General features: G+C 41.5%; 5 protein-coding genes across 5 annotated transcripts; 3 read left to right on the top strand and 2 right to left on the bottom strand.

Annotated features, from left to right (window-relative positions):
• The first annotated feature begins 1,224 nt into the window (after positions 1–1,224).
• On the top strand, positions 1,225–19,271 carry PGD (phosphogluconate dehydrogenase). The gene is made up of 17 exons (XM_052792013.1): positions 1,225–1,347; positions 2,469–2,544; positions 2,991–3,170; positions 3,307–3,372; positions 4,501–4,619; positions 6,054–6,123; positions 6,506–6,640; positions 7,378–7,567; positions 10,150–10,280; positions 10,797–10,930; positions 11,284–11,383; positions 12,901–13,023; positions 13,610–14,132; positions 15,195–15,342; positions 16,002–16,125; positions 17,157–17,223; positions 18,847–19,271. The coding sequence occupies exons 1-13, from the start codon at positions 1,340–1,342 to the stop codon at positions 13,727–13,729; spliced, it is 1,452 nt and encodes a 483-aa protein (XP_052647973.1). The 5' UTR covers positions 1,225–1,339; the 3' UTR covers positions 13,730–14,132; positions 15,195–15,342; positions 16,002–16,125; positions 17,157–17,223; positions 18,847–19,271.
• CENPS (centromere protein S) lies at positions 15,350–19,271 on the top strand. Its single transcript, XM_052792018.1, has 5 exons — positions 15,350–15,711; positions 16,002–16,125; positions 16,492–16,525; positions 17,157–17,223; positions 18,847–19,271. The coding sequence occupies exons 1-5, from the start codon at positions 15,670–15,672 to the stop codon at positions 18,997–18,999; spliced, it is 420 nt and encodes a 139-aa protein (XP_052647978.1). The 5' UTR covers positions 15,350–15,669; the 3' UTR covers positions 19,000–19,271.
• Positions 19,272–23,429: 4,158 nt separating this feature from the next.
• DFFA (DNA fragmentation factor subunit alpha) lies at positions 23,430–27,842 on the bottom strand. The gene is given in 7 exon segments (XM_052792015.1): positions 23,430–24,395; positions 25,127–25,281; positions 25,678–25,867; positions 26,683–26,813; positions 26,928–27,089; positions 27,600–27,803; positions 27,806–27,842. Coding segments are annotated over 7 exon segments (1,068 nt in total). The 5' UTR covers positions 27,828–27,842; the 3' UTR covers positions 23,430–24,191.
• An 81-nt stretch (positions 27,843–27,923) lies between these two features.
• Positions 27,924–28,938, bottom strand: LOC128143933 (uncharacterized). The gene is made up of 2 exons (XM_052792016.1): positions 28,487–28,938; positions 27,924–28,192 (listed from the first exon to the last, which is right to left on the bottom strand). The coding sequence occupies exons 1-2, from the start codon at positions 28,930–28,932 to the stop codon at positions 27,958–27,960; spliced, it is 681 nt and encodes a 226-aa protein (XP_052647976.1). The 5' UTR covers positions 28,933–28,938; the 3' UTR covers positions 27,924–27,957.
• On the top strand, positions 28,874–108,321 carry PEX14 (peroxisomal biogenesis factor 14). Its single transcript, XM_052792017.1, has 9 exons — positions 28,874–29,004; positions 36,292–36,339; positions 66,240–66,324; positions 89,859–89,981; positions 96,888–96,973; positions 99,549–99,651; positions 100,914–101,011; positions 104,202–104,293; positions 106,476–108,321. Exons 1-9 carry the CDS (start codon positions 28,969–28,971, stop codon positions 106,939–106,941), a joined length of 1,137 nt encoding a protein of 378 aa, XP_052647977.1. The 5' UTR covers positions 28,874–28,968; the 3' UTR covers positions 106,942–108,321.
• The last annotated feature ends 4,118 nt before the right edge of the window (positions 108,322–112,439 follow it).

Below are 112,439 nucleotides of genomic sequence, written 5' to 3' on the forward strand. Positions count from 1 at the left end.
TGCCAATACCGAACTTGCTTATCTGGGGGTGACTGTTAAAAATGACAGAAGTGTGTGAAATCAAACCACCAAAACAGTACAGCAAAGTATGAGGCACCAGCTCTGTGGACAAAGATGTGTCAGGGAATCCCGGTGAGTTGTTCTCATCTTGGTCTGGAAGTGGGAAGTTCTTTGTAGCTTTTAAAAGTCATGGTGAGGAAACTGGACAGGGCATTCCCAAAGCTTTTAAGTCCTACAAAAATGGGGCACCGCTTGCTGTCAAACACCTCTCGTAACTGTAAAACAGCTTCATGATGGCAAAATACTTCTATCACGCTGCTGGCTGGATCTGTTCTTCATCTGAAAAGCTACTACGGGTGTCTTGCTGGCTTCTTGCTGCTGTTGCCGATTCCTTATTTTTTTCCAGTTAGGCACTTCAGTAACCTGTTAACATTTTCTAGTTGCTCTTTGGACAGTTTATTTAATACTTCAGAGAAGCTGCTATCTGTTTTACTGCTTTCAGGTTCATTCACTCCCAATGGCCCCCCCCCCCCCCAAAACAAAGGTGAACAAAACCTATGATGGGTCAGTTTGCTGCCAGTCTTCATGTTTAGAATGTGCCTTCAATAGAAAGTAAACATGCTTAAAATGTAGGTGTGTCTCGACAATGCATCTGACTGTCATGGAGCAAAGGTAGGGAACTAGCTTTCTCCTCTTACACCTCATTTTAATCTCGATGCTGATGGATCGGCAGGTTTCTTGGGTTTTCTTTTGCCCAAATTCTAGGATGCCTCAAAGACAAACTGATATCTGAGGTGGTGACTGCAGCCTAGGGAGGTGTTTCAACAGCTTTATTTTAAGGCAACGAATACTCCGTAATTAAAGGAGAGAAAAGACACGCCATCCGCGCTGCCCGCCGGCTGGAGGCCGACTCCCTCCTGCAGCGGGCGGTGCGGCCTGGCGCGGTGCTGGCCTTCGGCGACACCTCTGGCCTCGCCGGCGGCGTCGGAGCGTTGACGCCCGAAGGACAGCACCGGTACCGGCCGGGGAACCCGTTCGGGTGTTGGGGGGGACGCCCTTCTCTGACTTGTTGCCCCTGCCCCCTTCTTGGGCAACGGTGTGGCAACCCGGAGCGCCGGGTGCGTGTGGTGGACGCGATTTTTCGCCCGCCCGCTGCCCCTTTAAGGGGGCGAGGCGCCGCAACTATCGGCCCATGGGCGGGTGGGCGGGACTCGCGGCAAGAACCAATGGGGCGCGCTCCGCCGCGCCCCGCCCGCGCAGCTGAGGGCCGAGTGGGCGCGCGCCGCAGGCCGAGCCCTGAGAGACGCCGCCGCCGCCCGCTCCCCTCAGCGCCGCCGCGATGGCTGAGTGAGTGCGGGCGGGGGGGGGGGGGGGGCGTCCCTCGGTCGGCGGGGCCTCGGCACGGCTGCTTCTGGGGGGGGGGCGGCCGGCCAGCGCCGAAACCGGCTCGTGGTGGTGTGAGAGCCGGGCGGGGTGCCCCCCGCTCACGGAAAAGGCCTTAGAGACCGGGGAGGGGGGGGGGGGGGAAGCCGGCGATATGCCCCCGGCGGGCTGAGGGGGAGGCGGGAGTCTTTTCTAGCTTCTCGCCTCCGCCGGGTGGTTTTCTGCAAAACCGAGTTTTTTCGGCGGGCTGGTTTGGGGGAGGCGGGTGATTCCGTGCGGTCCCCGTTTGGCCGGTTCGGCGGTGTGTCCGGGAGGGAGGAGGAGGGAGGGGATGGGGCCGCCGAGCCGCCGAGGGCGGGTTGGATTTTCACCGTTAGAGGTTCTGCGGCGGCTGAGGGACCACCAAGGAGAATAAGGTGGTTGACGGAGAGGCTTTTTAACAAAATCCGGGAGCGATCCGTTTTGGAGTCATGGCCGTGAAGCAGGAAACTTGTTCCTGAGCCGAGGAACAGAAGTAGGCAGGTTGGGTTTCTCTACACGCACACCCGTTGCAAGCTGAACTCGGCAGCCTCTAGCAGAATATCCTTTTTTTCTCTCTTTTTCCTTGCTCTCCTCAAATCCGAGATCGTTTACATTGCAGAAGCAAAAATATAGTGTAGTGTTCAGACGTGATGTTCTAGTGCAACATCTGTTAAATATGGAGCTGCGGTAGAGCTGGATCCATCAGTGATGTATTGGAGGCACTCACTTTACTCCCTGCCTCCTAGTGCAATGTTTTGCATAGCTTGCTTTTTTTTTACTGATCTGGTTGTGCCTTGGTACTTGGGAAGAAATTTTGGTGACTTGAAACATGCTATATCTTGGTCTCCACTCTGCCTGCTGGACTAACTGGGAGCCACAAGGATCTCTTGCTGTAAGAGCCTACAGAATCAGTTCAGAGCATGTGCTACAGCTGCCTTCTAACATTTGTTAGAAAGGGATAGGCTAGCCTAGCAGTTGGCAAGATCAGAACAGAGGGTATGGATGCTAGTGCTAGATCACTGCAAATGAGACTCACCTGGCATTTTTGTTCTTCCACATTCCAGGGCTGACATTGCTTTGATTGGACTGGCTGTGATGGGTCAAAACCTTATTTTGAATATGAACGACCATGGTTTCGTGGTAAGCAAAGGAAAATGTTGTTCAGAAAGGCTGACTTACTAGCACTTGGGATGGGAGCTGAGCATTTTGTGTTGTGTGGTTTTGTTTTGGGTTTTTTTCCCATTTGATGGTCTAATGGGTGTTGTTTTCTCTTTTTAGTTATAAACTAGGCTGCCCTTTGTCCTGTTTCCAGAGAAAAACAGCAATGCATGCCTGTACTCAGCTAGCCACCTGATGTGTTACTTATGTATGATTTTTCCCTGAAGTTTGCTTTGGGCTTGGCCATTAACCATAGGTTCCCAAGGCACTTGCAACGACATCCTGCAGGTTCATCCCGGCTCTGTGTCTTTAGGGAAGGTGGAAATGGGAGACCACGTGATGTTGAACCTTGCTTGTATAATTTGTAGTCTGAGCTAAAGTAACTGTCTGTTAGCAGCTTTTATTAGCATATTTTCTTGCTCCCCCAGGTTTGTGCTTTTAACAGGACGGTTTCCAAAGTGGATGACTTTCTGGCCAATGAGGCAAAGGGAACCAAAGTGATTGGTGCTCACAGCCTGGAAGAGATGGTCTCTAAGTTAAAGAAGCCCCGTCGCATTATCTTGCTGGTGAAGGCTGGAAATGCAGTGGATGACTTCATCAATAAATTGGTGAGGCAAACATTCTTTCTACCTGTGACTTCTTGCTGTCTTTTGGAGAAATTTCCTCTGGAAGATCTCAATTATTCATCATTAATGAGGTTTTGAATGCATGGAGAAAACCAAAATGCTGATTTATTTTTGGCAGGTACCATTGTTGGAGACTGGAGACATCATAATTGATGGTGGGAATTCTGAGTATAGAGATACCACGGTAAGCCTGTTTTCTACCCGAAGTGGATGAATAAAATACATGTGATTCTTTCTCCTCTGATCATCAGAATAGTCAGTCAATAAGATGCCATCTCCCCTCTGCTCAGGGAAGGCCAAACTGAGTTATCTCTGCGAAACTAGATCACACAGCCTATTAAAAAGTAATTGTTACAGTAGTTAAGGACTATTCTATAAGTATATTTTTATAAAAGTTGCCCATATCATCAAAGAATATTTTTATTGACATCTTTTAAAGAGTGAAGGCCTTTAGAAAATTTCCTGTTACAATCTTAAAGAGTTTTCAGGGAAATTTGAAAATCTAAGGATGTTTATGGATTTGTTGTTATATCTTAATCCTACACGACCACGGGAAGATCCAGGAAGAGAAAACTGCTGGTTTGGCTGTCTTGGTAATGAAAACAGCAGAGTAATTATCTGTTTTTCAAAAAAACCTGAAAACCCAAAAAGGCTGCTTGTGAGCAGGCTGTAACTATAGAAGTTATATTAGCATATCTGGGATGCTTGCATGAAAATACTGCATTCAGATCAGTACTTCTGAATCTTAGAAGGAGTGCTGGTATTAGTCTTTCTGCTTTGGAATCCTGATCTTGGATAGGTGCATTGGCCATGCCAGAGTAAGAAACAGATACTAAATGAGGATTAATACTTGGAGAGCTTGCAGCTCCCCTTAGGGATCTCAGCCTGTGCTTCTCTCCCAGTCAGAGGGAATTAGTTTCCCTTATAGTTGTCCATGCTTGCACCTTCACTCTGCAATGAACTCAGCAACTCCACCTTGGGCCTAATCTGCCTCCCCCACATCTTTTGCACACAGCATGTATCACCTGACACTTAATCTGAGCCTTTTCCAGCCTCAGTACTGCTCTTTTCTATCCAGTGCTTATAAGGACTTTGTTTTCTCAGCATATCTCTTTTGCAAGGATCCATGTCAAAGCAACAGGAAGTTTCCTAATGTTCACTTTGGTGTATGTACAAGTTTTCTCTAAAGTTGTCTTCTAGTGTGTCCAAAGCAAAATTGAAAACCTAATTTTAGGTCTGAATTGCTAACCTTTCTTTGTAAGGCTCTGGCATTAAAAGAAATTAAATAATGCTGCTCTGCTCTTTGTTCCAGAGACGTTGTAAGGAACTACAGGAAAAGGGCATCTTGTTTGTCGGAAGCGGTGTTAGTGGTGGAGAGGAGGGTGCCAGATATGGTCCTTCACTCATGCCAGGAGGAGCCAAAGAAGCCTGGTAAGCATGAGCTAGAATATTCTTCTTCAGAATGGTCTGCAACAATTGTCTTCTATTCACATTGAGAGCTGGGGGAGGGAAGGAGGCAGGCGTGGGTGTGGAGAGAACAAGATATGTTGCCATCCCACTTCCTCAAGGCTCAAGATTTCTCAACCTAGCTGGGGTCACAGGGCAGTGCTGAGCTTTCACGGCAAGCAGAACAAAGGCAGGTTTTTCTTCCAGGAATTCACAGGCAAAGTAGTACCTACAGAAATCTGAAGGGAGAAATGTGTACCAGGGGTGAAAAGAATTTTGCTTAAATTTTAAAAAAGTACTGTGCTTGATTATGATTTTTCTTTTAGGGCCCAACATGCTTGGAAAACTGTTAACCATGAAACAGGCAGCCGCAAACATCCCTGCAATGACACACATTATAAAAGGAGGCTTCAGTACATGTTTGTACTGACTATTGAATACATCAATTTTTTTGCAAGTTTTTGCCATGCTGTCTTGCTGTTTTGTATTCATGTTAGTGTAAAGGACTGTACATCAGTGTTCATATTAGACTTTATCCCTGGTTGCTCATTCTCTCTGTAAATGTACACAGAAAATGCGTGTCCGGGCTTTACGTGAGCCTTAGAATCTCTTAAGTCCCTGTCCGTTTGCGTTAGCATTTCATACCAATATCAGCCTGTTCAAATTTGACGGCACAAAGCCACAAACAACATAACAGTAATCTGCTGTGTGACCATCTTTTTGCCATAAACAGCTCAGTAAAGACAGCTTCTGTGTGCCACCCTTACCTGAACTTTGTCCACCACCTCTTTCACAGCACCTGCAGCCCATGTGCCAGCCATGCTCCTTTCCCAGTGGTCACTTTACGTTGCTCCAAACTTGGCATTCTGTAATGCTGTCCTGTTGGCTAAGCAATGTACTACACTTGGGGAGCCTGGCAATGACAGAAGCTCCTAAGTACTGCAGTAATGCAGATAACTATATCCTGACTTGCATTCGTGGAGTTTCTTCCTGCCAGATCACTCTGGATTTTTCTTGTGGCTATAGAACAGAATGGGATTTTGTTTCGGCTCTGCCACTGATCTTCTCTTGAGTGTGAGACTGTATCATAACCTGCCTCTATTTCCCCATTTCTAAAATGGAGAAGATAATATTTGGACTCCTTTAAGTACATTAAGTTTGTCTGCACGGTGCTGTAAGCATGACATGGGTTGTCCCCATTTCTTGCAAACAGTGTCTAGTTCTGGGAAAAACATGCATTTTATTGGACATTTCTGTGTGGTGGGTCATCAGCCTGCCAGGATGCCCTCATCCCAAGCTGCCTTTTGGCAGGTTGCAGAAGGATGCATCATACCAAAGTTTTGGGTTTTTGTTTTTTTTTTTTCTTGTGGTATTTGTGTCCTCTGCCTATCTGCTGAGGCGTATTATTTCTCCCCACAGGCCCCACATCAAGACCATATTTCAAAGCATTGCTGCTAAAGTGGGATCTGGGGAACCTTGTTGTGACTGGGTAAATATTTACTTGATACTGACCTTAACTTGTGGTTAGATCCATGCTTAGGTAGTTTGGTTGCTGAAGCTCATGCATGTTTGTCCTTAATAAAACCAGCAACATTAGTGGGTTGATTTTCTAGCTGCCTGCATTCAATTCAAATCTACCATCTCTGATAACTTATCCCATACAATGGAAAGACAAAGTTTTATGGCTGGGTCATGTGCTGGGGGAGCTAAATGGATCTGTGACCCACAGTGTTTTCAGCTTTCAGTTTTCAAGCACTGGGCTTGCTTCCTTTCTTCCTTCCTTTAGGCAGAAGGAAGCCATAGGCAGGTATTAAACACTGGAAGTGGTGACAGCACTGTTGCTGATGGTGTTTTTTGATGTTTCCTGACAGGTAGGAGATGAGGGTGCTGGACACTTTGTGAAGATGGTGCACAATGGGATTGAGTATGGAGACATGCAGCTGATCTGTGAGGCCTATCATCTGATGAAAGATGTGGTGGGCATGGAGCATGATGAGATGTCAAAGGTAATCTGTAGTTTTTAGCGTCTTGCCTTCTTGAGCCATAGTGGCTGTCTGCTGTTGATGGAGGCAGCTGGGCTTGGGTAAAGCTGCTGTACGTACATGAAATTAATTTTTCTGACATGCCTTCTGCCAAGGGCAGTGCACAATATTCCTGAGCTTCAAATGAGGTAGGGAGCAGCAAGCACGTACGCCTGAATGTTTATAGAAGTTGTCTGAACTCTCCCATTCTGCAGTTGATTTCTCCCCAGGAAGCGCCTTCTTCTGTAGAGATAGAAATTATAAAAAAGCTAGTAAAACACTGAGCATTATAATCAAGCAGGCAAATCTTGCAAAGACCTTATTGAAGCAAGTCAGTATGTATGATGTGTCTTGAAAGGGCAGTTCTGTTTCCAGCCGTCAGTGCCTATGATGACAGGCAACAGGATGGGCTATGCCTCTGCCTTCCCAGTTGGAGATGAGTGCTCTGTGGCTCTGAGTCTGGGCTGTGCTCCTTCCAGTGCAGGGCTCCTGCACAATGGCTTTTCAGCAGCGCTGAAATAATTGGTAGATGTGGCAGGGTACCAATAACCAGTAACTGAGATGGTATGACCCGCTTCTGCATGTATACATACATGTATGTATATGTATACATATATCAATGAATCAGTCGATATGTATAGTAGATACATAGTAAATCAGTGTGTGTGTATACATATGTATGTGTGTGTGTATATACATATACACTTTTTCTCCTTTTCCAGGTATTTCAGGAATGGAATAAGACAGAGTTGGATTCTTTCCTGATTGAAATCACAGCCAATATTCTCAAATTCAAAGACAGCGATGGCAAATACCTCCTCCCAAAGATCAAGGACAGCGCAGGACAAAAAGGCACAGGAAAGTGGACAGCCATTTCAGCCCTGGAATATGGAGTCCCTGTCACACTCATAGGTAACTGGTTCTTCGACCTGGCCTCATCTTTTCTAGCCGCATGTATCACATCACAGTAAGGAGCATGGTAACAGGCAATCTCAGAAATGAGCCCACGCTAGGGCTTGGCTCACAGAAGAGGCTCTTCTAGGTGTAGCTGTTGCAGTCTTTCTGCCCTTGAGAGCTCTTACTGTTTTTCTTTGCGGGGCTTGTTTTTACCTGGTTTCTCAAACGTTGGTAGTACTGTTACCATGCCTTTGTCCATGGTATCTTCGCAGTGCTGGTGATGACTTGGTGACAGGTGAATGTAAGTGCAGTGCTAGAAGTGTCATGCTAGATTGATGCAATGTTCCTCTCAGTAATCCTCCACCTTATCTGCTACTCCAAATCCCATCATAGCCTTAAAAATGTTAAAAAAAAAAAAAAAAAAAAAAAGGTGGGGGCAGGACACCCTCAAAACCTTGTTGCTTGACCACTGCTTGATAAGTATTTAGACTTCTCTGAAGACATAAGAATTATTTTTCAGATATCTACCTAAGTCTTTTATTTCTGTGTTTCAGTATAACTTACCTAACCCAGTATTAGTGTGACTAAACAGGAACACAGGGGCCAGACTGTATTACGGGTTGAGGGGCACAGACAGATTTTTTTTGAGAATAGCAGCAGACTGCTGCCCTGTGATGGTGGCTGCTGTTTTTCCACCACAACAGTTGATTAAGATGTTTCTTTATATACTCTGGACTGCTGCTGTTTTTTGTTTTGTGGCTAATAAGGCTGCTGATCCAAAGCCAAACTAGGGTGATGGAAATGTATTTTGTTATTGCTTTGAATTATATCCCTAAAGTGTGAGAATTTACCTGTTCACGTACATATCTAACAGTCTTGTTACCTACCCTTTTATCTAACCTGGCCTCTGAATGGAATTGTGACGCAGGAGTTGTAATACATCTGTAATACATTTAGAGTGTTCTCTTACCACAGGTCCAATGTAGCCTTTCTCGTTGACTAAATAAGATGACTCAACAGGTTCTTTGCTCTCAGATTGGCTTTAATTTTCATGCTTTCTCTACCTCTTTTTCCTTTCCCTTGGCTGGTCAACTCCTGTTGTATTAGAAGATATTAAAAACTGTAGTAGGCTAAAAGAGAGTAACTGCAGCGGTAGCTATCAGAGAGACATGCCTGCATTCCAATAACATATTTTTACAAAACAAGTTACTACAGCTATAGTCTTTCAGTTCTAGGCTTGAAACAGTGTTTCTCCCTTGAGCTGTTAATATTCTCCTGTTTGGGGTTCTTGCAAAGATCAAGGGTGGAGGAGACACTCCCTAGTCCTCTGCAGTACCAGGGGAACATTGTTAGGTAATGATGAGTTGATAGGGAAGTATGTGCAATAGCCTTTGTACAAACATGGCCGTTCGTAGGGCAGTTGCTGTGTGTGTGGTTTTACTGCATAAGCATGACGTGCAGACTTCTGTTTGTAAAAGCAGAGTCATGCTACTCCTGCTTTTTCCCGATTTCTGCCCCCCCCCCCCGCCCCCTTGTCCTCCCCAGTGTAGAAGGAAGTTTTTGCATAAATGAAGGGGAGCCAGTTCTGATTTTGATATGATCTGTTAATCCTACTGCAGAGAGGTTCCAGAATCTTGTGAAAACATTACTCATTCATCTTTTGTTGTTGTCTTGTTTGGTTGGTTTTGGTTTTTTATGGGGGGGGGGGGGGGTTGTAATTCACGACTCACTCAAAAGGTAGAAGAAAAGTTCAGTATGAAGACTGTAATAAACTTGATTGCTTTTCTTCTATCAGACTCTGGAAAGGAAGCTCCCCCCCCCCATTTAACAATAATATCTTCAATTGCAAATAAGTGCAACTTAAAACAGCATGATTAGGAATTGACTGAGCCAGATCGAGAGATTGTCATTCAGGCTTTCTCTTTAGGTGCTGAAGATACTGCTCCGCCGTGACGAATGACATTTAGTAACCTGCTTAGTGATGTTATAAAACTTTCTTATGGGCCTCTGAATACTAGTGTTATGGGTCTAGTAGATTTGTAGAACTTACTTCCTCTTATAAGTGAACCTGCTCATTTATTCTTGATTTTAATTACTCTTATTTTGCATGTGTGTATTTCAGAGCACATCTAGTTAATGTGAATTGGCATTTATGCAACAGCTTTTTATCTTCAAAGCATGATAACAATAATTAGTGAAGACTTCAGCCTTGCCTGTCCCCAGACTGCAGGGCAACACTGTCTGTCATTTAAAGATAGGAAGTGATTTTAAACTAAATTCTTAAAACTAAGAGCTGGTGAAGGTTCCTGAGGATAAATTTTCATGCAGATGACTTGTGGCTTATTTTTTTTTCTTTATCATTTGAAAGCTGTATCAGTCAATATTTACCCAGTTGCTATGCTGACTGGCAGTTTTGTTCCTCAGTAATGCTGTTGAAATAATTAATTTGTACACCTCTCTTCCCATGTGACTGTTTCAGTATGTATGTGGCTCATTATTCAGTGGTGCTCTCACTGTGTGCTTGAGGACAAGTATCTCAGACCTTAATAGTAATGCTGAACTTTCTAATTATCTCCCCTTTCCTACCATACTTAAAGGTGAAGCTGTGTTTGCACGGTGTCTGTCTTCCCTCAAGGATGAGAGAGTACAGGCCAGTAAGCTGCTGGATGGGCCTAAAATGACTCAGTTCAGTGGGAACAAGAAAGCTTTTCTGGAGGACATACGCAAGGTGGGTCATTGTGCTTGCCAGAGTGCTGTATTAAAGCTGCATATCAAAGCAGGTTTTGGATGCTGTAAACCCTGGTGAGGAGTTCTTGTGTTTCCATTTCATGACAAGTGGTTCCTGCTTTCAGCCATCCCACTGTGCATTGTCTAGTGGCGTCCACAAAGCATAGTGTGACCAATGTCTTTCCTGACCAAAGAATAGTCCTGAAGGAATTCAAGTCTAAGCCACAGTGGGCAGTGACAACTAGCTGGGGTGCAGAAGTCATAATTCATGCACAGGAGCTTACTTTTTCACCCTTCAACACTCCTGTCTTTGTAATGGGGATAATAGCTCTTGATCTCTCTCTGTGGAGACCAAACTTTCCAACAATTAGAAGGGATATTTTGGTTCTCAAATAGCTGGAATGTGGCTTCTCTACTAATCCCTAATGAGATGTGGACTAAACAGAGCATGTAGACTGTGAAGTTAATCATTCAACTTTGTGGGACTTCACTTGGATTGTGAATTTGTTTTTTTTAGGCCCTGTATGCTTCCAAGATTATTTCATATGCTCAAGGCTTCATGCTGCTGAGACAAGCAGCCAAAGAATTTGGCTGGACACTGAATTATGGTGGCATTGCACTAATGTGGAGGGGAGGCTGCATCATCAGAAGGTAATTAAGATGAGGAGGTAACTTAGTTGCTGAGGGCAGAAGAGCAGGCAATTTAGTTTATGGGTGCTAGACTGACAAGCCTAGAGATTTTCTTGGAAAATCCATGGAGTTAATCTGCTGATAAGATACTGAGAGGCTGTTTCTGTAGACGGCACTAAAGGTTACCAGATGAAGCCAATTCTGTGGTGGTTTGGCTACTGCAGATTTTTTTCGGTCTTCATTTTGTTTGCATCTTTCTCAATGTTTGGAATCTGAGTCTGGCTGAGTCAAATTTTGGCACTGTAAGTTTGGGATTCTGGGCCTTTGTTGGAAGCTGTGAAATTTTATTCCTGGTTTACATGTGTTCTGCCTAGTGTGTTCCTGGGAAAAATCAAAGATGCTTTTGATCGAAACCCTGAGCTCCAGAATTTGCTGTTGGATGATTTCTTTAAGACAGCTGTTGAAAACTGTCAGGTGAGTTTCCAAGGAAGGAAGAGCATAAAAAACCCAATAGTTTACAGTCTGAACTTCTTTAGCTTCTTCCCCAGGAATTACCTTCACAAGTATATTTAGACTAAAAAAATGAAAAGGTAGAGAATACAGCATCCTTAATCCCAAAGATCTCTAACCAATCCTTAAGCTTTTTGGGACTGTGTATGTGTATCTGTATGCACATAATGTATGGGTGTAGGAATTCATCATCTATAGCTTCAAGGTACCCTTTTTTAGTAGAACGTATCAGTCTTATAGGATCAGGACAGGAAAAAAACTACATAGTTGGAGCTGGTTGAAATTGAACAAGAAAGTTACTGTGATGAGGTAGGCTATACTGAGGTCCAAATTAGAATTTTGCCAGCCAACAGGGTTAGCAACCTGTCCTTGAAAAAATGCCTACAAATTCCTCTTTGCCTCTATTTCATCAGAAAATTGGAGAATGTTAGTTCTAAATGACAGGAAAAAAAGGGGGTTCCATCACTGAAGCACTGCTTTATAAATCAGCGTCCAGATACATCAAGCAATGAACCGAGGTCTTATGTGATGTTGCAAGGCATATTTGTACTGTCAACCTAAAGATAACACAGGAGCAAACAAACGTATAGTCCTTGTTGTGTCATGGTTCTTCTCTTTGATACTAGCCAAGCTACTATTAGAAACTTAAGGTTTCCATTTTACTGTTACAGAAGAGCCTTAGGCAGAAATCTAGCAATTCAGAAGAACCGTGATGTGAGGAAAAAAATGTCTAGCCTGTGTGAACATTCTCATCACTGCCCTGCATCTTGCGCCTCCTGTGCACTTGGATTTCAGTTGTACAGAGTATAAAGCTCTGTTCTGTTACCATTGTTTGCAGTAGCACCAAAATAACAGTGTTCAGACCTGCCATTCATTAGACCTAGGTCTGTCCAAACAGCGTCCTGATTTGGACAGAGTTGACAGGCAGAACTAAAACCAGATTATCTGACCAACAAAGAAGTTATATATTGTCATTAATAATTATTTTAACTGAAGCTGAATATTCCACATGTACAGTTGAAATGAGGATTATCCACATGTCTGTCTGCAATATTGTGCTGACCTTTTATGCCTTTGGGCAGGCTTTGTACTGTGCTTGATTAGAGGTCCTGGAAGTGCCTCAGTGTTTGCTCAGTATGTTTCCCGCTGTGTTGATGCTTTTGGGATGCACTGATTACGTTTATGTGAAAGAACATCATCCTTGCTTGCGGCCGTGGTTTGATTGCATGTGCAGTATATGTCTGCACTTTTATTGTCCCATTTGTTAACTCTATCTTACTTGCCATTATTTTGGATCAACCTTGTTTATGTAAAATCAGAAATTTGCTGCTGCATTTGCTCAGACTTGGTCATTAGATTTCATGTAATGTGAAACAGTACATGCCATTGTACTAGAATAGTTCATAGGCCTGCACATAGCTCTGAGTGAGCACTGCTTAGTTTCTTTCTTTTCTTCCCCCCCGCCCTTTCCTCTTTCCCAGGACTCCTGGCGACGTGTAATCAGTACTGGAGTACAGATTGGTATCCCTATGCCCTGCTTCACTACAGCACTTTCATTTTATGATGGATACAGGCATGAAATATTACCAGCTAACCTGATTCAGGTAGGTGCCTGAAATAGTGTAGCAGATCTTGTAGCTACTGAAATATCATCATGTTGTTATTTAAATACTGGCCTAAAGGCCATGATGGCAATATGTCCTAATCACTCCAACACTGTAAAGATTAAGGCATAGATTGCCTAATACAACTCTGTTAAACCTGAAATTCACAGCAATAAAATACTATGAGATGTCTGGATAAAGAACACCAGAGATATTGGTATGACAGTGCCCAGCATGTGTTAGTGTTCCATCTGTGAACCAAGGGTAATGATATCTTTGAATCAAAATGCTTTATAAAGAAGTAACTATCTTTGAGCCTTAGGATGTATGTAAGTGCTTGTTTTTTAGATTAGTACCTAGTAGAAATAATATACTTGTCTTTCTACAGAACTCTTAATTACTAAATGTTAGTAAATGTTTCATTGCAGTGATTTTGCTAATAATGAGAAAATAAGTTTGAATGTTATAATATTGGAGTCAAATCTTATTTCTAGTATTCCTATAGTCAAGTATCAGCAGGTACAACTTCTAGTACTCATAAGACTCTGATATTCATTTGTCTATTTTGTGTGTGTTCTTATTCTAGGCTCAGCGTGATTACTTTGGTGCACATACATATGAATTATTATCGAAGCCAGGTGTATTTATCCATACTAACTGGACAGGCCATGGAGGAAATGTGTCCTCTTCTGCCTACAATGTCTAATGGAAGTATTTCCTCTTGAAGCCAAGATACTGTAGATCTCAGATATTCTTCCTAGAATACCACTTTTTACTGTACTGTGCTAGAACTTGTGTTGGGACACTTTTGTAATAACTTGTGGGTATATTTCTTATATATATATCTCAATATATATATATCATATAAGAAAGCTAAATAAATTTGCTTATAAAGGCATTGAGGTGTTTTCTTTCCACTGCTGCTGGCCAAAACTGGCTAAAATGTCTTTGTGCGGTATTTAACAGTATACATTTTAAAATGATATTTTTATTGTATTATAGTGCATAAACTCATAGAGATCAAGATAGAGATGACTGCATTTCAATAATTGCTAAAGTGGAGAATGGCAGACAGTCAGCACAGTAAAGCTACACAAGATTCCAGGGAGGTAAAGGCATTTTTTGGTTGCCATTGTTTATTCATCACAGGCAGTAGGTTCTTAAAGATTAATTCCTGGGTGTTCACCTGCGCACAATCTTTCACACTGTGAGCTATGTTTGCTTTCTATGAAAGGGTGAAGGGTGGGATGGATCATGGAGAAACTTGAATGCAGGTCATGGGTGTCAAGCCTGATACTTCTGTCACCAAGCCATTCTCCCTCCAACTGTTGTTCCCAGTTTTAAGCTCTGGCATAAACTGTTGGCTTAGCTGTGTGCTTGCACTCTTCCCCAAATCTCCTGGCTTCTTTGCCTCCTCTTCCCATGAGGCAATTAAAAATACCTGCAGTAGCATGCAAAGTTGGCCATGTTTGATATCCTCTTCCTGCAATCCCACTGCCAGTCATCTTCAGGACTTTGGAAAATTCACCTGTGTGCCTGTACCTTTTTTTTTTTTTCTCCTCAGAACCTCTCAAGTTTTAAATTTTGTGCTGTGCACCAATTGTTGTATTTTTTGCTCCATTTATCTCTGCTAAGACAGTTAGCTACTTAGTTAAATATCTGTATAATTAGCAAAAGATTACTTTCCATTTGAAGCAACTTTTCTGCAGATTATGTGGTAAGATTTAGGAATCCTATAAAATAAATGTGTGACAAATTGCAGGCAGTAGTGATAACGGGAGGGTCACGAACATTTTAGTAGTCAGTTTGCCCCAGCATTTGTGGTTTAGGTTCTCTAGCAGGAGAATTGTATTAGAAACTACCACGGTGAACAGTAGGAGCAGTTTTTCCAGTTTATTGTGTGCATAGGCATTGTGTTTTGGAGGAAAATGAGATACTGCCGCCGATCTATTTTAGTGCTTAGTATGACAGTAGCACTGAGAAAAATACCTACTGTCTGGAATCCCACTGTGCTGAAACCTGATGGCTGCTCGGTCGGAGTGAGCAGTGTGTGCCTCACTGGGGTGATCGGGAGCAGCGCTTGTTCTGTCACCTCATTTGAACTGAACCGTTTAGGGGTAAGGGAAGGGATGGGGACATCACCTGATGTTGCTTTACATCTCTCTTACTAGCTCACCTCGCCCGGACACACGCATTAACTCCCGATCGAGGGACGATCTTTCATGGTGGGTCCAGAACCCTCATGTAAGGTGTTCGAACAGGACGGGTGCTGTCATCACCGCTTAAAACCAGATCGTGCCCACGTCAGCAGCTTCAAGGGTAACGTGCAAAGCCTCCTGCACACCCCGTCCTGGCCGTCCGTCCCTACAGCGGGACTCGGTTTCCCTCTCCTTCAAACACCCCTCTTCAGCAACAAGGCGGGAGCGGGGGGGCGGCGGTTTCCTCGGCCCGTCGCGGGGCGGTGACGGTTGCTGGGGAGGGCTGGGGTCTCCCTCGCAGCGGCCCCTTTCCCACAGCACCCGGACGACCGCCCGCTGCGGAGGTAACGGCGTTGCCCCGGGCTGCGCGGGGCGGGGGCGTCCGAGATGGCGGCGGCGCAGCCCCGCCCCGCCGCGCTGGGCGGGAAACCCAGCTGAGGGCAGCGCCATGGAGGCGGCGGGCGGCGAGGAGAGGGACCTTCTCACGCAGGTACCACGGGGCTGGCGTGCTCTCCTCCTCCCCGGGCCCACAGCCCCGGCCCCGCTCCTACCGTGCCGGAGCTGGCCCCCAGGGCCGCTGGGGGAGGGCCCGGCCGGGACAAGATGGAGCCGTGGCGGGGGGTGTGGGGCAGAGCGTGATAAACGTGGTGCTGCGAGGCGTGCTGGGGTCCGTAAACGGTCGTTTATGTTGCGTCCTTTTAAGTAGTCTTGATGGTTTACGCAAAAGCTAGTATATCAGTCTGCAGAGAGCTGACCTGTCACTGCTTTGGATCCTTTCAGAGGCTGAAGGCTGCGGTTCACTACACGGTTGGCTGCCTGTGTCAGGATGTTGCAGAAAAGAGAGAGGTGCAATTCAGCAAACAAACCATTGCAGCTATTTCAGAGATCACCTTCAGGCAGTGCGGTACGGAAGTTTGCATATTATCTATTTGTTCAGGAGCACTTGCTGGAGAAACGATGCTTTAAAAAAAACCCCCAGCACTGGAACTAGGTATCACTGGTGCATTGTTTCTTGCATTACATTTTTTAAAGTACAAGAAATAGTGATTTTGGGTTTTAGACCTGGAAAAAGCATTTAAATGTATGTGGAAATATTGTGTGGGCCACCTGCCTGTGCAAGAGTGGCACGTAATAACAAGTTATGGTCGCTTCTCATAACTAACTTGGATAATTTGCAGTTACACTTTGTAACAGCTAGAACTGCGTTAGGTATCTCTTCCTACTCAGAGTTAGCATTTTAAAATACGTGGTGTCTTTGTGTTTTCTCCAGAGAACTTTGCAAAAGACCTCGAAATGTTTGCAAGGTAGGTACTGGAACACTTGATTGTTACGAAGGCTTTCTTTTTTTATGTTCAGCTCCAATAACTAGGTAATCTTTAAAATACATCTTGTAATTAAAGTTTTAAAGGGCTCTATTGGCTGATTAAATAGTGGCTGTGAAGTTAGGAAATAGATATTCCCCTGTAGGTTCTTCCTGATCTTGGAAGTTCATTTATGTGGTACAAGTGATTGTTTAGATTAATGACTATATATAATTGTCAAATGTGTTGATACACAGTACTGGATGGTTTGGGAGTGACAGATGCTTACTAGCATGCCTGTGTTTCATCTGGTTGCTCCAAGGAGGTAAGGGAATGTTTAAAGGAGTCAGAACTTAACACAGTGACCTACTGGCAAGTAAGAGGGAACGGAACAGTGGTGCTTGAAGTTCTGGTTGCTGAATTCTACTGTTTTTACGCAGGAAGTGTGGGAATTTAGATGTACACATACAAACTTGTAAAATAGGCTTTTGTGTATTATAGTTGGAAAAGATAGGCATGTTTGGTTTACTGGGTCCCTGTTAAGCCCTTTTAGCTAGTGTTCTGAATTAGATGCTGTATGGCCTGTTACCAATGTTGGCAAACACATGAAGGGGTCTTTTTTAATTTTATGCAGGCATGCAAAACGAAGCACAGTCACTACAGAGGATGTGAAGCTTTTGGCTAGAAGGAGCAATTCTTTGGTGAGATTCACTGTATTTTCTGTCTCACAACATTCTTAAGCCAACTGGTTAATTCCTAAGAGCATTTGATTGAAGGCTATAGATGATGAAGCAACTGTTGCTTAAGCAATTTCACTGGCTTATAGATGATGGATGGGCACAATCCAGTGATTTTTTTAAATTTTCCTCTTATTTTGCTTCATGACACTATGCCTCTCTGTGGGACCACAGATCTGATTGCAATTCAAGCAGCAATGTTCTGGTTGCAACAGGGCTGCTGAGTTTCCAAGTACAAAAGTGCAATAAACAGACAAATTATAGCATTGTCAATCTTGGAAATAAATCACTTGTTTTTTTTCCCTGATGTTGTGTTCCTTTGCTTTAGCTTAAGGTCAGGAATAGCTTGAGTCTACCTTGCAGTACTAAGTCTCCTAACATTAATATAGGGATGATTCACATTATTGTATTCTCTTATGTGGTGACCTGTATGATGTTCAGTGGACTTAAATTCACTAATTGTTACGACATACCTGTAAATGCTTCCATGAAGAAGAATACTTCCAATACTAATTTTAATTTTATGTGAGGGGACTTTTTCCTTCCATCTGTGATTTGAAATAGGCAACACGAACTTGCCCGAGAAGGCATAGTAAATGTTGGAGCTGAATTTTGTGTTCCTAACTATCGTGTGCTGTTTACGTTAAGTGGGTGCAGAGAAATCTTCCAGTATCTCTGTACTGTTGTGATTTAACCCCAGCCAGCAACTAAGCACCATGCCGCCGCTCACTCACTTCTCTCCCACCCAGCGGGATGGGGGAGAGAATTGGGGAAAAAAAAAAAAGGTAAAACTCATGGGTTGAGATAAGAACAGTTGAATAGGACAGAAAAGAAAAAAAAATGATGATGATAATAACAGTAATAAAATGACAATAATAAAATCGGAATATATAAAACAAGTGATGCACAATGCAATTGCTCACCACTTGCTGACCGATGCCCAGTTCGTTCCTGAGCAGTGATTCCCCCCCTGGCCAACTCCCCCCCAGTGTATATACTGGGCATGACATCACATGGTATGGAATATCCCTTTGGCCAGTTTGGGTCAGCTATCCTGGCTGTGTCCCCTCCCAACTTCTTGTGCCCCTCCAGCCTTCTTGCTGGCTGGGCATGAGAAGCTGAAAAATCCTTGACTTAGTATAAACACTCCTTAGCAACAACTGAAAGCACCAGTGTGTTATCAACATTCTTCTCATACTGAATCCAAAACATAAGACAATACCAGCTACTAGAAAGAAAGTTAAGTCTATCCCAGCCGAAACCAGGACATGTACTCAGATTGTATCTCAGCAGTTACTCAGAGTTGTAGTTTGCCAATGTTGCCGTCTTGGTTGTAGAGATGGATGTAACGTACATTTATAAATCCTAGTCTTGCCAGGGCATTTCAGTATCTGAGGATATCCAGCTTAGACTGAGGGCTTCATGCAAGAATTAAAACTAGTGGATGTTTGTCAGCCTTTTTGGAGTGTCTGTCATCTTTTCTGTAGTAAGAATTTGCCTTGTTAATTTCTCTTAAACATTTATCTGTAATTTATCATGAATAAATGAAGTTCCTCAGTAGATGACTGATGAGTTTATTGTTCTCAGCTGAAGTACATCACCCAGAAGAGTGACGAGCTCACATCAAGTAACATGGAACAAAAGGAGAAGAAGAAAAAGAAGTCCAGTGCAGCTAAGGGAGGGAGAACTTCTGGGGAACAAGTCACTGTGACTGAAAGTGAAGATTCCAACATGGCATGATTTACCTTTCAAGTAATGTCTCTGGTCATTCTTCTCTTATTGTCCTAGAGGAACCAAAGTTAGCCTATTAGAGATTCCTCTTGCACGCTAGCAACACTAATGAATCTTTGGGTTTTTAAGTGAACACAATTAGTTGGATTTTTTTGTTCCAGAAATGAAAGATCTGTCAGAATTCAGTAAAGCTTACAGCCAAAATGCCTTAATTGCTCACAAAAAGCTATGTTTACTGTTATTAAAAAGAAAATCCTTTAAATAAAGAGTTTAAAGCAGAACATTCTCACTGACCGTAATACCTCAGTATATGCAACTCCCTCCATGCTGCGACTTAGTTTCTCCAGTAATTGTTTGACGCCCTCCTTGTTTCCATTTTTGATACTTTTGCTTAGGTATTTTGAATATATTTGTTTTAATAGCATTATCTCTCACTTGTTGTCTTAACAATTAAAACATGTTTGGTGTCATTTTTCATCTGTGATAGTGCTGGTGTACAATCTTCACTTTCAGTAAGTTGCATTACATTTCTAATTTTACTATAGTAATATGGCTCCGGAGTGGTAGTCAGGAATGTATCACTATTGCCCTCTGCCGGACTGATAGGGACTTAGCAAATGCTGTTGATTCCAAAGAAGCAGATTTAAAGACACAAGGTATTAGATAGATATAGCCAAGTGAAATGAGAAGGCTGCTTAAGCTACTGCGTGGGCAAACTTTATCAGGCAAGAATATGGTTGCCAAGGATAGTCAAAAATATGCAGCAAAAGAGGAAAGAATTGAAAACTGTTTCTCTTGCTCAGCCCTCAATTCATGAGACAAGCTCTTCCTTGAAGCCACTTGTCCCTTCCTAAAGGATACAGCTCAGAGCAATTCCCCAAAACCAAGTTTAAAATCATCTCATTTTAGTAAGACTCATACCTTAAATACTACCCCAAGATAAAGAACGTACCAGAGGATGGAATATTTTTTATCACCCTTGAGAACTTCTAGGTGTAGCCTTGCTCCTTGTTTAAAACCCTTCTCTTGAAAGAAGAGTGCGCTTTCTGGACTAGAGTCACTCAGCTATACATGACATAATGGAAAAAGAGTAATGCTCTGGACTCCTTACATGTGCTCCCTTTTATTCTTGCTCTGTATTTGAGCTATTAAACAGTAGTGGATAGGGAAAAAAGCCATGCCTTTTGCAGGCTGTAGCTATCCAATATAGATCAAATAAAATCAAGTGCTACAATCAATGTAGAAGAAAATAGGAATGTCATGAATCCCTATCTCTGGCTCTATACAGGAAATTTTACACAATGACCCTTCACCCTCCCCTTCCCCTATCCCAAACCATTCCGCTTTCAGGGATGACATATCTTTTAGAAGAATTCTTCTACTGACTGATGTAGGCTAGGTGGGTAATAAACTAGCAATTCCGTACTCCACAGGAAATATGTCCTCTTGGCATACCAGTGCTTACATTACTCAGTTTTCATATTGTGATGGGTGGTTTTTGTGGTTTGGTTTTTTGTTTTTGTTTTGTTTTTTTTTTTAATGCCACTATACATTAGTTGCTTTCTTGAGGTTCATGAGGCTTTATTTACCTTAATGTACCCTGGTCATCAACCCAATCCCACAGAAGATGCAAAAAGTTTTTCTTGGTGCTTTAAGGGACAAATCATTAATGCAGCGTTGAAGACCATTAATTGGGGATACCCATTCATGGCAAATCTACTGCTGAAGAAGGAATCTGTTACAAGGTAGGTTTGACTACTTGAATGTATTAATGATAAAGATTTTCTCAAGGCTTTGACATTCTAGAATTTTTACCTGAAAAAAGCGTAATGGCGGCCACCCTCGGTTTTCACACGTCTTCTGGCTATGTTTTATACCTTCCATACTGTATCGCTCCCTCTTGAACACCTATACAAAATCCATCCTCACGAATCATGGACAGGTCCGTCACCCTGTTCAAAAGTTAAAGCTTCTTAAATATTACAGGGATAAGATCAAGAAAATGCTAATTTTTACATAGTTAAAAGTGTCCGTGCAGCTTAAATAAGCTTAAGTGAATCAAACATCACGTCTACAAAATGTAGATCTAATTTGGGGTTAAATTAGATTACAGAGCATGTTTTAGGTGGACAGTTTCTCCCAACTTGCATGGGGAAGATAAGCAAAAAAATGAGCAAGTACCTTTCGCTCTTATCCACTGTTTTGTCTCTACGCGAGCAACTTTTGTAGGCATCTTGTTATCAAGACATGTGCAGTTCTATTTGATTTGCTTCTGTTGTTTATCCTGTTCCTTTCTTGAGTAGAAAATTGATACTTATTTCACAAGACTCCTAGGCCTTTAGAAACATGAAGCATTTTGATAACATAGTAGCTATCTTGCAAGAGGAAGGCCTAGTGGATGTTTATTACACAGCCTACCTGATTTTTTTTTTTTTTTTTTTAGGTCACTAAGCCCAACATGTCAGGAAGAGAAGTATGTCTCCAAGTTTGTTAGCTCTGATGTTGTCTGTTGTCTTCAGCTAAAATATTCTGTTACTTCCTTTCCAAATACACATGCATGTACGCTACTGGTATACAGAAGGGGCTGGCCAATGGCTAAAGATTGTTTACTGAAAAGCTTTATGATTATTTCCTGTGGAAATATTAGATCTGGCAGCAGCTCTTTGTTATCACCAACAGGAAATTCTAGCTATGGACTGACTTCCAAAATATCATGATCTAGAGATCTATAGTAAAGTCTACACAAAAAAAACCAAACCCATTTTTACAGATAACTGTACTGTTAGGTTTAAAAATCTCATGGAGATGTTCTAGCAGTTTTCTCCTTTGTTTGATTGCACTACTGAAAGCGATCCAAGAAGCAAGATAAACCTGACCCCTAAAAAAGGATTTTTAATAGAAATTACAGGATGATATGCAGCATTGAAGTCTTTTGGCCAGTAGTTAATTGCTTCTCCTTTTTCATGGAGACTTTTGAAGAATGTTGACTATAACAGAGCTTTAAAGAGAGTGAAGTATTATATACCTGCTCTTTTTGCAAACAGTAGTAAGTATTACTATTAAACTGCCAGCTCAACTTTAAAATAGAGTTTAACTGCAGCTCCCATCAGATCATGAAAATCTGACTTTTTTTTTTCTATTAGAACAGAACAATTAAGACAAAAGTAACAGTTTAAAACATACTATGGTAGGTCTAGTTGATAATTTGAATTCTGTAACATAAGAACTGCAGCATTTAATAATTTACAGGCAACTAAAGGGCTCTAACCTTGATAACAGGAAAGAGGAGAAAGCAGCAATGAAACGCCTCCATTTGTTTTTTTCCTTAAGGCTAGATTGGAAGGACCATCACTGCCTTCCTACAAGAAAGATCAGCATGGTCTCTGTGACTCCATCTCAGTGTTTGCCTGCAAGTAGGTGAGTTAAATATTACTAATACACATAGGATTGAAGTAATTATGCTATCTGCTCTTTTAAGTAGATGTGGAAAAGCCACAAGTAAAACCCCTTCCTCTTGTACAGCTTGAGGAGTAGAATTTCCATTGCCAAGTTGAGCTTCAAAAAAGCAAAAGCACTGCAGCTTTGAGTAAGACTGAAAAACTGGTTTATAATGGAGAGAGTGGTAGTCACAAGCTGAGACATAAGCTCACAGAAAAAGCTTGCTGACAGCTAGTCTACTCAATGCATGCTATTTCATTGGTAGCCAGTGTAATTAGCTTTGAGTGCAACAGAGCATGCTTCAAAAACTCCGTTGATGCAGAGCCATATATGCTATTTCAGAAAGATTTGAACATAAAAAGCTTGTAATAAGTAGCTATTTAAAGCAGCAGGAAACCTTTACCCACCATGGCCTATAATGTTACAAGCCAGAAGTGTATATTGTAAGAAGCAATTATTTGCCCTAGCAAAACAGACTGACCAAAAAGTTGACTGAAAGCTTCTCCCCTAAGTCCAGTCAATTCCCATATGGGTGGCTTCATCTGAAGTATTTTTGCTTACCTGCTCAAAGGCACTAAACTGTTTAGAGTATTCATGAATCTAACTTGGAGTGTGCCATAATTCAACTGGAATGTCTACATGCAATGCGTTCATCTGAATGCCTGCTGTAGGAATACTCATCAGTTGGCATCCTGTACCATTTAAGGTTATGTTAAATCAGAGGGTTTTGCACAATACTAGAAAACATTTGTACCTACTAAAACTTTCTCTGAAGTTTCAGCTCGCTTTTCAGATTTTTTTCATATACATCTTCTGTTCTCATAAGAGAAGAACAGATTGTGCCAGGTGAGAATTCTGGTGCAGTGTCACCAGTATGAACATGCATTCTACCTAAATACTTTGGACAGGTTACATACAGAGTACTTCTGTTTTTAATTTCTTCTTCCTCTATCCTTAAGGTAATACTGCACTTACCAGCACATTCAAAACTAATCCAACAGTAAGGTAAAAAGGTTTTAATGATATCAGAAAAAAAGACTTCAACAAATTTAAAAATAAGCCAGTTAATACAAAAGCACCAGGATACTACACTAATGATTAGGAGAGTAATACAGATAGGCCAAGTAAAAGTCTTCTGCCCCACAGCCTTACAAAGCAATTATTTCCATCTTTGCTGTGTTTTATACGTTAGCGCTTACACTGCACCCAAGAGGAGTTCCTTACAGAAAAAGCACAGAAGTTAAAGGACTCTGAATTTACTTTAACTGATGAAATTAGCATGAGAATTCAAGTTCCTAAATTCCAGGCTGGAGCTTAAAGCCAGACAGCAGCTGGCTAACCTCTCTGCCTTGTTCATTAACTGTGCCTCAAAGTGTCTTCCAGAGGTCTTCCATCCTTTACATTGAAAATGGTGGGAGGACAAAGTAAGCAAACTGCCTGGAGCTTCAGAAGCTAGATCCATCATTATCAGATGGAAGCTTCTGGCTCCCAACCAGGTATTCAAAGCTGAACCCTTACATGCTGTGTTTAGCAACACCATTGTCCTAGTATTCCGCAGAAAGTCAAAATCCCTTTGGTTACACATGATTTGAATCATCACAGGAGTTTAAGCCTCAGGACAATGTCCAGATTTTAGTTGTCTATAGCCAGACCACAGTATGACCAGCAAACTATGGCTCCCAGGATATATCTTGCTTGTATTGATTCTAATGCAAAAGAAAAACCAAAACAAAACAGAAAAAATTGCGAGCAGCACTACAGTCTTATTTTTTGCGTTTTGAACTAGGCCAGTCTCCCCAGGGTAGTGTTTTCTTGCCCTTTGACGTGCTCCTTAGGGAATGCAAAGTCTGCACTTGTTGTAGACGCTTGGAGAGCTCCTGATCACAGGCTTGCTGCAGAGCTTCGGCTTTCTGCTTGTCCCATCTCAGAGCCGAGGCCAGGGCTTGTGTGTCTTCTTTCAAGACCAGCTGTAGCAAGACAGATTTCTCACAGTCTTTTCTATTGATGCTCCTCCACCACTAACCCCTCTGCCCACATTAAGAACAGCAGTAATAAGACACCTGTTTAATACTGGCAATTTGGTATTGAAGAAGTTCCCAGCTTTCATCATCTATCCTGTGGACTAGTGGATTTTCAATATTCTACCAACACTTGGAGCTTGAATTTATATTCAGATGTTCAAAGGAACAGAAAGCAGTTACTTAGTTTCTACAGCAGGGAAAAACGAGGAGCAAGTTCATAGCATTAGAAAGAACACACTTTATAATGCTTAGTTTACCTAGACTTTCCTTTCCAAGCTATGGGTTTATTTACACTGTTTTCCAAAATAAGGAGGCTTTAATTTTGATTTGGGATGTATAAAGGAAATATAGCTAGATGCATCTGCATACAAAAAAAAGTTGCTGGTGAGACAGCTGAAGCACTGGCTAACTATGTTTTGGCAGAGATCAAAACCAAAATTATTTTGTGGCTTTTCAGAGGACAGACTGGAGTACTTGGAATAGCGTCAACTGGCTACTACAGAGGAGCTCCAAGCAGGGGATAGTGTTACTGAGGAAGAGAAATAGATTAAATCTCACCACTTTGAGACTGAGATATATTGACATTAGAGCCTCCAGAAGCAAGGACACCTTCCCCTATAACCTCTCTCTCCAGAAGGAGAGATTTGCCAGAATACGGTTATATCATTCTCACCCACCTCTAGATCTTGACTGTCCAAGCAGAGCTCTGGAGCAGGTTTCTCTTTCAGAGCAGCAAGGATCTGGTCACTCAGTGCCGTTTTGGCTGAAGTGCCTGTACTGCTGGTGCCTGTGTCAACCACATCCATCTCCTTTCTTGGTACAGTCTCAGATTCTGAAAAGTAGCAGAATCATTATAGCCCGTGACAAACACAGGACCGGCAAAGTGGCCTGGACAGCTTTGATGGTTTTGAGATTAATAAAATATGCATTCTATCTAGGTACATCCTCTAACTTAAGGAATCCGTAATGTTAAGGATGACTCCATGATTTAAGCTTTTCTCCCAGTGTTCTACTTCCAGGCATTCTGAGAAATGTGATGCAGCAGTGAGAGGACTCCTGCTCTCACCCCGTCAGAGAACTCTTACGCTATACCAGCTATTACATCAACCACATTAAGAGCTGCTAAGCAAGTGACTCACTCCAGTCCTTTGCTCTGCCCTATTTATTCCACTCAACTATTCCAGGCATCTCTGAAAGGCTCCTTCTCTAACATCCTAATGCTCCCTACCTGCTACTTTGCTTAAGATACTGTCTTCATTTTTCAAGGCTTCTAGGTAGAGTTCCAGGAGCTGTCTTGACTGGCGTTCTTCTTCTCGTCTGTCCAGCACCTGCTGCAGGGTGTCCTGCAATACTTGGATTTTGGTTTGACTTTGGGCAAGTTCTTCTGCCAGGTCTGAACGTGGTACGTCAATAAGCACCTTAAAACAATGAGAGTGCTCCTGTTACATGGACTGCCTGAGTAACTCATTCCATTACACTGATTACAGTACAAATAGCAAGCCTCCTGCATGACAAAGCCTCCACCTTCATGAAAACCTGCATGTTTCTTGTCATAGCAAGTCAGCCTGGTATGAGAGGCTGTAGTAGCACTCCACCAGCCAGCACTCTTTACCAGAAGCCAAAGGGCATCCAGGAAGGTGTGGAATCATGTGCATTTTTAACAGAAATCCTGACAACTCCTGGCAATCAAAGTACCGCTTCTTAAGAGTGCATGGGAATACACAAAGGAAAGCCAGTAGCCTGGCACTTGGGAAACTGCACATTGCAGGAGGACAAGAAGAGGCAGTTATCACCATGCCTCACCACATATGGGGTGTTCAGCAGTCAGATACTCCAATCAATCAGCTCTGGAAACTGACAGCAGTTCTTCAAGCCCCTCTGGAGCAGATTTGGCATGCTGCTCAGCCTTCCCTTTTGGCACGTTACACAGGTGTCTGGTTTTGAGGAAGGAGCCCACCTCAGTTGCCATTTGGCCAAATCTTGACTTTTTGCCCTCACGCTGCCAGAATTGGAAAGACAGCCTGTGAGAGGCAATCAGTGATTAAGAGCATCCTCTTCAGACACTCGCGAGTGTTTCCCCTCAAGGACAAATTTGACTCTAGCACCACAGCCAAACAGCAGCAGCTGAACTAAGCTTGAGATCTCGTTTACTTACTCTGTTCTCTGCCATCTACTGAAATAAATGGATGATGGGCAGAGCCAAGGACAGGAATTAGAGGTTTCCCCACTGTACCTGGAGGTCTTCTTCAGACATCAAGATGATATTAGACAGGTCATCCTTCAGTTGCCTGGCCAGCTGCTTCCACTTCTCTGCAGCACTGTCCACTTCATCCGCAGACTCGGAGAGCCAGGTTGTTCCACTGTCTGACACAAGAGTCATCAGTTTCATGGGTCATTCCTGATCCACCTGAGACAGCCTAATTTCACTAGCTGTATTTCAAACCCCCCTCTCTCCATGCTCCCTCATCCGCAGAGTACCTAAGCTTTTGCTGGACCATTTCTCATTCTTGGCCAGTGCCACAAACTTGGTATTAGATGGCAAACACAAAAAGTAATCTTCATCATCCACAATGGTGCCATCTTCTGCCAGTACTAAGGTGATGGGCTCCCTGGCCTTGTCAATGGCCAGAATGCCACTAGCTGCAGAACAGAAAAAAATACTTAATGAAATAATAAAAGTGACGTACGCGCTGCCCTTTTATTACACCCACCGCCAGAGACAAGCAACGCTTAGTAATTTAGGCTGGAGACCAGGACCTGTCCCCGCGCAGCTCTGCACATCAGCTCTTTTTTAGCACATACGAGTTTCCCCTCCAGAAACAAACATCCTCGATGCAAACCTCGGCATGCACACAGAAGGCGGCGCGTTTCGGTGAAACTACTTGCAGACCTTTATTCCCACCTCCCTTCGCCTCCCCCCATCAGGAAGCGTCACCCGGAGACCTGCTCTCCCTCGGTCTAGTTCCACGGCACGGATCGGGCTTCTCCCAAAAAACGGCGGGCGGGCACTCCAGGGAGCCAGCCCACGAACCGGCGGCGCACGGCAGCCCACCGGGGACTCCGAGCTTCCCCCCCCCCCCGGCGACGGCGACACGTACAACCCCGCGGTACCCGGGCGGTCCCCGTGTCCCCCCTCCTCCTCCTCCTCACCCTTGTCGCGCAGCTCCCGCAGGCAGGAGGCGGCGAGGCCGTGCTGCTCCCGCCCGTCCCTCCGCCGCACCAGGCAGCGCTTCAGCGGAGCCGCCATGGCCGCCGTCCGGTCCCCGGGGCGGGCGCGCTGCTCGCCGGGACGGGCCGCGGGGCGCGCTGGGACGCGGAGTCCGGCGGGTGCCGGCCGGTGGCCGGAGGGGCTCTGCTCCTCGGTAGCTGTTCTGGCATGCCGGCCCTGGTCAGCCCGGCCGCCGTTTCGTGTTTCGTTACCTCGATGCTTTGCCTCAGAGCTTATCTGAGCTGCAGGACGCTAGGAAGTACGTCTACAAAACCCCTTCGAGCATTGGCAGCAACTCAGTTACTTGTAAAACAAAGTGATAGAAGGAGCATGCCCAGGTATATTCGAGTAATATGCTCCCTTACAGACAAGTGTGCTGGTTGTGAAATTATAATATAAACAGAAAAAAGCACAGGCATGCAATAACCCCGCCCTGGCGTGTATCCGAGTAGCACCATCGGGATGGGAACCCCTGCAGCTGCCAAAGCGAAGGGCCTTCCTCATGGGAGCTCCTGCTGGGCCTACAAAGCCAGAACTGTCAGTTATGGTGGTACAAAGCTGGACCTGTCAGTCTATGGTGGTACAGAGCCAGACCTGTCAGTTATGGTGGTACAAAGCCGGACCTGTCAGCCTATGGTGGTACAGAGCCGGACCTGTTAGTTATGGTGATACAAAGCCGGACCTGTCAGTTATGGTGGTACAAAGCTGGACCTGTCAGCCTATGGTGGTACAGAGCCGGACCTGTCAGTTGTGGTGGTACAGAGCCAGACCTGTCAGTCTATAGTGGTACAAAGCTGGACCTGTCAGTCTATGGTGGTACAACCTGGACCTGTCAGTTATGGTGGTACAAAGCTGGACCTGTTTGTTGGTTATGCCTCTCAGCAGGCTTCTGGGAGCTGTAAAATAGCAATGAATTATATCCATGGTTACAGCCATAAGCAGCAACGCCGAAGCAGCAGTGCACGACGGCCGGGCTGCACTGCCCGGACCGAGGCGGGTTTTGTCAATGGCCCAACTAGCTTTTCCGGGCAAGGAAAGCTTTTCTGTCAGGCAAGGTAGGACACTGCAACCCGCACAGTCTCCGCAGCCCGGCCCCGAGCCGGCCCAACCGCTGGCTCCCGTCCCGGCGGGAGGCCGCAGAGGCCGGAAACTCACGGCAGGAGTGGTTCCCCCGCGGGGGCGCATCGGTGCCGCGGCGTTCGACTCGTTCTGCCTGCAAGCGCGAGCCGGCGAGGCCGCGCGGGGCGCGAGGGAACGGCGGTGAGGGCGTTCCATCGGTTGGGCGGGGATGGATTAGCCGGGCCTGGGAAGATGGCCTCCTCGGAGCAAGCGGAGCAGCCCAGCCAGGTAGACGGGGCCGGCACTCTGCCCGCTCGGCTCGGGCAGGGGGTGGCAGGGGACGGGCGGGGCGGGGTGGGGCGAGGGCGCCGCCGCCGCCGCCTCCGCGGGGGAGCGGGCGAAGGGAGGGCGCCGCGCCTCTGCTTACCCTCCCCTCCCCTCCCCTCCTCGCCGCCCCCCCCCCCGCCGCCGCCGCCGCCGCCGCCGCCGCCGCCGCCGCCTCCCGCCGCGGCCGGCGGTGGGGGGCGCGCGCGCGGCGGCGCCGGCCAGCACCGCTCCCTTCCCCCGCCCCCCCCCAACACCACCCCCGGCGCGCGCGGCCTCGCCGCCAACCGCCGCCCGCCCGCCCGCCCGCGCGCGCGCGCGCGCGCGCGCCGCCTCCGCACCTGTCGTAACGGTCACTGGCGAAGGGGGGGGGGGGGGCGGCTCGGGTCGCGTCAGCCCCCGCCGCGGTGCGGCCCGTCGCCACCGAAGCCCGGGCGGCCTGGCGAGAGCAGCGGTACCGGAGGGGCGCGGGAGCGCTGACCCCGCGAGGAGGCGGTGGCCGGTGACAGCGGCTCCCTGAGGTGCGCGTTGCCCTCCCGTCTGCCCCCCCCTCCCCCGTTTCCCGCCTGCCCCCGGCCGGCCCGGCGCGGGAGGAACGGCGAGGGGCTACTGCTGCTGGTGGTGGTGCCCGGCTGAAACCGTGGAGCCTCGTCACGGCCGAGGTGACACTCTGTGCTGGGGAGGGCCAGGACGCCCTGCGTAGCAGTTCGGTGCGTCTCGGGCATTGCTTTCACCCCCCGTGCCCGGTCGCACCGGTAGAGCTTCGCATCTCGGGGGAGTCGGTTGTGTAGTTTGGCATCCTGCCCTCCGTGGTAGCATGAGCTGATACGGGGCACGCTTCACCAAACAGCCAAATGCAGTTCTGATTGGAAGGGCTGTTCAGGCCAGGCCCCTAGGCATGTTTTCATGTGAGGGTCTGTATGTGAAACGCAATAAAGCACTTGAATGGGGCCGGGGGGGGGGGAGCACAGCCAGAGAGAAAAGAGGCAATTTATCTGTCGCCTGGCTTTTGAAATGAGGTGGAGTACCAGTTAGACAAAATGTTGTTTCTGCCTTGCAACTGTGACGGAGAAAGGTCCTTGAACCAACAGCATAAAAGGGCAAAGCAATGATAGACGTAGTAGAAGCATTGTCAAAAACTGAATGGGGAGGGTGAAAGAGAAGTGTAAGTTCGCTAGCTCAAGAAACATACTAAAAGATTAAGGTATTTTTAAACTGGCACCTGAAATGAATGGGGGAGCCAGAGGGAAAAATGGAAGTACGATGTAGTTGTATATAGCATAGGTTTCCAGTCACTTGCACTGGCTTGCTCATGATCCAGGGCAACACATATTTCATTGCAAACTCTACCTACTTCAAATGACCTCCTGGCAGCAATCTCATCTCACCAGTATCTCAGACAGACTCCCAAGTATGTGATACCAATGGAATTTTGTAAAATCCTTCAGGTGGCTGCAGAGGGCCCTCCTGCAGGAGGCAGATGAAAGGTCTGGCTGTTTCAGCAACGGGGAAGAAAATAGAGCAAAGTCTGCCACCAAACATGCTGTTATGTGCAATCATTCAAATCTATCCACATTTGACTTAATCACTGTGAACCTTGCTGTTGGTCCTTTTATTTTGGACTGAGGAGGCTGAGTTTGTAGGGAACGTTTCTGAACTAAACTGAAATAGAAATAAATTACATAAAATTCATACTCTGACTAACCAGCACAAATCTCCTCCTAGGCTGTGAAAGGCCAAGTTACCAAACTCACGGTAGTCTTGCTGGGCAGTTTTGGATCGGCCGTGTGCTTTCATCAGTCGTAGTTTGAGGTGCAGGCATTACAGTCCATTCCTCATGCTTTGAGCGAATGCTTTCAGAACAAGGAAACCTGAAACAACCTGTGACTGGTCCATAAGCCACTTGGGCAATCTACAAGGCCGTTGACTAGAGGTTTCTGAGAAAGAAGTCTGGTTAATTGACAAATGTGGTTGCCTGAGAAACATTCATGTTCTCTTGTGCTTGGATATAGTATCCTCTCATTGCACCCTTTTTTTTTTTTAACATTTATTTAGTGTGGCTTTACCTCAAAGGAAGGCTTGATGCTTGGAAATGGAAAAGTCTTGCTTTTTAATGGGCCTCGTAAATGTAGCCAGAGCACCCTCTGGGTTTTAAAATTATGGACACGAAGAAAGTCACTCTGTCACTGTCTCCATAGTGAAAAATGGGAACGGTAACTCTTGACTTGTGTGTAACGTGGAGAGTTTTTCAAGCATTGTCTGTAAAGAACATAGTGGAGTTAATGCTTGTGCTGCTGTCTAAATCAGGAAGAAGCTGAGGTAAGGCAGAATACCCAGGCTGCAAAGTTAACTTTTCATCACAGAGAGAGTATTTTGCGTGAGCTCCTTCAAGGAAAGAGGTGGTCTGAAGCCACTGTGGGTGAAAATGGTCAATTAACTGCTCCCCTGCTGGATTCTGTCACATTGTATGCAGAAATGCTGGATTCTCAGGCAATAGCAAATTAGTTGCGCCCCTGTTGGCTCCTGGCCTGTCATGACTTCATTAGTGGCAGAGTTTGTTTAAAGGGCAGCTCTGGTGGTCTGCCTTGCTTCAGGTATGTGAGGTAACGCTCAAGTTCAGCCAGAGGGTAGCCACACTAACGTTTACCCCTTCCACGCACACACCAGGAGCAGCCCTGCTTGTGTATTAACTTTCCTCCTTCCCCACATTGTGTGCTTGTGTGGAGACAGAAGGGTTGTTCTGTCTGTCCAAGGCTGTTGGTGCCTGTTGATGACAGATACCCCCATCTTCACCATCTAGTATGTGTCTTACACTGGCTGCACATTCCTCATCCAGAACGCTAGCTGAGCAGTGTTCAATGCTCTCACATTCTGTTGTCTTGGATGGGATTTGAGAGACTCTTGCAGCTTTGGCTGGAAAAAGGGGGTGTAACTGAAGAATATATAGCACAGTAGATGAATTCTTAAGGAAACAATTTTGGAGTAAAACAAAACAATGAAAATACCTTTATTAGTCTAGCAGAATGTAAATGCCACTTCTCTCATGCAACCACTGCAGTTTTGACACTGTTATCAATGCGTGTAAAAAGTTGTCCCCATTGCACACTAAACGTTTAGAGAATTTAAAAAAATACTTACTTTCTACCACTGATGATGTTTGTTTATTTATTGCCAAGCATTCAACATAAGGCTATGAGTAGTAGCACTGCTTTGCTTAACATGTTTATGTTTGGGTCCTATCATGTTTTCTATTACAAATCTAGTTAGTTTAGATGCTGAAAAGGGAGTGTCAGATATCTTTTGGCTTATTATCTGTTTTTCTTAGTTTAATTTTCTCATTCTCATGAATTAATATATTGCCTCAAGCGTTGTGGGGAGGGGGGAGTGTTGCAGCTCAAATGAAATCATTTACATATAGAATCATATTCTAAAGGCAATAAACATTTCTACCAGAGATTTTAAAATATATGGGTTTGTTGAGAAATCATGTTCCTTGGGCCTTTAGCAATGTCTTTACTAAAAAATAAACAGAAGAAAAGATCCTGTCTCTCTGCTACTATTCCTTATACTAAAAGAAATGGAAGAGCAAAATGATGGTATAGCCTGTGAGCAGAATAACTGATTTACGATTTTTCTTGGCTGTCAGTATTTCTTTGATGCTGAGTACTTTAGCAGTATATTTGGTGAGTCTTCTTGGCTCAGCCAGCCAGCAGCCCAGTCCTCCGGCATTCCATTTAACTGTAAATCCCAGTGGTGTGCGAGAAATTGAAGTTCTTTAACATTAATTGCCAGTAGTGTTGTTGGTTTAGATAAATATGTCTAAATTTTTCCTAGCTGCTTAGTTTGGGACACGAAATGATACCTAATTGTCTGTACAATTATGTGCAGAAGCTGAGAATCCTGTAGCCCAGAAATCAATATGTAGCTGGTCTGTGTGAGTCATAAAAGGCTGAAATTGTTAAAGCCAATGGCTGAATTTGACTTTGTACCAAAATGGTAGTGCAGCCATTGGGGTAGGATAGGCAGAGTGGATTCTGTATGTGGGATTCTTTTGTTTGTTTTGTAACACTGGAAGGCTCACTATACTAACAACAGACTACATATAAATTTAATGTAAGAGACTGAGAAAGGACAGATGATACGGTGAACAGAATGCATTGGTGTTCCAATATCTTTTATACTTGGTGATGTTCTTCCATGAGGTTTAGGGGGAAAGCAAGCAGAGTACAGACGCCGAAATCTTACTTGTTTTCTTTCTAAAGCTTCAATATGCCCACTTCGGATTGAGTCTACCATCCAGCTGCATTTTTTCTTTAGGTAAGGGAGTAGTTAAAGCAAATTTCAAAGGTGTTGAAAGATGCCTGATTTGTTGCTCCAGAGACTTAATTCCCGGTTTGCATTGTTAGTCAATATATAGGTAAATTTTCCTCCCCACTTGCCTGTAGCTCTTGACTGTTAAGTCTCTGGATCCTCTGCCTTAGAAGATGGTTTATGGTGAAGATAAGTGGTCTCTGGACTGTTATGACCATTGTTTTCATTAAATACAGGCTATTGAACAGCCATCGCGTGGAAGGGATGGAATCTTTCTTGGCTTGTTTCGGAGCTAACATGTTCTGGAGGGTTACTATCCCCTATGTTATAAGACTAGTTCCTTGCTGTTACACTGTGTCTTGTACTTGGAAATCTTGCTGGAAGGAAAACGCAGATCTTATTTTAAAATGTTGATAGCTTTGGACAATGCAGTCAAAAGTACCATAAGTTATCCAACTAATCATATATACGTCATCAGGTTACGTACCAGCACATGTCAGAATTTTTGAGTACTTGTCTTCAGGATCAAGACTTACCTGTCAATATAATACATGTTTTCTCACAGTAACCTAAGCTTCAAAGCTTCATTTCCAATCCTTCTTCGGGGAGTTTCCCAGGTTGGCCAAATTTTGTGTGGAGTGACAGTCCATAAATACTAGTGCAGCTCCTTAGGGCAGAACATACAAGCTCTAGTACTTAGTATGCTCTGGGAATTTTCTGAGGATATGAATTCTCTGGTGGTTTCTTTCTTCCTTTGTGACTTTACTGTCTGCACCACACATTCATAGTTTTTCGCTTTTCAACATCAGCTTAAGTAGTTAAAATGCTTTGAATTTTCCTTGAAACATGCTACAGAAGAGCAAAATACATATGTTCTTAGAAAATTGAACACAACGCGACTGGCTTGATGGAACAATTCCATGGAAATAGTAGTTAACAGCTATAGGTACTTTTTTGAAGTATTCAACAGGAATTTTGTCCATGCTGCTCTTTGTCTGCCTCTTCTAAGCAGTTCTGACTCTGTGCTAACTGAATTTGATGAGAATCTTTTCTTTGACTTCAGTATGCTATGAATCAGGCCCCAGTATTTTAGAGTATTAGCTGTAATAAGAGACCTGTGTTAGTCCTGGGGTTTGGCTGAAGAAATAAAATAGAGCATATGCACCAAATAAGTTTATCCATAACCTAAACAGGTTCAGTTAACTTATTAATAAGCCATGCAAGCCATATTCTTCTGTTGATTCTCATATGTCTTCCATATTTTTTGAGGAGTGGATGGATCTTGAGACTATTCATTATTTTGCTTTAATCCAGCTATAAAAAAATTGAAAGCAGATATACTACGCATATAAAAATGGGAAGCCAGTGACAAGGTTGAAGAGAGAAGTGCCCTTTTCTTGGTATCACATAGCATTGTCTCCACTACAGACAGACCAGGCAGTGTGACTTCCAGTATGGTGTTGAAGCTGATATTTGCAGTGGTTATGTCAAGTGAATTCTTAGTGGCTGAAATTTTTGCAGATATATAGTGGAGTAACAAAAATGACGATGGCTGCACATGAAGAGCCTAAGGGCCTCTCTAGAGAATCACTGCCTAGCTGTGGGATCTGGCTGGGCCCTGGTGATGATGCTTATGTCTGGAAGCAGCTGAGTTGCAGTATATTTGAGTTTCTGGCACCCTCTTGTGGTAAATAATTATTTTTATCTATTTTTTTGCATATTTTGTAGATGGGGGAAAAAAATATGTGGAGATACTTTGGAAGTGTGGTATATTGCATAAAAGTGATGAATATAATTGGAGGACAAAAAGTCACTTAAGGACCTTTATGCTATCACTTGAAAGTTTTGTCTTTCCCTATACTCAATGAATAGGATCTCTTTTCTTCTAACTAAGCCTCAAAATTTGTCCTCATTACTAATAAAACTGCATTTTTTTACCATTGAGGTAACCAGTATGTGTCACCTCTCCTAAGATAAAAAACCCCCAGTGAAGGCAATATGGTTTAGACTGTCTTAACATCATGTGAATCCCATTTGAAAGTAGATAGTTGGCCAACATAATTTTATTTTATGGTAAAACTTACGTGACTCTACCTTGGGAGAGAGGGTATATGTTAGTTATACTGAGATCAAACTGCTTTTTTTCGGCAGTGAAGAAAAGGCCAGAGAGTAATTCTGTAAAACATGGGACTATGCTAAAATGCTATGCCTGTTCTTGATGAGTGACTTTTTGTGAGGTTTAGTTAAATCATAGTTGTTTTGAAATCTTGAGAAGAGTAGTGCAGAAAACAAAGGGTGCATTACCAGATCGCGGAAATGGGAGAAGCTTGGTGTCAAGTTTAGTCCTTCTAGTGAGGAGAAAGTAAACCATGGAATCAGAGTGAGGTACTTTTGCATCCACTTCAATAGCAGTACTTTGGGCTTCTGCAACCTTTCTTCCCTTCAGTATTGCAGAATTCTTTGTAGATGACAAGTACTCATCAGGTCCCTTTGAGACAGGCAAGTTATTATCCTCATTTCATATATGATGAAAATGTCCTGTCTTATACCATGCCATGTTGCAACCAAGAGTTTAGCAGAGGGACTCCCAGTTTCATGCTGTGTTTGTTCACTGCACCGTGTATTTCAGAATTTGAGTTAGGGTGAACATTTTGTTCATGACATCTCTCAGTGGTCTCTCTGGCTCTTAACTGCTGGCTCCCTAAAGCAAGTTCTGCAGATTCTGTGAATTCTGTTGTCTTAAATGGGGACCGCTGGAACTAATTTTTTTCTGTGATTCCGACCTTTTTGTCTTCAGTCCATCACAGAACTGCTACTGATAGCAGAAACAAGCGTGTTTGCCTAAATCCTGCCCATAGGAAGAGTGGTCTTCACAGACAAGTATTTCTAATTGTGTCCATCAGGTGGCAATGTAACCTCACTCTTCTTTTTGCTTTACAGGCTGGCTCCTGCCCTGCAACTGAAAATGCAGTATCTCGGGAGCCACTGGTAAGTTCTTCAAGAAGCAGCATATAATTTCTTGCTGAGAATATAATATACATGAGTTGTTATCTTTACTGCATCATTTTGCATCCATTGCTTTGCTTTTCTAAGGAACTGGTGCTTTGTGAAAAAGGTGTAAACTGCCTTACGTTGCCCTGCTGTTGACCTCTGAATTCTGACCTGTAACCATAGCCTCCTGTCTTTCTGGGGTTAGACATGGGTCACCTAGGCCACAGAGTTGTCCTTGAGCACGGACTGCCTGTCCTAAGTGTATGCAATGTATGCTTTTGAACAGTGCTTATTTAGTAAAGAGTCTGAAGAAAGACCTGTGCAACATAATTTAAACTGAGATTCTAGTGCTATTGTCTAATAAAAAAAGCCTCTGCTGCTCAGAGACCTCATTCAAGCTGTCTTTATATTCAGATGCACTCAGAGTGAGCTTAGAAGTGTCTGGCAGCTGGCAGTGCTTGTGATCCAATGTTTTCACTCTAGAAATGTTTTGGAAAGAGCTCTGGGATTTTTTGTGTATGAGGACAACTAAGCGAACCCTGTTTTGTTTTCTTTTTTATGGTGACGCAGAGTGGGAAGTGAGCCACCCCTCTCTGGAGCTGCAGTATATTTTTTTTTTTTTTACAACCTTCTTTTTCTTTTTTTCCTTCCTCTTCAGCCATCTATAACTCAGTCAAAACCTTGCCAAAATTCTTAGCCCGTGTTATTGTCCTAAACATATAAATGTCTAATTGAGTTTCTTTTCTGGCTTTCATTTGGTGATCATAGTGAATACAAGCTGTTTGCAGTGAGAAGACTCAAGTACTTTCCATAATGGTGTGGCACTGGCCACATCAAAGTATTTTTGCCTTGTAACTCTTCTCTGGAGAACCCAGGAGATGATTTTTAAAGGAGGGAGATGTGAGTAAAGACTGTGAACTGGGAAGGGTCAGTAAAATGCATCTAATGAAAGGGCTGTTCGTGAATTCTGTTAAGCTCTGCAGTGAAAATCTCTCTAGTCTAGTAACACTGTGACGTCCCTTAATTGCATAGAATCTGTATGTGAGATTACCTGAAGTTGTTATTGACACCATATACTTTGTGATGGATTTGGTGGTTTGGTTTTTTTGGTGTTGTGTTTCCCCTCACCCCCCACCTTAGGAAGGTCATAGCAGGCGGCAGATCATCACAGCCTGTGCTGGTCAACAGCTTGTTCTCTTTCTCAAGGCAGATTCTAACATTACCTTTGATTTAATTAATTTCTTACTGTATATGCAACTGAATAATTGCTCAGAGGAAGCACATAGCAGTTGTGTATCTTTCTGTATAGGTGTATTTTCGTACCACATAAAAATATTTATATGTTTAAAGAACTCCCAACATAAACTTTACTCTCACAATGGTGAGTCTTGCATGTGGGCTAATTAGAGCCCTTTGAAAGGTGGAGGTTTTCTCCTTATTTTTTCATTAATTTTTTTTTTTTTATATTAAACTCTCACAGTCTTTGTCACGTTTGCTTAGGAGTCATTATTGCTTCCAGCTGAGTATCTGTAGAAGCCTTATTAAATGAGCAGTTCAGTTCTGTGAGCCAGATGACCTAACTTCCACCACACTACTGTGGCTTCTCTGTAGCCAGGATCGTGCATGCTGCCTTCTAATGCATGCAGTAGATCTCAGTCCATAAAGCAGACTTGTAGGCACACGGCACCATGTCACAAAAATGTTTACGGAAACACCAGAACAAACTGTGGCATGAATCCAACAAATGGCTCTGTATGGGAAAGCCGTGTTCTCGGGCATATCGTTGCTGACTTCAAATCTGGTGTTAAGCTGTTGAAGAAGACCTACAGAATCCAGAGGAGGGAGAAAAGACTCTCATGACCAAATTCTGCTCTGTACCCCCTCACTTTTTTTGACTTAATTGGTGACTGAAAGTACTCAGTGCTTCACAGGACTGAGACCTGTTTGGAACATATCAGTGGTGTTATGCACAAGTGCAAGAAAGCAATAGAATTAAAACATCTTGCATTGCATCAGCAGATGTCATAGACTCAAACTGTTTTTGTATTGTATTTGTGATTCTAATGGGCACTGTATCCTGCAAGGTGCTAAATACCTTCTGCTCTGAGCTCAGTGGCACTGTCTTCTATGTACTCTGTACCCCTACAGCCTGCTGCTTTCAACAGGAGTCTAGGAGAAGCAATGATTTCTATTTGTTTGCAAGAGGACTTGAGCGTTCTGCAAGATCACGTAGCAGATGCGGTTTGACACATCATATTGTGTCCTGCGCTTTGGGTCTTCAGAGCATACCTTGCTAAGGTTTATGGCCTTACTGAGGCCTCTAGAATGGAGCCCTACAAACTCATGTCAGACTCCTAATTGCTCTTTCTTCAACCCACTTTTGATGTTTTGAACTACCAAACTGGAGATAAGGGACTCCACGTCCATGCCATTAATCCCTTGAGTTATCCAGTGTCCTTACAATAAACTGTCCCAACTGAAAAATACTCCCTAATAAGAGGTCATTGTGTTATAGTACTGACAGTGGAGAATGAGTTGGAGGGGGATGGGAGAAGCTATAATTTTTGCAGCAGAGAGCGGACACTCATTTCCCTAGCTGTCGGTCTTGGCCCATTAAAATTTGCCGTGTAGCTCCATAGTGGGAAGTGTAACCTTGTGTTAGCAGAGTGTCAGCATCTCGCTCTGCTGCTGTTTACAGCCACGTTTGTCATCGTCAGTGCAGGATCAGCTTCTCCTTGAGTCCAGCTTATCAGTGAACACTGCTGCATCCCTTTCTGCTGTATGTGCAGCCACCTCTGATAATCCTCTGAACACTTGTGGAATTGGAATAGGTTTGTCTTTTTGCAGCCACTCAAAGCAAAGGCCTGGGATGTGCAAAAGATGTAACTACATAGGACAAAGCCCCTTTTTGTGAGGTTAAAGCATTAGGAAATCCCCTTTTCTTCTTGAATCTTTGTTTCTTTGATCTAATTTCTCTCTTTAGTATAATCATGCTGTCTTTTTTGCTTCTCTTTTTAGCTTGTTGTGTCTCTCCCTAGCAGTGTCTTGTAGCTTTTTAACTATATTGTGCTCCTTTTGAGATGTTTTCAAGAGCCTGAATATGTTTGCTGTTGGCCTTTGCTTTCTGCCAAATCTGCTGCAGTCTAAATTACAGCTATGAAGGTTATACGTATGAGAGCCTCTAACATGAGCCTGGGTTGCAGGAAGAACCTAAGGAAGCAGAGCTTAAAAGTGAGGCCTTTCCGCATACTGCTTGTTTGTTGTTTGGTTTTGTTTTTTTTCCTGCCACAAAACTTACTCATTCCCTTGCTGGTGCTTGATAGCTGGAAGAAGTACTAGTTGTAAATATAAAAGTACTGGTTGTAAATGTGAAACAGTCCCGTGGATTCTCACTAAGTTACAAAATCCCTGGATCATGGTATGAGGAACAGGGTATTTTCTTTTGCAGGATTATTTAACTTTTCTTCTTTTATTTTTAGCATGTGCTGTTTCTTTCTGTTTGTGGCTGCAGATGATAGCAGTTAGCACTGAAATATGGACATTTTATTCCCTTTTTACAGGCTGTTGAAAGGTACAAGGTTACAAGAATTACTGCTGCCTCTATAGCAATTAATGTAGAGTTTGTTGGGATGTGCTGGAGCCCTCATGGCTTTTTCCCACCCTTTGTTAAACTGATTTTCAAATTTTTAAGGGTCATGATAATGGCCAGAATGCTTTTAACACCACTTTTTGTGCAAACATCATAGGGTACACTGCAGACATTAATTGTTGTGTTTAGGGAATATGTCTGTGTTATCTCCATTTTCTAGAAAAGCTAATTGAAATATACAGGTTAACTGTTTAGCCAGGTTCATCCAGCAAGTTGGTGGCATAGATGTGAGACCTAGACTGTTGGCCTGGTAAATGAGGTAATTTCTATTTCAGGGGCTTCATTCTGCCACTTTTATGTCTTTGGAAAAGCCTCTAGCCTTGCATGTGTAATACTTTTTAAAAAAGTGGTTGTGGTATACTGCTACTTCTTTAGTTCATCCTTTTTCTGGTTTTGACTACTTTTCTGGTGATTGAGGAATAATGAAAAAAATGGAGAGCAGAAAAGAGACTTGACATTCCTAGATCCATCACGTCCACAGGCACAAAGTCACATCAGTCTGTATGTCCATGCTGAACACATTCGGTGTTTGTATCCGTCTTTGCTTTCCTGAACCACCAGTTGAGATCTCAAATTGAAGCCGTGACTGGGGCTTGGTTATGGGCATATTTAGTTCCTCTGTGTTTTTTGTGTTCAGTTGCTAGGTTTCCTTGGAAGTAAACCTGTAAAATTTGTGATACGTGTTTATAATGGATAAACTTCTGAAACTGAAACTGGACAGTTGCTCTTTTCTCAGCTGCCTGGATTTGGGTGCTTAGCATTCAGTGACAGACAACAGAATTATTAGATCTTCTCTGTTTTGTTGCCTCCTTTTAAACCTTATCTATTCTGTTAAGCTTCCTCTTAAGTAGACTGTGGTTAAAGAGAATTTCATTTAGATTTCTGAGGAGGGAGCTTTGCAATTGAGACTTTAAGTTTGACTAGTTTTAGCTCTAACTGGTGTAATTAGAAGTTGAAAGAGCCTAACATTAACAATACCATTGTCTTTAACCATGTGAACAAAACCGTGAGTGGGAATGAGGAAAGGTTACAGAAGTGTGTCATAAGATTTGAGAGAGCTTGTTGGGGCTAATGTTAGTTAAGAGTACTCAGAATGCACTTTTTATGAACAAAACTTTAGGCACATTGAGAATCCATGTCTCTCTTCTTCTTATGAAGTAGTGGATGCTCTTTCTGCTGATAAACCCTACAGAAAATGAGATACATGGAAATTTTTTGCAGATTCTCCTTTGCCTGAAAGTGTTGTTTGAAATGAAGACAAGAATGATATTTTCACTGAAAACCTCATACTTTGTTTTCTGGAACACATTCTTGCACAAGGGATACCATGTAGTATCCTTATCCTTTCTTTTGAGGTTCAAAGGTCCTAGTCTAGATTTGTAGAAAAATGTGATTTTTTTCAGAAGGACTTTTGTTTCCAGAAATGATGTGAGGGACTAGAGTGTACTGTACATTTTTGCTTTCCATCTTCCCAGCCTTTATTGTTTAAGACCATATTAATACCTGTTTACTGTACAAATTTTCAGTCTGCCACAATGGGTTTATTCGAAGTGGTGGCCTACACTGAATGATTCTCTAAAAGTAAATCTATCCAGAGGGGATTTCCAGACAGCCAGAGTCAGTAGGCAACTAACTTACAGCCCCCAGCGAAACATTAGTCAGGGTAATTTACCACTGTCAGCAGGAGAGAAAGAGAGACTATCAGCTTTGTGACCTCCTGTACAGGCAGTAACCCTAGTGGTGTGATAATGCTTCGGTTTGTTTGGGGAGGTCCTGAATGTGTTGCTGTGGATTCCCAGTGCTGGACAATAATTCCATTAGGCTGCGGAGGGCAGTTGCTGTGCAAATTTCGGTTTTACTTAGCCAGGAACAGGGAGCCAGAGGTGTGTGACTGCCTTACACAATATCCTTTGGTTTGCTGCAAAGAGAGTTCTATGATTTACTAAGCAGACCTCTGTTGTGTTTGACCTCCTGATAAGTTTGAGATTATTGGGTTTTTGCCTGGTTTTGTTTCTTACTTCTGTGTGTTCATTGACTTCTCTTGTTGTTCATGCAAAATGTACTCACTTAATCTGTCAATTCCTTTTACTCTGTTGATTTAGACAAATATATTAATATGTGCAAAGCACGCAGATGCAAATTTACTTACTGAGCATAGTTAAAGGAACACTGTCACGTCAAGTTAAATTGCCCATCTGAAGTCAATGGGAAAGTTTTCTTGGAATTCCTTTAAATCCCGATTTTAAAAGAGGGTGGACTATAATAGTTTGGGATATAACTTCTGTTGTAGCATTATATGTTAATCTATGAAAGCTAGAAACTTGCAGTAGTTACAGGCCAAAGCAGGTTAAGACCCTATCAGACTGTACAAAATGTAATAATGGCTTTACCTGTCCCTAAGAGCTTACAGGTTAAATGACACTAGAGCCGGTGGGTGAGGCAGCATAACAACTAGGATAGGTACAGTAATTTTCTATTACTGACAGTCTGGTGAGTTAGCAGCTTACAGTCTTTTCTGTGCACTTGTGCAGAAGAGAGCTCTGAAAGCAATTTCTACTTGCTTTTCAGACAAACCAACATTACTGATCAGAAGATTTTTAAGATGGTTTTAAAATAGTTGTAATGCTCTAAGTTGTTCTTTACAAAACGTGCAAGGAAATCGAAGTACTAGGAGTTAGCTTAGAGTCTTTTTTTAACGTTGAGTATGATTTGACTTCCAGAGATCCCAGATCTCTCACTAAAGGTAAAATGGAAGCTACAGTGCTTTGTGACATTGGAAAAAAACACTGGCACACAGTTAGGAAATATTTAACATTACTTGATATTTTCCCCCTGAGAAAAATGAATTTAATTTTTTCATTTATGTTCACGTGATGTTTTGGAGGTCTAAACATGCTACGCCTACAAACAATTTCTTGCAGATCATGGCCTGCTTTGCTATCAGCTGGCTGTTGTGTATTTGTTGGCAGCCCAGGTCTTTGCCTGCTCGGAAAGATCGGGAGCACTTTGCTGTGTGCATCCCAGCTGTTGGAAAAGGTACCTATTAATTTCAAACAGGTGACGGCACACAGCAAAGAGGTGCCTGCACAGTGTGCACTTTGGTAATGATGGGTTATGGGATCAAGGTGAGATAATAGTATCATTTCAGCTACATGTGTGTGGAAAATATGCTATGTGCAGAACAACTTGTAGAGGGCAGCAATTGCCCACAGTTCTTTCTGCTTAGGGAGAGGAGGGACCAGCTCAAGAACTTCACAGGAGTGTCTGCCTTTTTAGCTTTCTTGAAATAACTTTATGCAGGAGACTTGTGCTCTGGAGTGCCTCTTGACCCCACATTATTAAATTCCTAATCTGGAAAGTGTTGCTAGAGATTCTTAATTCCTCTCTTACCTCTGATACCACTGAGCAGTTTGACTTCTTTTGCACGTATCCAGATGCTGCCTGTGTCGTTGTTACTGCAATCAAAAAGAGTCTAGTGACAGCTAGTGATTCTTACAAGATTATAACTGCCTACATGTGATATCTTTCTCTGCTTCTTGGCTTCTTCCTACTTTTACCTGGGAGATCATGCCATAAGAAAAAATTTGCAATGTCTATGGCATCTTTGTTGGGCCTTAGAGCAAAGGGTATGTTGCATCTTCATGACATTGAAAGTAAGGTAGCTGGGGCACAGAAGGCAGAATGGGTTATTCAAGAACTTGAAAGAACTTTCACCAACTTTGATGCACAGGAGTACATCCTTCAGATACTTCTGATGCCAGCACCTTCAGAACCATGATTTGCCAAACTAGGAGGTTGAGAGTTAGTATAATTCTTGGATTTGGAGTTCCTAACCAACTTACTGGAGAAGAGACTTTCCCTGCTTTTCATGTTTCTTGTATTTTTCCCTGTCACTTACATTGCAAATCCTTCCAAACATCTTAATAGTTTGGGGTTTTTTTTTGTTTTGGTTTTGTAGGCATGTTTACATAGCGCTTCTCCTTGTTATAATTGTACACACCATGTCCTCTTCCCACTTGGGATCCCATAACACACCACTGCTACTTTGACAATTGCCTTTCTGGAAAAGTAACAATGAAAATATACATAGTTTTTTAGTAAAAGAATTTTACAGCTGGAGAGAAGCAGGAGAGAGAGCTTCATATCATCAGCCACACTCACAATATGCCCCACTTTTTTACATTATCTGTTATCTTTTGGTCAGGGCAGGATTTTCCTCTGCTGTCAACTTCCTAGTGTTTTGTCAAGCATCTGAATGGCCTGAATGATGGTATTCCTTGGGATACAATTTTACAGCAGAGTACATCTTGCTGGAATGGAGTTTCCCTGGTACACAGCGAGAATTTCCTGTGTCTTCCTTCCAGCTTGCTTCTCCTGTTTGTTTTGTGTGCCACCCTAAGTGATTCCTTTCCTCCTTAAGCATCTGCACCCTTCAGATGTTTGCAGACAGTTATCACATAATTTCTCCTTTCCCCCACCCCCATCCTGGTCTCTTAGCCAAGCTCTACATATTTAGCTCATTTAATCTTTCCTCATAAGTCAAGCCCGTAATTGACAGCTCTGACACGAAGAGTCGCATTGGTTACACATGCTGCCAACAGGATATAAATACTTTCTGTGCAGTGATTGAGAATTACAGTCAAGACTGAGACGAGCCTGTGCGCCCCCCCCCCCCGACATTATATTTTTGACAACCCCTTTCTCAACATTGGATTGCCACAATCCTGTAGAAATGGACTTACTTCTTACTCTAATGGTCAGCTGCCAAGCACCCAGTATGCTTCAAAGTAGTGGTATCAGGTCACTTGGGAAATTCAGCACTAAAGCCCCATGGGATTCCAGTTTAACCCTAAATTCTTACAGAGGTGGTGTTCTCTATACTTCTCTTGCCAGGCATGCAGGTGTCTCAGGCTGCTGCTAATGGTCGTTCCTTCAGGGAAGGCAGAGCTGAGCTCCATGCAGCCTAGTGTGTTACCTGAAGTGAATGGGTCTTGCTACGCACATGCAAATGCAAGAGGTGTTGCAACCAGTACCCCGTGCTCATGTGTTTATGCACTGCCATCAGGAGGCTTACGCCTCTGGTTGTGATCTGTTGTGCAGATACTCTAGGCACTGATGTTCTTCACTGTCTCTGCCAAGAGGAAGCTCAGGATGCTATCGATCCGATTGGCATAGCTGTGAACAACTTCAGGGATCTTGTTTATACGTATAGGATCTGGGAATAGGCTTTTAGTCTTACCCAGAAAGGTATTGCATTGGAGGAAGAGGTGACTCCATACTGCAGGTCCATGTGTTGGTAGATACAGATCTGTTTCCAGCTAAACATATTTGGAGGTTGCTTTAGATTACTTGTCTCCTCATGTTTGTTGCATTCTCTTGAAGAAGATAGGTGCAGCTAACAAAAGTTGAGGAACTGGTAAATGAATTGTCTAGCCTCTAATGTTGTATTCTGTGAAGCTTCATATGATACAGCTTCCCCAGCGGGGCTAGTTCACAAACATTACATGTATTATTGCAAAGCATGCAACATAAAGAGAGCATTTATGAAAGGGAATATCAGAGGAAACATTATAGCAGGGACCTTTATAGCCTTTCCATTATTATGGTTTAAATCTTGACATGGTCTTTATTTGCAATGACACTGGGACCAGTAAAGAAGTGTTCTTTCTCTTCCCCTCCCCTCCCCTTTCTCCCATCTCCTTTTCATTCTTTTCTTCCACATCCTGTTCTGAAGCTGTGGTGCAGAGATACAAATCGTTAAACATGCAAGTAGTCAGAGAGCCAGGTTTCAGTTTGTGTGGAATCAGCCCCTTTTGACTCAGAAGTTGGAAACCAGATGACTCACTGTGATGCATGTTTGTTGTTTTTAATAACTGTCATTTTGCAAAATATGGTCAAAGCTTCAAACCATGACTTCTGGAGCAGGGGTGGTGTGTATTTATTTTTAATTTGGGAGGCTGTAAGCTGGAATGTGTTTGTAGCTGCAGTCTTCCCTTAAAATCTGAGATAAAATAAATTAAAGCATTGACAATGTGAAAGATTTTAGAGATAATTTTTTCCTGTTACCTGAAAACAAAAATTATTTTCTTGATCAATTACTTGAAAAGGCTCCAGGTGCCAAACATCTGGTGGGATTGTAGGCCCCTGGTTTATGTTTATGTTTTTTAATATATACCCAAAGGGACAGGTTTCTTAAAAAGAAAGCAGGCAGATGTTTTTAATTTGTGGAGTTTAAAAGAATAAATGCCATTCCTGCTTTATCATTCCAATTTCTAACAAAATTGTCATCTATCTCCTTTCTTTTATAAGAAGCTAGCAAATGTAGCATTTTAGTGGCAGAATTCCCTATCAATAAAATTTCTTAGCAGTATGGAAAATACAAAAATATCTACACATTTCATTTTCTAGAGATTTATTACTGCTTGTACAACAGTTTGTAAACTATAAGCTCAGAATTAAGTGCTTTATGAGTTTTTTGTGGTTTAATTTCTAATTTGCCTCAAGAAGTGTTGTTTTAATTTGTCGAAGTTCTACAGGTTTGTTTTGCAGGTCAGTTAATTCACAGTGTAAATCTACAGCCACTCCATCACAGAAGAATGGAGGTATACCAGTATAAAATCTCTATATGTGAGAACAGAATTAGACCCTAGGTAAAAACTGTATGTAGTGGTCTCTTACGACAGGATTCATTGTGGTCATGGATTTTCCTCCAGTCCAGTTTTCAGATTTGGATGCTTTGTAACCATTTCTATTATGATTTATATTATGGTCTTTTGCAATTGCTGTTGCAAAATGAAGTGCTGTGGTACAGTCCAAGGGAGGTAGACTCCTAGCCTACCTCAGCCTGTTGCTTCTTGTTAGAGAGTAAAAAAGGCAGCTACTGATTTAAAACAGAGAGTTCAAGTTCGGGTTCTGCTTTTAGTCTGAGATGGTGCATCTCTGTAATGGTAAAAGTGCTAGAAAAGGCATATTGCCTTTACTCTGAGGAAATACGGATATATGTGCTGGCTACTCCTGGACAGCTGTGGTCTACCTGATTTGTTATTCTGATCAGAAAAGAAACAGGTTTTGGTCTTTATTTTTTAAAGTGAATGTAATTGCTTGTGAAAGATAGTGAAGTGATGGCTTTAGAGGCTTAAATCATCTTCTCACAAAACTTAAACTGTAAGCTGTGATAGCAGCATTGCAGGATTCCCCACCAGCATGATATGGAAGGGACCCCCCTCATCCCCCAAGAGATGAGAGGAGAATTCAGCCTCTAGCCCATTTGATGCTTGACTTCCCTCTGAAGCTGCCAAGAAGGATGCCAATTTTTCCATTTAGCTGACTATGGTATAGACCTTAAAAGGGAAGGTTTTAATGCAGTTGGCTGCGATATAGACTGTTAAAGGGAAGTTATTTATTTTAACTGGCTGCTGTATGGATTATTACAAGGGCATTCTTTTAGATGCAGCTGCTATATTGACTAGTGAATGTGCTGGGCTGTATTGCTAGTAGCTGTCATATTGACTGTTACAGAAAAGATCTGTATTTAAGCTATAACACTGCACTGGGATCTCCCAGGCAGGATATTAATGCTAATTCATCTGCTCACCCCCTGCTGTGAGTGTTATTTGTTTAAATCTGTAGAATCCCACAGCGCATTTATATCCTCGCTAGAGTGAGCTCCGCTCCCTGTAATTATTTAACATTATATGCTGATATAAATTGTAACAGTTAAAGAATGGTAATGAGTAGCAAAAAAACACAAACTTAACCTTAGAAATGGCAGAGTCAGCTCTTAAAACAACAGCCAGCAACTTTCACTGTTCTCTGTCTTTTCCCAAGTCCATATGCACAATATTGTGCATACATTATGTGTGTGCGTGTGTGTTCATGCTTGCACTGGCAACTGTGCCAGGCAAGGCTGTAATTATGCAGAATGTACTGTGAAACTTATGCACACACTCATAATTACATACAGTGCCTACGTACAGCAAGTTTTATCTCTCTGCAGTTCAGCTTCTTGATGAGTTGTTCTGATAGGTGATTTGAGTTGAGGCTACCATACTGACAGAGGAAATTGAGCCCCTGGGTTCCTCTCGCAGGGAATGCGTGTCCGAAGGTTAAGCTGAAAGCCATCGGGTGTCACTGTTGCTCTGTGTAGGCTCAGCTGGCAGTGGATTTGTCTGGCAGTAAAAACTGGACTTTGAAAGTAGTATTTTTGGCTATAAACATCTAAGGCATTTACACATAATTTATATATAAAGTGCATGTCCATACAACACCGTTTATGTGTGGGTGGAATGAGCGGAGGTAGCTCTATTGTGTGTTAGCTGAATTTTTCTGCAGTTTCTGTTGCCTATTATAGCATTCCTGTCCCAAACTGGCATGCAAGATGGCCAGCTACTGCTGAATAACTGCTGTATTCTGCTCTAGAAGTGGCTGTGGTTCAACAGTGGTGGTGACCTGATTCCTGTAGGTAATTTGACGGTGGACATCAAGCTGTGGGCAAATTTTTGGTTTTATGATGTGCACAACTGTGGTGTAAAAACAACAAAATGATACTAAGTTTAGATTTCTGAAGAGCTTTGGAGCTACTGGGCTTAAAAGGTACTGTAGAAATTTTTTAACTGTAGTATGTGTGTTAGAGCTCATTGAAAAAACAGGTTTGCATTAAAACAGTTCATCAATCGCATAAGAAAACTTTCACTGACTTAAAATGGAGATGACAAAGAAAAGCCACATAAATAGCAAAGAAAATGTATCTTCAAAAGACTTCTTTGTAGTCTCTGTCCCTTCTGATTTCAGGTAGGGAGTAAAAGCTGGCGTAAGAGGAGCTGAGCTTGTACTTGATTTGCAGAGTAGTGTGATGGTCGGTTGGGCTGTGTTGGCAGTATGGACCTGTGCCAGACTTCACCACAATTCATACTGTGTCAGTTTAATAAATGCACTACTTAAATTATGAAATTACAAAAGAAAAAAGAGAATGCACTTATTCAGACTCTTAATACATTAAAAATAAGGCATTAAAACACTGCCTTTTTTTTTTCCCTTCCAGAATCAATAATGAACAGGAAGGGTTGTAGACATTAACAGTCATGGACATTCAAACTCTTATACATAAATTATCTTAGAAAAATGCACATAAGACTTGAATAATGTAAATACATTAATGCATTTAATAATTTAAACATTAAAGCACATTCAGGAATTCGTGGCAGAAGCTGTTCTGAGATAAGGAACGGTCCTGGAAGTTGTGTGTCCCAAGATCGATGGCTGGTTTCTCCTTGAGAAAACTCTCTGGGGAAGTCAAGCTGTGCAACTAAGAGTGACCGCCTGTCCTAAGAAATCCCAGGACATTAGCCAGCTCTTTCACTTTTCACCTCCCATTCTCTCTCCACCACATGCATGAACATATACATACAGAATATCTCATGGTCCAGAAAAGGCCAGTATGCATTTTGCCATTTCTTTTTTGCATGTGTGCTGCAGTTTGTCTAGAAATTAGGTGAAATGGCTTCAGAGAATGAAAGTGTCTTGGCTAAAGGTAAAATACCAATAAATGCTAAAGCAACTGCCTGCAGGAGGTTCTGCGGTACCGCACAGGGTAGGAAGAAGAACTGTTCAGACAGTATCTGGACTCTGATCTACGAGTTCTCCTGGGACACAGGAATGTGGAGTCTTAAGTACAAACAGTGAAATGGGAATTCTGTTCTTCCAGGACGTGGCATGGACCTGTAATTCAGACTCCATACTAGCTGTTGGTAAGACAGTGTCAGCTGGAGAGTGAGGCTAGGGGAAATGGTGCTCTCCAGGAATGCTCGGCTCTTTCTTGGAGCCCGAAAAATCACAAGGTTGGCTCCGGTGTAATGACAAGTAAGGGGTTTTACTTTCTTCTTGCCTCTCTGCTCTTTGGATTGAAGCACCTTCAGCACTGTAGCAGCACCTAACTGGCACACCAAGGTCCCCCTCATGCAAGGCATTTTCCTGAGGATTTTGAGCTATGTCATTTTTGCTGATGTAATTAAGTTTGAAAGGTGTTGTATCAACCCCTCATGCCATTTCTACTTGGTTCATTGCTTTGCTTTCTTTGCCTCTTCTGCAGGCAGGTGCTTTGGAGGTCATTTGCACCCTACAGCCCCACTTACAAAGTGGTATAAGGTATCCTGCTTAGGCCTAGATACTGATGGAACTAATGATGGAACTAATAAAAAAGAGCTTAGTCTGATCCCAAAGGGAGAAGAGTTGGGTTGGTTAATTAAAGGAGCCTGGCACAGGGCACCTAGTAATTATAGGTGCAAGAAGTCTGAATTTGAAGAGGACTGTGCAGCTGGAGAAGGATAGGGAGGCACCCAGAACTCTGCAGACTGTGGGCAAGAATGCAGCAAAACCAGATCTGGAAATCAGACTCTGGCAGAATTCCTTGGTGAATTCTTATTTATTCCATTTTTTAATGAGGACCTGAATCTCTCCTTATGCATTTATGTTTTTGCATGCACATGCGTATGTGCAATTCCAGTTACACCCTATGGCTGGGAGGGTGATTTTATTAAAGACCAGAAGATTGAGAGACAGATGTTTTAAGAGACACAGGCCTTGCCCTATAGTAGTTTGGAATAATTAATGCTGACTGCTGCATTGGTTGTATTATCGATGCTACTGGGTCTTTATCTCAAGCATCATCTCAACACCCATGAGTCTGTATCACTGTAGGGCAGAGCTTTTGAAGGCAAAAGGGGCTGAGGCCACCAGGACCTGCTGGGAAATTGCTCCTAAACTCTTATGTAGGTGTGGGGTGGGGAGCAATGCTATGTCATCACATTGTCATCACCAGTGCTATGTCTCTTTATAGTTAAGTTCCTTAAAGCAGTTTCTCAAACTTGGGTTATAACCCCCAAAGGGATGCAAAAGGCTTCAAAGGAAGTCGCAAAGTCACTAGCCAGTAAATAGCTTTCTACTTGTAATTGCTCTTAGGAGTTCTGTTCCTCCTAGTTTGAAGAGTTAGCGTTTATTGTAGTAACTCTCATTTTCCTGAAGGAACTTGCTGCCATCTCAGCTGAGGAATGTGGGATGAGCCGCCACAACAGATGAGTGCAAAGAGGAGTCAAGCTTGCATAAAGTTTGAGAAGCAGTGCTTTAGCAAATTTTATTTTCCAGGGACAAGTTCTGCAAATGTTGCCTGAAATGGATCTATTAGCTTTACGTGATGAAAGATAAAGACAGTTATTTTGTCCCCAGTGGATTTCTCAGTGGGCCCTATCCGTGGAAGGTAGGACTGTCAGCGCAAAAATGTATCATTTATTTTAGTGCTCAGGTCTGCAGGGTGAGGAGACTGTAGCTCTTATTCTACCCTTAGAGCTGACATGCTGTATACTGGTAGGTGGATTGCACTAGAAAATGAAATGCTGGTTCTAAGGGATTCTAGCTCAGAAGATGAAAAGCACCAGTTTTGTCAAACTATAGGAGAAGATGGTCCACAGAAGAAAATTGCTTTGAGAATTTGACTGGTGTACTGACTGTATGTATGTGCTCCTTGGCTATCATAAGTGTAAAATAAACAATTGTTAACTTGAGACACTGTGGGTTTTTTAATATTTCAATGGACTAGGGGAATGCACATGGTCATTTTTACCAGTTTAGGTGACTTCATATCTTCTGATCACCTGTACAAAGCCAGAGCTGAATGCCCTTAATTTTCCCATCTCAAGCAGGCAGTACCTGTGTGTACATGGAATACATTTTGAGCCTCCCACACCTGAAAGGGAGAAGCATCGCTGGTGGTAGAAAAGGGGTGTGTCTGTTGCATGTGGGAAGCTCCTGCAGGGGATTTTTCATAATCCAGGGCCTGTTGAGGAGAGGACTTGAGTGTTGGGATGCTCTGGACCTGGCCTGCAGGGAAAACAGAGGAGTGGGCGGGGATCTCCCTAGGCTCTCATGGCTTAACGGCCACATTTAGCTGGATTTAAGAGGCATAAGCATTTATAGTAAATTCTACTGCTGTATCACAGCCTGCTTTCTGCTTTTCTAGATTTGTCTCCATGGGGGTATTCCATGCATTATCCCATTTCACAGCCTGAACTTTTCCCCCTATTTAGAGGATTACATGGGGCAGAGATGTAAGAAGAAAGGGAATCTTGCCACTACTCCACCTCTTTATCTCTGTAACTCCATGTATATCTATCTGTCTGCTCTCGCAGGGGCCAAGCTTTCTGCCTTCCAAAACCCTGCTCTGAAATTGCTGATTCAAGCAGGTAGCAACTTTAGGACTCCTTGCAGAGTAAGTGCCTCCTGCGTGCTCCCCTGGCACTGGGATTTCCTCTCTGATTTATCATGCTCAGGTCTGCTAATGTCCCTTGACTAAACCAGGCATGGTGTGATGGTGTGAAGGTCATTTTATATATGCCATATACATTTCCAGAGACATGGTAGGAGGGTAGGACATCTGAAGCAGCATATCCTGCTGGGAAAAGGAGGAAGAAAAGGATAGTCTGGCTCTTCTTTTCACAGCCTCTTGTGGTGGGATGAAGGTTTTGACAGCCTAATTCAGCATTTAGAGAAAGAACCAAGCAGAAAGATTCCCCCTCACCCACTCCTTGCAGCCCAGCTGTGACAAACTGACAGATAATTAACAAATCAAGACCTCCTATTAGCCTTGTCCCTGATGCATTAAAGCATCTCCTATGTTGCATGTGTCCTTTAGCAAATGCCTGTACTTCATGGCTACAGAGTGAGGTAGGTAGATCGCTTTAGAAAGGCAAAGGGTTCTCTAAGATGTCAATGCATGAATATTTCCAGGAATGGAAGAAGTTGTCTCTAAAAGAAAATGGTGGACAGCAGGTGGGAGAGCTGTGCCATGACTGAAGGGAAGCTACTCTAATGGTGCAGTGTGTATGGAGTATCTTCTGGGAATACAGAAGTAAAAGGGGTGTGTGGAATTATTATTGAGTCCCTTGTGTTTTTACAGAAAATGACATAAGTTGAAGCAGCAATTGATAGGGCAGTTTTTTTGAGCGGGACTGACCAAGCGTGTTAAAATTACATTCCAGGAAACGTGGTTTGTGGTAGAAACAGATCTAGTGTTAAGACCTTAATATTACATTGTGGCTAGTGTATTGGTGCCCTTTCCCTTCTGTCCTCAAGTTGCTGAAACTGCATGGGTAAGCCTCAAATAAGCTGCCTTCGCTTCGCTTCAGCTCCACTCATTTGGAGAAGAATGAGGAAGAGTGTCAATATACTTCTAGTTCAAGATGTTAAATAGACACAAGCCATTGGTTCAGCTTAACACATGTTAAAGGAGAGAGAGATATCTAATTGCATCAAAGCCACTCTTAAGTTCATGTATGTGGAGCCCATCAAGCTGAAAGCATCCAGACAGCATCTGCTGTTATCAAATCACTCTTGAGTCGAGCTAATTAAAATAGAGCTTCATTTTTCTGAACCATTGTTTGGCAGGAATTCGAAACAGGTCTAACCCAATTTCTGTGTGTTTATGAGCCTTTATTATATCAAAAGTACTTTTCTGTAAATGTACAGGGCAGTGTTAAATGAATTGATCCGCACTGTATCACTGTAGATGCACTATGGACTTCCTAATGATTTCTCTTCTAGCTTTTTCCAGATACACCCCAGAAAGCTTGCTTTGTCCCTTATCGTGTCATCTTCTTTCTCTCTTTTCCTTTCTATCTCACTCTCAGGAAAGTAAATGTCCTTGTATTTCTTTCTTTCATATCCTCCTCCTCCACTCTATTGGGATTTTTATATTATTAAAGCATTTACACATTTGCTGCCACATGCAAATGCAGAATAATAAACCAGGACTCTTCATACTCCAGACAGGAGCAGGAGGTCTCTCACCACTGATTCTTACCCAGTACTCATCCCTGTTGATTACAGGGGACGGAGAGGAGGGGAATCTAAATGTTGCTGTGTTGAATCTGTTGGATATAGGGGTTTTGTCCTCAATTTTTTATTTTAAATATTTTACATTTCAGTGTGCAAATTCTAGGTATCACATTCCTCTTTATAATTTGCTACATACCAAACACAAAAGTTAAAGAGACATAGAAATTGCTCCCTGAAGAGAGGTTGTACTCTTTGGCATCTAAAAGCTGATTCATGAATATTCTCTGTAGAAAGAGAATACCACACATAGGGCCAGCCAGTTCAGAACATATGAGTGTGAGTAGCAGCCCAGTGAAACAGTGAAGTCAGGAAATGACTATTTTTCTGGTACCCAGTACAATCCAAGCTGTTCGTATGATATTCTTAAGTCTTAAATTTATTTCTGAGCCATGGATTCATATTACAAAAAAAGGAAGTTAAGGAATAGCATTAGGTAAAAATCCTGACAGCAATCTGTCATGAAATCTTCTTCCTAGGAAGGTAGTTAAGACTTTTGGACTTTTAAAAATAGATGGACGAAATACAAAATAGAAAATCTTTCTGAAATAGAAATATAAATACACTTTCTGTGTAGTTCAAGGAAGTTTGCTTCTTTTAACTCAGTTAATTCACCTTGGAATAGAATTTAAGTGCATTTTATTTTGCATTTAATGCAGTCTATTCTGAATGTGTATACTCAACTCCTCTGTGTAAAATGTAAGAGCAGCATGCATAAATTTATACCGGAAGCAAGTGTACCGTTTTGCTATAAGCAGACCAACGGGTAAGGTTCTATTAGATGTTCCCAGACTTATGAAGTATTATTGGCTCCTGTTCTGTGGTTTTAGTGAGATGAAGAAAATTTTTACTCAGAAGTTTGGTCTTCTGTTCGTTGACAGTGACTCTCTCCTGATTCCTCTTTTCATAAATTTAAGTGAATTTAATGCTGACAAAAAGCAGCAGAGTCACAGTATTCGGAAAGATAGAGCGTGGACATTGTACTGCGTGCTTTTTCTCTAAGCCTTGTAAGCAGACCTAATCTGAGGGTCCTACTGCTAGGGGCTTGGCAAATCTCATTATTTATTCAGTTCCTATCTTCTTTTCTGAGACTGTCAAGGTGTAGAGTGGGTGCTTGTCTTCCTAGCAACTGTCTCATCAATATGGTCACTTTCCCAGCCAAGGGACATGAGACGATAGCTTTGACAGAAGAATTTCTGGTAGAGCACAACAACAGAGGTAAATCCAGATACTCTTACAGGCAAAAGTAATTCAGACAACATTTCTGCTCATGTCATGGTGAGTATAGAATGAATGTGTCAGATCTAAGAATATCTTAATAGGCTTTTCAGCATTTCCTGCATATGCAATTGTTGCTGCAGTTGCTACTGCAGAAAGAAGTTTGCCATTCTAGCAAGAAACACTCTTTTTGTTTTACAACAACAACAACAACAAAGTCAAGCATTTGGTCTAAGGATCCAAAAGCCCAGGAAATGTATCTCTAGGGCTCTTCGTCAATTTGGGACCTAATGAAATATAGAAAATACTCAATAAAAGCACCTTTATTACTTTAAATGTTTAAATGTGGAGTTTTTAGCCATCAGGTTAATGTTTTTGTATCTTTTTTTTATTTGATTGTGAGCACTTTTCCAGGTATCTCTGCCACTTGAGCACTAATTGGATTTCTACAGATAAACGGTGCTAGCTGCAGCCCTTACATCACTGTGTTTTTACTTCATCATTATTTTATTTGTTTTTACTGTAAAGGTTAATAAATCTTGGTATGTTTAGAGTATGAAACAAGGCAGGCAGGCTAAGAACTACAACATGAAGGGGTGAAGTTTTATATGCTTCTTTCTCAAGTCTGAGGGGTGGAAGGAGAAACAGTGTGCCCTTTGTGGTATTTCTAATGGGCTGCTGGGTATGTTAGTCAGCCAAGTAGCGATCCATAATCCTTAAGATAAAAAGCGTTGATCTCTCCACTAGTTCTCAGACAGAGCTGTAAGGCATTTGAATTGGGTTACCATTGATTTAAGGTGGGGAGAAGACTGAGTAGCATGGGCCTGCTTAAAAAGGGATATGTGGGATTTATTTAACTTTATTTAATTTTTTAAAGAAAATTGGAAGCCTTTCAGTGCAAGTGCACCTGAGTTCCCTCTGGATTCTCAAGGAAGTTAATATAGAATTTGCCAATATTTTAGGGAAGAACTAACTGAATGGCAGGTTTTAGTCAAGATTTAGGCTGTAAATAAATTTCAGTAAGAATTTATCAAGGTCCCAGATGTTTGCTGTCTCACCTATTTGTTCAGGAAAGCGTGTATTTTTTTACCATTCTCATGGTTTCCTGGGAAGCTGAGCTTGACTTCCTACCACAGTAGAGGTAACCCTTAGTTTCCAGCCACGAAGGCAGTGTGGAAGCTCTTTTTGGCCTAGCAGGATTGAAACTAGTGCATTTCAAACAGCCCCAATTTTGGACTTTGTGGCTTAATAGAAATTGATTGAACAGCCTGTACTTGGGCCAAAGCAGCATTAAAGACTGAATCTAGTTTCTTTTGTTACAAAGATAGAAAAATGCCTTGTAGCTCCTATGGATCAGGTGCAGAGTCTTGAGAAAACTGCAACGTTACAGACTCAAGCTTTCAGTTGTGCCAGTTCTCTGTAGCAAACAATGGCCATCCTTACATTGGTGTTAATCCCTTGCTGTGGTATGGACCCAGATTTCAGAGAGATTGTTGATGCTTTTTGCGGCATTTTTCAACGAAACGGCTGCTTTCTTTTTTTTTCCTGAAGTGAGTAATTGTTTATTAATTTTTCAGCACGTAAAGAGTATAATTATAATAGTCCCTGACAAGTGCTGGCTGTGCCAAGGTTGAAGGAAAACAAAAAACAGTAGAAGTGCCATTTTGAACCTCCTCTAATTTTGTAGGCCTTCCTGGTTTGAACTCAAATTTCTGTGTAGGAACTAGGCAGGAGCACCCTGGCTTGAGTATGATTCTTTGTAGAACTAATTCTCTTGGATGTTTTAACTGAGTTTAGGGTGGTGGGATCTTAACGCAAGTGTTTCAAGAAAGAGGAGTTGGTGATCAGTACGTGTGATTTTTTGGTGCATACAGTGCTGTATTGGTTGAGCAGCATCCTGAATTTGCCCTGACACCTATATGCTTTGTTTCTTCAAGTAGTGAATGTAACAACCATGAAAAATGGCAAATTGACCCCAGGGGAAAATGAAGTGGACCCGTTGTTTGCAGAATATTTATGGTATGGACAGCTACAGTGGAAATGTTCCTCCTGTTTGCCCTTATATTGTGTCTCACTCCTTTTGTAGAGGAAACATCGTGAGAGTTGGCAGGGAAGCTCCGTTGCTTCTGAGGCTGCACATGCAAGTTCCTACATATGAAGGAGAAATTCTCTGATGTGAGCTTCTTTCTGTTGAGAACTGGACAAAGACAAGGGACGCAGCTGCTTTCCAATCTATAAAATTATTCCACTTGCAATCCCCATAGATTAGGCAGCTCTGGCCAATCAGATTTCTTGCCCCTTACTTAGTTTTTCCCTTAATGGGGCAATTAACAGCAGGAACAAAGTGCGTGGTCTGCTCAGTCTTTGTTATTATTTGTGTTGTAATAAATGTCTAGGAGGCCAGTGCAGGCCAGCACCAGGCACTGTGCAAATCCAGAGTAAAAGGATGATTCTTGTCCCAAAGAGCCCTAAATAAAACACTAAATTTACATAAAGGTCTTCCAGTGTTTTAAGTCCTTCTCCTTTTGCTATTACTTCCCAACTGCTGTGGTTTGCATGATTTATTGCGCACCTGTCACAATTTCCAGCTTCTTTAATGTTTCCAACATGAAACCTTTTGTTTGTTAGATTCTGGTGATCCAAGTACTTTTCTCCAGTATTTCCTTATTTATTCTGTCATTCAGATCTTCCACATAATAATGCCATCATAGCCCCCTGACTTCACCCCTAATTGTTTGGGGTTTTATTGCTGGAAGGAAAACACTCATTTTCTAATCTACATTTCCCATGGATTAAGAATTCCGTTAAATGGGGTTATTGAAATAGCAGGTTCAAGGAATAATAGCTTCCTGTCCATTTGAGTCATTTCAGTCTGAAACATCTTTATCGCATCTTCCACAGATCGGTTCTACTTTTGATCCTCTTGCACAAAATTAAACCATTGTCTTACTAGTATTTTCCAGTCCCTCGACTGGAAGGATCCTTTGAAGGATCTAAGTAAGTCTGAACAATGATCCTGTTCTGTGCATCTCTTCGATTGATTTTGCCTTCTGGAGTTTACCATTCAATAGCAATTTTAAGTACTCAGGCACAATTGTTAGATGTGACACGGACTTCCTATCCTTACGTCATCTTCTAGCTCCGTAGCATGTGAACGAACCTCCAGCAGTCCTTGTCTGCCCTGTAGTTAAAAGAATGAAAATGTAACAGATTACAGCTTCATTGTTTTTTACGTTCTGCACGTGTGAAGATAATAGGGTAAAAGAGATTTCTTTCAAAAACTGTTGTGTTTGAACTCTTTAGTAATGGCAATAAGGAGAGAGGTGTGAAAAAGGTAAGAGTTGGAGGTGCTGCCATCTACTCCCCTGAAAGCTGTATCATGCATTTTTTTTAGTTGTGGAGCCTCAGAATGATCTTAGTTCTGCTGTAGTGAGCATCTTGGACACCGAGTCATTACATTCCATTGGAGTGATTCGGCTCAAGAGCTTGACGCTTGCATTAATTTTACAGCACAGAGCCCCAGTGATCCCTAAGCTTCCTTCTGTAAGAAGGCAGAAGCAAGATGTGTAAATTGGGTACTGTCATGAAAAGTTATAAAAATCAGCTTCTCTTAATAATTTTTGACCTTTCACCTTCTCTCTGGCATCTTTTTTAGGCCCTGTTGAATCAGTTTGTTAACTTTATCATGGCACACTGGCTTCACCCACACTTGGAAGCTAGATACCTTACCCGCTTGCATGAGGCACTGACCTTCTAGTCCATGTATTATCCACTATGATCCAGTACATTCAGCGCTGAGGTTATTGCTGGTTTTATGTAAACAGAACTTCAAATAATTTGCTGCCAGTTGGATTGCAAGCATTATCCCCCCCCCCCCCCCCCGCACCCCCCCCCACCTTGTTCATCTTGCTGCAATACCTTCTTTGGTGGTACTGGTGATTATAGGAAGCCTGCAACTTAAGCTTAGGCAGAAGTACAAAAAGGGAATTTTTAAAGTTTATTTTTCCTCTGAAAGTGAGATTATATCTTTTCAATAAAAAGTTAAAATGTTTGAACTCTAGAAAACAGGTTCATGCTACTCATTGGTTAAAATTTATTATGGCTGCATTATTAGTTTAATACATTTAGTTTGTTCTTCTGCTCATATTTCTTATGTTTTTTCCAGCATTTATCACTTCCCCGCAACAGTTTGTATTGTGTTAAACCTAATGTTATAAAGTCTGATTTGGAGGTGTATTTTTTTCTGAAATTAAAAAAATACATAGATAGTACATTTTCTCTGTGTATAAAAATAGTTGTTGTACATTTCTTTTAAAGCATATTTAAAAGTTTCTTGTTCTTTTTAGTTTTATGCATGTAAGTATTACTTGAATATTATTCCTCTTAAAAAGAGAGGAATTTTGTCAAGATGTCCACTATGTTTTAAATCGAATCAGAAAAAAACTGAAGACGGCAGAGATATTTCACTTTGAAAGGTGACTACTACACAGACGAAGTTGCTACTTTTCATAAGGGCTTTTACTCCATATATCAATGTGTTTTAAGAGAGACTTGGGTCAATAATACCATGCTTTAGAATTCCCTAAATACATATTTACACAATAGACCTTAAAATATATTAGTCTATCATGTCAGCTCCTGTACACTTCTATCAGGGATGTTTTATGTCCTTAACATATGATATAATAAAACTTTATTTTATATAGCATTTTTCATACAAATTGTATCCTAGAATGCATTGTGGGGTTAAATAAGACTTTCACAAGGTTAAAATTAAAAAATGCTGAAGGGCGCAGGAAAGTTAAGGGCTTTGCATAGGAAATATTTATTTGACTGAACAATGGGAATCTGAATGGAGAGGCCACCGAGCTAAGAGAGCCTATAAGTCCGATTTGAGCTGCAGATCAGGATCCCTGGAAATGGTAAGGTTATGTGAGGAAAGACTGGTTCTGTGTGAATAAAGAAGGTGGAAAGGTCACGCCTTTATGAACAGCTGGAGGAAGTGTGAAGTGGCTCCTGGAACAAAGAAGTTGAGAACAGGGACTATATGGAGAATCACCTCTTTGTAGTGAGAGTAGTAGAAGAAATGAGGGGAGAGCATGTTGAAGGGAAGGCAAGCATCTGAAAGCACGCCTCCACAGCTAAACTGGTGGGTGAAACTGGTGGGAATAGGATAGCAGTGTACGCCGAAGATTTTTCAGCTTCTTAATTTCTGCTCATTGCGGTATGCTTAGGGAGTGGCAGGGGTCCTGGCTCCGTGGAGGCTGTCCCTGGAACTAAGTAGGCACAACAAGATGACACAAAGACAGCTTAGCTTGGATTTTTTCCGGCTTTTATCAATTTTTTTTTTTTGGTCACCCTATTAATGTAAATTAAGTAAGGCTTTTTTGTATGTGATAATTATAGATAAATGTATTTAAAGTAGATCTGGATTTTGTAGTCCTCAGGAAAAAGAGGAAGAGTAATTTTTCCCCCTGTCCCTGTCATGTGTTCATTTTAATGAGCAATTTTAAAAAATTGAAAATAAAAGAGGAAAATGAATAGGTGTTGAACCAGCCTGTGATATGTAAATGCCAACTAGTAATTACCTAAAACCTCAATTTTCTTTCTGTTTCATCTTGCAAAACATTTCATTCCCACTGAGTGAAAACACTTAATTTGGGCTCCGCCGGCGGGCGAAGCCTGCCTCTCCGCGCCGGGCCTGCCGCCGGCCTCGGCCAGGGGGCGCGCTGGCCCCGCGCTGGCGGGCGGCTCCCGCCCCGGCCGCCGGAGGGGAGGCCCCGCTGCCCGGCTGCTCCTTCCCGGCCCGCGGCGGGGAGAGTCACCTGCCCCCAGCCCGCATCCGCCTTCGCCTTGGGGAACCGCGCTCGTTCCGGGGCGAGGGACGGCTGGCTGGAGTTTGTTTTCTTGCCTCTCATCTGGCTGCTGTCAGGCTGGGGATTTCGAGTCAGGTTTCGTTCACAGAACGAACTCTCAGTTGCCCGAGTTTCCGGGCACCCGGGATTTTTCCTTTTTAGCTTGTATTACCGCTTTTTTTGTTACCGTTCTGCATTTTTTTTACTTCTGGGTTCTTAATCTCAGATATGGTTTGAAGCTCGTTTCTTCCTTGCCTTTGTTCTTTTCTCGTTCAGACTCCTGTGAATCTTGCTTTAAATTGTATTGTTATTTTTTTTCTTTGCTCTGTTTTACGCGAGGGTTTTTTTATTGTTGTTACTGCATTTTTACACTTTTCCTGATACGACACTGAAATCTGCCAAACTTTGTAGGTTTCTAGGTTCTCTCACGACAGAAATAATTCCTGGGGTTCTGTATGGTTTCATAAAAATTTCAATGAAATCATAGGAGCTTTAAAGTGTTTCCTCCCACCTGACTGACCTGCGGATAATTTCTTCAGAAATAACAAGCAGTTTCTGTGAAATATGAATTTCACAGCAATTCTGGGGCCCAGAACACTGAATTGGGAAAAGGTTTGTCCTATGAGAGGGAAGCTTGTGTTAGAGAACATTGTGTATGTAGTGTCCCAGGACCCCGACTCTTGAGAGAGCTCTGCCTGGAATCTCAAGGAACAGTGCCTCTTTAGTGAGATATATGGCTTCATAATTAGCTCCTTGCATTTTTTCATGAGTGCTAGCATCAGCGTTCTATGATGTGTTTCCCTGATTAACAGCTGCTTTGCAACTATTTCCGTGTGCCACCGATAACCATATTTGTCAAGTTAGTCCTGGCAGAGCACTGATTTCTTACTAAAATGCAGCATTTCTGTTTGAAGGGGTTTTCTTGTTCATTGCAGTGCTAGGCTTTTAAGTCAGCCCTTGTTAAAACATAAGTTGGCTTTAGCCTGATGCTTGTTAACAGGATTCTGGGTATCTCCTTTAGAGTAGGAGTGCAGAAACCTTTCACAGACAATTTAATCTTCTGAGCCTTGCAAACATACAGCCGTACACTGAGGGGGTGTTGCTGTAGGCTAATATATTGATCAGTTCCATTTGCCCTATAGCTGTGGCCTTCTGCTCTGGCTGAAATAGGTTGAGTGTTTGTTGATACTGCCATATTATTATTTTTTAATATACTGGAAAAAAATTAATTCCAACTTCTTTTACATACGTCATGTATATTGCCAGTGTTGATTGCTTCCGCACATGTAATGTAAACTGTCTGTGCATAGTTCATGGCCTGTGCCGCCTCTGCTTAATGAAAAGAAGTGTTGCATTTAAACAGATACAGATCCACTCAGAAAGACAAAATACCATCCCTTGCAACGTATAATTCAGACCCAACCTTTACATCACAGGTCATCTCAAAGTCTCAGTCTATCAACAAATGCTGTTTAGAAATAACCTACGGAGGGTTCCCAGTATTAGGAAATCTATTAGAGCTCTTATGGGCTGCGCTCCTGGTGGCTTTTGATTCTGTTTTCCATGTGGAACTCTGTTACCAAATGCTGTGGAACTTTTATTGATGAAGGTGATTTTCTTTTACATTTTTGTTAATTCATTTGTTTTGGTTTGTTTTGTTTGGTTTGGTTTTTTTTTTTTGAGATGGTACAAAGTGGGCATTTGCCACAGTATTTTAAATTTCATGGTTTATTTTTCTAATGCTAGTAACTGATAAAGTAGCTTAGATTGCTTCATTGGAAAGGCTAAAGCGTTGAGCATAGTAAGAAATAAGGTTGGCTTTACCTTCCCCATTAACACAAAAGGGAGGGAAATTAGGAATGAGGGACCTCAGCTATAACGTCAAAGTGCCGTGCTTTGGCCCAGAATTTTGCCAGCCTTCTGCACTCCCACAACATCTGCAATAACGTTCCTGTCTCCATTTTATATCTTTGACATTGAATCAGAATATTTGGCCTGAATTTATGTGATTTGGCCAGGCACAAATATAATCCATGAATAGTTACATTCATCTTCTCATTAGAAAATCAAACTGTGGGACAAGACCTGCTGCAGGATTCCACCCACCACCACCCAGTCAGAAATATGTCTTTGTGAATCGTATCACTGCAGGAGAAGTGGTGGTGGGATAGCAAGTTTATGGAATTGACTTGCTTTTAAAATCTAAATACGCTGTCTTTCACTAAGAGAAACATGTACCTGATCCACTAGATAAAACTAGTTTGCTGGCCAGTGTGTGCTGGCAATCTAAGAATCAGAGTAGTGATACAATGCACGTTTTTTGGCAGTGTCCTAATACTATAAAAATTTGGAGAAGTGTTACAAATGGTACAGAAATAGTATGGAACGATGTTACCAGCTGAGTCAGAGTGCTATTTGCTGCATGATTTTTTTTGGCTATACACAGGACTGCAAAGTCTTCTCATCTTCCTCCTCTTTTTTCTGTTGTTTAAATTATGGACTGCAGTTGCCCTTGTTTGTGCAAAGAAAATGATCCATAGAGGGTAGGAAAGTTCTTCTGTATTTTTGTTGAAAATATTGGCATTTTGACATGGCCAAAATTGCTTCCTAAGTTGCTCATGTATACAAGATGAATTATAAAAATGAAGAAGTTTCAGCTCAGCCTATAGGAGGAATGTTCAGAGGTAAATGCAAACACAAATATAAGAAACATGGGTTTATTGGGAGGAGGAATACATGTCCAGGATTCTTTTTTATGAAGTTTGTTGTTGCTTGTAATTTTATTTTGTTTTAAGATTAAAAATGTGGTGAATAATGGAGGAAGTGATGCAGGGGAGAGATAAAATAGAAGTTTATTTTGGAGTGAAATTTACTACTGAAATGTTTACATTTTTACAAGGCAAAAATAAGTTTTAATGAAGGCTTAGAATCAATAAAATGTTCACATGGTTGGAATTGAAATAGCACAATGAAAAATACTGCTTATTTCTTACAGTTTTTTTTAATGCTTAAAAACTGATAATTAAATATGAGAGCTTGCAGAATTGCAGGTCTGCAGGCCGTTTGTGTCTCTGTCTCTAGCTCACTAAATGTGGGAGGGAGTGTTGAGGAGTTTCTGAAGAAACAAACAAGTAATTATTGTTAGAAGGAAAGTGGTTTTGATATGTTCACATATCTGTTGGTCTGCTCATTTGGGCATCTTTCTTATTCAGCATATTATCTTGAGGTTATTAGTTTGGGCGCTTTATATTTCTGCATCTGGCGTAGCAATATCAGCACAGTTTAAATCCGTGATTTGCCTGTCACCTGCATTTCAGCTGGAGACAGATCAAGTGCACATAAATGAAACCGAAGTGTACTTTATGTGGGGTATTTTGCTACAGTATTTTATGGTTCAAAATTACTGAATGGAAACTTAAGGAAAAAAAAGAAGGAAAATAAGAAAAGGAAAAGAATTAAAAATACCCCATTCATTTTATCCTCCCAACTTTGAAGTGTGCTGGGACTTTGTCAAATTCCCGTTAAAATAAATATGTCAATTTCATCTCTCTTCCAAATTCATTTATCATGCTTTTTTAAAAGGTGTTTTCTGCTTTACCTGATGTTTAAATTGGATTCGCTCGTTTATGCTGTTCTTTGCTGTATCCCCCATGTTTTTCTTAAATGAATTAGTAATGACAGCGTACTCCATCATACCCTCTCTACAGCCACTTTAAGGGAAGCCTGGTGATCTAAACCTTTTAACCTATTAAAGATGATTTTCCCCAATTGAATCAGACCCACCACAGGTGTAATAACTAATCATTTAAACTACACCTGCTATTATGTATTTTTAAGCCATTATGCGTGTTGGATAGATGATAATTCATGTTTATTGCATTGTCCAATGGATCCGTTTTGCCTACACTAGCCTGATTAATGTATTTAAAGAAATAAGAGATGCAATTTAAAAGAAAAAAAACATTGATGGAATGCACTGAGGAGTACATTGAAAGTGCCATTAAACCCATCAGAACTTTGCTCTCTGACCAGAAATGCATATTCGAAGGGTTTGATTCAAACACAAAGTGAAACTTAGTGATTTCGGTAGTGATGCTATTTTTTTCCCTCCTTTTTCTGCTGCGAAAAGTTTTGAAAACCTTTTTGGAACTGAATTCCAGAAACTGTATTTTAAGATAAACTCTTCAAGACCTACCTGGCATTGGTCTAGCATATACCACCATTTTAGGTGGAGGTTTATGCCACTGTTTGGGGAGAAAAACCTCTTCCATGCATATGCATGGTTATTTTTAGCTCTAGAGGAAGGAAGTAATCTCTTCCACTAGTTCACATGGATGTGTCCATCTCCTAAGTGCTGTTAACTTCAGGCACATTATTCCCCCTGATGCCACAATCAGAACAGATGTCTTTGCATAAAAGTAAAATGAATGACTAGTGCAGCAACATGTAATAATGTGTGTAATAGTATAGGAGAGTATGTGGAAAGTTGACCTACCATATGAAGAAAAAAAAATTAAATACCTGTTACTGGCACTAGATCAAAATGTAAAAAAAACTAGTGCCATTGTCATTGAGTGTTATCCTATACTTTACCTTTTGTTTGAGTAAGTGGTTTGTTTTAAGTGCTCTGTCACCTTAAAGAAGGATATAGAAGTCAGTCTTCAGACAAAAGTAATCTGTGATTTCTGCTGGTGTGGAACATAAATTTAACTACTCACCTACCCATTTATGTCATGAAAAGTGACTTTTTCGATATTTTTGTTACATGACCCAAAACATGTAAAGCTGAGGTTTGTTTATTGCTTTCAGTAAATTAGAATGATGGCAGTAAAGGCCTTAATCTATTAGAATTTGCAGGGAGCTTTAAGTCAGATAGAAAGGAAGCATTCTTACTAGTAAGCCTACTGTTACAGATCACATGCATTGTCTCAAGGGTTGCCCTCAACTGTAGGAGCCAACTTAGGTAAGAAGATCACAACATAAATGACAGAAACCCCTAAGAATCTTAATGGGAGTTTTTTGTACAGGTTATGCTGCTCCAAGAGTAATTCAACAAGAAACTTCTAGACTGAAATACTGTAATTCTGCTGTCCGATGAGAGTTGAGCCACAAACTCTGATGCTCGTTCAACCATTTCTGAAAGTTGGATCAGTGTCAGCTCCAGACCATATCCATGTGTTGGATGCGATGCCTTACTTTGCAGTACAGAATGCATAATGTAAAATAGGAATTTGACCATTCCTAACTTGGATCTTTTCTCTCTTCTGTTTCTCCAATCCTCCTACCCTCATCAGATTGTGACAGCAGTGAAGTTTTTACAGAATCCACGAGTCCGCCAAAGTCCTCTTGCAACCAGAAGAGCATTTCTGAAGAAGAAAGGTATGGACTCTTAAGTTTGTGGTCTCAGTGATAATGAGGGAGCTTGAGTTAGCGTAAAGCCAAAATGTATTGCTATGGAAAATTAGATGTTAAGGACAAAGCAAGTAGTCTGTCTCAAAAAAAGGTTTGAAGTTTGTAAGAAATATCAGTCTCTTTTCTTCCAAACTGACTAGAGCAATATTGGCACCAGATGTGGAATTGTAGAATACAGAAGACACATTGGAAGTTTTTGGGTTAACTACCAGCTCTTTTCTGCAATGAGGACAGTTTAGAGTTGTGGACTAGTTGGCCAGTCCTAACCTCAGTGACATTGGCTTTACAATGACCAGCTTCTAGGTGAAAAGGTCGAATGTTTCCGAAGAGAGCCAGAGAGAGGAATGAAGGGCAAAGGACTTAGTGAAAGTAAACAAGGTCAGGTTAAGGTCAAGCTTGGGATCAACCTGACTTTCAGGCTGAAATGGTAAACTACTGACTGAGTTTAGCCCTTTTCTATAGCAGGGATAGAACAGATCCTGACAAATCCTATATCGTCTTAGACAGATGGAACATACTTTGGCCATTGCCTACTGAGAATTTATTTTACTTTCTGACTCATAGTGGAGCTATCTTTTGTTCGTTTTTTTTTCTTTCCAAAGTTTTTAGTCCACAACTTACAGTGCATTTCAGGTGAAGTTCACTCCATATTATGCTACCCTCCTGCGACCATATTGCTTAGATCTTTACTGCAAGATGTAAATAATAAGGACAGTCTTACCTTGGAGTTAATTATATGCACTATGGAGCACTTTAACCAGTTGGAATGGTACTGAAAATACAAACTCCAAACTTCAGAGGGGAGTGACCCACTTACACATTGAAGTTTTAAGTACTTCAGGGTACATCAAATTCTATAGCTAAAGTTCTTGAGTTTTGAAAAGTAGGCAAGCCTATGAAATATGTATTATTCTGTTTGGGGTTATGAACTGTTTATTGAGATGCCTGAGACCTGATGTCATGAGATGGAGAGTTCAAGTATGTGCACCACTTTGCTCATCTTGAATAGTAAAGGACCTAGAAGGGAATGGCAGCCTTGTGTTTTAGCAATGATGTCATGACAAGTAGTTCATGGGTACATCATTTTGAGTGTGATCCTCTCACTGCTTGTCCTAGTGCCAGTTAGAGAACGTTCCAATCACATAGGTATGTTGCTTGCCCTGCCCTGCCATCACGATGGCATTAAAATTTGGAGCCTGTTGGCCGCTGTGCTCCATGAGTTTTTCCTTGAAATATGTGGACCTACAGGGAGTAATTAATCATAAAAGCTTGGGGATTTCAACTCTATCATCGAAGCAATGAAGCAAGGGAAAGCTGAGCCTAAAAGCTGTGCTGATTACCCAGGGTAACCTGATACAAAATCTATTGTTGCTGAGAGATCCTTAGCCCCCAGTATATCGTGCAATATTATAACTGCCTGATCTTCTTCTGTGCTGACAATGACCAGTTATTCCTCATTTTCTCTCTCAACACAGCTGGGTTAGAATTTCATTTGCAGAAGGTATTTAGAGCAATTTAGAGACAAATGTCTCTGGTGTTTGCTCTGCACTTCCCCACCGCAGGCTTCGCCGAACAGTTTTTAGTATCAGGAGCTCCATCTAATCTGTTTAATTTTAATAAATCCCTGACTGGGAGAAGAGGAAGGGTGGAGAGGTGGAGGCAGAGAGAAACTGTGGCCTGACTAATACTTCTTAAGAATTACTTGGCTAATAATTACTAAAGAGCAGAAATGGTTTTGTAGAGCAGTTTGTTTGTTCCTGTTTGTTAATTAGCCCTCCTTCCCTTTGTGCTAATTGTTTGTTTGAAAACTTAACAGTAGGAGATAGGAAGGAACAGGGTCCAGCAGTGCCTGTACCCAGCAGTCACTGGAAATATGTCTGTATGGAATCTGACCACTGAGCTTACAACATGACCTCTGTTCAGTGCTCGAGAGCAGAAGGTACATGCTGTCGTGGTACCTATGTGGTCTAGCAGATGGAGGTAATTATTCTTACGACGTAGATGTTGTGGCTAGTTTAGTCCTGAGTAAATGAGGGATTACATGGTTTGGTAGACTGTTCCCCCTATTCTCTGGTATACAGTCATTGTCATCCCAATGATAATGTTTATCCCCATTTTACAGATAGTTAGGCTGTCTGGTAGAGGAGTCCTCACTGCCAGTCGAAAAAGCATTTTCTATAGAGAAGCCATTTCAGTTACAAGAGTCTCTTTTAAAATTATCTTTGTAGGAAATAATACAGAGGTACCCTTGTATTTTTTTCACAGTTACTCTGACCCAGGTTTCTTCAAGCAGAAATTGCATTAGATGTTTTTATGGACCCCAGAAGAAGTTCGGTGGAGGGGAATTTTCATATCTATAGATAGTTGTACACCATGTATGAACTTGTCTTTTGTAGTTACTTTCATGGAACCATACAGGAGAAGTCTGTGACTCCCCACTAAGTCTGGTTAAAAACTCCTGCAGTGGAGAGGATGGTGCTGGATCACCTTGTGTCTGTGAATGCGGAGGGAAAAGACCAGGTGCCCTACCCATGCAGGAGCTTTCCAATACCCCAGCTACAGCCTATGTAAGCTACAGGGGTAGGACTGGAGCATTAGCTGCGGGCGAGCTTTCAGGTGCTGCAATCCCGACTTTGCGTAAGAAATTTCGCTTCTGAGACTTGCAGAGATGGTTCTGCCTTGAATTATAATTTTTTCTTCTTTTTTTATAAGCGTCTCCTTCCTGAAAAAGGCCAATCAAATTTTATTTCCTTTTAATATTATTTAATATTTAATACAGGAACTGGATTTTCTTTAATACATTTCAGTGCGGTGAGAAATGAAAGTTTCTGCAGGATCATCAGCTGGACTGGGTTTGGTTTCTTGTGAAAGAGTAGTTGCAGAGGCTGAAAGTAGGGTTTCCTGGTTACTTGCAGGTCGGGGGTTTGCTGGACTGCTCTCTCTGGAACATGGGATGATAGTGTTGATGACAGTTGGGAGAGTGAGGGTGTCCTGGATTTGTAAAAGGTCTTTCAAAAGTTGGATGAGATTTCTCTGTTGTCTTAAGCACTTTTAAACTCCCAAATACAGAGGCATTAATGAGAAACATGAAGTTATTAGAATCATTTATCATTTTCTTTGAAGCTTACACTGGCATTTTGTGTAATTTATGACATTTCCTCCTTTTTATCATGAACTTCTTCAGATGAAGGGAAAAACAGCTGTTTCCCCTCAGAGTATCTGAAAGAAAAGAAAGGAAAAAAAGATGCTGTTTGTTTTTTGTCCAACTCGCTGATTCTGCTGATGACATGCCACAGAATCAGCGGCGCCTTGGGAGTAATTAGACAGCATGTGGGGTTTAAACCCTTGTGGAAATGTGTCTGTCATCTAACTGTTGTGCCTCAGATGTCCTGTACTGCTCAGTTACCCATCCGGTAACTCATGTGGCTTGTTAATTTTGTGTATTCTGAATCTGTAACTTCTGGCAAGATAGAGAAAGGGGGTGGAAGTGCACTATACATGTGGAGCTCTATTTTTCAGGGTGCTAGTCTTTTGGGGCAGGGAAAGGAAAAACTGCTAGGTTACAGACTTATTGTGTAATCCTGGATGAAAAGCTTTTTTCTTAGTTGCTTGTTCTCTTCATCTGTAAAACAAGTACAGTAATGCCTTCCCAGAATGGGATTGTGGGAACAGACAAAAGCATATGAGGAGCTCAGAAATTATAGTGATGGGAGAACAGAAGTGCATTAGGGCAAGTAGATGTATAATTGTTGAGTTATATTGGGAGAATATCCACCCAGAATACTGTACACTCATCAGAAGATATGCTGCCTGGAGATTGGTCTTTTGTATATATATGTAACATAATGGGCTACATGCTTCCAAAAGCAGTCGCACTCTTGCTTGGTGAGATGAGTTGGAGGTTGCTGAAAGTGTTGCCCTTTTACATGCTGTATCTACTAGGCTGTTTCATTACTTCAGCTGGTAGGAAGTGAGTTACCACACAAAGTTTTCCTGTAGGCCTTGCACAGTTTTTTGCAGTGCATCAGAGTTCCAGAAAATTTTGCCAGTGTCAAGATGCCAGGCATTCATGATTTCTGAAGAGATGAATAAATTATTTAATTGTACATGCCCCTTCCCAGTCAGAGCTCAAAGACAATTGATTCCCTGGAAAAAAGTGCTGTCAGACCCAGAATCTCTAGTAGAAAACTGACTTAATTTTCTTCCTCTTTTTGTAGTCTGCATTCTTGGAAGTTGAACCCCTCCCTGTCTTTTCTCCTTTGCCAAAGAAACCCAAGTGGATCACCTTGAGGACCTGAGAGAAGGGAGCACAGCCCACTGCTGGAGGGCTTTAAAGAAAGTAAATTCTTCAGCAGATTTCAATTTAACCCTCTTTTATTACTTTTCTTTTTTATAATTTAAGTCCATTTCATGAGGCAGTTTGCATGTCCTTGAATGGAATCTCGTTACCATGAAAGCTTTTTTAGCATTGATTTCATAACAGTCTTAATTTAATAGTGCCGTCATTACTGAGAAGCCCTGAGAGTGAGGCCCTAGCTTTCCAGGTCACTGACCTTTTAATTACAAACCTTGTTCTGATGGCCAGGTTATCGACTGGACAGCTCCCAACTCCTGCCCCCAGCATGAAGATGAAAATAACTGCCTTTCCTCCCCCACTTCCAGAAAAGGGAGGAAAAGAAAAGTAACCTCTTGTGTTTCCAGAATTAATTTTCTCTTTCAGCTTTACTTTGTAATTAATTCTTTAACATGTCTCAGTAAAGCTGGAACAGTTTTTACAAAGCTTTTCCTTGAGAAGAAAATACAATGCAAGCCAATAGAGTCCAGTGACAACTCATACAAAAAATATAGTTAGTAAGTTGTGCTGTCAAAATACCTATTTGGGCCAAACTGTTACAAGAATGTGTGATTAGGCTGTACGTGTAGACTATTCAAGGAGTGCTAGATGACTTGTCCTTCTCTTCAAATTTACCAACAAGGTACGTATTTAAGAGATGGTGAAGAAAAGGAGTGAAGACTTAACTTCACTGCACAACTGATCGCGTGAGTAAGCGCTTGTCCTGTTTTGTACTTGCAGATCAGGTAACTTGTTCTCTAGCTGTCTAATAAGCGTTTTACGCCAGTGCCTGGACAGACCTCATCACTTGCACTTGCAAAGGTACAAATGAGACCTGGAATTCAGATATTGATAACAAAAATTTATTGCAAGAATATACTTAGTATATTAAGCATCTAGAACAAACTACTTTAACACACAATTAAAGTTCACTAGCATAGGTAGAACCAGGGAGGGTGTGCTTTCTGATTATTAGAGAAGTTTGCAGCAGGCGTTCGAGTAGCATAAAGTAGGTCTAACAGCTTGTGTAGACTTACAGAAATGACTGTACTGGTTAAACGGAAGTCAATGCATTCTACATTTTCATGATGCTTTTCATTGGAGGATCTTGGAGCATATTGTACTCATTAAGCATTGAAACTTTGCAGCTATTTGCATGGAGCATGTTTGATGGTGTGTATAGGGTCATCTAGATCTCACTGTGCTTTCCACTAAAAAGCATCCACCTGTGAGGTAGAGGACAGCAGCTGCTTAACATCACTATGTGGTTTTTAGGAGAGGAAATGAAGAATACTTTATCTAAGTGATCTTGCAGAGGGACCTTTAGGGATAGAAAATGTAATTACTGAGTAAAAAATTTGCTAAGATTCTTGAAAAGCGCTATGGGATATTTAATTACTAAAGATGCTTAGGCCTCTGTTTATGACTTTGAAAGACAGCTAATGTGCCTTATAATATTTTGCTTAGGTTAAAGACAAATATGTCCTACACCTGTTCATGTAACTAGTTTGTTCTTTAGATGTCTCCCATCCAAGCTTTGGGTCAATACAACCCTGCATAAATGGGGAAATCTGGTTGTCTCCCAAGGAACTTATTAGGGTTCCGAAGAATGAAGAGTGAGAGAATGAATGCTTTCATTGCTAACAAACTCACAACAGTTCCTATCTGAATAAGCATTATCGGTAGTCACATCTGGTTTTGGCACTCTGCTATGTTCGCCCGGTGCTGATAACGTTCAATATACAGGAAAGATTTCTACTGCTGGAATCTCATAATCCTGAAGGATAGAGGTGCTCATGATCCAGAAATTAGTTCCACAGTTCTGTATTTTTTATTAGTTGCTTTCTTTTTTCTTTCTGAAAATGATTGAGATTCTCTATCTATCTGCTGAGAAGGAGATGTCTCCCTGTCCTGCCAGTCTTCCGTCTGCATATCTGTCACTTGCTGTTCAGACCAGCCTATTCATCATGCTGACTCTTTTCCCCCATCAATTTTACCACTGTTCATGACATCTGAACTTGTCATGAACTTTACGGATTTTCTTGGCTTCTTTGGCAAGAAGAGAACTGCAGCAGTAGTGCTAACAAAATATGATAAACTGGTTGACCATAGGACATCCTGGGGAATCAGATATGGCTATTCTTTGGAGTTGTCAGGGGGTTTGGAAGAAAATATAGTTGATAGAAAGCCTTCACTATCATTCCTCAAGATTTGGAAGGAAGTTTGGAAAAAGTAATCTATTTAGTCCCTATCTACAAGGAGAAATAAGTTCCTATCTCATCTTTGACTCTTGTCCCAGTCACTAGTGATTCACGAGAGGGCAGAAAAACACCTGACATTAGTTTAGGCATAACTAGCCATGTAATGCAGTGTACAAAGGCAGGCAATCCTTTCTTTTTCCTACCTTTTAACGTTTTTAATAGCCAGATGATTAAGAAAAGTGTGTGTGTGTTTGGTAGAAACTATAGTTACTTACAAAGGAGTTTGTTATTTTAGAAGAACATTGTACTTCGTGTACATTTTATTGTTTTATAACAATTGAGTTTTATAGCTCAATGGTATCTAGAAACTAGGTTAAACAATACATTTCTATCCTACTGGAAATTCTGAGACTTGGAAATTTGTTTTTATATTAAATAGGGATTAACATATAAAATTGCAGACATTTTTTTAAAAATGAAATATTATAGACCTGTCAGATCACTCTGTATTGATTAGACTGGAGTATTTAATATTGTAACTGATAATAAAAGAGATTGATAGAATAATATAATATGTACTATAATATTACAGTGAAAATATTTGGAAAAAAATGGTTTTTGAATTGTTATGAAATCATTACTTTTCTCCAGAACATTTTGGGAGTTTTTGAAGAAACTTTCTGTATGAAAAAAATACATCCTAGAAGTTTGTTGACGAGCTCTACTTGGAACTAAAGAATTCTTTCATATAAGTGCTTTTCACTAGTAGGAAAATATATCATTGTTGTTACTGGATAGCCCCAACAAGTTTGTTATCTTGCGCTGTTTTGTTCTTGCACGTTTGGCTTGAATACTCTAGACTACTGGCTCTGAACACAGTATGTTGCTGAACATGAGGCAAAAAGTCCTACTTGGGCCTGTTTAAAGGGAGCAGAAGACAAAAGTCATGGAAAACGTAAGGCCTACTAATCTTACAGTGTATTGGTTTAAGCAAGATTATTTTAAAGGGCTTTGATACAAGATCTGCTATTTAATATTAAAAACATGAAAATCGCAGTGACTTACTCTTTGGTTTCTGTGTGAAGTGTTGAGAAGGTACATGACAAGAGGCACTCCTTTGATGTTTAACGATGTTGTGAAGAAAACATTGAGGAAGCGACTCTCAAATTTTACATCTTCTAAATGCCTATGTATGTGTTCTATGAGAGAGGATACAGGTCACATTAGTGGTAATATCCTTCCTCTCTCACTTCAGGCTCAACCTACAGTGATCTTGAACCATGTAGATCTATATGCCTCAGAACAAGAGAGGTGATTCATTTAGAGTATATTGAGTAAACAGTCTGCTACATCTTCTGTTTCTATTGGGCCACAGAAATTCCTCACCATTTCAGCGAAGAGTCCAGAATCACCTTTGCCATGTTTTTGTAGCTTGAAAATTATTGATAAATTGGAACAGACCAGTTTGGTGCTCAGGAAGTTGTGCATGCTACAAAATATTGGTTGTAAGCTTAATTTTAACAAATAATTGGAATGTCATGGGTTTAATGATGTCTCTCCACTTGGCTATCTGACAGTAACTATGTAATGTAAAAGAGCCGTTAAAAATGGCTTTGCAAAATTAACTCCTGTTGCTCAGCGAGTGTGTTTTGAGTCATGTCTGCCTTGTTTACTGTCAAAATAATATTTCCATTCCTGGTAGCATTGAAAAACAATATGATTACAGCAGAGTTAGTTGAAGTCTATTCTAGAATACAGTGCTAAAATAGTCAGTTATATTCAGAGCCCTGAAATTGTTAGCCTTAGTGATAGGCAAAAAAGACCCAGACCCTAACTCTGACCTGTAAATTTAATAATTTATTTATTATGTTTTCAAGTGAAAGTAAATGCAGAGTGCCAAAAGAAAGTCACTTCTGTAGTTATAATCTAAGAGCAGTTATTGGAGATCTGAGATATGACTGCTTGCTTGGCTTTGGGCAAGTTACTTGTTCTCAGCTTGCCCATCTGTAAAATGGGGTTAATTACCACTTTTGCATTATTGACTTAGTAAGATTTATGTTAGCTATGTTTATAAACTGCTTTGATATGCTTGTTTTGGAGTTCTTGGTGCTGCAGTGTGTGATTTTTGAAGTTGCTTGCTGCAGTAAAAGCCACACTTGCAGAGAGGTTGAGAATTTACTTCCGTCAGCTGTGTATGGGAGGGGAGAGCTGCAAACTTTAGAATGTCAGAATGTCAAGGCTCAGGCAGATTGCGTGCAATCCTAATCCAGCCCTGCAGCTTTGACCTTTGAAGCAAGCTGCACCTTGAGACAGTTGAAGAGATCTATGTACATTTGTATAAAAATATTTTTGTGATAGAAGGAATTTGCTCTTCATGGTCATCCAGCCCAGGGTTTCCCCACAGTCTTCCTGGAGCAAGTAAAGGAATTCAGTTCCTGATCTGCTCTGTGAATGAACCTCGCATTCTAAGTCTAAAGAGACAGCCTTCTCTCTTGGGGCTAAAACAAGGAGTGTAATTAGGATAATCTGTGTTGCTCTTCTGCTGAAATCCATCTCAGACCTAATGATACTTTCCTGCTAGGAAAGATAAAATAAGTTCCTGTATGAGATAATTCTCTAGGTTCTCTTAGACAACATTTCTACTCTGTTTAAAACTATGTCTTGGGTGCCCGTGAACATGAAATTCTACTGTTTGCTTTTCTGTTACACTGTTCTCTCTTAATTTTAATCTGGAGTGCAATCATTCTTTCCTTAGCAAAAAGGGGAATTTAGTTTTTGGTTCATTCTTTGCTATTCTTTCTGATGGAACCTCGTCAAAGCGAGACTCCACTCCCCCAGGAAGAGAGCAGAGAATTCATTCTCAATGAAATCGGAGGCTCTCTGAAGTAAAAGCTGTTGACTTTGTCATACCGTGCAAATGTGCATTGCTTTTAGCAAGACAATAAAGGGTAAATGGGGTGATCTCTGCTCCTGTGGAGAGGTCGGGTGGTTACATTACACAATCTTCTAGAGCATCTTGCAGCAAATACATGGGTTATATTAAAAGTTGCAATCATATCATTTTTTAAAAGTAAATTGCTGACCTTATGCAGTGGAATCAGCTTTATTGAATTTCGCCAAAAATGCGTTTATAATCCCCCCCGCCCCCGCATACACATGATATTCATGTCCTTGCTGCCCATGTGGAAATGTCCCTTTTTATGGTGATAAAATTAAATTTGTCTTTGTCTCTGCCTTGCCTCACCTTTTAAGATTCCATCCTTAAGAGACACCAGTGGATATCTGTACCAGAGAATGAAGACGGGCAATATCCCTGCATGGCTGGCTGGCTGATTGTGAGCCAACTGCTACGGAACAAATAAATAAGCTTTTCACATGTAGAGGACAAATAAAGCTGAGGACAGCTGTAATATGGGTATTTTTCTAGGAGTGTTGTGGCCTTAGCATAGGTAAGAATTTATTTTGACTTGGAAGTACTTATGCTTTGCTTCTGGATTTTTTCTAATTGCTGTGCAATACGAAATGTAAAATCTACAAATAGTTATTGTGCTACTCATGTAGTACTGTGTTATGTGTCCTCCTTCAATAATAACTAACTGTAAAACCTTCTAGTCTTTGGCCACCTACAGCCCCCTTCCTGAATTCACTTAAGAAGAAAAAGTGTTTTGCAGCATGCTCAAGAATTTAACAAACATATATCCCATATTTCTGTACCACTTTGCATATTCTAAGTACTCTACAAATATTAACTGACTAAGCGTGTGACACCTTTTGTGGAACGGCAAGATTATAAGATTAATTTAATGTACTTCTGATTACATTTATTCTTCTTCGTTAGACCTTTACATTCTCCAAACAGTTTGCAAACTCCAAATTTCAGTGGGAAACAGAGGAAAGAGCATCCCCATTTTAGATAGGGAAACTGAGTCAGGTATATTAAGAACAGTTAGATAATTCTGACTTCCAGTCATATGTATAAATATAACCATAGTGTCAGTGTGATGTGCTGATGTTTATAGCATTTTCAGTAAAATTACTTAAAGCATTTTTGTGTTTATCCTCTCCAGGTCCCAGCTGCTTTGGGGGGGTGGGAGATGTTAAGCTAGTTTTCTTCAATAACATCAACGCAAACCATCTAAGTAAATGAAGAGGCAGATTGGCCTCTGCAGTGTTAGTGTGTATCCCTTCTTACAGGATCTCCCCCAACCTGTCTTCCTTTTTAGGTAGCATTTAGAAGGCTAGCTGCTCAGAGATACAGAGAAGAGTATCAGAATATCATTGCTCCTGCTCTTCAAGTAACCAGAAGAATGCAGCTGTTAAACTCAGAAATATAAAATACATGTTTAAAAGATGACTCTGTATGTGTTTAAAAAAGAGAGTGAGAGAGGATTCAAGGGAACCAAAAAATAGCAGGTTCCATTACTGTAATTAAATGGCAGCATTTAACCTATCAGGCCGTTGCGTGTATGTGAGAGACGAGCAGGGAGCTGCATTTGAAATGATCACTGTCTTCCTTGGGGGATAGAGTAGTTAAATAATTTGTTTGTGAGGTGTGAGTTCAGTGTCGGGTAAAGCAAGTGCTTGCGCGCGTGTGTGTATCTTAGAAGCTAGGGATGGCTGTGTGTTTACTGAGAATACCCTGGAGGTTGGTATTTACTAGCACGTGCACTGTCAATAAGAACACAAGCTGCTCTTGCCCATTTGTTAGGTTATGTGCAGAGTCAGGGCCTCACCTGGTCCCAGATATTGCATCACAAAAGGAGAGCTTTTTTCACGCTAGGCCACCTGAGACAGACAGGAGTAGCAGTAAAAGAAAACCAGGGAGGAAATGGGGGAAGAAAAGAATTGGAGTCCTTTTGGTGAGCTTCACCTACTGCGGTGACAGTAAAGGGTAAGTTGTTCTGTCTGGTCATTGGACTTGGCACTCAGGAGCGTGGGGGCTGTGTCATCCCTGGGGGACCAAGGGCGAAGCTGCTGCTCAGAGGTCTGCCCCTTAAACAGCACATCAAACAGTCGCTTCTCCTGCAACAGTGTCGTCCTACCTGTGCCTGGCTTGATTCCTATGCTTCAAGACTACTGTGCAAAATTATGTGGAGAGAGAGGGATCTGCAAAGTGCGTCCTTGGCCCTTCATCGTTGACCCTGACTCTGTGGAAAGCTCTTTGGGCACCCCAGAAAGGAGATACATTCTTATGTAGTGCCCAGAAGGGAGTATCTTCCTGTTTTTATTCGCTCCCTTGTTGTTTGTGAGATGATTCCTTTGTTTAGGGAGTATTTCCTAGTCCTGGAACTCCAGGAGCTATCCTCATACAGTATGAGTTGATACTAGTAGCGAGGTTTTCAGCTGCCTCACCTACTGATCTGACTTGTGTTATGTTGCAGGAACATGCCCATAAATGTTTCTTAATCTTCACTCCAGTTTCTGTGTGAATTCTGTGTCACCACTCCCATTTTAACTCCTGGGCTGGAACTTTTGTGAGGCTCTAGAAGACAGCAGACAGTGTTAAAAAAATAGATAGTTCAGTATTTCCGTTTTGAACATTCAACTCCAGTGACTGGATTTTGAGGGCAACACTTGACCGAAAGGAGACCAGAGAAATGCCGTGTATTTTAGCAGCCAGTCAAAGCAAAGCATGAATTTGAGTCCTTGTGTAGTTTGGTGAGAGTTAGAAATCTGGAAGTATTTCCAAAGATGATCTACAAGAACAAAAAAAAGGATACACTTGTTACTTGAATAAATTATTTGTTGCAAATGCCTTACCTAGCTCAAATGCATATAATGTATGTATAGATTCTCAAAACTGTCAGTTAGTCTTTGTACGTGGTAATTGTGTCAGTCTCAAACGTTTTACAAAGGATAGCATGTAATAATATTCCTGTTTTACAGATGTAGAAACTGAGGCAGATGGAGGTTAAATGACCTACACAAGGTCAATAGCAAGGCTGGGAATAGAACCCAAATGTGTAGAAGCTTTTTATTATACTAATAAGGAAACTCTGGAGGTGTGTTTGGCATGGTAATCGGAACCCTAGAGAACTAGAAGCAGTTAGTATGTTCTGTGCATGTCCGGAGGGAGCAATGATGAAACTCCTTTTCTACCTTACCACTCCAGTTCTCCATGTGTGGTCACCGTAGTTTTTCCACCACTTAACCTCATTATTTTTAGTATTGTTAGCATTAGTCGTCCTTTGGGCGTTTAATCCAGACTCCTTTAATTTTCTCCAGAACTCTGAAGAGCTGTTGAAGGCACATGAGGAGAAAAAAATAACAATAAACAAACCAAAAGATGAAAAATGGTCTTTTGAAACTTCTGCTATTTTGTTGACTTGTCCTCTAATGTTTTTTGTCTTCACTCTTATCATGAAGGACCCTGCTTGAATGTGTAATCTTGGTTTCTTAAAAGTTCATTTGCTATTGTTTCTTTCTTCTCCACCCAAGATTAACATCCTGCGTGATGACATAGATGGTTGTTGTCTAAATGGATGCGATGTAACCAACAAAATTGTGAAGGGTGGGTGGAGAAATATTTATACAGTTGTGTTAAAAATTACAAAGTAGGTTTGCCTTTTAAACAGAAGGTATTTCAACACTGTTATTGGCAGCATCAGCCTTTAATTTTACAGGTGGCTAGCTTTGTAGTAGCATTCAGCAAACAATATTTTAATGGCATGTAAAAAAATTTCTCTAAAACAAAAGAAAGAAGAACGAGGGTGATTTATAATCTGTAATGAATACTTGCTGACATGTCTTTTTATAATAGTGTATTAGCGTCTCTGTCTTTCTGGGGGAAGTGCAAACCAGATTTACCTGAAACATTTGTACCATAATAATCAAATATGTAGTATTTAGGTGTATTTTCCTTAATTGAGGTTATCTTCTCAGTGCGATGATACCTGACTCCTAGGTGTCTAACATTGATTCCACTTTAGAGAAACTGGGTTAGAGGAGCAAAGACACTCTATAAGGTTGTGAGAAAATACTGTCAGAAAAAGGACTTAGACTCCTGTGTTCATGGCTCCTCACCCAGTGTTGGTTTCTTTACATTTCCATATATTTTTCCCATACATACCTCCATGTATTTTTACATTTTCTTTGAAACATGCAGCTGTAGCTACTGTTCTCCATGCTCCTTACAGCAACTTCCTGACAGAGAGAGTGCACAGTATGCACTGTTGTACTGCATATTCAATGTTCCGTTCTGTGTGTTCTTCAAACACTGAAACTTTATTTGGTATACACTTTATATGATTTTTCATGTGATAAGTCTGGACTAATGGGTTTGTTTTGTTCCTTTCTAAAGTTTAAAGTTGTGAAAGTAAAAGAGGAAATAAATAACATTGAGGCAAGTTGCTCTTTACATTGCAGTTAATCTTAGTCTGCAGAAGCTACTCTCTGACAGGTACTGTCTACTATAGAAAATATCCAGATGTTAGTGTGTTTGGGGCAATCAGTAATTCCAGAGTAATACAAGGAACTGGGAATGGTGCATCAGGACAGACTTTCTCATTCTTATGTATAAAACCAAGTAATCCTTCCAATATTCCGACAAATCTGGTTAAAGAATTCCCTATAATGGCTTGAAATTGCTGTTCTTTTCCACAATTCCTTTCTTTTGAACACTGAGTTGAGGAGAAAGAGAGTCTGGTTCTAGACTTGCAGGCCAGCATAGTCCAGTAATAACAGCTCAGCAGTGACTTCTAATCTGGAGTTATTCCACCTTAGGGGCCGGTCTGCTAGGTCAAATCTAATATGGACCATATTCTGGCCCATACCACTGAAAGGCCTGGTTATTCTTTGCTGCAATAACAAAGGAGATGTTGGAGTTACAGATGTCTGGTTGAGTGTAGATCCTTCAGGCCAGCTCCTTTTACTTTACTGCTGTAATTCTTGTGACGTGCTGGTTCAAGTTGTTGGAAGTACAGTTTAAAATCGGAGTTCTGAAGGTAGATCAAAACCAAACCTCCTATATTGCCAGTGTTTTACCTTACCTGAATTTAAGACAACCTCTGGCTTTCTCCTTAAAAGCTCCTAAAGATAGTATCACAGATCAAAGAGTAGCCAAAGGCCAATCATTTTGTTACTATTGCTCAACAAGCTGCTTAACAAAATATTTTTCTTTCACACAAAGTAAATGGATCTGAAGCACAAATGTTTTCTGACACTGCTGTTTTTAAAATTCGTGGTAAGTTTTGGTAATGAAGCTTAGTTTCTAGGTTTTTGAAGTGCTGTGTACCAAACTGTTCTACTTCTGGAAATGAACTTGTAGTAGTAATTAATATCCTTTCACCTTTATAGAATGTTTTTTGTTGTAGTTCCCAATTTAATAGAAAGGAAATTTCATAGACCTGGTGTGTACTCTGGCTAAGTTACTTCATTTATGTGTGCAGTGGTTTTCTTTCCAACCTGTCTTTCCTTCATATAGACTGTTGAACGCTTTGGGTCTGACTGCCTTCTACTCTGTTTCTGCACAGTACCTGGCACAATACCTGCACAGTGAATGCCTTTTGGGGTCTCTAAGGAGTATTATAATACAAGTAATGAGGATCAGGAACCATCACCATGAGACTTGTTTCTCTGCAGGAATAACAGCAAGCATTTGCCAGTTCACAGGTTGGGTATGCTTGGAAACTTACCCATTTAGTGTATCTAATGCTTGTTTTCTCTGAATGCATAGTCTTATTTCTAGGGAGGTTGTCAGTTGTGATAACAAATTATGACAGCACTGTGGTTACTAGAGTAGTGTCTCTTCCATTATCTGGACTTTCTGCCCTATATGGGCTTCTTTTAAACATATGTCAGAGCCTTGGTTATGTTCTATTGCTGATAAACTACCTTGGAATTGGCATCCTGGCATAGAGTCTTCAAAGCCTTCAAACCCCAAGGTAGATACTAATTTGAAATAATTTCAAATATGCAGAGGTGTTTGTTCTCTATGTAGTGTTCTCATGTCATGTACTGGCTGAATTGGATGTCCTGTGTTACCGTGTTACAACATTGGTTTCCAGTTAGTCACATCCGTTGTCTCTTCTTCATCACTAGTGGTGCAATAGACAGGTGGACTTTACCATTGTCCATTCAAAGGAGGCTTTCTACCAGGTACTGTTCTTCTGCTTGTATGATGATAGAAAGGAAAAGGTGAAGGCAAGAGACCTAAAAATAAAACCCATAGATGATGATAAAATAAAATTTCCCCCTGTCTTTAGAAGGGGAGATTTTTATGTTACAGAAAGACTTATTTCTTCTGTCTTTTTTGCTGATAATGTTATTCGTAGAATGACTCTGTAATAGATCTTTGGAAGAAGATACCCAAGATTGAAGTTTCACTGTGTTTTGCATATGCTTGTTGTGTAGGAATTTAACTGGGCTTTGTAACAAAACTTCTGGTTCTGTAATTCAGGTTACTGAGGTCTTCTGGACATGTCTTGTTTGATTTAGAGTCATATTGCTGTCTGCCTTTTTTCTAATCTGAGCTTTTTGTGAAGCAAAAATTGTGCCTGTTGAATTATGCTGTCTGCTACCTGAAGATTTGTTATAGATTAATTAAAAAACGAGGCATCCAAATCCTGGTAACGCTGTGATAGCACTGCATCTAATAGGACTTTTGCATTTCAGAATCCCAAGTCTGAGTCCCATTATCCAGCCACTTCGTCCTGCATGTTGTTCCTCGTATTCTCCTCTTAGTGCTTTGGCCCCTGAAATATATAGCTTAGTATTGGGACCTTTTACTTAAGGTATCCCTTCCTTTTTTTCTATGTGGAACAGAGATAACATACTTCATATAAGCAAGGAGCTTACTTTACATTAGAATAGGAAGACCTGACCTCTCTTACTACAAGTGAAACTGTATTTTCCCTGCCTTGAAACTACCAGTGAAATAAATACATTTTGCACTGACTTACAATGCTGTGATTTATGCTGTGATATGCTTTGTGATGTTACAATGTCCTTTTGCCTTTGTGTTTGATTTTTTCCCCTCTAATAAATTTTAGTGGGTATGTTGTCAGTGAACGGGGGTATTTACCCAAAATGCCTATAGGAGAATGAGGCATTTTCCCTGATGTCTGCTGCCTCAGAGAAGGAATCCTATGCACTTTTTTCCCCTCCCATTAATCTTACTGCAATTTTTTTTCCTATATCTTTCCTCCTTGTTTTGAAATAGTATTAACAAGGGAGGTATTTTTTAATAGAAAACAACTGGAAGGAAACATATTTCTCTTTCTCATGTGCATACACATACATGTTACACACAAACGTGAATGAGTGATCAGAAGCAACTTTTTCATTTTACATTTTGAACTTATCATATACAGAAAACAGAGAAGAAAAGTTGTAGTACTTGTTCCTGTTTTTTCCATTCCAAGACATGCTAAGCAAGTTGCTTGCCCTTTCTTATTCAGAGTGAAAATACTTTGATCCAGTTTTCTGAAGACAATACTCATTTCATAAGAATATTTAATCAGTAGAAAATAGGGAGGATTTAGTTTGTTTGTTTAGTATTTAACCAAGTGAATAAGGCAGATTAGGGGAAGGGGGGGGAGACTGGACCCATAAACAAGGTGATATATAATATTTTTTTTCGTTCTCCTTTTAAATAAATACCGATCAGCTTTATGTTCAGAGACAATAGGAGCCGTTGGCTTAAATTTGCAGTTTACTGTATTTATGGCTGTAATATCAAGGTGCTGCCGTCGTAATTTCATGCCCCAATGAGAAGAGCAAGGTCGAAGCAAATGCTTCCATCGGCATCTGCTAACACACTAACTCATAAACAAGGCCCGGCTGGATCAGGTGGCACGGAATAATACAGGCTAATGAAATACAGCACAGCTTTCCATTACTGTTAGTTTTTACAGTGTCGTCATTACGTGTAATTTATGTTTAAAAAATTCAATTTTATACAAGGCTCTGGGAAATAGGGGTCTGCAGGTCACCCGACGACTTTTAACGGCTCTGAGAGTCCTTATTGCACTCTACTGTTCCAACAAAATGTTAATAATAAATAAAAAAAAAATCCTCTTTTACTTTTTCTCTGGTTTGCATATCTTGCTCTGTCTTTTTAATTACAAGTGGCTAAGGAGAGTTTGGGGCTCTAGATGATGTCAGGAGTTATCCCCTTTACTGATGCCCCCAGAGGGGGGTTACTATCTGCTTGCTTTTCTTTTGTCTGTCTATCAATCACCTGGGGTCCTGTAAATGGAGTAAACACAGCTGAGGAGAGGGAGATACTTAACAACCTCTCTCCCAAACCCTCACCCTCTGACATTGCCCTCCTCTCCTCCATTACACTTCATTTTATTATAGACTCCAAAAAGCTTGGCCAGGAAGAGAAACTGCTGCCAGATTTATTTATTTATTTATCTTTGTTATGCCAAAATACTTTTTATTTTAACCTTTTCCTTCCTGGTTGGCTCACTGTAATCCTTAGCATTGTACTGTCAGTCGGGTTTTCCTTCCTTGTTTTAGTGCTGTGCAACTGAGGTTAGAGCACCTTTATCCATTCTGATTGCTGTTTAGTCACCCTGATGGGTTAAGGTGTATGTTTCTTAAAGATTGCAATTGTATAATTAACAGTCTCGTAGATGAATAAAGCTGTAAGAATTCAAAGCCCTTTCAGTAACTTTTCAAATTACTTTTATTTCTGCATTTTTCGGCCTGACAGTTGAGACCAGTCATTTTCCCTTTGATGTTTGGATTCCTTTACACAAAGTTTGAGCTGGAAGTGCAGCAGCAGGATGTTTACATTCAAATATAGTGTTTTAATGTGAATGAAGGGTAAAAAAAAACAGAGCGATGTTTCTGAGACCTTAGGTTTTGTTAAAATGTTGGGTTGGGCTCAGCCTCATGAGTGCCCCATGAACCAAGATGTATGAAAGAAAATGGATCAGGAGACTATGCCTTTTTGACCTTTTTGAAATGTGTTCACCTAAGCACAGAGTAGGATATAGGACAAACATTTGATAAAAGAATCACCCAGCACTGCATGTAACTGACTGAACAGGTGGAATCATTAGTCTGGATCAGATCCCAGAAGGTTTTTATGATGATTCTTTTAAAATGTGGCCATGTTCTTTCTGAGCAGAGTTGACTCGGTGGCTTCCGGGAACAGGAGTGTAATGTTATTTCAGGGTGTCTACCAGTAGTTCTTCCTTTTAGTCATATGATACCATGCCCTAACTCCAGGCAGTCAGATAGGTTGTTGTAGCTAAACAAGTTGTCCAGTTCTATTTTGTTTTTTTCTTAATAGAAAGCGTGTGCATGTGTGAGGAAAACAACAAAAGATACTACCCCCCGTCCCGCACCCCTCCCCTGCCTTTTGTTTTTGTCCCTGCAAAAGGGTAGGTGTGACGATTGCTCCAGGGTGGTCTGTCACAGTGGTAATAAAGCTGACTTTGGAAACCCACAAAAGGAACTTAATTCTTTCCACCACCTTTCCCTATTATGGCAGAATCCTGAATTTCTTCCTAAGCAGAAATTTTCTCCCTAAAACTACTGTTGCCTTCAGTTTGTGAAAATCTTGCATGAATTCCTGGATTGAGCAATGCAAGGAGGAATATAATAAAAAAAAGATATGCTTAGTGGATGGGATGGGAAAAAGGGTTGTCACTGAAATGTCAGACCCTGTGTCAGAGAAGAAGAAGAAAAAACTTAAGTGGCTCATCTAGGTAAACTCATGCAAGGGTTCTGCATTGCAATTACTGCTACTGTGTTTCATCCAGAAAATAGAGAAGAATGGGTTTATGGTAAAACAACAGATTGGGACTCACATCTCCTGACTTTTGTTTCCTGACTGTCAGAGGTTCGGTTCTGACCTTGGAGCACTTCTCATACCTGTATGTCTCACTTCTTCCTCATCTGTAAAATATGGATAACAGCGCTCCTCTAAGTACTCCTCTACCTCAGAGGTCATAAGAGGAATGGTATTTTGATGTACATGAGGTCCTTACATTAAATAGTAGTAGATATTATAAAAGGGCTTAAACACACAGTCAAGTCTTAAAAGTTCTTGGGCAAAGGAGCTTTTTATACAATACCCAAGTTGCAGGCACTGAGAGATGTTTGTGACAACCCATTTTATTTTCTGACTTGCTCTGATTCTGTGTTTGACTACAGTTTAGAGAGGCCGAGTGATCCCTGAAAATTGAGTGGCAGCAGTGACAATCACAAAAGAGGGTCAGCAAGAACCTTTAAGTGCAAAACAATCATGGGTGCTGGATTATTCAAATCAACACCCTGAAGCCTGAAGAGGAAACTTTAAGGCTTTGTGAAAATTATGACTAATTCTTTGCAATGGCTGTGGTGCTGTAGAGGAATGAAATGGATGGTTGGGGGAAGGGAATAGGTTTGCATTCTGTAGGGCTATGAAGACAGTTTCCTTGCATCCTTCTCCTCAGCTCAGTCCTTGCTCAGTACCCTCTGCAGTTAGATTATTCCTTGCAGATAGCAATCAACTGGAAGGAAGTGTGTGTCTAATTTGCATGAGATTATTTAAAACAAAAAAAAAAGGTCTGCATTAGTCAGGGTGATGGTAAACAACGCAAAGAGATGCCTTTTATAATATAGCCGTGGCTCAGCTTTCAAAGCCAAATATAATTCACTTACAATTGGCAGTTTCCTTTATTGTTCCTTTTAACCTTTTGCATTCTGCATGGTCTTGATCTTGCTGCAACTCCAGAAGAACTAAAATGTTCATTTTCCAAAGTGTTGAGAAAGTGGATTTAGAGCAGTTCTTCCGTTAAACAGAGGTGATTTTCTTGGCATACCTATTTGAGAGTTATATTAGACGCAAAGCTCCAGTTTTCATGTCACTGCTTTTGCATCCAAGGGAAGTGATATTATCTTTGGGTTACTAACTTCCTGCTAGATTAGAACAATGAATGGACCATGGATACTTTTTTATATAATGCTGTGATAGAGGGACTGTGATAAAATAAAAAAAGGTGAGATACTGGAACAGATGACACTTTGATCTGGTTTAGAAATTCCTACTTTTCTATATGTAATTAATATATCGAGGTTGAATAATTTGGGGCATGGAAAACTCAGACTGTGTGCATACATGTGTGTAGGTGGTGAATCAGAAAAAAATTCAGTCCAAAGGGAATTTTGATGAGTTAGTTATAATTTCCTGTGGACAGTCTTCGAATATCTTGTACATTTTTGTTAGCGTGTGTGAGAAATGACAACTATGAAGACAGGTATCTTTCTGAATCCACAGGTGACTAGTTGCAGTGCAGACTTACTCCATATATTTGCTTAAGGAATCAGCTCTGGGAAATTATTCCCTTGATGCTTGGAGGCCAAGATGACAGGGCCTTAAAAACATCTTGTTCAGATGAATAAAAAGGGGGTGTTTCAAGGTGATGGCACTCCCAGTCTTCTCCTCTGATAATTGAGAAGGGATGTAGTTGTGATGTTCTTTTGTATAATGCCACTAGTACCATGAAGAAGACCACTTCACAAGGTAGCAGAGTAGTCCAGGAAAGTAATAACAATTTTAATTTGCACTACTTTGCACAGGATTCAAACCAGGAACTCAAATGTGAAAGGTTTCCCATCATTCTATCATTCACATCAGCTTTTTCATCACAGTACAGCAGGGTTTTAATGGAAGCAGTGATACTTGAGTGTCCCTAGTTGGCAAGATCAGAATAATCCTAGAAGTGCATTTTATCTGTAAAAAGATTTTAGTTTTTTTTCTCAAACAGGATGAGAATAGAAGGGGCAGTATGGTTAGGAAACAATAAGCATTGTTTCCTGCTCCTTTTGTAGAATGAAGTAAGGATCCTCCATAACTTTCGTACATTTCTAAGTGTTAAATATTATCAGATTTGCTGTCTTTGTGTGGCACTAGAACAAAATGCCCTATTCTAGTGGGAGCCACATTTGCAGCCAGCAGCTAATGTTGTCTCCATCTTTATGAAAATTCCATAGTTGCTAGCGATCTGCAGTGTTGGCATCTGTTTATGCTTTCTCCTACATTGGATAATTAGCAGCTGGTTAAAACAGTTTCTTTCTGATTAGGACTTTGCTTTTTAACATGGATTAGACACCATAAATATTGCTTTTGTGACTGGAACAGTAGGCTGAATTCTGTTCGTGTGCCTTTTATTACTCTCACTGCAGGTCTTGTTCCATACTGTTACGTGTGGTTTTGGTTCCTTACTGTTTGAGGCATGCATCAAATACAAGTAAAGGGGTGATTTTGTCCAATTGCAGGACCAGAGATCAGGAACTTCAGATTTCTGATACTGTTTCTGACACTCACAATATTCCGTTATGTTAGAGAAACCATCTAACTTCTCTGTGCATCAGTATCTGCACTGTAGAGTAGATAGAATAATATCTCACAGGAACTCACAGTAGCTCACATACTCACAGGAATAGGAAAAAGATCCGTTAATGGTTATAAAGCCTTCTGAATACCAGAAGCACTGTGTTAGTGCTTTATGATATTAAATAACAGTTCTGAGACAGACTTGCATATTTATTTCTGGCAATATTGTTTGTGCAACAAATTGTTCTGTCTGGACCCCCAGTATGCAGTGAAGTTTAAGATCCTGAAAAAATTTCTCGAAACTTGGTAATATGCTCAGAAGCCTGGCCATTTTCTGTATTGTATCTCCCCGTAATGTTAAAAAGCAAAGTGTTTTAAAGGATTAAGTTCAGGAATTTCGCCTACCAGCAATACTTCATGGATCTCGAGTAGAGGTGGTGGAGAGAAAGCATTTCCCCATTTTTCTCCCACTGCTGTCATATTCATACCATTTTCCTCACTGTGCTCAGTCTCTACAACAACTGTGTGAGAATCAAGTGGTCTGTCTCTTCTCTTCTAAATCTCCTTCCTTAAATCTATATTCTCACTTCCAGCCTTTCTGAATGTTTTTGCATACACGCTGCATGTATAGTAAAAGGTCCTGAATCACTTCACATGTTCCTCATAGTAGGGATGCTGGCTTTCTATCTGCTTCTGTGCAGGAGAATAACAACAAATAATACACAGCTGTCCAGGCCCCACATCATGGTTGCCATCTGAGTACTACATTCTTTTTCTAGAGGATGTTTTCTCCTGTTGGAAAAAATAATCCAGCTGTGCTTCCTTCTTCACAGATGCTGGTCATCGTGAATCCTTTAGCTGCTTTTCTTTCCCCCCTTGTTGGCCAAATCCTTTCCATATGTTGTGGCCAATTACAGATGGTCATCCTGGCATTTCCTGATGGCAGGAGTGACTGCACCAACGTGTACCATGTGTGCAGTATTACTACAGCTCTGTGTGAAATAAAAACCAGGCTGCCCTAGGGCAATCTAATCATGCAGCAATAGGCCGGGGCAACGCTAAGCTGAAAGTTTGGGCTTGGCCTTGTTTTGATCTGTTTTGTTATAGTTTTATTTCCTCCTTACATTCTGTGTCCCATTCATACTAATCACAGTCAGTCCTGATTTTTTCTTTTTATTTCTGCATTTGTCATAAAATAAAGCAAATTATTCCCGTCTTCGGAAACGATCTAGACTAATTAGTCGTCTAACCCAATAATTAGTTTTTTGTTTCCCTGTCTGTTTTCATGCATTATTGTTAGTTTTTTCCCCTCTTTTTTTTTTTTACACCATTACAGATTAAAATGAGCCACATTTGCAGTTGATGGTATCTTTTTTTCGGGGGAAGAATGGAGAATTGCAATAGAAAGCTACTTCAAAAGCAGCAATAAACTCAAGGATAAATTAAGGAAATTGAATGAGCCACATTTGGAAGCAGCGTTGAGGCTAATATTCTGTCGCTTAAGGTTAAATTGCAACAGAGAAAGAGAGAGGGAGACATTCCAGTGAATCCAAAATTGGGGAGGCATTACTGCTCAAGTCAGTGCCAAAATTCTTTGCAGCTTGAAAGGGTTCTGCCTGGCTTGAGAATTTAATTATGCGTGCATCAAGTGGGTAAAGGTGCTAAACTGATTTCATTTCCTCTGCTCCCCCAGGCCTGACAGATGAAGAAATTGACCTGGCTTTCCAGCAGTCGGGCACAAGCACGGATGAGCCACAGTCCCCAGGTCCTTCTACACAGTCGGTGCCAACTCAGCCCTCTCACCCTGTGGTGTATAGTAAGTAACACTTTGAAAAACATCTGGTCCTGTTGCTTTCTGCAGTGATTTCTGCAGCAATTTCAGAGATTTCTGCGCCAGATCCTAGATTTCAACTAATGCCATACTTTTTGTCAGAATCAGACACCAAATGTTACTTTGAATGCAATTCATAGTTGTTGATGCCTATGACAAGATCATATTACACAAGGAAAATGAGATACAAATTATCATCATCTACAAACAAACATCATACATACTAGCCTATGACACCTCTTGACCTGAAGGTATATAGTCAATACTAATTAGATTCTGACCCGCTATAGGGACTTGAAAAAAGCATTTAGTCAACATAGGACTCAGTCTTCCTTTCTAAAACTTAAGGTCATGCTTCCGTTCATCAGTAGGATTTTCTAATATTTAGATCATTAATATGTGATTGAGCTGATACATTCTTGGATAGAAGGTGCTGTAAAAGTGCAACACTATTACATCTTTGGTTATTGCAACAGTGGACTCTGTTCGATAAACTGTTGGACATCATCACAAAGTTTTGTATTTTAGTTAGAGGACTTACTTTCTTAACTAGTCAGGCAACCAATCAGTTCATAGAATCATAGAATATTTCGATTTGGAAGGGACCCTTAAGGATCATGGAGTCCAACTCTCTGCTCCTCGCAGGACTACCTAAAACTAAACCATATGACTAAGCATCATCCAGATATTCCTTGAACTCTGACAGTTAATGCCTTGAACAGTTACTTGAAAGAGGTGTATGTTCAGCATGAACAGCAAGCTAGAATATAAGGTCTTCAGGACTTAGTCTGTAACTTCCTGTGTGTGAGTTTAAGGTCTGGTACAATGGACCCCCAGCATAAATGAGTTTTAAGAGTGCTGTCAGGTTACAAATAATAATAAACAGTTAGTATGGATCCTTAATTTTAACAAACTTTCTCTCTTCAATCTTAAATAATTTGAGGAGTGACAGCAGAAATTCTGTGTAGACTGTGTGGATGTGATTGTATGATTTTGTGTACAAAATACACTCTCAAAGAATTTTTTAAGTCCCAACATAATCTGTGTAGACTCAAAATTTACATATATATTTGCATTTTAAAACAAACCTCGCAAAAAAGTATCTAAGCTCCAAACAATAAAAACCAAAGTACACACCATTAAAAATCCATCAAAAGAAGCTGTTCAGCTCACATGTGTGTCTGGCAGTTTGAAAATCACTTCACTTACCTGCCAAGTATTAAGAATAGAATTTTGATACTGCTTGTAAGCAGCTCTAGGTCAGATAATGACCAATGTAACTGTCCACTTAGGGCTCTGTTTATTAGTTTATGGCATAGTTTTGCTATTGCTAGAGACAATACTAGACTTGTTTTCTGAGTTTTTAAATACTCTGGTTTGGCACAGTTTGGGAATAAAAACATTTGTGATGGTGTTGGGCTCAGAACTGGAATATTTCTGACTGTTGTATTAGGTGTGCTGGTGAACTCCAGGACTGAATTCTGCCTCCTGGGCTAATACCTGTCTGCCATAGTTCACAGAAAAAGCCAGAAAAGCAAAATATGCTTTCTTGCTGAAGAAACAGTGCCATATCCCTCTTAGTGTTATCCATTGCTCCTTCAGCTAACTCTTATCACAACCTAATATTGGAAGAGTTAATCTTCCCTTCTTTTACAGTATTCCACTAATAGGAGTAGGGCAGGACAGAAGTATGCAGTTCAAACTGGAAAACATTGTCATCATTGTAAACCCTTGCAGCTTTATCACATTTGTTTTTTTCCTTTTACTATGTTGGCTTTCCTCAAAGTACCAGCTCCCAATCTCTTCTTACTAGGTAAGAATCTTAACTAACATTTATACATCAAAATGTTCCCAGTAACAGCTCCAAAGAGAAGTCTGAAAGTATCATTCTGTAATGCTCAGAAACCAAAGGTAAATAAAAATACCACCAAAGTAAAGCTTTTGTAGGGGTTGTAATTGGAAACTGGTGCTCTAGCTTTGTGATCTGAGTGGTGCTTTTTAAATAATTTGAACCAAAAGCTTTTGCCTGTGAGCCAGTCCTTTTTAGCAACCCCCAAAATCAGGGAAATGGTGACAACAGGTTCATTAGGTATTGTTCCTCCCCTCTCTAGCCATTCTTTGTAGACCTTCTATTTAAGCTTAACCTCTAAATGGATGTATAAAAAGAATAAATAGCTAAATATACATGGTATTCATGTGACCAAAATACTTGTTTTGATTAGGTGTCATCTGTGCCCTATTCTAGTCCTTGACTGGTGTAGTACCAGTGGTGTTAATGATGGATCCATCTTTGTGTCTTCCTGTTAAGTGTTTTCCATGGTATCAGAACTGCAAAAAGGGTATGTGAATTTCTCTAGAGCTGATGGATGAGACTGTGCAGTGGCTCAGTGCTCTTTCAAGGTGCCTTGTTTGCTGTAGGTTGTTTCATCAGTTGGATGCTAATCCTGTAATGAATATTTCTGAATAGGTCCAAATCTGCTCCAGGACAGTTGTTTCTGTGATAGTTTACTAAGTCAATTTATCTTTCACAGATTTGTCAGGAGTTGTCGTGTACAGAGAAAGATAGATACTACTTTTTCTGTCTATCTCTAATGCTTATCTTCTTAAAGAGTATTCATGACACTAGTGTTGGAATGCTTCAAGGTTTGAAGTTCAAAAGTATATCTAAAGGACTAATGAGATAGGTAGACTGCTGAATCTGTAAGTTGACTCGTTGATGGGAACAACTCATATTGGAAGAACTTATATTGAAAAAGATTATGAGCTATATTTGCCTTCCTCAAAGAAGACATCTGAGTTTCTTGTGAAGCAGCATCTGATCTTCTGGAGTATAGGTCTTGAAGACTGTGAACCACTTTGTGTTTGATTTTTTTGGTTCTTTTTAAGGTTTTTGTGAGTAGTTTTGACACCTCTGCACAACGTCACAAAACTAGAGAGAAAGAATTACCCCCCACAGAGCAAAAAGGAGAAACAGTTGAGGAGGGTACTGTGCTGTCTCTTAAGAAACCTAATTTCTCTCTGTCCGCCCTCCCCACAAGGTGTTGCTACTTCATGCTTAAAAATTACGTTAAATCTTTGGGTTACGAGTACAGAAGTTCAGGATGGCTTCACAACCAACTCAAAGAGTTTATTCAGCTGTAAGAGCAAACAGGTGAGTTGGTGATCTTGCCAGCAACTCCAGTGTAAGATGTCCACTCTTGTGAGTCAGAGCAATAAATCCTGTGCACAAATTTTGATTTTACTTGCTTGATCTCCTGCTGTTGTCAACTCAGTCTGTTCTAATTTTTAAAGTTGCAGGAAATAATTCATACCACTTAAGCACTTCCCTTTGTACAAATTGAACTGCTAGTATAGGTATTACTTAATGTTCTAATGTTTTGTTGGAAATAGCTGTTACCTGTGTAAGTACTTTCTTATTCTTGAAGAGTTAACAAGAAAGAAGCATATTTATAAGCCTTCAGAGTAGCATAGTTCTTGTATGCTGAACTCCTCCTGGGTTTGGTTTAAGAGAAACAATAATAACTTTTGCGAGGAAGAGGCAAGAATTAAGTTTCTAGACACTGTATTTCAGCTCAATACCATCTCTACTATTTCTCCTCCAGTTCTGGAGGAGCAATTCCTTCCCTCCAGTTTGTACTTTTGCCAAGAGGTGTCAAAACTGCTTAAAAAAAAGCTTAAAAAAAGCTTGAATTTGATTAATATAGAGAAACAAGACTTTGCCTGACTGATAATAAAACTGATAAATGACATTTGAATTACTTGTAGCAGTAATTTATTACATAAAATATCTTTTATTTGACATGCGATTAGTTGCTGGAAGCATCACTCAATCTGACTAGTTTAAACATGCTCTAAAATGAACCCCCAGTAAAAAAGCAGGGCTGTCTGCTGTTGGCATTGTGAAATATACTAATCCAGCAGTGAGGACAAAAATCTGACTTTAAATATTTAAGTGATTAATTGGGTTTATTTTTTTTTTACCTTTCTAACCCCTATAATTACAAGCAAACTCAGGGGATTTTCTAAGCAAGGTGTGCAAAGCTGCGTGCTTATCATCTAGGTATTGTCTGTGTTCTTCACCATGGTATTTATGGTCTCCATTTATGGGGGTTTGTGCAGATTTTACACCTGCTTAAAAATCAGCTCCAGTGACTGTTTTTCTTGCCATTTGGATCTTCCTATCCCACCCCTGTGTCTTCATTATGTGGGAGGCTGTAGAATACAGAATGTTTTCTCTTACAATTAAAAATGGTAACTAGAATCCAAACTTTTTTTTCCCCAACTCCTTTCCATGGGTTCACTGTTTTCTCTTGGAAAATCACCTCTTCCAGCCTCAGTTTCTACGGTTTTAAATGTGGATACTAGTGAGGCTGACCTTACTTGGATGCACAAGGCCTAATTAATTGATGTCAGGAAAGTTAATTCTGAGATGAATGGGGGGGGTCTTAAAAATAGTAAGTGTTTACTCTGGAAGTGCAATTTACAGTTGCTGCTGTGAAGTTAAATGTACTTACAGAACACACAGACTTACAGCTGGAGAAAATGTATGTGTCCCTTCCATTTGCCTTTTGAGGGTCTCATATAGAATGGTTTGTTGCTTCCCTGGTGCCTAAACTGAAGAGTAACTGGGCTATGAGTGCTTTTTCACTTTCTCTGAATTTTATTCCAGTTTTACAAGTGGGGAAATTGAGGATACGCAAAAAAGTCAGTGTTAGCACTGAGGTTACAACTGAGAAACTTCTAACCCTCTCTCCACCCCACGTTAGATTAGAGTATTGCAGAGAAAAAGGAAGATTGAATGTGGATTTTAGGCAGAGCTGTGACATTCTTCATAACATCGTAAAGTTGATGTGGTCAATGCAGAGCCTTTACTGCATCCCTCCCTCCCTCACTTTTCCTCTCCACCCCCCTCACTTTTTTTTGCCACAAGACAGAATTATTTCACACATCTCTAAAACGAGTAAAATGGCATTTCAGCTTCTTGTCTTTATAGACTCTCTGAACTTTAGGAAAGATCATTCTGGTCCCTTTTCATTAATAATGAAAACCAGGGGGCAATAAAATGTTCTTAGCTCAAGCATTAGAGGAATGGAGGTGGAGATGAGTGAGGTGAAAGGGCAAAGCGGACAGGGTCCTGCAGGTGCTTCTGCTTTCTACTCAGAGGTCACCGCAGCTGGGAGGTAGTTATGGACAGCCAGTCAAGGACTGCCCTGGACAGGGCACAGCTGGACCCACGCACCCTCTGAGATTAATTAACCCTTTACAATAGGCAGTTCAGCCTGGAATGAGTTGCGTTGTCATGGAAAGATATTTTTAGTCAGAAGTTCAGGGCAGAGAACTGGACAACCAAGAGACTTCAGATACCAGAAATGACAGTGGGAGCAGAGTAAGGAGGGGAAAGTGGGATGGATGACTGGGGTTTGCAGCAAGATTAGCCAGAAATCATTTTAAATCCTGACATGTACACAGCCAGTTACTGCAGCTTAGCTGACGTGTGTTAACTCATTAAGTTAAAAAGTTATGATAATTTGATCATGTGCCTAAGCTCCAAAACTGCCACTGCAGCAACCCAAAATACTGCTGGTGACACTATTCACCAATTCTGACAGACCTGCTTTAATTTGTTCAGATTGCTAGCCAGCGCATAATTTGAGGAGCTGTGTCCTAAAATGTAGCAAGAATCAATGAGTGCCAGTATTTGAGAGCCAGTGCTTGTCTTAGAGCCTGAGGGCTGGGATTAGGAGTAACTCCCGCAATGAAATGCCTGTAGAAGATCTCAGCAACAGGAAAAATGGCAATAGGTGAGCAAAGCAGAAAGGAGACAAGCTTCCAGCCATTTCAGCCAGTTAAGCCTCCCTTTGAAAGCCTAAATTGAAACTCTGGAGAACAGAATGCGTTTCCGAGACGTTGTAGGTCACATGTAGATTTGGATCTTTCTGTTTGGAGACTGTACACCGGCCTCCACCTCATCAGTTCTGCCCACATCCTGCCACTGAACTTTAGGAAAGATCACTCTGCATCCTCTTTATTATTAAAGAAAACTGGGGGCAGTACAAGATTCGTTAAGGGAACTGCGAGGGAGGTGAAAGGATAAAGCTGGTGGAAAACTACAGGTATCTTCTAATTCTGCTTGAAGGAGCAGAGCATACCATATCTTTGCTTTGCTCTGTGGAATCTCTAAGCTTCTGTGCAGAATTGTGTGTTAAATATTGACTTCTTTACCTCTCTCTGTAGATATTTAATTGCATATTTTCTCTCTGCTGTTTATGTGTGCTTTGGTCCCTATTTGTAATTCAGGCTTGAAAGACACTGGATCCTTCCATATTGAAATGGTCCGTAATTGCTGACACAGTGTTCATAAACCCATTTATTGCCCTGATAGATTTATCTTCTTTCTCAAAACACTTCCTTCTTTCTTTTTTTCTGCACTCTTCTGGGTCTCTGGCTCTGTCCCCATTTTCAAAAATTATGGTAGTGGAAAACAATTGGTATTCAAGTAATGAGTTAACCTTAGCTAGTACTAACACCACAGACAGTTATCTGGGGAAAGTGCAGTAGGGTTCAGCATGCCTTCTGCAAGGAAAGAGTAAAGCAAACCAGCTTGATGGAACTTTTTTAATTGCTGCTGTGATTTGTCTCCCTTTGACACTTTGTGCAAGGCCAGTGTCAATGCTAGAGGTCTGGAGAGATGTTTTAATGTCCTAGGGCCAGAAGCCTGCACACTGTACCTGAGTGAGTACCAGCATCTTAATGCCCCCTGCTCAGTAAATCTATGCCTGCTAAGAAACAGCAGAACTGGTATTATTCATTGCTCTTTTCTATGATAAAATGGGTGTATGAAAATGTTGTTACCTGTAGTTCTGACTATGATTTCTTGATTTTGACCTTTAGGTCCACCTGGCTCCAGATGGCGAGATTATGGGGCTTTGGCTATCATAATGGCAGGAATTGCCTTTGGATTCCACCAGCTCTACAAGGTAATATCTCCCTCGCTACTCTTACACTGTACTCTGAGAGAACAACGTTATGCTGTTTGTGTCCAAATGATCATATTGGTTCCAAGTTGGTGAAGCATCTCTGCTCTTACTGGCACTGCCATTGGTGTATTTGAGTAATGTAGACACTTCACATGAAAATGCAGAGTCAAAAAGAGGCAAGCAAACAAAACTAGTTTTTAGCAGTGGATCTCAAACTGCTAGAAACAAGGTCATTTTCATTGCGTATATGTATTTTGGAATTTTTTAAGTTGGGGAAACCGAGCACAGTTCAGTAAAGGGATTCTCCCAGCATTGGCCAGCTGACATTACTGTCATAGCCCCAGTCTAATGATTTGTCCATTTTTTCTCCTGCACCTGGGTAGGAAAGAATCTTCTTTGACCAATCAGAATGTTGAAAAGAAGGTGCTAATTTCCAGATCTGCCATACATCCTGTAGTTCTACTCTAATGTGCTTAGAACAGTTAGAGCAAGCGTGTGTCTGCTTGTGTACTGTAGATACAGCAGCCCCTTCTTATTTCTTGTGCAATGTTTCTCCAGTTGAATATACTCTTTCACTCTGGATTTGCTTTCCAGCAATGTGGTAAGTGACATTAGATAATGTCTTTGGTAAAGAATCATATTCTGTGGCTACATAAAAAGACATAACTGGTTCAGGTCAACACAGCAGAGTGTAAAGAGCTTTGGTCCAGTAGAAGTTGTGCTTTATTTTTGAAAAGGGGACAGAGATGAAGATTTAATGAGAGGTTGATGGTTTTCATGTTTGTTCTTTTATTAACAATTACTGCCTTGTTTAGTAAAATCTATCTCACAAATCAAAGTGTTGGCCTTCTGGTTTAAAACTATTTCTCTTATCCTATCCTATCATTAATTTTCTGGGTCTCAGGCTAAGAGAGAGAGGCCAGATGAAGCAACATGTTCCATCTCTGCAAGTAAAGTTACTTGACTTAAGAGAATGGCTTTTTATTGAGATATGTAGTGCCTATGTTTTTACATTAAAGTAGTTATGCCAACCCTACTGATCTTTTCATTCTTGCAAAGAATGGTGGAGCTCTAAGTGTCCAGAGGGGTGTTAAGACAACAGCTGCTGGGCCTTGCAGACCTGAACATATTGCTCTTACTAAATGACACGTATCTAAAACATATTGATGATTGTACAGATTTTTTTTGGCATAATGTCACTCATGCTGTTAATATATCCTAATGCTGTATTCTTTGTTTACAGTTCTTGCTCTGCTGTCTATCCAAACCTCATGAGGCATATTGTGTGCCTAGCAGAGACCCATATTCTTTTATAGGAGTAAGACATCTTTGGAAACAGTTGATAAATTCCTTCTGCCCTTCATGGGATTTTGAGGGAGTTTGCAAATAGTGATTTTTATATGAAAGATAGGATGCTAGGATACAACATAGTTGCCCATGTGCGTTCTGTGAAAATTAAGAGAGAACTGTTCGTGAAAGTCATCAAAAGCTTTTTGCTTTTCAGAATGTCTGAGTGTAAACATGTATATGTACATGTGCTTTGTGCAGGTAAGGGCTGTGTACAGCGACACTGAAATCTTAAACTGGTGCTATTAAGTGTAAAAGAAGGCTGTCCCACACATGTCAGTTTGGATAATCAGCTCTGCCTCAGAAGCCATCCTGTATGTATGCCTCTGCAGTGGGTGTACATGGATCAAAAGGCAGGATGAAAAAGAATTGATAGGCACTATCAGGACTATTTCCACATCCTAGACCATCCTTCTCTCACATTTTTTTCACCTGTCATGTTGTGCTTGGATATGCCCTTGTTAAAGTGCATATTCACTTCATAGGAGCAGTGCTGCAGAAGGACCCATGGTAGTTAGAGTTGTGACCTATTAGATGCAGTCCATCCTCTGCAAGGGCAGAATGAGGTAGATCTCATGGCTGTGTACAGTGTCACTGAACTGCCTCCCATCCTGTACTAGCTTGATTCTCACTTCCTTTAGCCCTGGATCCTTAGTTCTCTCCTACTGTTGTTAACTGCTCCATTTCCTTTCTCTGTTCCCCGTGCTCCAGATCCCTGCTTTTCCCCCTGTGACTTGTAACCCTTCCCCTGCCAAGTTTCAAAAGTTTTTATAATACCTCTCATTCCCTGGCTTGTGCTTCCTCTGGCCTTTCCTGGGCCTTTCTTCTCTTCTTCCCACTTTGGCATTTCTTGCCTCGTGGATGTAGCTCAGATGTTGTGACACATCGGTGTGTTCATATTTGAGAGCATAAGATCTGAAATTGTACTCTGTATGTGATGGACGTTTCTCTGGACTGAGAGCTGTACCAGGAAACCTTAAATGGAGTTAGGAACTGTTTTTTAGCACCTCCAAAAATTTAACCGCAGAACTCATATCTTCTCTTCTGCAACTTCAACACCTGCTGTAGAGGGAATTTCTTTTCTCAGCCAGGTGTGTGGATAAATGATCACTGGCTCTGTGATAAAGGCTGAGGTTTGGGGTGTGGGCTTTAAGGATGTTTCAAGGTAGATTAGGAAGACCACTTTGCATATCCCTATTTCCTAAAAAAGTTTCTGTACTCCATGCAGAAATACCTGCTTCCTCTCATCATGGGAGGCAAAGAAGACAGGAAACAACTTCAGAGGATTGAGTCAAACATTTCTGAGATGAGTGGCAGTGTGACACAGACAGGTAAAGATTAATGACTCCATCAATTCACCCCTCAAAGCCTTTCTCCCTGTATCCTCCATTCTGCCAAGACTCCCACCCTTTTCTTTCCCTCCATCTCCACTTTATGTGGTGACTTCATTTATCTGCTCTGAGAATCTGTTCACATTTGCAAATGAAGCCGCCGTCATTTCGGTTTAATTTGAAATTGCTTGTTTACTGTCGGCGCGGCCTCAATTAATTATGTTTTTACGGAAAGGCTCCCAACCTCAGAATATTAATAAGGGGAATAAAATGACAGCCTTTCGGAGGGCTGTAAAGTTCATTTTTAATTTCTGCTTCTCTGATGTTTTCAGGGGCTTTTTTTTTGGTGTTTTCCCCCCCACCTTCCATCTGAAAATCCGAGGAAGGGTCAGGAGAGTCTGTAATTACTGTGCCTTCCTGACCTTAGCCACCTTCTCTGTTATTGACTCTATAGGGTGTCTGTTCATTACCCGATGCCCTAATGATGGTCTGGATTAGCTGTTACCTGTCACACCAATAGAGGTTTTAATTTTATTTTATTTTATCAGCTTGTTTACTGCCTGGAAGCTTTGGATAAAGTACCAAAGTAGAAAAAGTTCTCCTACAGCTGGAGTTGGAGTCCAGGAGTTGTTCTTCAGTGTTTGCTGGGGGAATACAGGGTGTTCACTTGAAATAAAAGGGGAAAAGTGCAAAGTATATTCAGTTGGTGGGATGGAAAAAAGTATGATTTTCAGCAGTAAGTTTGTTAAAGATGTTGGGGTTGAAGGAGCTGGTGGGTTGAGAGTGGGAGGATGCTAATTACACTTTTTAGTGGAGGGTGAGAAGAAAAGCATCTTTCATTTCTCATGATATCTTAAGGTCAATCCTGAGACCAGCCTCTTCCCAGATTGGAGCTAGCCCCAGTGTTTGCCTGTGTGAGGCCCAAGATAGATAAATGATACAAACATTGTGTAAGTTCAGGGAGATGTACAAATCATAAACCAATATAATTAGAAGGGAGAGGTTTTGGACGGATATACTGTGGGCTATAGACATCTATACAATGGAAAGATAAACTAGAAATACTGGAGGTTAGATGCAGTGCAGGTAGATTACCCGTACTGCAGATAAATCATATGGATTAAAGTGAGCAGGCGGGCATAGATAAATTAAATATAGTAGGAATAGAGGCATCTTTGTAGCTAGACAGCAGGAAGGACGTGTGTGAGTGCATATACGTGCATGTATCTCAGTTTAACGCTCTCCTGCTTTTTCCCTCACAGTGACTCAGTTACAGACAACTTTAGCAGCTGTCCAGGAACTGCTGATCCAGCAACAACAGAAAATCCAGGAGCTCACCCAAGAACTGGCTGCTTCTAAGGTATCCACTTTCAACTCTTTACGTTTACAACATCACCATCTTCTTTGGAACATGCATGGCTTCTTTTGTGGGCACATGGAAAGCACCTTATTAGGTTCACAATCCAGCCTTCAGCTCTGTCATATCCCCAGACAGTTTCTCTGCATCTGACTTCTCCATAGGTGGTCTGTTTAAAGCACTGGATGTTAATTGGGTACTCAATGAAATATATCTAACTTCTGAGAGGGCTTTGCTATATAGCTTTGTATGCAGCCTGTGTGTCTGAGACCTCAGACCTGTTCTCAGCTCTGTATCTTCTGCATTGCATTTGAGATGAAATAATTGTGCTGTTTAGTCCACTGACCAAATGAGGTAAAGGCCAGTTGTGCAGAGGTTTTATTTGTGTGTAATATGTAATTTTACATGTTTATATTTCTCCTGTACCCTTGTCCATCGTCAAAACAATTACTTAATCCTGTTCAGCCAAGCACATACTTGAAGTACTGTATTTAAGTCACCTTTTCAGATACCAGGCCAGGTAATGGCCAAACATTCTTACTGTTTGGTTTCTTGTTTCAATGATTTCGGTCATCTCAATGTAACAGGTGGCCCCACATTAGTGACACACAGTGGCCCATGACCCTTGACTCCTGACTTGACCCCGGCAATAAAACCATCAGTTCTGACTAGTTTGTGTTGTTACATGTGTAACTACAAGTAACCACTTCTAACCAAAACTGATTTTCTTTCTGGCAATGAGAATAGTGCTCTTCATCTCCAAAGTACTTTGCAGCCATTGGCCTAAGCATTCTATTAGCCAGTAAGTGTTGGTTACATGTGAGGTGGGATGGATTTGAACCAGTCACATAGAGATGAAGTCTTCCTCTCACTCACAAACTTGTCATTATGCTGGGCCCAGTCATCTTGCAGTATTCTCTGCAGAGGGTGAGATTTTTTCTTTTTACTGTGAAATCCCTTAGACAATGCTTACAGTCTTTTACCTATAGCGTGAACAGTTGTCTTCTCCCCTTACCTATACTTTAATCTCGTACAAACCTTTTGATGGTGTGTAACTGGTGGGCCACAGCTGACTATGTGGTGTGCACACTGTACAGTAGGAATCCCTCAGTGGCACAGCTGTAAACCCAACCATGAAAGCCGGTTTATGGTCACAACACTCTACTTCAATTTTCCTTGGGAACTGTGGCCTGTCAGTGGCCTGGAGCCAGTCCGGAAATTGGAAAACTGTTTTCAGGTCTTAAGTGTTAAGATTAAGACCACATGTTGAGCTTTAAGAAGGAAAAAGGGCATAAGAGTCTTGGTGGTTTAGAGAGTCTTGAAGAAGTTTTTCCTCCCCCCCCCCCCCCCGCACTGAAATGGTAGCACACATTGTTATGATATCTAAACCTCATGTGTACAAAGAAAAACTTGGGCAACCCCACAAACCAAAGAATAAAAGCTGTGTTTTCTCAGCTGTAATGTAAGTTTTTATATCTGCTTTTCAAACTCCTACTGGCATGCTGTAAAAAATTAAAAAGAGGGACTTTAAGTAATTAAAAAACGTACATAAAAATTCAAGGCTTGAATTTTCTATAACTGTTTTTTAAAGAGACTGGCTAAAAAGCCCCAGATGTCAGATTTTATTTCTAAATCCTAGGCATCTGGCACCATATGTGTTTTGGAAATTTGAGTCCTTTGCAGGCCAGTGAGTGGAAATCACTCCCTTGTTAATGTGCTGCTGTAGCTTTCAAGGTCTTGGAAAGCCAGAACGGTGGCTCCTGGATTCTTGCTGTCTGAGGGCTGGGAGTGTGAATCCCAAGGGAACGCATCTGTGTATATCACAGCTCCTACAGACTGAGCCTCTCCCAGCTCACTGGGTTCACAGCCCAGAAGTCCCTGTGAGGAGTGCTGGCTGTGAAGGTGTTCGGCGTTACTCAGCACTAACTGGAGTCTGTTTAAAGAATAAGTAGGAACAACCAGTTCTGGCTACATCTAGTAGGAACTGCTGAGGAGGAGGTTTGTGTTATTCCAGTCCTGGATTGCTTTGTCAGGGGATTTATCTCTGGAGTGATGCTCACAAATGGGTTCATTCCTAATGGCTTTTTGCAGAAATTACTATGGGAAGTGCTAGACATGAGTATTCTTTGGTCCCATACTCAGCCCATCGCTACACAAATTGCTAGAATGATAGAATGGGGTAACCACAGGCCATGATCTGTCTTTCAGAATGTTCCTCCTATTTCTCAAGTTCCCAAAAGGGTTAAAAGGAAGATTGCCAAAAGTAGTATCTGCAGTATGTTCTCCTCCGTTGTTACCAATTCTGATGCAGTGCTGATGGCAGCTGTACCAGGCTTCCATGAGTTACTTATCATTTTTCCCCACCAAACTGCATTCATTGCCTTGAAATATCCAAAAGACAGTGCCTAGTCCAGCTGCTTCCTGGAGATACAATTTGGTAACTCAAGCATAGCTCTAATTCTTCAGATCTAGTAGGGAAAATTTTTGCAACTTTCAAGCATCGATTTATCAGCCCACCTCTAAACACCACAGAGTGCAGATAAGAAATTCTTTATTTCATGATTTAGGAGAAATGAACAAATCGTTTTAAAATAGTTGTTAATGTATAATATTTGAATCTGTTGCCTCAACTAAGTGCAGTCACAGGGAAGAGCAAAGGACCTGATTCAGTGCAACTCCCACTGCCTTTCAGGATCCTAGTTCTAGTTCTCTAGAAGTCATTCATTAGGTCAGCGTCAAATGATTAGTTTTCCTCTTTGTGTATTGTTCTGTGCCTGATATGTTGGTGGAAAACATCCTATGTAGACCTAGTTTTGTCTGAATTCTCACAAGTGCTGGCGGCCTCCTAATCAAAAAAGAAAGATCCCCTTGAGATGCTTCAGCAATGGTTGTGCATGGTATGTTGGAGACAAGATTAATTAGTCCCCCAAACAGAAAGCAAATACTTGAATAGTCTTAGCACCTTGAGACAATTATTATTTCTGATCATCGTGGCGATCCATTCAGGTCCTTCTTTATTGTGCAAGTTGGTTTGCTCAGATCTGAGAGATTTTAAATGAGCTTATGTATGTTATCCCCAGGGCTCGAGATTCCCAGATGGGAGGAGAGGGAGGATAACACAGAAAAAAGTGACATTTGTGTACTATCTCCCCGTTCATACTTTGATCTTTATGTCGTCTTTTTCATGTTCTAGGCCACAACTTCCACCAACTGGATTCTGGAGTCGCAGAATATTAATGAATTGAAATCTGAGATCTACTCGTTAAAAGGACTTCTCCTGAACTGGTATGGGTGGAATATGTGAGCAGATTATTGTGTGGGGAAAGGGTTGCTTTCTGGGATTCTCTCAATCATGGAGAGGAAAGGCATTACCAACAGGAACTGACTCTGTATCCTGTTATTGCTATTTTAATAATACCACTTTGCACTCCACTATCACTTTCTATTTGCAGGTCTCAAAATGCTTTTCAAACTTGCCTTAAATCACAGAGCGCCTTGGGTAATTAATAAGATTTTTCCTTTTTGTTTATGATAGAGGAATTCTCTGCCATTTACCACAGGATCTGCACCTGCATTCTGTTACAGAGAGAGTCACTTCTGGATACAGTTCAGCTGACCTGTTCATGGTTAGGGCATAACCAGGATGAAAAGAATCGCACTTCAGCAGAGCCTGTTTCTCTCAATTAGCTAGCTCAGGTACAGACATCTTATAATGTAGCAGATGTCTGAAATGAGGCGATATAAATCCCAGCCTGTGGGACAGTCATAAGAACAAGGATCAGATCTCAGTTCTTGAAGAAATTCTTTTTTACTAAGTACATTACTTAAGAGTTTATCTAGCTTTTCAGCAATTGATCCTTTCCCTCTAGTGTGACTCCCTTGCCTCCTTCTACATGTAATGAAGTCTTCTCAAGCCATCTGTTTCCTAAGAGATGGACTTCAAAGATCAGTCTAAGATTGGACTAAACATGTTCTGGATCTCAGCCAGTGGGCTTTTCAAAAGTCTGAAAAGTGTATTCTCTTTAGTATCTTTTTAAATTCTTGCTATACCTCCCATTCCTCCCAGGAATCACAGTAGAAAGCTTGGGAGGCTTGAGGACACATATTAAGTTACTGTCTGTTAAGTTGGGTCATACTAGCATCACTGCTGGGGAGAGAGCATTACTTAGTGACACCTCTTCAGCAATGGGAAAGTTGCAGCTGGCGGATAAGTGCTTTTTGGAAAAAAGAAAACTTTGGGGGGGTTGTTTTTTAACAAAATGGCAAATGTTTCTGCAGTGAGGAGGCAGCAGCAACACCGCAGCCAAAAAAGTCTCCAGATTGAATTTGTTGATTGCATTATGATACTGGTTGAATAATGCAGACATTAGCATATTGCACTCAGAGGAGATGGAGTTTAGATCAGCAGAGTTCTTCGATGGCTGGTGGTGGCAGCAGGAGGAGGGAGGTGAGATCAACTACTGCTCCTAGTTCAGTCTAAGAAAATGTAATCTGCTGTGTTTGAGCACTCACTGTAGGAAGGCAGCCAGCTTTCACCTGCTCTGGTCTTGTCTGTGGCACTAGCCAGCTCACCTGAGGGGCGTGAGGACTCCCTGCCGCACAGTATCCTTTTCAGAGCTTGATCTGCTACCTCTTCATGTACACAAGCAAGGATGCATGGGGAGTACTAGATCAGACAGACTTTTTTGCTTTGCTCTTCATGATGGATGACTTTCTGAGGGCACCACTGCTCCCCACTGCACTTACATTTGTGCTATTTGGTACTTGGATTCTCCTATTAGGGCTGGGCATTAGCCTGCTACTATCAAATCCTTAAAGCCCACCTGGAAAGGACTCAAGGACAGAGCAGCCAGCTTTCTCAGCTGGTGCAAGCTAGCTTGACTCCATTCAAGTCAGAGACGCTGAACCAGTTTGCGGCAGCCAGGATCTGGCCCAAACATGTGAAGTGCATGCTGGGACTAGGAGATAGGCTCTGGGTTGTAATGAGCCAGAATGCAATAGCTGTGTATCACAGTGGAGGCGAGAGCCAGGTGGTGAAATTCCTTGGCTCAGGCACAAGGACCTGGTGTGTCTGACTTCTTACTCCAGTGGGAATTTTCTTTACCAATTAATTAGTGATTGTTTTATAAAGGGACACCCATGTCTTTCCACAGGCAGCATTCCTGAGTGCTAGCTTACTCTCTGAAATTGGCCAAACCAGATTGTTTTAGTACTTTAGATTGCCCAGCTGTGATATTTTCCTTGTGTGCAGGCTTGATTACAGGGTGCTTGTAAAGCACTTTGAGATTCTGGCTGAAGAAGTGAAGTGGCCTTGGTTTTGTTCATTTATGGCAAAGGAGACTTGTGGTTTCAGTCCTGCTTTACATGACTTCTCCAGTGCACATACCATTCTCTCTAATGATAACCCCTCAGTTTTTTAATAAAAGCCCCTTTCTCTCCTTTTCTTCCCCTCTTCCCCTCCCCCAAGGAGGCAGTTCCCTCCCTCCCCTTCGGCACCTAAGATCCCGTCATGGCAGATCCCAGTGAAGCCAAGCTCACCCTCCAACCCTGTTGTTGCCAACCATAATAGCAGCAGTGACATCTCACCTGTCAGCAATGAGTCTACTACCTCATCACCAGTCAAGGAGAACCACAGCCCTGAGGGTTCGAAGGTCAGCTGCCATCTGCTGAGCACAGAGGAGGGCAACAAGGCAGTGATTGACGTCAAGAGCCAAGTGCGGATGGAGGTGCAGGGTGAGGAGGAGAAAAGGGAAACCAAAAGGAATGAAGAGGAGGAAGAGGACGATGAGGATGATGACGTTAGCCATGTAGATGAGGAGGAATGTCTGGGTGTCCAGACTGAGGACCGGCGAGGAGGGGATGGTCAGATTAATGAGCAAGTGGAAAAGCTACGAAGACCTGAGGGAGCCAGCAATGAGAATGAGATTGACTAAGGCACCCTGGCTTCTGCTGCTGCTGCTGCTGTACATCTTCCCTAGCCTCCTGCACTGTCCCCGGTGCCTCTCCCATTTTGTGGAGAGAAGTGCCACCATCCTGTCCAGTGATTCTCCCATGATTGACCTTGAGCAGGGTCATGATTGCCCAGTGAACAAGGTGGGCCCTGTTTCACCACAGGGCTTTGCAGTGTTGCAGTGGCTTCTTCTCCCCTCCCAGACCCACCTTCTCCCCATGAGCTGGGGCCACTGCCTAGGCTGGAAGACCAATTGCCTTACCATGCACCACAGCTACAGAATAAGTCCTTTTACAAAAACACCATCTCTCCTGAAACAGTCAGCCTCTTTGCTGCATCCTAGAGTCCCTTCTATCCGATTTCAGAAACCAGTCTGCCCTGAGCTCTTTGATTTCACAAGCCTTTAATCCCCACATAAGGCCCAAACCAGTTCTCTGTTTCCCAAAATAACGCTCTGTTTTATTTCTCAAACTACTTGATATTCTGTTGCCAAAAAAAGAACGTTTTAACCCTGAATTCCTCACCAAATCTTAGTCTTGGCTCTTCCAAGCCTTATGTCAAGCCTCCAATTCCTGAAACTACCTAGCATCTAAAAACACTAAATTTCTGTGGGGTCCAAAGAACACTATTTCCACCCCACATGCTTAAACTCATTAAAGTGGCTTCATGCTAGGGACCAAGTCCAGGTTTCATGGCCACAGTAAAATCCATGAGAACAGCTGGCTTTGTTACCGATTGCTCCCCAGTAAAAGAAGGCTTTAAAAGAAGTTGACTCCACTCATCCCAATTATTACCCTTCCTCCTCCAAAGACAAGGAGCTCACATCAGTTTTTGACATCTTACATTTTATTTATAGCTACCCTGAATGAGTGAATGAATGAGTTGGTATCAGATGTTGAAATAGTTGGTTAATTCTGAATCTTTGCAATGGTTTTTAGCCTGTTTCTCCCTAAAAGAGGAGAAAATCCATCTTAAATGATCAGCCGAGACCTGTACCTACCCAGTGACAGGCACCTGCTTCAGCAAAGCAGTCTTTACAGAGGAGAGAACAGTTCCAGCTCTGAGGTTAACCACTGGCCCTTCTTACCCAGTCCAGCCTTTTTTTGCCCCATTGGGGCTATACACAAATAAACAGTGAATTTTAAAACCTCTCATTTGCAGCATTGTGTTCTCAGCTGGTAAAATGGTGGTGTCCAATTATATTATTCACTGCATCAGAGTCTCTTAGCAGAGCAATTCTTGTAACAACTGAGTCTCACTGTCCTCACCAAGCAAGTGTGCTCGTCTGTGTGATCATGTATAGATTTCAAATATAAAATACGATTGTATATAATTGTAATAAATATGAGTTACCACTATTTAACACCAGGCTATTACTGGATTACTGTGGCTCTTATTTTGGGGAGAAATATGCATGCAGGGTGGTAAAGGGAGGGAAGAGGGACTATTACAGAAATTCAGTCTTTATAAAATGTTTTCTGAAGGACATTTATGGTTGATTTTTCTGCCTGCTCCAATACTAGGTTATACCAGCAGGAGGCAGTGTAGAGGACAGTGTAAGTGCAATATAAGGTACAATATAAATAGCTCCAAGAACACTGTAATGCTAGGTTGCCTCCGATGTTGCAGAGGGTGAGATGGATGCATCATCAAGTGAGTAAAATGCAGCTATTCCGGTTCCTTTCCTCCCAGCAGGAGGCTCTGCAGGGCGCAGAATGCAGCACCCTGCTCCTTTCCACCCCCAGCAGCAGGAGGTGCTGAAGGGAGCGTGTGAGTTAACCCACAGCCCCTTAGTCTTATCTACCAGCAGGGAATGCTGTGCCGTATCCCATGACTGGTCTAACCCTGCCATGTCAGTACAGAAGCCATTGAAAGAAATGGCGTACAGCAAGTAGTTCGTAACTACTGCAGTCCCATCTTTGTTCAACAGAAGTATTTGGCTCCCTTCTTAAAAATGAGGGATTTACTTGATTCCTGAGTATTTGGGTGTCTGGTACACAGTGACATTTTCCTGCTCAGGGGGAGCGAAAGGGACCTTCGTATTACTGTATTTAGACCTGCTGCTGAATGTGATGATTTCTCATTCCTTAAATGGACGAATATCTTCCCCAGGAGTGAGTGTGTGTGTGTGTGTCTCTCTCTCCCCCTCTCCCTCTCAGTCTCTCTCTCCACTGCTTAACGTTCACAAAGAACGTCACGTTTAGCTAAAACAGGGCAAATTTGAAAGTGTTTAAAAGGAAAGGCTTTTCTTAAGAGATGGCACTTTTCATTTCTCCAAGCCAAGAATCCTTGTGAAAAGAAAACACAACTGAACGCAGGGATGTGATGAAAAAGTATTGTCCTGCCTGTGTACATTTCATATACATAGAAGGTTTTGAAAATAGAAAGTGCCTGGACAACAGCAGTTGGTGAAATGTGGAAAATATGTTGCTGAGGTATGTGCCTTGCAGAGTGACTTACGAGGTTTACAGTACAAGCATCCCTGCGGGTTCATTTTTCCCCCCTTTTCCTCCATGTTGCCAGTGTTCAATTCATTTACCTCCAGATTTCTGGGGCAGAGTAAAAGGCAGTTTTCTTGTGCTGCTCTTTTTCCTCCCGTAGTTTTTGCTTCTTAGAACCTTTACCAATTCAAGAGGTCACAGTTTTTCCTTTCCCCAACCTGATGAATCCCAGAAAACGCCGTCATAGCCGTTGTAGCTCAAAAAATCTAACTCTGGGCCTCTGGCTGCTGATGGGGTGTTTGTGTACTTTGTTGAAGAGATCCAACCCACCAGCAGAGAATTTGGAAGAAGCCAGACCTTCTTACCAGCAGGTATTGTTGCGAATCAAAAGTTTTATTCCTCTGTCTCATGTTCCTTGTCTTTCCAGCATAGCAACAGTTCTAGGGTGAGTATTTTGGTCCTTATGAACCATGTAGCCTGACTGCTAACTTGTAATTTTTTTCTTTTCTTTTTTTTTTTTTTTTGCTAGAAACAAACTTCTTAGATCAGCTGCCCTGTGAAATGTTTAGCCCACTGGCCAGTAGGCACTGAGAATGGCATCATATTAGCGGAAAGATGACCAGGTAGTGAACCTTTTTTCTGCAGAACAAGAGAGACAGCAGCAGCAGTTACCCACCATCTGGCTTATTCAAGTACTCTATTTTACTGTATAATCAGCCTTTGTTTTGACACAGGAAGAAGAATAAGAACACCCGGGTTGGTGAGTTCAGTGGGTTTGTAACATGGTTTCTATAGGTCCTTGATAGCATATAGAAAGCAGGTGAAGGGAGCTTCCTCTGAACGGTGTCATTTGAGCACATTTCAGTGAAACTGTGTGAGCCTGTGCTCTCTCTCCTAGAGGAAACAGTATCAGGCTGGTGCTTTCCAGTAATTTGAGGATATAAAAGCTCCCTTTTCAATAGCTGCAAGAGAAATGTGGGGAACTCAAAAAATGTGATGATGTGGGAAAGTGTTAAGAGAGATGTCTCCTGATCATCTCTGTCCAACCTTCCTCACCGCCAGATGTGACAATTAAGTATCTTTGTCAGAAGCAGGAAGGTTTGGGGGGGGTTTTTTGCCTTTTGTGTGTTGGGAGTGTAACCTAACTGTGTGGGATCAGAAGGAAGAGGATGGACTGTAGGATCCCTTGTGATCTTTCTGCTTTGCTGCATGATGCTTTGCAAAGTATTTTACTTATAAGTGTGCCTCAGTTTCCCCATGTGATGGTAAAAAATTACTGGCTGGTAAATACAGAGATGTGACAAAGACAAGTTGAAGAGAAAGCCAACTTTGGGAACCAGGTTTCATGCTAGGTCCTGCAGCTTGCACAAAAACCCCAAACCCTATGAACTGCTGTGCCCTGGAGCAAAAGCCCCAGCCCCCATTGCTGGCTGTGCTTTGGAGTGAGAGCACTGCAAGGCTGCAGCACACCACACAGCTGTAGCCACTGTCCCCTAATAGCCTGGACTGCACAGCTGTGTGAGGGGAACTGCCCTACCATCCTGGAGTAGCCTGCATTGGTCAGTTATCCAGCTTGCCCTGGCCTGCAGGTAGACATTTTAGATCTGGCCTTTGCTTATTGCAACTCAGGTTCTTCTGGCAAGTAAGTGCTTTTTAATAACTATGTTCTCTCTTGATTTTGTCTTCAATAGAGCGGGGGAACTGGCTGCATTTCCAGTAGCTACCTCACCCTGGTCTGGGGTTTGTTAGAAGGGTTGCCAGAAGGTCTATTCTGATGTATACTGGTGGAAGGAAGCATGGTATATGCTGGGCTGCTGCCTGGGGCAGGGAGGGAGCCTGTGGAAAAACCCAGTCTGTGTCTACTCCGTTGCTTTCGTTTGCAGTGTGTGCTAGAGCAATGGAGGCTGCCTTTGCTTTTCCTTTGGTGGGGCAGTGCCATGCTTGGGGAAAACAAAGGCTAGACAGCAGGTCCAGAGTAGCTTTTTGTTGCAAACCTGTTGTGTTAAGGTCTCCTTGCTTGACTAGCAGGTTGTGGAGCATGTGTTTCCCAAAGGTTTTGACAACAGGAAGCTTTGGGAAGTCCCTTCTGTGTGGTGGTGCTTTATGTTAAGCACAAATTGTATGTGGTGGTGACCCTGCACACCAAAAACTGATGTTCATCTTGAGCTGAGAGTCTTCCAGGCTGGACTTGACCTTTCATACCATTGGGTTGTATGGAAGTGCAAAGCAAGAGAGGGGCTTGGCCTTCAGGGATTGAATACATAAATAAAGGGATGCTGGGAGGTGAAATATAGCAAATTATTTACCTAAGGGTACAGGAGAGAGCTTCCAGCTTTCTTCATTTTCTCTTTTATCATCTTATCCCCAGACTGTGCTGCTTCCTCAGGAGTCAGCCTCTGTAGGCACTTTTAGAACTGTGTCCACCTATTATGCTGATGAAAGGCTGGCTCTCACCACTATGTATGCTCTCAAAAAATGAAACAAAATAATGGAAATATACCTAAGGTGAATTTGGGGGTATCAGGGAAGAGGGAAAATGGAGAGCAGGGCCCAAATCCTCCACTTGCTGTGCAGCAGAAGCTCTGAACTGCGCACTTGTAGATTGAGGGGCTGGCATGGTCTCTCCCAGCTCAGGGAAAAAAACAATCCCATCCCCAAAAGGGAGCAAGCACTAACCTAATAAAGGCACCAGCTGGACGAAGGGAAAACCAGCTCTTTGGAAAAAAAAAAAAAAACAACCTCCTTTCATTAGAAAAATAATATATTTCATCCAAATAAGGTAAAAATATTTGAAATGGGGCAGAAGTGAGCACTAGGCAGCATCTGTCAGGCCCTTTCTGAAAAGGGGAAGATTATTAAACTCAATTACAATTTATTTTTGTAAAGTGTCTTTCAGACTAAAAATCTCCCCAAATGCTTTGCAAGGACTGCTCAGGGGTTACTTACAATATGGAGCATCTTAGAACACCCCTGTTTTCCCACCAAGCCCTTCTTTTCTGCATCTGCTAAAGGATTTAACGCTTCAGGATTTTTTTTTCTA

This window comes from Harpia harpyja, chromosome 7 (assembly GCF_026419915.1).
Source record: "Harpia harpyja isolate bHarHar1 chromosome 7, bHarHar1 primary haplotype, whole genome shotgun sequence".
Taxonomy (NCBI): Eukaryota; Metazoa; Chordata; class Aves; order Accipitriformes; family Accipitridae; genus Harpia; species Harpia harpyja.

Coding starts and splice junctions, on each gene's coding strand:
- PGD (XM_052792013.1), top strand. Junction 2,545..2,990: donor TGAACGACCATGGTTTCGTG/GTAAGCAAAGGA, acceptor TTGCTCCCCCAG/GTTTGTGCTTTTAACAGGAC. Junction 6,641..7,377: donor AGCATGATGAGATGTCAAAG/GTAATCTGTAGT, acceptor CTCCTTTTCCAG/GTATTTCAGGAATGGAATAA.
- PEX14 (XM_052792017.1), top strand. CDS start 28,969: ATGGCCTCCTCGGAGCAAGCGGAGCAGCCCAGCCAG. Junction 89,982..96,887: donor CTCTCACCCTGTGGTGTATA/GTAAGTAACACT, acceptor TTTGACCTTTAG/GTCCACCTGGCTCCAGATGG. Junction 99,652..100,913: donor TGGCAGTGTGACACAGACAG/GTAAAGATTAAT, acceptor TTTCCCTCACAG/TGACTCAGTTACAGACAACT.
- CENPS (XM_052792018.1), top strand. CDS start 15,670: ATGGAGGCGGCGGGCGGCGAGGAGAGGGACCTTCTCACGCAG. Junction 16,526..17,156: donor GACCTCGAAATGTTTGCAAG/GTAGGTACTGGA, acceptor AATTTTATGCAG/GCATGCAAAACGAAGCACAG. Junction 17,224..18,846: donor CTAGAAGGAGCAATTCTTTG/GTGAGATTCACT, acceptor TATTGTTCTCAG/CTGAAGTACATCACCCAGAA.
- LOC128143933 (XM_052792016.1), bottom strand. CDS start 28,932: ATGGAACGCCCTCACCGCCGTTCCCTCGCGCCCCGCGCGGCCTCGCCG. Junction 28,193..28,486: donor TGTACCACCATAACTGACAG/GTCCAGGTTGTA, acceptor CATAACTGACAG/TTCTGGCTTTGTAGGCCCAG.